The sequence below is a fragment of the Manacus candei genome, unplaced genomic scaffold (assembly GCF_025592945.1).
Source record: "Manacus candei isolate 608988 ecotype Guabito, Panama unplaced genomic scaffold, ASM2559294v1 h1tg000013l, whole genome shotgun sequence".
NCBI classification, from domain to species: domain Eukaryota; kingdom Metazoa; phylum Chordata; class Aves; order Passeriformes; family Pipridae; genus Manacus; species Manacus candei.
In genome coordinates this window covers 3,704,296-3,848,474 of record NW_026138061.1, presented here as the reverse complement: position 1 = coordinate 3,848,474, position 144,179 = coordinate 3,704,296, and the positions used below count along the sequence as shown (strand labels likewise).

Genomic DNA, 144,179 nt, shown 5'->3' with positions numbered 1-144,179 from the left:
ACAAGTTCACCCTTCTTTCTGTTTTTAAAAGTCTTTCCTGCTTGACACTGTGACAAATTAAAAACACATCCAGAACAAAATGTACAGGCTCAAGCAGCAGGAAGCAAGGAAAAAAGTTAAAATATTTATTTAAAGTTTTGCAAGGATTATATAAGTGGCTGATTTTTTTTTGACCTGAACAGAGATAAATGCAGGCATTCACTTCCACCTCACCTGGGAATGTTTTTGGCAACATGAATTTCTAAGATCAACATGAAAATCATATGCAAGTAGCAAGCTAACATTATTCAGTTGATTTCTACGCATAATTTTACATTAGGTTGTTAGTGTTCCTAGGGAAATGTTAGGAAGTCGGTACAACATATGGACAACTAGATTTAAAAAAAAAATCAAAGAAAACAATCTCATAAGCTTCAGAGTTATAATTTAAGCACCTAGCTTGGGGTAATAAAGTGGTAAATAAAAGCAAATGAGAAACAGATCACAAGGCAGATTTGCAAGACTCCAATCTGCTGCTTAGTAAGCAATCAGTCAAAAAACCTATTGAAGATTGCTGATAAGATGCAATATTCAGAAGAATAACTGGTTTGCAAAAATTATTTCAGTTTTGTGCTTTTGTCAGAACTAATCACAAATGTTATTGCAGTCAGGAAGGAAGGTGAGCATCAGCATTAATTTCATGAGAACAGAGCTGTTAGGTCCACAGGTCGTGCCAGTTCACTTCAGTCTCTGGGAGTCAGTAAATCTATTTAGTTTTTCCAGCTTTTTCCCGGAGACAGACCAGTTCTAAGCTTAGCACATGTACTGTATTCTGTGATAACTCCTTCAAAGCATCAGGTGCTTCTCAAGATTCTTATGAATTTGTTTTTACAAGCCCCTACTAAGGAAACAACTGTTCTCACTGCCATTTTACAAGTGAGGGGCTATGGCATAGGCAGATGAAGGACTCAGCCACACAATCAAGTCACTGTCTCAGCAGACCTGTAGTCCTTTTTCATACTTTGGAGATGTGGCAAATGGGATTCACTTTGATTTTGTTTGATTCTGACATATATGCTAACCTGATTTGAACTGTTCCACCAGAATAACTATCTCACAAAGATGTATCATTACACAGAATGAAACTAAGGCAAAATTGTTCAGCAGCCAATTAATGTTGAAAAAAAATCTTTGGTTAAATTCAGCAACTGGGCAGAAACTGGAGATGGAATGACACTTCCAGTGTGCCTTGTAGATGACTGATGGAACCACACGAAATATTTTGTATGCCCTTTTCTGCACCTTTTGGAAATACAGCTGCACTAACAAGCCCAGCCTTGCAAAAGTTTCACTGTTCCTGGGGATCTTCTAGCCCTCAGTGAAAGCTGCATGCCTTGGATCCATGAAAATGTGGGTCCTGATTTTTGGCAGCAAGAATCTATTGTTTCAGTTTAATTCAATTAAAAAGGGGACAACTAATTATATCCAGTCCTTTCTGTGTCTATTTCCCCATCTGTGCAAAACACATACACACCTTCTAATGCCTTTTTTGGTTGCAAAGTCCTGTTTCTAAGTCAAGCAGAGTGCTTCCACCGCTGGAGGGATGGAGGAATGAATGCAACCCAATCTATCTGGCTTCTGTGCTGCCTCTCAGCTGCTCATCCATCCTCCCTTCTCACCATGGTCAGAAACCCAAATGAGAAAAATGGTTAGGAAAACCAGGATATATTTCAAAGGCTCATTGAGTGATTGATGGAACTGCTTTGCCTAAACAATCCGTTCAGATGAGTAGGTTGTTTTCTGAGTCATGGTGTCTGCTGAGATGTATAAAGAACTTCAAACTATTAATTACTGAAGAATCAGTCAACCTGATAATTGAAATTCTCACAAGACAGACAGCTGAAAGAAAATAATCAAAGAAGCAGCATGTCCTCAACATGAACACATGTTTGAAAGGAAGATGTGAATGGCTTTTATATTGAGTAATCAGAAATTTCCATCTCTTCATTTCATGTCTGATCAGAGGGTTGACTCCAGCTCTTGACAATTTGATTTTTTGTTATCTGTATGAGTACATTCACCTCTATAAACACAAAAAACTGGCCCAACAGGAGGCAACATGCTGTGTGACCCTGTCTTTCCAGCATTTTGGCTTTATGCAGGAGAAAGGGCCTTTTTCTACCCTGTCAGCATGGTACTGTAATTCACTGTCTGAATAAATAAATCCTCTGCTGGATGTTCAACACTTCTAAGAAGGAGCTGAGGGAAATATTTTTCTCTGGATTCTGAGATGTTATTGAGCATCCACTCCCACAGTTACTGCATTGTTACTTGGCAGGGAGACTGTAAAGAAAGACTTAATTGTTGTTGGCTAAGTCGAAGTTTTTTGAACATTCATAGTAATACTCTATGAAATGGAATTAACTTTTCCCATGCCAAAAAGTGACTAAAAAACCAGCAAAAAGGAGGCAACCTCATCCACTGTTCAAAATCTGATGTACGTAATTCATCCATGTAAAACCATGCTTAGGGCCTCTGCCAAGGAAACCTCCTCCTCCAACCCTGCACCTCTGATCTGAAGCACAGGAGTACTTTTGAGCTCTATAAACTTTTCTATGTATCTGATTCTCAAATACTACAAGGGTTAACTATGGAGGTTCATAGGACAATTTTATCTGTCTCGGGAAAGGTTTTTGGGAACCTTAATGCCCATAAGTTTCTCCGTCTTTCTAGTGCAGGATAGCTGGGAACCTAGTGTACCCATCACAGGCCATTAATTTAATAAGTTTCTCCAGAACAGAACAATGCATTTTGTTTGCATAAAGTAATAACATCAATAAAATCATCATTCCATATGCCATTTCATAGCAGCTATAAAACTTAGTGCTAAAGTTTAAAGATCTGAAAATTTAGTACCTGATAGAGATTCATATTCCTTGGAAAATGTAAATCATTAGCTCCTAGGATAGTAAAACTCTAATCCTTGTTCTTGGTGGGTTGTGTACTGCTATAAACTACTCATTTGCTGATAGTCTATGATTGGAAGTTGCCATCATTTATGTAATATGAGTAAAATGCAGGAAGAAGGGAACCTAATATTAGCATACATAAATTCCTTTACCTTTTGTTTCCAGTCCTATATTTTATCCCTGATGAATGGTATCTAATGCCCAACACAACACTCTCACCTTGTTGATTTGAGTCCTGAACAGATAAATAATAACAAAGTGGCTGAAGACATTAGAAGAAGTCAAAGGGGGAGGGTGTATCTAAATTAACCACAAAATTTTCTGGGTTTTTTCAGTCATTATTTAGAAATATATCTGAAATTTTTGACTCTTTCTACCTCTCATCTTCTGGTGGCCATTTTCACATACCCCTAGTTTCTGACTACATGGTCATATTTGACACACTCCAAGTTCCTTGTTCCTTGTGTTTTCAGTAAAACTTAAAAAACAAATTTAATTACTCAAATACCAGATAGAATACAAATTAAAAGGATTTTTTTTTTTAGATGTGATAGCTTTAAAGACACAGTTTGTGCATCTGGTTCCTGATTTTTTTTTTAACTTTTGGAGTTAGCACTCAGAAGGATGCTCCCAAAGAGTTAAAATGGAAACGGTTAATTTGAGAGCTCTGTATCCAGGCACCAGTGTATCCAGTGCTTGTCAGTTCTGACCAATTTCTCATTCAGTGGAGAATTCATTTTGCTGCCTAGAAAAGATAAGAACTGCAGAGTGCAGCTGCACAGCTCTGCTGGTAGTGCCAAATCCTCTCCTCACAAGACGTGTTGCATTCCCAGCCTCGGGGCTGGGATCTGGGGCTCTCCTGCAGACAGTCTGTGGGATGAGACTGTTACTGAAGCTGCTCTGCAGTCCAGTCTGTGATCCCGTGTCCTGTTGCATCCCTCCTGAGGAGGACTCATAAACAGCCAGATAGCAGAGATGCAGCAGAGCCTGGGGAGACACTTGTTCTATTTTTTTTTTTAACTAAGGTTTTGGCAAAGGAAGGGCTTTGTGTCAGGTTATGGCCTGGTTTGCTTCCACAGTGAAATCTAACCCCTTTCAAAGTGATGAAACCAGCTGTCTGTCCAAAGGCTGTATGGGATATTTTTGTATAAATAGTAGCTTCTTAGTGAAATAAGGCAGGAACATCAGCAATAAGAGGGACTGCAAAGCCCCACACAAGTGGTGACAACAAGGAGGTGATTTGCTCTTGAGACTGGCACAGCACACATGAGCTCAGTGCAACCCTTCTTGGAGCCTGTGGAAGGAAAAAGGTTTGTGGAAGAGATTTCCTCAGCAACCTGGGGCGATACAACCTGTAGTCCAGGGGACCGGATGGAAACTCCCACCACATACAGCATAAAGAAAAAGACTTTGGAACCAAAAAACCTGATCTACCAAATTGCTTGCTAGTGCAGGCATTGATAATAAGGGCTGCAAAATGGCTACAAATGTCTTTATTTTTAAAACCACTTTAATTCTGAGCTGTATGTAAGACTGAATGACCATAATGATGTTGTATAACATCTTAGTACCTTCTTTTCCCATCTGTAAACCCAAAATAGTAATACTAAATCTAACAGCAGATATGAGACTAAATGAACTTCTGGCTCTCATCAAAGGATACAGTTTAGGGCCAGGCCACTGCCTTTGATAATGCTATGCTCATACTAATCTCCAGATTTATCCCACTGACTGTTTTATCTGATCTCTTTGCATTGTAGGTGTCAGATATAAAATAAATGGAAAAATATTTTCAGTCTGAAGAATGAAGCCATTATCAATTTTGCCAATCATGTAATAACCAAGAAAGTAAAATCACCCCAAAAATTAGTTAAAAAACCCCAACAACATAACCCAATGGAAGTATTTTAACTTGCCATCTGTTTTTTATTATTTAAATGCATAAATATTAAATCCAGCAAAGACTGTTAAATAATTTGTTGTGACAGTCTGAATGGAAGGAGCTTAGACTTCCTCCTTGGGACTCTCAGATGAAACCTAATAGCATGTGTTTGAGTAAAACAAGCCTTTGCAGAAACACGTCTTGTTCTATTAAGATTTCCAGAGAGAGGCAGAAGAGTCTTAGCTCAATACTAAGGTTTAAAATGGAAACAGCTTAATGAAAAAGTAGAGGTTTTTTATTGCCAAATATGACCCACCTCGGCATCAGGGACTTTCAGAAAAATATATTGTGAGGCCACAAGAGTTGGCAACTACAGGAATTTTAAATGACTGATGCTCAATTCTATGTTGATTGGGAACCATTAAGCAGACGTTTGCACCTCTAGTTTGGTGAAGGCTTTCCACTTTTGCTCCTGATCCTCCACCTAAATGCTCTCTCTGATTGGGAGTGTACAACCCAGGCAGTGCATTTGGAGTAACACTGACAACTTATCCCTCACCACTTTCTAGCCTTGTTTAAAGGCACTTCTTTTTCCCATCTCTATTTTATGAAAATAACTCTGTCCTCAATATGGCATGTGTTTGACAGATAAGTAAAAAAGGTTTTGAGCATATAAATTAGAGATGTGTTCTAACAGAAATGAAAAGTGTACCTACAAATTTTCTAACTTGCCCTGTGACATGCTGGTACAGATCAAGAAGATAATGAGCCATGACCCTTCTGCCTCATTCCCATTTCTGGTAAAGCTGTGATGTAAGGGCAGTTGGACCATCTAGCATGAAAACACGTGCTTTGCCACAGAAAGACTCCCCTCAAATCAGAGGTCTCCTGGTTTGAAGGCGAGGTCATGCCTCCTGTTTCTAATTCTCACCTCTGGTCTATTTTTTTGAATGTTAACAAAACATTACTTTAATGTTTCCTGCAGCTGGCTGAAGACAGCTGTGTGAGCAGGACATCTTTTTGGGCTTTTGCATGGTTGGTCTTCCTCCAGTGCTTGAGGGTGGAGAGGGTAAGAAGTACCTGCACATTTTCTCCCTCTGGAGTGGCTGACTGCATGACCTTGGTTCCAAATTTTGTGCATGGACCAGTATGGCATATGACAGGTCCCATGCAAACAGAATGAGAAGACAGCACTGGATGGAGAGTGTATTATAAATACTGTCTTACTTTCCTCTTGGTGGTCAGTGCTGCAGACTGCAAATGTATCTGTGTAAGAAACTCACTTCAGACACTGCTGAAACCACATTTATTTGTTATTTTCATATTTAGTCGTCTGGCTCAGACCACAAACAGATTGCAGAGTCTGTTATGACACATGGTTGTTGCTGCTGATTGATCTTTGGTTTACCAACGCCACAAAATTTCTCCCCAACCTCCTTCTGCTGATCTATAGTGTGGTAGAACAAGCTGAAGACATATTCTCATTGGGAAATAAATTCTCATCTCATTGTTCAAGTAAATTTTCAAGATCACAGTGCTATGCTTCCTCTACATCTTGCCAGAACAGGAATGGCACTTTTTTTCCAAATATCTGTATTTGTCTCTGGCCAAACCACCCATTGGGCCTTCATATAGCACTGAATGAATCAAAACTTATGTTAAAAGTGGATTTTGGAATGGATCTTTTATGTTAAGTTGTATAATTGATAATATGATGATGAGGCAGAAAAAAAAAGGAAAAAAATAATGTAAGCTTATTTAGAAATCTGTGTTCCTTACAGACTTTGCCTTCTGGATGCAGAGTAAATAATTTGTCTGTAGATACAGAAAATAATTGCCACATGTTCAAATAATGGTTGCAGCTGAAGTTTGGACTTCTTAGAATGCCTGTGTGGCTCAGATAATACCAAAGAGTGGAGATGGAACAAGTCACCTCTGGTCTGATGAACTGTCCAGGTTACTACACTATGGGGTAATGCCCTGAAGGGGAAGTAGAGGGTCAAAATTCAGTGGAAGACAATACAGACCAACTTTAAGCACCAGATAAAAAAGTATGTCACATTACTTTCTGACTGATAAGAGGCTGTTATAATAGCCAGGTTGACTAAGGCTTGTCAAAATCACTTTGCACAGAATATTCTTGCATCTCAATCTCTTTGTTAGTCAGTGAAGACAGACTTGTAGGGAGTGAGTCATTCTGGTCATTTAAATACCATCATAAAAAGAGAAAAACTGAATATTAAATCCTCTTTGTCCACTCTGCAGACTTTTGTGGGTGCCTAGATAATGCAGTTCAGGTGGAGATATGGGGAACACAGTATTTAGTCAGATGAATCCTGGATGTACTACCTAGCTAAAGCTCCTTAATATGCTATATATCTGAACCTTGTGCTGCTTAGGATCATTGTGGATCAGCTGATCTGCAAAAATAACAAATTTTGGGTGTTTTTCAAATACCTGTCCAAAGAGTGGAGAGTTGAACACAGATGTGCACCAGAAATCCCACCCCTTCAAAATGCTAGAGGTTAGTCTGTAAAACTATTACCACAAATTCATGCTGACAATCATCAGTACTGTTTATTAGGTTGAAAGTACTTAGAGGGTAAAAATAATTTAGTTGTAATCATGCTCTGAAACTGAATTAAATTACTTGAGTACTTCAAGAGGTTTTCGTTAAATTGGACTCTTCTTCCAGATTATGCACATCAATTTTCCTTTGGGAAACATGTGCACAACATAACCCTGACTCAACTGCACAGCAAATGCAATCACATGCACAGGCCACATATTTACTTGTGCAAGTGAAATCTGGTCTTACAACCACTGAATTTGAATAAAAGGACCTATTAACTCTGGTGGTGCAGGACCATGCTCATGGGTACCTGAGAACGTGGCTTGTAATTTCTGATTTTTCTCTACCACTATCACTAAGCTCCTAAGACTTGCAGGATATATTTATACCATTTTTTTCCACTCTAGGAGTTCCAGTCAATTTGTGTCAAGTGTCTCCTTGTTGTTCAGGCCAACTGCCCTTTGAGTCTGCCTTCCTATATTGCTAACCCCAGGTATTTGGTATCATTCACTGCCAAACACGACCAATGCTGTGCTGCCCTTTTCTCTCCAGCTCCTGAATCAACAGTGTCACTCTTTAATTCAGCCCAAGACCATGTTCTTCTCTTTATCCCCCGTCCTCAAAATGCAACCCTTGCCATTGTGGAATGCAAAGGGATTTGATGTTTCACTGAACTCGAGGGGAATTTTTAGCAGGTGCCTCTACACACATAGGTATAGATGTATACACCTTTTTGTCTGTCTGTATGCCTGCAAATTGACTATGGAATCCATGTTGTTTCCTTGAATCTACAGTTAAGTCACTGTTATAATTGTAATAAATCCTATCTAAACAGCTCATAAATATTAAACTAGTCAATGGGTAAGTGCTGCTATAGCCTTTTGCACTTGTAACTTCTTGTATTCATATCCTTTACTCCCTTCCCCTTTTGCATTCCTGGTCTCTGTGTAGATCATTCTAAATTGATTCTAATCTGACTTTTCTCTGTGTGCTTTATCTGTGCTGTAAGTAACAGAGTGAACCTTGCCAATGGACTTTGTTAAATCGCACTTTTGTCAATTCATATTAAAATGTGATTTTTCCAGTACTTTTGATGGTGATTCTTTATGTGGCTTAACTACTCATTCACCACACATGAGGATCAAATATTGTCTTTGCTCTCTTTCTTGCTGTATCTTGTTACTTGCTCCTCTTTCTATAAGGGGTAGAGCTGTTTCATCTGTACTATTTTAAACAACTACTTCACGTGACTCCAACATTCATTAAAGGAATAATGTGGCAAGAAAACAGACTACACACTGGAGTTTAGGTTTTTAATTTATTCCAGGAGAATTCACACAGTCTGGGCACACAGTGGTAAATTATCATTGCCTTCCCCTCACAATGTCTATAGAGAACAGACAGCTCTTTAAAAGATTTGAGGAAACTCTTGTCATCAAATAATTGGATAGAGAGGATTAGTCCATCCTCCTTGCCCCCATGCTGCTCCTCCTGGCACTGGGACTGTGAGAGCTGGCAAACACTAGTCCCTTCCTTGCCCAGGCAGTGTGTTTTGGAGAGAGTTCTGGTGTTTGCAGGCTTCAGGAGGTTCCATCTGACATGGGAAAAAAGAACCTAAGCAATCAACATCAGTACAGGACAGAGTACCACAGAACTTGTCTGATTCCATTTGTGCCCCTCCTGCTGCTCCCATTGGATTTGGCCCTTCCATTCTACTCCATGCTGTGCAAGGAGAAAGTAACATATGTCCCAGTGTCCTTGAACAATTTCCCAACACATTGCACAATCCTTGTGTTACCATGAGCTGGGAGGTACGTGACCTCCACGCATCCTGGGAAAACATTTGATACTGCCCACATGCCCTTACTGGCATAGTTGGTGCTGCCAATCTGTGATCAAAGAGCACTCCAAGCTTCCTGGGAGCAGGGGGGTGAGATGGAGTGCCAAGGGGGATGTCCTTCTGAACACACCTTGGTGCAGACCCAAGGGAACTACACAGCTGACATGTGACAGCCTCCAGAAAAGCCTCTGAGGAGCCTTTGAGAAGTTCAGTCACAGGGGCTGGGCAATTCCTCTTATCAATCAACCTCTCCAGACTAAGAAAACCCAAATCAAACAATTATGTAGTAAATGCATGTCATCTGCAGTGCTTCCCCAGCTGGAGCTGTGCTGGTTCTGAGGCTGGGTTTGGCCTGCCCTGAAGACAAGGATGCCCAATGGCTTTGTAAAGCCAAAACCCTTGTACACAAATTGGTGGCATTACATCTTTTTTCCAAGATGCATTGTCTTTAATCTGCAAAACATAAACCATGTTTATGATGATGAGATGGGTTGAACAGCTGCTAAGGAAGTCCACTCCCAAGGATTATTAAAGCAGGAACATCGTTCTATGATCTCGGTGTTGGACAGAAAGTACTGCTATCAATCAAATTCCTATCTGTAGGAATATTCTTGCTTTTTCACAGGGTGATGGGCTTCTATATCTAATGCTATGGCATTGTGCAGGACAGATTTTATAATAAAGGATTCTTTTTTCCATTGTGAAGGCCTAAAAGACTAAACTATCAGGAGGGTAGAGGAAATTTTCCTTTAAACAGGGACTGAGAAGTAATGAGTGACTGAAAAGTATTTGAATGCTGTAGTGAACAGCAATTTACTTCTCCTGTTCTATGTTTAGATCATAGACAAGCATGTAGTCAGGTAGAAGGATATGGATACAGAAAACACAGAGTTTGGGGAAATGAAGGATTAGGGCTTGGTTTGACCTGAACTCACGTGAAAAACTTCTTTTCAACATTTATTATTTGTCTTAAACAGTGAGATTTCTCTGTGCTAAGCACTGGGAAAAAAAAATCACAAAAATAAACAAAATTCCTGCCTGTATGAATTTACCATCTGGAGACAAATAAGGATGAGCATGGACCACATGCAGGCTCTTTGATGCATGTGTTCAGAGCTGAGGTTTTGGTCCTGACTTATCTACCCTCAGGATTTCACCTGGATTTCCAAAGCTATTGGTTCTCACCACATTTATAGAATCATAGGAACATTTAGTGGTAGGGGGTTTTGATTCTGAAAAGTGGGCCAAAAAAGCAGAGTTGTGGGGGATGCATTAGAAAGGAATTACTATAAAACCAGATTTTGAGTGTCTTGAGTAAAAAAAGCAGTGTTTCATGAGAGATATGTACACTGTAATTATACACGTTATGTTATTATGCTTCATGTTTTGTGTGCTGTGTGATGCAGAAGATGACTCAGGATGTCTGCAACAGAGCATGGTTCTGTGTCCTCTCCTGGCTGAATGCCCCCCTCTGTCAAATATGCATAGAAACTAAAGAAAATTACTGAAAAAATTCAGATGAGACACAAATCAGTTGTTGACTTGCTCTAAAAGCACTTGCACAATTAACACATATGACCATGAGATCCTGGATCATGCATGTGCCACGTAGAACCTAGTGTCATGTAAATGAATGAGCTTTAACACTCAAATGACCTTTTCCCAGTGTATTAGGGGAGTATGGCTTGAGGTATAAATCACTGCAAAAGCTACTGAAATTTGCAAGCTAAAACACTGAACAGCTGTGTACTTTTCCACTATTAACTCAAGGGCAATTACAAACTACAGTAATCAGATATGAAGATCATATTTAAAATAAGGACAGAGGTAGGAAGTGGAAAAAAAAAAAGGGAAGAAGCAGCAAAATTCGGTGTGCTCTATAGCCTGGAGAAATGCAGAAAGGATTGGGATGTATTTCTGCATTTTCTTTCCTTATGCCAATCATTTCCATACAGCATGTGCTGTGGAGGAACTGGAGAAACAGTCATAAAATAGCAACAAGACCTCTATGTACAAGGAAATGTAATCCTGAGCCCAAATCAGGGTAGAACTTGGAGGGGTGACAGTGGCTGTGGCAATTCCTTACTGAGAGGAATTCAGCCAGTATAAAAATAGAAGTTGCCAGGCAAAACAGAAAGTCCTGGAGACAAGCAGGTGGCTGCAGCAGATATTTGTTTGAAATGCTAAGGTGAAGGAAAATTACCATCTTCATCAAGGCTTTCTGTTTCTTGAGATTGAGAAGAAGCCAGGAAAGCTCATGAAAATCTCTTGCCTTCACACTGAGCACCTCTTTCAATGGAAAAATGAAAATAATGTGCAATATGAACTATTGCCTCTTTTCCAATTGAGGTATTGATGTTCTCTTTGCTCCCATAATTTGGGATGTCAGTTAGAGGCTAGATATTATTCCAAATGTAAAATGTAATTTACTGCCTATGTCAAAATTTTTTTTAGTTTCTCCAGAGCTCTGAGACACTCATTTGCATCCCTACTAACACTTGAAGGCAGTTGCCTCTGGCAAGGAAGGAAGCGATTTATTCCTGTAGTAATCAGATTATATCAGAAATGGGAATAGGCAGGACCAGACATACAACAGCCAGAGCAATCTGTCAGTGATTCCCAGGGACTCTCAGCAAACAGCCTTGACTCACTCTGTACAGGAATTTACTGGCAGTGTAACCAAATAAAGATCAATGCACTGCAAGAAGAACAAAGCATTTTCATCGATTAGATGCTACATGCAAGCCAATAAACATGGCATCAGAGTACATGCTTTTGCAGAAAATCCATTTTAAACAGACTGGGCATAGTCTTTTCTGTCAAAAATATCTCTGCTGTGGTTAGATGGGGAAAGACACATCATACCTAAGTTGGGACGAATGTAGTGCATGTATTTCCATCTGAGCTCCTCATCCTAAGCTCCTGACACTGCCAATGGAAAGAAAGAGTAGGCAATTTAAAGCACTATTTATATAGTGTGTTTTAGATATTGATTTTAGAGTGAGATAATGGACAGTTGGAACCACTATTAAGCAAAGCCAGACAAATGTCTCTGACATATTCTTTACATCCCACAAAAGGATCACCTTAAGGGACCTTGGCCTGTGTAGATTGCCAGTACTCCCCAGTAACCATAATCCTCTGTCCTGTGTGGATATGCTGGTTTATTTAACCTACAAAATTTGACAGTCATCTAGGACAACCTCACTGAACTGCCAGAGCTAGAAATAGAAATTATGGATAACAACAGATCCATGCCTTTGGGGCATTGGCTGAAACAGGTCTCTTTTCTGGACTATGTTGTAGTATCTTTGTGTCTTCAGGGATGGCTGAATGCCATCCATTTCAATTCCTAAACAGCAGTAAGGACTGCAGGAGCTGTCCTTTGCAGTACACTGCCAGGACAGGCAGCCTAGTCTTTTCACACTCTGCTGAAACAGGTGCTGACAGCAGTATATCAGCTTACGAAGTTCTGAGGCATAGATAAGGTCCCTCCAAATCCTTTGGTCTTCAGTCACACACTCTGATATACTCTCATATTTAGGTGACTATTTTCCTCTTGGTTTTCTCTGTTGATCTGTCCTGCTCTCTTTGTCTTTCTCCTGAAGCTTCCTGGCATTTCTTTGCATTATTTTTTCAGAGAATTTTTTCATTTTGCAAATTTGTAACTGCTCGATTTACAACTGTTAAATGAAATCAAAATCTGAGGAATACATTCCCAGTTAATTTCTCTCCTTGAAATTCCTCAGAAATGGCAATTTCCACCATTGACAAAAACTAGCATTTCTGACTTTCCATTCCAAACTGAAAAACTCCCAACCAACGGGGTTTTTGTGAAATGTGAAATTTTGTACCAGTGCAGGTACTTTCAGCTGTAGCTGCGTGCTGAGGAATTAAGAGGAAAGTTCGAATTCCACCAAAAAAAAGCATTTTGCAAATGAAATTGTTAATTATGACATTTTCAGCCACAATTTAATGAAGTTTATCTCCTTATTCACTTCTGACTTTGTTCACTAAATTCTCTTGACTGGATACTGGCTTAGAAGAGATTATTTTGCTGGCACACTGTTCTGCAACATTTTCTAATTTTACTCAAATAGCTTTTTCCCACATAGCCCATGGGTAGGTGGTATAAACAGTAGCATATATATTGTGACTACCTTTCCAATTTCAAAGCAAGTTCAAGTTTATTTTACTACTGTCTATCTGGCAAATTACTTTTGATCATAATCTATGATACTACCTTCTGTGTTGTGCAATTAAAAGGAGATGATCAATCTTAAAAAGTCATATTGTAATGTCAGTCATGACCTTGTGTGCACATTCAGGTGAGGAGCATTTTCCCTGTATTTCTCCTTATGCTAATGAAGTGTCTTTGTTCTTGCTATTGTTGTTGTGTTTTCTGTGGCAAAGGTAAGAAATGTTAGATGCACTTCTGCTGTAAACCAATGCACTAATAAAGGGGCAGATTTGAAGAGCTTTTCTCCAACTGATAGAAAATATGAATATGAAGCATCAAAAAGTGCACAATGGGATACAAAGAGATTTTGCTCTGTGCACATGATAGAGAAAGCAATATAAGTGCATATATTTCCATACGCAGGATGCAAAAAGTAGGAGGTTTTATAATGTGGGTACTAGAATGTGAGTTTCTTCAGTACCTTCTGGGTCCTACCTAAAATGAGCAAAGCATTGACAAGCAAGCCAGTCCTAAGGGGACTGTTCAGCCTCACTTCACCTCTGTCCTGGCCCTCTAATGTTTCCTCCATGAGCAACAGCTGCTTGTCAGGGTAAGCTCTGCTCAGGACAAGGCTTGACTGGCAGTCTCCCTCACCATCCTGCGCTGGCAAAACAGTTTTGACCTCTCTTCCTCTTCCCTTCCTTTCTTTCCCAGTCCTCTTCCTCTACCTTCAGTGCTCAGGGGAGAAAAATGTCATTGTGACATCTGTAAGTGAAATCAATACTGGTAACACCTTATAGCTCAGATCTTCTGTGCTTCTCAAAACACTTCAGCCAAATCTGTAAGCTGGCATCTCATTTTTCTGAAGTAGAGGTCTCTGAGGCAGAAGGTGAAAACAAGGACTGTAGGGCAGTATCTGTAACAGTTTTAGACATCTAAAAGTCTTCATGTTTAGTTTAAACTGATTGCACATGCCCTCTCTATAGCTATAGGCACCCAACAGAACAATTTTAATTGAAGAGTTGACAGAAACAGAATAGAATAGAATAGAATAGAATAGAATAGAATAGAATAGAATAGAATAGAATAGAATAGAATAGAATAGAATAGAATAGAATAATTTTGGTTGGAAGGGCCCTGCAAGGATCATCTAGTCAAATTGCCTGACCAGTTCCTGGGCTGACCAAGCTAAAGCCTGTTGTTAAGGGCATTATCCAAATGCCTCTTTATCACTGACTACCTCTCTAGGAAGCCTGTTCCAGTGCTTGGCCACCCTCTTGGTACAGAAATGCTTCCTAATATCCAGTCTAAACCTCTCGTGGTGCAGCTCTGAACTATTCCCACACATCCTGTCACTGGATCCCAGGGAGAAGAGCTCAGCCTTCTCCTGCTCCTCTCTTCAGGAAGCTCTAGCAATGATGTCAACCCTTTGCCTCCTTCTCTCCAAACTAGATAAGCCCCGAGTCCACTGCTGCTCCACACACAACACACCTTCCAGCCCTTGCACCATCTTTGTTGCCCTCTTCTGGACACACTCAAGGACCTTCACATCCTTCTTAAATCATGTGGCCAAGAATTGCACACAGTGCTCCAGGTGAAGACACACTAATACCTTCAACAGCAGGATAATCACCTCTTTGGATATCTGCATTTGAACCTTAGGTTTCCTTTCCAGTCAGCAAACAGAAGTAGACTGATTCATCATGCCTGTGATAGAGGAGATGAACTGCAGTTATTCCTCTCCATTGATCATAAAGGTAATGCAGTGATGACTAGCTTGGCAACAGATGTTTATGTTTAAGAATATGATGTGCCATGTTTCCTCTTTGTGATAAATGTCAGCATTCTCTGAGATTACTTTTGATACACTATCAAGACTACCTGCTGCCCTGTGATGAGAGCCATGTTCAGACTCAGCTCCAAGGTACGAAAGACACTGATGTTGCTTGGTCTTAGGTGTAACTTATAGCTCCTATCTAATGTCTTCAGCAAACTTTGTGACTAAAACGTTCCACAAGGTAGTTGACTATGAAGGACATTTTACAGCCATAACTTGTGTAAAAGGATGAGAAAACAAGACAAAAAGACTATTTTAGAGAGTTTTAAAAGCAATTAGCCTTGACTAAGGAGAATAAACAACAGGAAAACAGAACAAGTGAACAAGAAATCACCTTGTAGGCTGTTGCAGCTTCTGAGATCTATGTCCTTCCTACCCATCACATTCTGGTGTACATCTCTCAAGAGACCTATTTTTTCCCAGGTGTGGGCCATCCCAGGTAAATTCCCTTTTCTGAATTACCACAGATTACCAGATTTATTCATTGTTAGTTGCTTCACCAGAATGTTTTGGAAAACAGCATCTGTAGGACTGGCATTATGCAAAGCTAAGATCTCTATGTAGGATGAAAGTGCCGTATTCCTTTTCTCTTCATTTTCAGTTTTACAATCTTTTATGATAAACATAAAACAAAGCACTCCTCGCTCATCACATCTTCCAGTAAAGAAGACCCAAACTATATCTCCTGGGTAGGCAGTGTAGAAAGCATCTTGTAACATTGTGAGACGCCACATCTCAGCACAGCCAGCCTTTGGCCGGTAGAAATTGCAGTCATGCCATCATAGTCTGTACAGCCCTTCTTGAAGCAGCTAATCTCAAATCCCATTGATATCCTGATAGTCTTAGTACCACAGCAATCATTTACCTGTGCCTTAAAGGACCATTTGGATTTAACTAGAGGAAACAGGGAGATAAAATATTATAATTTCATCCTGATTTAAAACCCCCCACATCTCAGATATAATTTTAATGGAGTGGGAGGATGGGTATGTTTAAAGAATCATATCCATTTGGCTGAATTAATAATTGAAATTAAAAGTTCTGATATAATCAAGCAGGAAAGATGAAATCATATTGAGAAGCAAATACTGTATTTGGAAATGAAGACACTCGTGTGTGTATATGCCAAGAGAGAAAGATAAAGGGCGGATGGCTTCTTGATCATCATTTCAGTTGTCATCTGGGTTAAGTCTCATGTAGATGACAGCTTTACAGACCAGGCCAAAAAAACTAAACCAGTAAACTGAAGTATAAAGGAGGAATATGGCCCTGAGGAAAAGGATTTTTACATCTTCTGTTCAGCCAAGTCTGAAAGTCATGTGCCAAATGACCGACATTTTCTTACAAATCACATACAACTCACTCAGCAGAAATAGCTCAGAACTGACTGACCCTGCTCTCCTGCCTCACAGTGCTCATGAACTGACTCAACTGTTTCACAGAATCATTTTTACTCTACATAGAAACACAAGCAGAAAAAGCAGTTTTAGGGTTCAAGCTTTGTTTGTTGTCTAAAGGTCAGCTATCTGGTTGATTGAATGGATTCCTTTGTTATCCAGAGAGACGACTGCTCTAGACCTTACCTGCAGATCACACATGGAAGGAAAGATGGACCATGAGCCTGGAAGTAACTGGCTATTTTCAGAAACAGGTTTCTGAAAAGATGGACATACCTTAAAGTCCGTGGTACTCAGTTGAATCCCACTAAGGATTCCTTGGGGGAGACATATGTTGACTTCAGTAGCAGCTGAATTGTGCCTTATTTCTCCACAGAATTATGATGTAGTATCCAAACTAACTACTGTTGCATTCTATATATGCAGGCCTATAACCACTTAAGAGTGAACGTGATGAGAATATGAAGGAAAATAAAATATGATGTCCTGTGCTGTTACATTCACCTCCTGTGTCCCTGTACAGCGGGAAGGCTGCCTAGACAGAGTAGTGTGTAGGAGCATGTTATCAGTCCAGCAAAGGAGTAGGTGCTCACAGAGATGGAAGAATCTCTGTGCTTGGAGAGTTCCAAAACTGAGTTACACAAGGCCCTGAGAATCCTGATCTATCTTTGAAGATATCCATGCTTTGAGTAGGAAGCTGGGCTAGATGATCTCCAGAGGACCATTCCAAGCTAAAAGTACCGAAAATACAAATGAAACTGTATAAAGCTGCTGAGATGTTTGAAAATGCAGTAAGAATAGGAGAAACCTACTTGTTCTGAAAAGAAACAGAGAGAATATTAAAAAAAAAATCCAAACCAAAACTACCAACATACAATCTTTCAAATTGTATAGTTGTAATAATAACTGGAATTAGCCATCTTTTCTTCTCATTCTACACCCTAGTGGTAAAGAACAAGTTTTCCTTTTTGCAGCCCTACACTTTCCTTTTTTCCTTCTTATTTTTGTCCCACCCTTCTACTTCTTTGTAGTATCTGTTCACTACCACAAGAAAACACACTGCAAGAAGCTACATCTCTTGTCATATTCTCCAGTCACTGAGTTTCACAAATTTGAGTCCTTAGTGCTCCACTTCCTGTGGACACTTTCCTGTATACTCTGACCCAGATTTCGAAGGTATTTTGTGTCCACCCACCCCTTTAGGTAAGGCAGGCTGCCATGTAGGTGTTGCCAGCTCTTCCATAGCTCAGCCTGCCAACCTGATCTCTCGGACATTACATTTACCAGCTGCTGAGGTTTTACAAATTCGCTGACAGAGGCCCACAAAGCTTCAGGGAAGAGCCTCACACTGTGTGTTTGCCTTGAATAGAGAGCTTTAGGAAGTCCTGTTGGCACCTTTTGCTTGCTGTTGAACCACCAGACAAGAGTCACTAAATTTCTCTCTCCAGAAAGCGTCAGGCGCTTTGTTATATATATGTGGTTGGATGGAGGAATATGAGCATAAAGGAGAGGTAGGAGAGGGACACTGGGAGTGTTGCGCAGAGAGGAGACAAGACACCTAAGTAGATGACTGGGAAGGAAATGGAGGATAAAGTCCTGGCCAGGACCTGTCTGTGGCTCATGACCCAGCCATGTTCATAAATTCCCATCTCTGTACGAAAAGACAGAGGTTCAAGGCTGAAACTTCCTAGAAGATGGGCAGAAGGGAAAAGCAGAGAATGACCACATTTAAATATCTTTGAAGATTTGGTGATGTGTACGTCCTGCAGCTGGATGGCCTCTGGCCTGATGGTGGAGTGACCAGGCTCTCCATGGGCTGAAGCTTGTCAGTAAGGGCAGCACTGTGCAAATCCTCAGGGAATAATCAGGACTAAGGAGCACTGTCTGATCTCCAGGTGTCTGATGCACCAGAGCTCCACGGTGAAGGTGCCAGCAGATGGCACAGAGTGGTCCCACAATGGCCAAGGCTGGGGAGAAGTTTGTGGCCTGAAAATGGTTCCTTCTGTGCAGTACTTCCCATGAGCCACTCTCAAAATACATCCAGAGAACAGGAAAGCAGGTTTAATTTTGCATTAAAAATTTTTATGGAGATATATATATATATATATTTAATTTCATGGCTGTGAGAATAATGACATTATTGCAGCCAGGATAGTGGGGAAAAGAAAAACAAATTCAGGTAGGATCATGAATGAGGTTTTTTACATCAAATTCCAAGACTTCTGTGTGCAGGACATGAAAAGAGATGGAAATTCTACTAAGCACACATTTCCTATTTTAGTCCAATGTGTAAAAGAGTACAGATCTGTCTAGAAAGGATGGAAAAAATTAGGAATTATATTCAATTTCCAAGGGAAACAAATATTATTTCATTTTATTTTCCATGGAGGAAAGTTAGACGCAAGGAAGAACAAGTCACAAACCTGCAAGCGGAACCAGCTTTTGCTGGGGTAGATGAAGGCAGCTGATCCAAATCACCAGACCAGTGACACAGCTGGAACTGGACAGTGGACCACCCACATCCACCCAGTTTTGTCTCCCATGTGCCTCTTTATCATTTCTCCTCCTTGGATCAAAAACATTTTGTCCAGTTATTAGTTCCTAGAGAACTGTTCAACTGCCATATCACTTTTCAGAATTATGGGTGAGATATAAATGAGAAAATATGTGTATTATGCCTGTGTACCAGAAAGGGAAGCTGTTTGTGCAGCCTTGCTTCCACAATCCACATTTTCCAGACATGCACCTTTGCCTTTTTCATAGGATGATCCATCTTTTTCTCTCTTGCTCCTTTCTTGAGCATTTCATTGCCTTTCACCTAAACTTTTGCTGATTTCCTTCCTCCTATCCTCAAAAGCAAGGGAAAAAAAGAAAAAAAAGGTAGACATTTTTAATAGCTGAATTTTCTGACCAAAGAACACAATGCTTCAAACTCAGAGTAAGAAGCAAATTTCACAAATTTCAGCATCTCAGTGAATGCGAGATACTGCTGACTGAAAGAAATTAAGACGTAAGAAACTCTGTGCTGTGAAGGAGGTTTATTGGCATTCTGTCCCTGCTGAACTTTTAGCCCTGGCAAATAATGAGCTCTTGTGTCCATGCTGATACATGAGGGATTAATGTGGTCTTTCTTACTACTTTATAATGCTGTGTACAGGGGGTGTTACAAGACAAAGACCGAAGCACACAGTTTAGTTGAGCAATGGATTCATTGCTCATCTCAGAGACATGGCCCCTGCAATGCACATTTGCGGGGAAGGACCACAGCCTTCTCCTCTGCCCACAAGCTCATGTGTCAAGGGCACAAAGATATCATCATTGCAAACTGCATCAAATGGGCTGTGAGAGGAGCCAGGAGGAAGATGAAGGAGCAAAAAATTAGCTCTGGAGTTGAGCAGTTCCCCAAGTAGTGCCTGAGAAACATAAGGGCACCATTCTTATTTACCCCTGTGGCATTTGTGTAACACAATTCATGCATCACACTGGGAGTTTGGGTCTTGAGCTCAGGACTAGGGCTTCAGAGATGGGGCAAGTGGCTTGAGTCCTGATTCTGGGATATTGTGTGCAGCCAGTTCCCTTCACGGACCTCACTCACTCAACTCAGATTCTTCTGTGGTGGGTCACTCCCAGGGCTTGTTTGATGCAATATCCATTTTTTTCCTTAAAAATCCTTTGTGCCTATGTTTTTAAACTTGAATTAATATGTACCTATATCCTTTTAAAATCCACTTTAAATTTCCCTCTAGAAAACATATCATCCATTTTATAATCAGTATATTAATTTCTACTAGCAGAATCCAGTTTCTCTTACACATTTCTTCTCTTCCAGCCTTGGAATATTTTCATGTTGCATTGATGCAGACAAAAAAACTGCAGTAGTCTGTAGAAAATGTGGGAAAATATTAATCTTATTAAATAAAAAAATACATTAAAATAGAAGAAAATTCTTCAAAAAAGGTTCACTGACTCTGGTTAGTCAAGGTGCAACCCCTCACAGTGAAATGCTGGTATCGTTCTACTGACTTTAATTGAAATAAAAATAACTGAGTGAAATTCTAAATGGATTCAACAATCTTCCAGAAACTAATTTCTCACCTAGAATTATTCCTAAGTAAGTCCTTAATTTATTTTCATTCACCATTCTTTGGATAGCTGCATCACTGCCTTTTATTACATCAGAAGAGGGATCATGAAATATAACAATAATCAGTCTTCTGCTTAACCTGTCACAAGTAATCCACTACCAACAGAACTGGGAGGCTGAGTTTGCATTGGAGACAATCTTTGGAGGACACTGTTATGTGGTACATTTTATGTCTGATCTACAAAGTTCATTTAATAATTAAGATCTGACCTGAGGTCAGGATAAGACATAGAATTTAGATGACATGCAAATAAATCCCATGTCTGCCCTTTTCTTGGTCTTTGAAGCGCCCAAGTTCCCTCTGAACCCTTATAGGAGCTATTTTCTTGCTACGTCTTCTGTTCAGATTCTGCATATAATAGTCTGTAAGGTCATTCTGCATATAATGACACATTGGAGTAAAAAAGGTTTAGGAATGTCCTTGTACAATTATGATGTCCTGAGACAGCTTCCAAAATTCAATGTATTGTGCACATCTGTCGTAGTGCTCCCAAAGCACCTATAACTGGAAAGCTTTAAGAACAGCTTTATAAATCCACTGGGATTAACAATAGAGAAAAATAAACTATTTTCTTCGACTGTTTTCTTCCGAGTGGCTGGCTGCATTACATGCCTATGAAACATGGACAGCAGAGCAAGTGGCTGGATCTGCCTGACTTCCCCCACCTTTCCCCAAGCAATACAGCTCAGCAGGTCACACCAGGCTAATTATTAAGGTGACTTTTGCAGTTAGACTACGAGGCCCCTGAGGTTACCCTGCTACCCTGTCCAGCATGAATGAGGTCTCACCTGGAGCACTTGGATCCATTCAGAGCCAGTGACTCAGAAACAACAAAAAGGCCATGAAATATACATCTGGTTCTTATGAGGGAAAAAGGAATAATACCCATTTCCATCCCAGGATGGGCAGAATAAGAAGCAATCGAAGACACACGGAAGAAGTTACATATTGAAGATCAGAAAACACTTTCTGTGAGATTAATATATGAGGAATTAGCCACTTGCCTGAAGGCAGGATCCTTCTAATCTTGCAGTTTGCCTTACAAGCATGTCTCCCAGCACTTGTAAGTTTGCTCAGTTGTAACTGTTTGAGATAGAATTTCCCAGCCTGAAGTTTAGCAAAATTTTCAGCCCAATTAGCAACAAAATTTTAAGTTCTACCACTTCTTTTGTCTCTGTTGCTAACTTGGATGGAAGGATTGGATTTGGGAAAACTGTAATTTTTTTGCTGTTCTCAACCATCCAATCCAAATTGGAGGAGCCACTTTAAATAAAAAAAAAAAAAACCAAACACAAACCTTTGGCACATACCCCACAGAGACATTTGTGTTTTGTAGTTTTCAAACAAAAAGCCTCTGCATTTGGGGAATCGAGTTCAACCCCTAGTGGCTCTTCAAATAAGTGATGTCTGATGAGGAGTTGAAGAAGTTCCTTCAATTGCTAATTTTGGCATTATATGGAAGACTCACAAAGTGCCTTTAACATCTCACATGTGGCTTTCTTTCCCTTGTAAACTAAATGAAAAACTGATGCAAGTGTGGCTACATTTCCAATAATTGATATAAGGCTTGTCTCAGGCCCTTACCTCTGCTTGTCTCAGGTCCTTACCTCTACTAACTTCAAGCCCTTTCCTTGAATTTGGAAACTGAGGTGAAGCACAAACCTTTGCCATGTATTTTATGTCAATCCACCAGGTTCCCTAGATCAGCTGCTCCTATTGTCCATAGTGTTGTAAAAAGCTCCTGAACATTCATGTGCATCCTGCTGAGCTTTGAGGGGAGAGGGCCATTCAGGTCCTGTTAGCCTTTCTGAAAAATATCTGCTCCCTACTGCCTCTCATGGAACCAACATCCATCTTCTGGGCTGTTTTCAAGATGAAATGGGCTTTTTTTTCAATCAAACATCTACCTGAAGTACAGTTTAATTCATCAGCTAGTTAGCTTTAATAATAGCAATTAGTGGATTGGAAGACCATACTTGACCTCTGAAGTTTCTGCAGTAATTTTCCTGCTGATTACTTGAAGAGCAATGCCCTAAATGCTGAGCAGGAATGCAGGAAACACCTGTATCAGAACAGTTGTGAAAATGTGGCAATGATATAACCACTAAAAGAAAAATAAACAGATATCTGATATTCTCCAAAAGAGATGGTTGGATAAATGCTGTGATGTCAACAGGACAATAGTATTTTCATTTGGTCAAATACAGAGGTGAGATAGTTCCTCCTTTCTTCATGGTTATCTCTTCATTGGTTGAGATGAGGCAGTGTAATCCATGTGAGGAGACAGAGATACCTGCTGGGGCAGTCGTGCTGGGCCTGGGTGGTGATTGCAGCAGGAACAAAACACAGAAAATAAATTCCAAAGGAGTAAAGACCCACGTATTTTAGGGACAACCTCCCACAAAGCTTTCCATTCCCTCGGACAAGTGAGGCACGTGCCAAAAGCAGACAAAAAGGGAAGGGTACCTGGAGCTGGAAGCTGTCCCTCAGCTGCTGTAGTGGGACTTCTGTCTGGGAGCTGACACAGGGGAAAACTTCCTAATGAGCTGCCTCTGAAGCTCTGCAGGAGGCACACTCACTCGTCCTGGGTGGCAGGTCCCAATGGTACTGCCCAGGTACATCTCCACCTCGCCTGCTGTAGAGCCTTCTCACTTTCACAAGACTTGTAGCAAGGCAAGGCAGGGATGGCAACATGACAGGTTTATTTCAGACAAGCCAAAGAGGTAGCTGCACTTCAAGTAGGGGAAAAGATTACAGAAGAGAAAGGCAGAAAAGGTCAACCCAATCTCAGATAAATGAACCTAACCTCAGATCCTACCCGTGCAGAAACATTGCTGCCTGGTAGTCACTGAGATGTCCCAAGGCTTTTCTCATCTGGAGAGTAGAAAGAAGTTCGGGCATTGACATTTACCTCCCTGCATGCTGCTATAAACCCTAAATGGTTTGGTGAGGTCTTAATCCTTCCCAAACACCTTCGCCATCCGTCCTAGGATAGCTGTGACTCTGAGCTCTCTCTTGCTCATTTTATCTGTGATAGACCTCCATTACCTGCTGAATTTAAATTCTGCTAGCTGGTTCTACCCTATAATAGGAAGGCAGCCTCAGTGGCTCAGATTGTTGTTGTATGGGACCATCAGCTTTAACATCTTCCCCTGTCATATCTTTTGGAGACAGGCTTGGAGGTAAACATGGAAACATAACAGGATCTCCCTCATCCTCCCATGCAGCTCCTCAGTTCTAAAGTCTTTGGTTAAAACCCTCTTCTGGATTTGTATGAGTCACATGTTTTAAGATGCATTTATTGTACAGGCACCATATGAAATCCATGGCCCTACTGAGCTTTATCTCCCCACAGGGACCAAGAGCTACATCACTAATGTGAAGGTTGGAGTTATCCATACTGCTTGTTCCCACACCTGCCCACGTATCTCTCAGAGAGGCCTTGCTGGGAAGTCAATATCTATTTATTTATTGTGCCATGGGGTATAGAGGGAGCAGCTGAAAGGTTTTTCATTACTTTGGTAACTTTTTCTTTGATTTAAATAGCTATGAAGGCACAATTTCAGAGTGCCTCAAACTCTTTGAAGGGTTTTACCACCTCCCTGACTGTGACAGTGTGCATCTCCCTCCGCTTTTCCTGCTTAAGCAATAGTGACCAGTGGTGGTTGTGATGGCTGCATCCAGCCTACAGACAACAACACAATAGTTAAGGGCCATGAGTCTCACTCAACACCTGAGGCCAATAAGTCTTGCTCAGCAGCTGAGGGCTAGTTGAGCATACATCAACACAAAACACAGCTGCTGTGTAAATGTGACTGTAAGTCAATCACCTTACTCCATGAACAGCAGGCACCCAGAGTCCATTGAATTCTCCTTCAGGGCAGCAGGCTGCACACCAGGATCTCCCCTTGAGCAGGGACATTTCTCAAGGTTCCTGCATGAGTCTGAGATACCTTGCATGGTAAAATTTGAAGTCTCAGCTAAGGGATATAAAGGATTGATTGTGCTCATATAACCCTTTAGACATAAACCATTGACTAAGTCTGGGACTTAACCTGGATCCAGCTGCACCTAAACTCCCATCAGAAAGGAGCTTAGAATGCAAAGGGGTCCTTCCTGAACGTAATGACTCAATAGAAAAGTCTTCTTGACAGTTTTGTTTGACCCTGTCCTGTATACAGTAAACAACCGAGTGCACCTTGCCATTGAAACTTGTTAAACCAGTCACACTTGCTATCAAACTTTGTTAAATGGCTGATTTATATCAATAAACACATTGCTGCTTCTCTGTTGCAAGTGAAATGTGTCACTCCACTCAGGACACTAATACAATGTCAGATTTTATATATACTTACAGAAGTTGTAAGTATAAGTAATAAAGAACCAGCAGCATCCTGATCTGCAAAGAGGCAGAGGGAGGTGAGCCTTCCCCTCTGCCCAGCATGAGTGAGACATTTCTCGGTGTTGTACCTGGTCACAGGCTCTCAGTACCAGAGACATGAACATACTGGAGCAAATCCATGAAGATGATTAAAGGACTGAAACATCTCTCTGGAGCTGGGACTGTCCAGCTTGGAGAAGATAAGGCTTGGGGATCTTATCCATATGTGTTAATATGGAGAGGGAATAGAGAAGACAGAGCTGAGATGTTTCAGTGGAACCCAGTGACAGGACAAGACGCACAGGGAACAACTGAGAACATTTCTTCATTTGTAAGGTCTCCCAATTCCATGAACAGCACAGGGAGATGTTAGTCACAGTATAAAGACTGCTTTAAAGGGATCACAAGCAGCTGCTTAATGAGGGCATGTAGAGCCCACTGTGAACACAGTGAGATATGTGAGCAGGAAGGACACTGAGGTCCCTCCACACTCAGCCATTCCTCTTGTGCCTGGGAGCAACTCATCTATGTCTCACCAGAAAATTTCTCATTTTCTTCAAAAATTAGTTCACAAAAAAGGAATTTCCATGCAGCAAGTATGCTCCCTAGAATTATTGACCACCAAGAAATCCTGTCTCCATCCCCTGTGCTCACTGAAAGCAGGCAGATCACTGGGAACAGCCTTTCCTTGGAAATTCTCCTTACGAATTCTCAGCCCTTAAAAGATCTTGTAGGTACAAGTGTTACCATACAGGCTTGATTTATTTCCTTAATCTGACTCCACCACTGTTAAAGCAGCCACTTCCATTCTCAGTAGCCACACAGAGGCATTGAGCACAACCCACCATCTAAACTACATCCTCTTCAGGTCTTCATAGTGGATGTAAGTCTTTTCTGAAGACAATATGTTGGGTTATGGGAAGGTATTCTTTGAATATACATGATATTCAAGCTGTAGCAAAGTTCACACACACACATTCCTGCTAAGGAATGTGTTTAAAGTCTTTAAAAAGATCTTCCTAAAATCCAAACTCTTCTTAATTGTTTTCTCAAAAAAAATTACAAAATCTTACAAAAATGATAAAACTTCTGCCAAATATGAACCTGGGAATTAAAATTCTAATCTTATTGCAAACCAGAAATCAGTGGCTCTGTAACAATATTGCTTTTACAGTGCATGATTCTCCTCTCCCCGATAAACTCTGTGCTCCATATTTTCTACACTATCTTGCCTTCTCTTTCCTCAGGTGATATCTACTTCAGCACCTTCCTCTCCGTCCTATCAGCATCTTTGCACTTGAGGGGCATCAACCACATTTCCTTGGCAATTGTCTGATACACAGCTCATCAAACTGTGACAATGTTTCTCTGCTGTTATGTGCCTGTGAAGCTTCCTGCTTTTATTGCAGATCTGAAGAAGCTCTTGTATGCCCAAAAATTTGCTTAATTCTTTTTGAACTGAGTGATCTAAAAAGAGATGGTGTCCTAACTTACATACCTTGTCCTCATTTAATAATTTTTATTAATCTTTAACTTTTAAAGAAATGCTTACATAGGGATTTGGTTTAGTATGCCAGAACGACTCAGCTCAGTGCTGCCCTTTGCAGTGTAAGGAGTGATGCATTTGCATCACCAAGGTCCTCATTAGGCCAGGTGGATTTAGAGTCCCTGCAGCATGGTAACTGCACTGGCAAAACAGCTTTTCTGCTGAAGGACTTACTCTAAAAATATAACTACATATAACTGTGAACTACTTCTTCTACAAACAGAAAATGAGGGAAAAGGAACATATGATAATACTCTGTAGGTCACTCAAATTTTGCCCTTTAATAAACCCTGTCACTTTATGCTTTACCAGTTGGGTTATGGCAAGCCAATATACAACATTCCGGCGAGTTATGATGCAATGAGACACTTCTGGCATGAATCTGCTTCATTTCAGTTAACAATAAGAGGTGATCAGGGAAAGCACAGCACAAGATTATGGACAAAAATAGATATCTCAGTAAAAATATAGTGAAAATGGCAGATATGTTTGAAAATTACACATGATGTGCTAGAATCTTCGCAACCTCATTCATGTGATCATATTCTCCATTTTTATTCTTTTTCAAACTGAAATGTTATTCATTCTTTTGCCGCAGCTGAAAAATTATTTGATTAGACTCTTTTTCAGCTTTTGCAGTAAAAGACTGAAATCAGAAAAATAGGAAAGCGGTAGGTTTATCTATTGTTGCCCAGCTTGCCTCTGCTGAGCTTTCTGGTTTTTAACCCAGCCCCAGCTCATAACAATGATGGTTTGATTGGTAGGTTTGTTGAAACAGCTTGTTCTGGGTCTGCGCTACAACACAACCTGAACTCAGGAGATCTCTCTCCACTGTCACTCCAAATTGCACTACTGTGTGCTGTATGGTCCTTTTTCTGGCATTGAAATGTTCTTGGCTAGGAGGGTTCAATTCTGTAGCCACTGACTGCTAAAAATGCTTCATGGCATCACCTGCCCCATCTCAGTATGTCCAATGAAGTGTTATTTGCAGTAATAACTCATATCCAGGCTTGGATAAGCATCTGCAGATCTGGTGAGAATGGGCTGATGAGATCTTCACATCAGGTACTGCAATATGGGATGGTAGGGTGAGCACAAGCAGCTGACTATCCTGCTTCTGCTCCGTCTCCCAGTGTCTGCACCACCTTACCATTGCACACAGAGCATCTCATGTGGGTCCTACGCTGATGTCTCCAAGGTGATGTTTCTACATGCCACTCACAGCTTCAGAACTGCAGCCGGTGAGCCTGGATGGGGGAAACTGATCTCCAGGGCTGCAGTCACAGTGCAGGAGTTCAGAGAAGCTTTTTTTCAGAGAGGTTTGTTGTGGGCCTTTTTTTCCCCTTAGCCCTCATCTTTAGTCAGGCACAAAAAAAGTCTGAAAATGTGAAATACTGAAGCTACTTACAGCTTTTTTTATAATGGAGCATTTGATCACAGTGGCTCTTTCTTTACTGTGTGTTCTGTTTCTTCCAACATACAAATCTATGAGAAGCACATGCATTTGGTGAGAACCAGCAGAGGTTTTCTCCAAAGCCTTCTGCAGCAAAGTTACTTACTCTCAATCTGTTGGCTGTTTGAAATCTAGCAATCTCAAGCTCCACACACATCAGAAACACAACTCCCACCATGTTCAGCAAAAGCAGTGCAACTTCCCTGTGTAATGCTTTGGGAGAGAGTAACTTCAGATTATTGTTTAAGCTGTGCTGGGGATGATTGACCACACAAATCATATTTTCAGTTAATTAATTGAGCATGAATATTCTGGCATAACAGTGTTTCAGGAGCTCTTTTCTGATGGTGGGTCTCACCATCAGAGCTTTGCAAGGTGTGAGCAGGACACACTTCATCTGCACACAGCTCATCACATACCTTGCAGCTGCACACAGGCCCTACTCAGTTTGCTTCCCTTTCAGTGAAGCGTGTGGTAGCAAGTAAAACCAACCCGCAAGGATTCCTGAGTAAAAAACCTTAAAACCCTGGGATGACAGATATTTTGATGAATTAAAAAAAAGGAGATCACAGTCATGCATATTCATAAGTCAAGAGCCTGGTGAAAGCTCTGAGTGAATGTAATTATAAGCAGTGCAATCAAAGAGTTCTCACGTATGAAGTATTTGCCAGCTGCCCCAGGTTAAAATAATGTTTTTCACTTACAAATTTGCCTTGTTCTCTCAAAAGCACTGAAAAAACCCATACTACCTGTTTTTTTCTGAGACAGGGATCATCACTTATTTAACTCAGTTACAAGAGAAACTGCCAGAGGTTTTGAATCAACCATAGCCTTTGAAAAACTTGCAAAATATACTGAAATGTCATCCGGCCCAGAGAGCTGAGATGAGATGAGATCATGTAGGGTTGAGCTATTGCTGTCAAACACTGACCCTGATCGGTGCTGAGAAGCCTCGGCATCAGAGCTTGTCCTCAACCATACATCCCACAGGGCACCTTGGTCTGGCTGAAAAGTCTGTTCCTGTCATGTTCAAGCTGCTCTGAAACCCAGAGGTAGCAGGACCATCTGTGGAATTTGGAGTAGGTTCCTCCTCTGTGATTCTGCTGTGGGATGGGATATGCAGGAGCTGGATTCCAAATCTGGGTTTGATTTGTGCTGCCAAACCTTGTAAAATGCTGAAGCTCCATTTTCACTTATTTCCAAGCAGGCTGCAAGTTTTGCAGTCCCAAGGACTGCAGAGATGTGAACCACCTTCTTTTATGGTTTAATTTACAGCCAATAACTGAAGAAAGTCGATAATATAGGCTCAGTAAATAACATGCTGTGAGAATTTGCGCCACATGAAACAATGAAGACACCAGTTAAACCGGGTGTGTGTCTGCTTTTTATTGCTGGTGGAAAAGGAGTTTACTGCATCACTATTTAAAATGAGGTTGCTTTCTTCCAAAGAGGGAATTACTTGTCTGCTCTTGCAGTACTGGGAACAGGTGGCACAGGGGAGAAGAAACAGGAGTTTAGAAGATGCCTTGGCAATGGCGAATGTTTAATTTTAGCAGGGAGTGAAAGCTGATTTGGAAATCTTGTCTTGTGATCATGGACTGCAGGGAGAGCCTTGTACCCCTGAAGAATGCAGAGGAGAAGTCTGAAGGCTGGGAGTCACCCAAAGGTAATAAACAGGTAGGATTCGTATCACACTCTGCTTGTCCTTCAGCCCTGTTCGATGGGATCAATTAACAAAGCGAGGTATAATCAAAAGAGCTTGTTAAATACTGCAGCCATTCCAAGACCAGACTCAAATAGTGAATAGATATTTCTCTTCCCAGGTGTCAGTCCCCCAGCCTTTCTGGGAGTCCTTAGGAGCATCCAGAGGGACTTTCTCATGAGAAACTTACTTGCAGGGGGAGCAAAATGAATAGGAGCAAAAAAAAAGTCAAACCTTTCACTTTCTGAGAAGCTACCGAAATGTAAGTGATGTCAGCAGCCAGCGTTTAGGTTTGTCTGTAGCAGGATCATTTTCTTGCCATGAATAAATTAGCATATCAGAATACTAACCAAGTAGAACAACCTTTCAGGCAGATATCAGACTTTTCCTATCCTGTGCCTAAAAGAGGTTACATGTCTGGCATAAGCAGTGGAGTGTCTGGGGACTGACACACACCCAGATACCACAGGGAATTCAGTCAGCATCCCAGTGACTACAGATGTAAGTGATCTACAGGTGCAGCTTTCCTCTTCAGCCCCAATGGGAAGAACACCTCGGATAACCTAATGCCTGCTGGGAAATAATTTGCCCAATGTAGTAAGAAAAGGCTTTGGCAAGGGGAAGTTCAGCTGCACAAGATCACACACTCTGGAGTACGTTTGTGGAACAGGCCCACAAGGATTGATGCAAAAACTCAGCTGCTTCTGGCTGGACAGAAGGCCTTGATGACTCCAACCTGATACAGAAAAACCAAGTTCTCATCAGTCTATGCTTCTCTATCCCTAAATCCTGCTGACTTCTAAAATCACTAAATGGGCAAAAAAACCCCAAACTATAAAATTTCAGCCCCCAAACCAAAGGTGATGTGAGAGAAAGTAAGATTCTTGGAAATAGAGATGCTTTGGCTCTTGACCCAAGGGGCTGTGTGTGCTCTACAGTCAGTGGAATTATAATGGGCTGTAATGGGATTTGGACTACAAGCATGGTTCTTCCCCAACTTTCCCTTTTTAGCTGCCTGGACAATCTATGTTTTTACAAGCCAAAAATGCCCTGACCAAAGAATGTTGAGCCAGTAAAAAGTGTTCAGGCTTTCCATCTTTCCTTTCTTCATCACAGGTGTTAGAGAAAAAAATATGCTGCCAAAGCAGCCCAGCTTCACTTTTCAATCTGAAAAACCTTTTGTATCTCAAACTCCAACAACTTGATGAGCTAATAAATTTCCACTTTTTGTTTACATGTGTTGGCACCACATTGCAAAGGTCTATGGTGGGAAGTGACCATCACCAGTGAGAGATGTTGACCCAGGATCACACAGAGAGCACTGGAGAAGGCAGATATTCAACTCTGTTAAATGTCTATCATGCCCCTGGGAAGGAAAATTGCCCCTGGCTTTGAAAACCATTCTCCATACTTGTCACATTTTACACACATAAGTGGTCCTCACAAATAGCTGCTCCAATTCCTTTTGCCAAGAACAGGGAGACTTGGCCATGGTACATCAAAATCCAGCTTCCAAAGCCATCAGCAAACCCCATAGATGCTCATGGTATATTTGTGTAAACTGTACCCCATCAGCATTCAGTCAATGCAGAACTTGGGACATGCAAACCATTTCCAAATTAAGATATTGAAGGAGAAGAAATGTGCTAACTGAGCAGAATAAGATGACTCTCACTACTCCTCTTAATGATGGGTTACTCCTATTATCACAGTTCGTTTAACATATTGACTTTTCTGCCCTGTATTTAGTGCAGTTGTCTTCCAAGGCACTAAAATAGCCTTGGAAGCTGCTGTAGTGCAGCACTTTTGCACAAGCTGTGTGTGTCCATCCGTCTGCACTGTGGGTACCAATTCCAGAGAGCCAACAGTCGAAGGCAAATCTGCTCTCCTGGGTCGAACTATTCACACATCAAGAGCCAAGAGCATAATGATGGTGTCAGGAGGCATTTGAAAAGTGTTTTGTTAAGTGCTTTGGTGAGGTTTTATTGCTATGGCTAATTAAAAGTTCATCACAAGCACTAAACACAGCCAGTGTTTATTTGCTGTACAGTCATATTGACAGGCCAGTGCTTTGTCAGTGTATCAGAGCTGTGTGCTTGTTTCTGGAGAGGATTAACTATTGCTTATCTGTCAGGAGAAAGAAACATCACTAACAAATAAGTAAACAAAAAAATAAATCCTTGTCTCTCATGATGCATCAACAGCCTTTGGAATTGCATTTGGTTCTTTTTCTAATGTTTTCCTCAAATCTGGCATGTAAGCTGCAGTGCAGAATGACATGTACCAACATACTTGGGCATGACAAACCTATCAAGATTTCCTTGTGCCTGAAATCTGTCTCTTGGCCCTGGGAGCAGCTGTAACCACTGCTCCTGGGTGCAAGGTTGCTTTGATCCAGGATGGAGGATTGAGAGGCAGCTGGACTAGCTGTAGCCACTTAGGCTGCAGGTAGCAAAAGTGGGTGAAGGATCACTCTGAGGTATCCCAGGGTGGCTGACTGCCCTGGTTCAGGGACTGAGGGCACAGGAACACCCTTCTCAATGAGAACTGCAGAGAACGACAAAGAACCAGAGGAAAAGGAATCCACTGGAGGAAGTGTCAGCAGCACAACTACAATGTTCAACCATCCTACCTAAAAAAGTAGACATCTGAAGAGACCTTGGTCTATATTTTTTATATATTTTATATATATTACAGTATTTCCCAGTCTCCAATGATTCTTAATTTTGCCCACTATTGGATACCAAATTTCTGTACGTGCCTGTCTGAAAAGACATTTAGGGAAGAAGTCTTATAGCACCTGCAGATATTGCCTGCAGGTCTGCCACATTTTCAGTGCCTGACTTGCCTGGCAAGGGAAAATGCAGGCTGCTCCTGGACACATAAATTGAAGATGGTTTCCCCCTCCATCTGTTAGCCTCCTCTTCACTCCAATTTCTGAGCCAACAGTTACCTGCAGCCACACTTGTGGCTTTCCAGTTGCTCACTGGCAGGAACAGTGGTGTTTGGAAAACAGTATCTGCCACCATCACAGCAAGAGGGGGAGGCATTGCTAGTAATGCTGTTCTCCTGCTCCAGTGGGTCAAGCACAGCCCTTTTGAGGAGCTGCAATATGAAATGAATTCTGAGCTGTGATGAGCAGGTAACTCTGAAAAAACAGGGTGTTGGAATTAGCCAGTTAATGAGCTGTCAGTGTTATCACAGAGAGTTCAGCCAGGGCCACTCTTCAGTCAGAGGGAGAGAGAGAACAGCCAGAGATCTTTCCAGCTCGTTCTTAATGAAGGCGGCCTCTGTTACTGACACAGAGTCCTGAAGCCACGAAGAGGCATCCAGGAAGCAGACACACAGTTTCTGCTCATTAATGTAGCTCTGAGTAGTCTCCATACCTGCTTACAGAAGTGATTAAAAGAGAGGCAGTCTGAAAGATTTTTATAAATTTTCCTTTCTCCATCAGAAATATATGAAAATTTATTTGTTTACTTTTGAGACAGAGATTAATTAGGAAGTGGAAAGGAGAGGTGGTTGTCATATACCAAATGTCTGGGAGGCTGGAACCAGATCCTAGGTTGAGCTTTTCCCCAGTCACAAATAGCTGATACAAAATGTATAAATTAGTCTGGAAGGAGACAGTGCTCAGCACTTAGGAGCTGACAGCAACCAGGCTATTCAGCCAAGATCATAAATATCCCTTTGGAGCTCAGAGTCAGCACACAGAGCAATGAGGAGCTCTGCCTGGCAATCAAAAGCCATTTCTGTGACTAACCTGTGGAGGAAAAAAATTCTTTTATCACCTCATCAGGGAATTTTCTTCTTCCAAATGTGAGTGATTTAAACTTAGTCATTAGTCACTATGAGACCAATCTGCTGGGTCCAGTGCAGTTTGCAGACTGGGAATTAGGCACAGAATATTCTGCAGAAAGCAGGCAGGGAAGACCCCCTGCACACTCCCCTCCACCCCACCGGCTTCATGACCCCGACGAAACCACCTTCCCAAGAAACACCTCCAGAGCAGCAGTAACTGGCAATGTTACCAGATACTTCTATGATTTGTGGAACAATTCAGTGCACTGAGATGGCAATTTATTATATTTCATGTAGGGTGGATACACCTGTCTCATATCTATGCAGCCAGCAAGAATGGTGGTAGTTAAACATGAAAGCTCTAGGGAACCTTTAGGTGAGGAATAAGCTTCAAAGATCTGGGTAATACCTTCCCTTTTCTGATATGTCCCTAGTATATCCTGAGTGGTAGTGACCTATGGGAAATAGGGCCTGATAAAAACCAGACCTTTGCAGAGAACAGAGCAACTCATTACAGGGATGAGGTTGTAACTCCAAAAACTGCCCATCTCCCCAGGTGACAGCCAGCAGCCAATCAGATGCTGCATTCACACTTTTTGCCTTGTAAGGAATGTTTTCTGTTTTTGTTTGGCTATAAAGGGACTGCAAGCCTTTGAATAAATGTCTCAGTTCTTCACCCCCTGAGTCCATGACTCTTAATGCACTGCTGTGACCACTTTTATTTGCCTTGAAATCGGACTGGAGGTGGAGAACATGTGGTCTAAGGCCACCCCACCTGAGAATACCTGATCTTGTCTGATCTCAGAAGATAAGCAGGGTCTGGCCCAGTTAGTACTTGGATGGGAGACTACCTGGCAATACTGGGTGCTGTAGGCTCTTTTAATTTTAGTTGACAAGGTAGTGTTAAGTCAAAGGTTGGACTTGATGATCTCAGAGGTCTTTTCCAACCTAGTTGATTCTGTGACATCTTGCACTTATTGCAAGGTTCCAAGACTGGCTTGAGATGGTCTAACACATAACAGTGTAAAAAGGGGGAAGTCCAGGGGCCGGATGTAGTGGTAGGGAGATGCCCCACTGTCGAAGCTTTAGATAAACTAACTTCTGGGTCTATGATCACATGAACATCAACCAGAGTGCCCTCAAACCTTTTGAGCAGGAAAGAAATCTCTTTGCAAGTAAAATCTCTTCAATTTCTCCAGAATTTTAACCCTTCAAGAAGATTGGGAGGGGGACACGAACAAAAGCACTCCCCACCAAAAAACACAAAACAAAACAAAACAAAACCCACAACAACAAAAAACCAAACCAACCAAAAAAAAAATCTAAGCAAAAAATACCCAGTGGGAGCTGGGTGTTGCATGCTATTTCATGAGCTATTTGTGGTCAGAAACCTGTTGATAAAACTCCAAGTTGCATCAGCTGGACTCAAAATTGAGCCAGCATAATTGTAGATTAATGTTGATTAATTGCTCAGGGTAAGGATCTCTTCTTTTTGAGTGAAATTGATAGGAGCTCTTGACAATAACAACAATCCTCGGAATAAAACTCCCTCTCTGTTAACCACAAAACCCATGTCACCATAAACTCACTTAAGATGCAAAACTATTACATCTGTCATCTGTATGAGTAGTCCAGCATTGAGTGCTGCTATATTTTGTCTCTTTAACATTTACTGACAGCCCTGCCTCTCTACTTACTTTGTAGCCATCTGTGAGATCATCAAAAGGTGTTTGATTCAGCTTTGTCCCATAAGACAATGCTATCCAGCTCAGTCTACATGTGTTGAGTGTAGTGACAGGCAGTTTAAGAGCTGTGGAAGAGTTAGCTTGCTTGCATCTGGTGTGCATGATACCTTTTTTTGTCCAGAATGCAGGACTTTCCCCGAGTGTTCAATGATACAAGTGGCTCAGGAATGATCATGCTGCAGCGGAATGAAGACCCCCAGGGGCAGCAGGAGTGAAGGAGATGGTAATTTTCACTGGGATGCAAGGGATGAAGGGGGACAGGATCTTTGTATGGTCCCTGCTCAGCCAGACACAGATCAGGACTTGGAAAAGGATGTAATTTCAGCTATCTTGTCGTGGCAGTGCTGCTGCTACTGTGTGCTTGCTGCTGGGGTCCAGAGCCAAGGCTTGGTACTGAAGTCATGCAGGAGGACCCTCTGGGAAGGGCAGGGGCCTCAAGCCACAGTCCAGTGATCAACACACTTCAAGGCAGCAAGAGCAAACAAGCAGAGTAAGGACAGATGGATACAGCAGCTGTCATGCAGCATCAGGACCACTGACCTAACACACAGGAAAAAAATCAGATCCATTGCCTTTCTGGCTGTCACAACATGCTGTGCTTGTCAATATTCATCTCTCACCTTTTGCACCAAAATAATTTGATTTGCTCTTATTGGAGCTTTTAAATTGCATTTCCAAAATTCATGGTATGGTGAGACATATTAGGAGAAACAATATTTCCTTTTCTGTTTCATACAGGCTCAATTGCAAAATAGCACAAAATTGAAAAACAAGTGGTTTCAGAGGAATGTGTCACTCATGCTGTGTAAGCAGAGAACTACCAGGTAAGGGCCCAATGAAGAGGGACACGAGACAAAGATGGACTCAAGGGTGATCAGTACCTTTCCACATCACTGTCTTGAAATGCTATCTTTAACTAGTGCAGACTCAGCCATGTATTCTAATTTCTTGGTCATATTAAATACACTTCTAAAGGAAAATAGCCCAACAAAAAACCTCATCCACTGTGGTTCTTTGCCACATGTCTAGTTGTAATGTATTTACTCATATATCTAGATAATTTAGTTTTACTTACTGTATACTTAGAACATGAAATTTAGAAGAAATACTAAGTCACAATCTTCTGGATGGGTAGGGATGGGATGATCTCAGCCTGCCTTTAGCCATCTACCTCTGTCATAAGTGGAATGAGACACTTTAGAGCAATTCATCCCATCCAAAATAAGCCTCTAAAATGCTTTTCAAATGTAAAATACTTTCTCTGTGGAAATTTCACTGACACTGATTTTTCAGAATAATGCAATTACCTGAGCTGTAAGCTAGAGGGGAACACAGGGGCTCATTGCACAGCCTTAACAGGCCAGGTGCAAGCAGTACCAGACAAGCTTCCCTTAGAAGTGGCCTCTGAAAATTATTAAGATGCCTGCTTTTCTATTCCTGCACCCCGAGCTTGGTAGAATTATCAGCATTTATAGGATCTCTGTCTTGCCTTTTGATACTTCAAAGTGTGCAAAGGGTGCTCACACTTTGTATGAGTGGAGCATAGTGGAAAGCCTTTTCTCAAAGGTCACCTTTACAAAATGTCTAACCATGGGTGAGACTGGAGGAGATTTCAATAGCTATTTCAAATTCATAACCACTCATTTTAAGGTCAAGTAAGGTCATTGAGTTATTAAGCCTTGCCTTGTGCATGACACAGGCAGCAGCATTTTCTGTATTATTTAGGGTGAGGATTTTCACATTGACAACTGTGTAATGTTTTATTCCTTGTTTTCTTTAATCTTCCATGGCTTGTTTCACTCTGCTGCCCTTCTGTTTTCTACTGTTCTTTGGCTCTGCTTTTTAAGCAGCAGGATTCTGCCTGCTCCCTGTCCTCTACAAGGATCATTTGCTACCACAGTACCCATGGCTGAGTCCTCATCTTCCTGATCCCTCTCCTCCAGCAACCTCCAACACTTTCAAACTGCAACTGAAAAAGGTTCTTCCAATCTCGGCTTCTACCTCACTGGCACGTACCTTATTTATGAGTGTGTGAGATGTTTTTATAGAGCACAGCATTCCTACTGAGAGGTGCAGGATAAATTTTGCACATGACATCAAATGAGACAATTTAACCTTAGATTTTTTTTAATAAAACCTTTTATCTAAAAATAAGCATGCCATTATATGGTCATTGAAAAACAGTTAAAATAATTAAGAAAAACAGTTAAAATAATGAATTACAAAACTATGCAAAGTCTACATTTATCTTTGTGTACAGATTTTGCTCTTAATATTTAATCATTTGTCCATAGAAATAAATACTTGACTGACAAATCAGTTTCTGCATAGCACTGAGGAATTTACTTTCAAACTCACTTTTAGCTACATAATGACACTTTCAATAATTATGTCCATAAAGCTGCACCAACATAGTAATGACAACATACATAAAGGCTGGGTGTGAATGAGCATTCAAGAAAGATATTAAAATATTCTGAGAGCTCCAGTTTCTGATGTTAATAGTTATTTTTCTTTTTACAAGGAATGAGATGCATTTCAGGTTGATTAATTCTTTTTGTCTGAGTTTTATTTTTAGCTGAAGTTTTTGTATATGATTGATTACAATGAGAACCATAACCTACATTTTTCCTATAACTATCCTTCGACTGATTGCACCTGGCAGTGTGTAGATGAAGAGCACCAGGAAGACAACAAGAATAAGAAGAATTATGCCGATGATGATGTACTTCTTGTAATTTTTCCAGATCAGGTGATACAAACACTTGAAAGGATTTACAAACCAAGAGAAGGATGTGTCTGGTCGGCTAAAGGGGACGAAAGAAAAAGAAAAACTTTTGTAAAGGCAGATCCATCTCTTTTCAGTTATCCCACTGCAAAATATATACATTTGAGTCTAAAAAGGACCTTTAACTACTGGGAACCTACTACAGAGTTTAGAGGGAACATCCACGAGTTTCACAAAGCTATTGGGTCCCTTTTCTTCCACCCGTCCACAAGCCCAAGCTCTGCACAACACTCAAAATGAAATTCCAGTTTACACTTCATAAATACTCCAATTTATGTCATGATATGGAGTTCAAAATTACAGATAAGATCACGATAAATCCTAAAGAAAACATGCAAGCATCTTGAACTTGAGTTCAAAAGCTTTCCCATCATTTCAAAGAATTTAGCATCACGAAAGTGGTAATGAGCCACAACAAAATAGATGATTGCACGGTGATAGTCACAGTGCCATGATACTAAGAACCAGCTCAGATCTGGCATATGCTGGAAAATGGTGTATTTTCAGGAGGAAATTTAAAAGAGCCCCCCTGAAAACAGGAAACGATGATAAGATGAATCTGGGGTAGTTTTCCTGTGTACATGAAGAAGAGCCACCTACTTCTAGTGGAGAATATCTGCATCCCACAACCCAGGTTTTTAACAAATGTTGCCCCATAAGCAGAAGTTTCTTCACACTGTACAACAAAGCTGACTGCATACAGAGAGGAAAATAGCGTCCTTTTTAGGAGAAATGTCGGCATAGCCTCTCCGCTGACATTCCACTCAGCTTGGGAGGGCACTATGCCTCTGACTTCAACAGCCCTACCCAAGGCAACATCTGTCAGCTTTGTATGATGGGGTGACCTGATGAATACATTGGTGTGGAGCAACATTAACCCCTGCAAAACTGGGGCAGGTTGTTTTTCTTATCCAACGTTGCTGTAATTGTGCAGACGGTGCAGCAATAAGGAGAAGGAAATTAACTGAAGGTCACACAGAACTATGGCTGTGTCTCACTCCAGAAAGCTGTTTCAGGAATTTAAATAATGTTTTAGTTATCTGGTGAACTCAGCATTCAGCATGTGGAAGTGAATGCCAATGTGACAGAAAGTCTGTAAATCTAAAAGGCCAACTAAATATCTTTTAATTAAAGACTGTATTTTATACTAAGGTGGAAATGACTCAGAAATAAATCAACAAGTAAGCCCTCCAGGTTAAAAAGAATTATTAAAAAACTGGATACTCTGAAGAATAGTCTGCATGTTCCATCTGCTGAAGGGCTTTTCATAACCTTTAAAGGCAGAGAAAAAACCCAGACTGTTGCTCATTTAATTTGTTTTCTTTGCAACGTAGGCAATAGAATTCAGTACCAGTTATAGCAGTGCATTTATGGTAATAGACTGCATCCAGAATAGCATCCTGTCTGGATCAGCAGAGATGAAGAGATGGATAACCTCATGGTGCTTTGGCCAGCAGGAAATTATACTCATTGCACCCTATTTTTCATTTACATGTTTCTCTCTCTAGTTCACAGACATTTAATCTTCATCCACCTTTGCTCTGGTATATTAAAGAGCCTGCTACTGTCTACAGCTCCTAGAAGATAATTTTGGTTTTGAAATTATTTTGTTTCTTAATTAAAAAAAACTTAATTATGCAAAACAATCTGAAAATTTCTGTGCTTCTTTGGGTGATCCTACATGATGAGCAAAAAAAAAGTAAAACTTACAGTATATCTCTGGCATAGAGATCTGGAGGTCCTGACACAAAGCTCCTTGAGATCCCTTCCTTCCTGAAGAGGACTCATTTGAAGGGCAGCAACAGTTATCTCTCAGCTGATTGTGACTACTCTACATTTATGAACCACATACTCCATCACTCAGAGGCACTGAGCAGGTAAATTTAATACTTTTAAACTTTAATGGAACTGAGACATGCAGTGTCTTCAACTACCAGTTTATTTTCTTCCCAGTAAGTGAGTGTCTAGCTAAATTAGTTTTTACTATTCAAAAGTTGATATTGCTTTAGTAACCTTAGGATTTATTTTGCCTAACTTTAAAACTTTAGTGCCTGGCCTGGTCAGTCGAGGGCTGTCTGGGCAGAGGAAGGACCTTCTAAAGGACAAATCTCTTTCCCCAGCTCTTAGGATATGTGGCAGGTAAATGGGCTGACTCCCCCACCCGTGCATGAGCAGCTACAAAAGGAGCCTGAATGTTTTGCTTCTGAGATGGGTAGTGTTGACTGACACTAGCCCCACCCTAATCTTGATTTAATTGAGTCATATATCTAATTAAGACTAGAACTGCATTGAGCCATGAATTGGCTGTGTATTTCATCACAGAAACGTGACGTGGAGCCTCTGATTACTCATTGCAAGATCTGGAGGAAGACTCTGGTTTTATGGCTTCTGGATCAAAACACCTCCAGGCTGAGTGTGCAGCAGAGAAGGGGCCACCAGGCTAGTGACAACCTTTTGGCCCACCAGTACATTTGTGAACTAAATGCCCATGAGGTGAAAACACAGGGAAGACTTGGGCCCCAGGATGCCTGGGGTGCATGAGGTGGGACTGAAAATATGAGAGGAAAATGTGATGGTGCCTTTTGCAACCTGTTGACAACCTCCTGGACAAGTAATCCTTCTGTTGCACAGTACACACTTTCTTAAAACTCCCTAAGCTGATTGCTTCCCACCACATGTATTTCAGAGCTACCCTAGTCCTTGCTACTCTGTAAGATAGTGCTTTAGTTTCTATTATTGGGAATCTTTGAGGCAGACAAGTGTTAGGCATAGCTCATCCTGCCTTTGGGCAAAGATGTTGGGTGAAATGATTGGTTAAAGTCTTTCCAAGGTTAGTTTTCAACAAGTCTCTGATACCTCTAATTTTCAGGAAAAATTTACACCCTTTTAAAGGGTATTGGCAATTCCTTTATGCTGTTTCCTCTTTTTTTATGTTTATCAGGAGATATATATCAAACAAAGAAAATTAAACAGAATGTGTGATGATTATCATTATGATTAGCAATTGATTTTTAGAAGCTTTGGTAGCAGGAAATATAACATCAATTTCTCTCTCTCTCTTTTCTGTTTTATTTAATGTACCTCATTACTTTAGTAGAACAAAGCACTTGAACCAAAATAGACTATATGTACTTTTTCTCAAAATGCAAAAAATCTCAGACAATGATATTTTTTAATGTGACAAATACTGAAAGCTAAAATGCTCCTTCTAGATAATTTGCCTTTGCTAAACTACTTAAAATGCCCTCATTAAAAAGTCTTATGATGAAAAATAAGCATCTTCATCCTTTGAGTATGAAGTACAATAAAATAGAGAAACAATTTCAAAGTTATATCATTTGCATGACCATAGAAGGGCAATGGAGATGGTGAAGGGTCTGGAGCACAAGTCTTATGAGGAGAAGCTGAGGGAGCTGGGGGTGTTTAGCCTGGAGAAGAGAAGGCTCAGGAGAGACCTTATCGTTCTCTACAACTACCTGAAAGGAGATTGTAGCCAGGTGGGGTATGGCCTCTTCCTCTCCCAAGTAACAAGCAGTGGAATGAGAGGAAATGACCTCAAGCTGCTCCAAGGAAGGTTTATATTGGATATTAGGACAAAAATTATTGACTTAAAGGGTCATCAAGCATTGGAACTGGCTGCCCAGGGAAGTGGTGGAGTCTCCATCCCTGGAGGTATTTAAAAAACATGTTGATATGTTATTTAGAGACATGGTTTAGTGGTGGACTTGGCAGTGCCAGAATAACAGCTGGACTCAACGATCTGAGAGGTTTTTTCCAATCTAAATGATTCTATTATTAATATAATAAATATAAGGCATCTGATCTTTATAGGTGACCAAACTGAGGTGTTGGGTACACCTGTAAATTATGATGATTTAAGATGTTATCATGTGCCAGGTCAGCTATTCAGCTAACCTGGAAGGTAATGCCAGCTACAAGTGCCAGCAGCCAGGCTGCCTCCCCTGTTTAATGAGTATACTCATACTCACTTGGGTTTTTCCAAGGGCTCAGGCTCCTTTCGAGCTTTTCCTACTGGATTCTTCTCAGCTTCTTCTGCTGTGACTAAGTGAAACTCAGCTTCCACCTTGCCCTGCATCAGAGACATCACAGGTAAGCATCCAATCTTGGGTTATTATCACTAAATCCCAGTAGGACTCTTCTTGTGGAGAAATGATGAAACCAAATGAGGGCAAAGGAAATTGATTAAAGAAAATAAGATAGTCTTGGCAGTCTAAGAGAAACCACAAAGGAAAGCCCAGGCACCAGATTCCTCACTTACGCTAAATAACTGTGAGGAAAGAGAAGTGGAATATTTTCTTCCAGGCTCATAAATGTATTTTCTGCTTCCTAAATTATAACATAACTAATCTGAGAAGATATATCTTCTATGACACATCCTGGCAGATCTGAATGGCCAAGCTGGAAGCTGTGTTGCTGACATGGACAAGATGTAGCCCATCAGCAGGGGGAAATTCAGCCCGTCACAAGTGCTGTAGAAGTGTAGCTGTTGGGTCTCAGCTCACAAAAGGAAGATGGTTGGAAATAAGATCTTGTGCAGAAATATCATGCAGTCCTAGAGCTCTGTTTGGGCTAAAAGAATAGCAGCCTAACAGGGTGGTCCAGAGCCCTTTTTCTTCATGGGTGGCCAAAGACGATACTCAGAGTTGTAACAAAAGGACAACTTTGTTCAGCACCAACTTAGTGATAATTTCTAGATTTCAAAAAAGTCATAATGGAATATAACTCCTATTTTAGTGCTTGTTTTCACTGTGATAAGTCATTAAAGTTTGCTGAGTGACCAGTAGAATATTACTACTTATAAAAGATTGTATCTCCCGCAGCTTGCAGTAGGAATATGTAATATGAGTGATTTGGACTCCTAGTAGAAATTACAACTTCTGCTATGGAAGTTAGATCTTCCTACATGTGGGTTAAACTTTTGTTTTTTCCCTTCCACTCACAGCCACAAATGTGTTGATATTTCTGTTGTAATATTTCTGTCTGTGTTAGGTTACAGAGAGGTTCTTCCTTTTCCCTGTTCAGCTGTTCTTCAGCGCTGTCTCCACTAAAGATTTAATTAGGCCAAAGGAAAAAAAAGTGAAGATTTCCGAGATTTAAAGATTCTAGTTACAATGAAAAATGAGTAAATCAAATCAACTTCATAAAATCTGTGACAGATTAAAAACAGACAAATGGCTCTTCATATATTTGTTATTTTCCTACCCCATAAATTTGTGGAGGGTGTTAATCTAAAGTGTTGATCTATGGCCAGGGGCTGGGATTCAGCACAGAATGGGGCTGAAAGAAGTATGCAGATAAAAGGCATAAATGTGGAAGACAAGGGCATCAAGAGATGAACGTAGACTGTGAGAAAGCGAATCAATTGTACTAGAGCTGAGAAAATGGCAGTAAAGAAGGGATTTAGAAGTGGAGTTCATTCACTAAATCCTTAGAAAGTACACAGTCACATTCAGTTTGAAGAAGGCAACGAACTTGAAGATGGCATCTTTTATTAAAACATTCTTGTTGCTGGAATGGACAGAAATAGGAAGGAATGGTGAAGTTTAGGAAAACCCTTAGAGAATCAATGAAAATTCTAGAGACAGTGGGAGATCCCCTAAAAAGGAGCAAAGCCCATGAATTGGTAGAGGTTCTACTATAGGAATATAGCTTGTAGCTCTTGGTCTGTGTCCCCACAGGTGCATTTAGAATGCACCTAAAAACCACACTAATTCTAGAATAGGGCTCCCCAAATTTGGGTTCAAGCTTCCAAAACATCATGGCCATGTAGGCACGTCAGTTTGGGGTTTCCTTCCCTAGGGCTGGACTGGGGGTTGGACTAGATGATCTCCAGAGGTCCCTTCCAGCCCTAACAATTCTGTCATTTTGTGAAATGTTTAGGTACACTCTGAATGAGATTCACACCCTGCTGCAAGCCTCGTTATGCTAGAGGCTTCAGGTAAATGAAAATTTGTGTGACAGCATTTATATTCTTCTTAGGAGGATTCTTGTAACATAACAAGTCTTGTAGAGTTATGGGAAAGCTGTCATTGTCCTTTGCATTCCTCTGTACCAAAAAATATTGAGCACACTGCAACAAGAAGAGGAGACTGTGCTTTTTCTACTTGAAATGTGCCACTGGCAAGGTGAATAATGGTAGACTCCAAAATCAATTCCTTTGCCTAGGTTGAAGTTAGACATAAACAGTAAAGAAATAAATAATCAGGTGAGATCCTTTCCTGGATTTCTTCAGCTGACATAAAGTTGGATGGAAACACCTGATTTTCCACTTTACCCATCCAGTGTGCTGGGAGACAAACAGTGGAAGAAAGCAAAAAAAAAAGTACAAAGTGCTCTGGTTGCCTGAGTTTTTCTGAACCAAATCTATGGAGAATCACTAAAGCATTTGGAGGACTCCTACAGATTGCCAGTGGTGGCTGTTCTTCAAATGGCATATCCAAAATTAGCATCTGTTTCAGGATCTCAGTAGAGCACATCAGTCCCAGAGAAAAGCTGCTCGTCTGTAGTGAGCTGCCTACCGTGAGCTCCCCAGCCTTGATGAAAGGCCACCAGCCTCTGACACGCTTCTGCTGAAATATGGAGATCTTGTTTTCTTCTCTTGCTGCCAAAACTGTTCCTAAGTCACAGCTTTTGGCTGTCTTTACTGCTTGAGGGAACCCATTCAGGTCCAATTCAAGAGTACCTGGAGGAAGAAACAATGTGACACCACTCAGGGAGCAGACAGACACAAAAGCATTCAAGCAGCAGTTTCCAGATGAGATACATAGAGCAATGCAGCAGCTTGGGCCCAAGTATCAGAGCAGGGAATCCCTCTGTACTGTCAGTCCTTCATTTTAATTGCCCTGGCATCATCTTATCTGAGTGACTCTCCAAGACATGTGTAAGTTTGCAATGTGGTGCTTCAGGAAAAGACAAGCAGAATTTGGGACTCGGACACCATGTTGTACATACCTCTACAAAACACAGGCCTGGTGAGACCTCAGGTGAAGTTCAGGCAGACCCATTGCATACTTACCCAAGAAATCATCTGAAGAGAGTCTTTCGAAATCCCACACCTGAAGTACCAGCTCTGCAGGTATTTTGCGTTCTGTCTTTTCCAAGGAAAATATGTTTTCTCTTTTAGTAACCACAATTTGTTTCTCTGCTGGGAGATACTGGAACGGGAACACAAAGCGCCAGTTGAAGTTGCCCTCCCCTGTCAAGGAATTGTAATGTACGTCTGTCTCCTGTTTGTCCTCTTCCAGGCCCTTTATCCACCTACAGGAACCACAGGGGAAACCATCAGTCACCAGAGGAGCTTGAATTGTAATTGTGGTTATTTGGTTACAGGCAGGACCATTTACTACTTCCTACCTAATCAGTAAGAGGCAATATGCTGTTCAGGACTGAACAACATATGCAGCAACAGCCCTGCATTGGGGATCCCAACCACCTCCCAGCTGTGCACTATTGGCAGAGGCTGCAGTAATGGCCTGTGGTGATCGAAAGCTGAGTGACAACAGGATTTTTATTTCTATCAGACCCCGAAATACAAGTTGATCATTTGTTATTGGCCAGGACATCCTCATCTTTAGGCAATTACAGTATCAGTCATTTATCCAGTACTAATCACCCTGCATTCATGTGCCACACGAACAAATTCTATGTCAATGTCCCAAGACAGATTTCAGGGCTTGGTGTTGGAGCTTAAATTGTTTGCAGTTGCTGTTTGGAGGTATAAATGTGGCATAAGTATGGCTGCAGAAGTCTTTCTGGGTTTTTTTGTGATTTTTTTCTTGGTTTCTGCTAAGGTGTGCACAATATTGGATGTGCTATGGTACAAAAGGACAGTGTTTTCCTAAGCATAATTTTCTCCTCTGAAGAGCTCCATGGAGGTAATGATCCAGCTAGGTATGTTTTAGTTCCAAAGATGATTATTCACAGCTTGAGTAAACATTAGCATTTTTGTGCTGTATCCAAAGAGTGATTTTTCCCCTGCAAGCCCCAATATTTCAACAAGGAATCGTGAAAAATGGTAACAACCTGAAACATGGCATTGCCCCAAGTGCAAATCCATGCATGGTGACATATATATAGTTCAGTGCTAAGTTGGATATATCTCTGTGAACACCAGTGATTTCAGACCAGCTCCTCTCAAGAACTGCAAGGGGAGGTTTGCTCAGCCAGTGAGTGCAATACCTACACCTGTAGCACACTGGGGCCAAGTGGCTGTATTGGTGTGTACTTCATCTGGGCCAGTATCACCTGCTCCAAAGGAGTGGTGGCACTCCTGGTGCCCTACACAGCTTGGGGGCACCCAGAGCTAATGCAAGTTCCCCTGGTAAAATTCATGTAGGTATTTCCTACATAGGAGTAAGACCTACTATGAGACTGCCCTGTCCTTATGCTTTGGATATCTTATTATGTTCACGTGATTTTCAGAACCAGCAAAGTGGAAAACATCCTCTCTTTCCTGATCCATTAGCCCCAGTGCTCCCTCCTTCAACTTTTTTTTTTTTTTTTTTTGCATTTGGTCATTGGCAATACTGCATCAGGTTTTTAAGGAAATTCATTTTGCCACATGCCTAGTGCTCCAAAAATTCAGATTTCTCCAGGATTCCACAATGAGAGAATTCATACTGGCATATTTATCCTGCTCTTCAGTAGTGGAAAAATGGAAAAATCTAAGATCAGTCTGGTACCTGAACTTTTCAGTACTTCATGCTGCCACTTTTGCCACAATTTCCTCCAACCAGGTACCTTCCCTCAAATCCTGCTCAGAAGCAGAAAGTGCAAAGCAGTACTCCAAAAGAGGCAAGTAATTAAGAAGTAACTTGCTACAATCGCATCATCCCATGCGATGTTCTCCTCAGCTTGGCCATGGTAATTCACCCACACATGCTCCCCTCATGAGGTTAAAAGGTATTTCCAACAGAAATAGCCTGGCAAACACCTGCTTTCTTGTTTTTCATGTGGTCATAATACCCTTTTCTCTGACTATGTCAAACCTCTCTGCATCTGTGTAAGCTCTTACAGTTCAAGTTCTGTAAGTGCTTGATCTCTGTTTTCTAAACTGTGAGTTTTGTTCTCATCTTGTGCCATCTCTGTCTGCGCAGGAACTAACAACTAGTGTCATTTTACAGCTACTTTATTTTAAGAGAAAAAAAAAGAGAAAAAAAAAGAGAAAAAATAAAACAGAAAGCAGTATCCAACGTTGGGCAGGCGTTCAGAGAAAGTGCCAAGGTCACCGAATAGTTTATTGAATATTCTCACCACATGATTTTTTCCTCTGATTTTTTTAAATGAAATGCTACATGTTATTTTGAAGTGCTGAAGAACTTACCCTTTTACATAGATATCACTTGATTTTTGCCCTGTAAACATATTTTCATCTTCTAGAATTACATCCTCTGTATTCCAGATAATTACCCGCAGTTCATAGCTGAAAAAGAAAGCTCTAGTCAGACACTAATGCAAACCTCTATCAAATCATGCTTTTATAAAGTGAGAAATGTTGTATTTGTGCATCAGCCTCAGGCCTCTTCTATTTACAAGAGTTTAGTGATAGACTGTGGGTGTTGGTTCCCGTCAGCTCATGGAGTAGGATGGACAATAGCAGGGTCACTGCCAGCTTTGGAGGTGTGGAAAATTCCTTGCTTTTTATATACCTGTTCATTTTCAATTCTTTTCACAAAAATGCTGCAGTGAAACAAGGCAAAGTTGATCTGGACAACATCATCAGAGTAGTCTTCAAAACAGTGATCAGATTGCTAATAAAAAACAGAATTCCCTGAGAGGTGCTTTTCAGAAGAAATGCCTAAAAACATTGCATTTGGTGCAATCTAGTGTATTAAAAGGGAAGAGAAGGACTGCTTAGAGATATTTTCATTTAAACAAGTACAATCATCTTTAGAAAAAACAGTAAAAGGAATTAAAGTTTTCCCATCCTTTCCACTCCCTATCTACAGACATTTATGGTGGCCTTCCATCCATATCTCTCAAAGGTTGAACTGAAATATGGATATTGCAGGTGACATAAAAAACTGATACTGAAAAATTGAGATATTCCTTGAGTCATTGTATGAACAGCAAAATTAATAAAAAAGACAAAAAATCTGTTTGAGAACACCAACATAGGATTTTTCTAATATGTCACATTTTGTCTTGGAAATAGCCTCAATCTCAGGGTGTGAAAAAATATGCTGCAGAAGTTACCAGATACTGTGCTCCAGAAGAAACCAGAAGTTATCAAGTCATGGAGCTTTTAAGGTGTTGACCAGGAAAACCAAGTCTCTGCACTAGCCAAAGAAACTTGCATTTGCAATGCTCCATCAGAGCCTTGTTCAGCCAAAGACTGTCAAAAAGAGAGAGATGTTTTCACAAAGTGTTTGAAGTTTTATGGAGCCTGGAGCCCGTTTTGATGCAGCAAATATGCAATTCTCAGCAAGATGTGTAACTTGCATTTGCATGTTTAGTTTTTTTTCTCATAACTAATATTTGACAGTATTTTCCCCTGCTACAAAAACGGCAGCCACAATTTGGTTTTGTGGGCATGATTAGCTTTAAATCTTTTTGGACTGGAAAATGCTTGTTGTTAAGGAGTTTTATAGAAAGTTATGGTCTGAAGGAGGTAATTGTTACACAGACTCTTTTGTTTGTTAGTTTCTTTGTCAAATCTTGGCTTTTATAAAAGGAGAGGAAAACAAACACATTTTTGTTATATTGTATCCTGTTCAAACATAAATAATACAGGGATAGTACCTGATGCTGCTTCAGACACAAAATTCTCAGGAAGGACCTTGCTAAAATATAGGATGGGTTGAGAACTCTGTTGCTTATTTTTGTATTTTATTTATAAACATTCAATTAGCTTGAAGAACTATGCACACTATTGCACATAAAGCAGCATAAGTAAATGTGAAATTTGAAAGAAGGCCCTTCCAAACAGATCTTGCCTCTTTGTTGCTGCTTTATTCGTTTCTTGATCTATCTTTGAACAAAGTGCTGGAAATCCAATAGGTGTAATACTATTGCATCAGATTAAAGAGCTCAACCAGGGTCAAGTAAGTTATCTCACTGAAAGAGGTAGTGAAACCAGAATTACTTCTTTCAGCTCAACAAGTGGATGATAACATCTGAATTACTAAGAAACTCTTGCCTCTAGCCACCTGTAATCTCTATATGAAAAAGGATCTTTCTAAAAGAGGTGTGTGATAGCCCCTGCTGAAAAAATCACCAACAGTTCTTTGAGTTGTTTAACAGAGGAAACCAACCTAGGTGATCTTGTTGGACTTGAAGTCATGTGAATCCAAGCATATTTCCTTGGGACCAGAGAGGTTTTTTTAATAGTTCTTTTTCTATTTATTTCCAGACACTTAAGAAATACTCAGTCTTTGAAGAGTTATTGCTGTGAGAAAGCACAGAGTATTACCCTTTGGGTTTTCTTGGTGAAATGTCCACTGGGGGTCCTGGCAGAGGCATATCATTAGGAAACATGTCGACCCACATCTGCACACGACCCTTGAAATCAAAGAGACAAACATCTTTAAAAGGCTTTAAAAATAGTTATGACATCCAAAACCATCACTTTGTCTTGGGGCATCAACTATCTTACTCTCATGTAACCATGATTTCATCTATAAACTTTCTATACAATATATTTTTTTCATACACATACTCATTCAATTTCTCAGGAATTTGGTGAAGTTGGAATAGAACTCAAACACTGTCAACTTCAAGGTAAAATCCATGTAAAAATAGTATTTGATGAACAATAAAAAAAGAACCAAATTTCAAATATAAGAAGAGGTTTTGTTAATTTAATAAACTAAAACATTTAAAATAATGAAAATAAGCAGTTACACTTGTGTGATTACTGTGTATTGGGTAATACACACATGGGTGACAATTTCCAGGTTGATACAGTACAAAGTTTCATGTATGGTGCAACACTTGGATGCTGACTCTGCAAGTTTGTGGCTACAAACAGAAACCCCAACAACTGAAGGAAATGAAAACTGTTCCTGGCTCTACCATCACCACCACCTCTGAGCTGCTCTACCTGTTCCATGCCTGGCTTATCCTTATGGTAGAGAGGCCGAGTCTCAATGTGCTCTGGGACCAATTTGTGTCCAGCTCCAGGGATTTCCTCCCAAGCACGTAAAACCTTTAAGGAGAGATGTTCATACGATTCAACTGGCTCCTCTATAGGAAAGAGGAAAACAAAAAGAACAAAGAGAGCTGAATTATAATACTGAATCCCTTGGTAATATGTTCCATTAATTATTAAAAACAGTAATTAAAAATTTGCTTGAGTTAACAGAAAGACTTTATGTATTCCAGCTAAATAAAGAAGGGCCTTGAAATGCATTTAGTTCTCATAAATAAGGGTACCCACCAGAGTAACTAGAAGTTTAGCACTTAAGCAGAAGTTTAGCTGTAAAATAGCAAATCATTTCACTATTACAGTAGCAGTTCTTAACAAGAAGATGAAAGCAACCTGTAAATTATCCTTTTTACAAGAAATTGCAAATTTTTAAAGCTCATAAAAGACAAGGTAACTTGGATTTCACAAAGCTGACAGTAAATAGGCACTAACAGCTATCTACACCTTATTTTACATTGTGACAGCTACAGTAAAGACCCTCCTGGAGAACTGAATCACACCTCGAGGGAAGAGAGTTGAAGTCCATGGGCAAGCAAATGTCACCTTCTGACCAGCTCAGCTTGACCACTGGAAGGGAGACCCCAGAGAATGGCACCTCAAGGAAGGACCAATGCTAATATTGAAAGTAGGATGGATATTAGAAAGAAGAGAAAGCCTTTTGTGCTCTTGAGTTTCTCTTTCCTCCCTTTTTGTGTGGGCTCCACACTAAAGAAGCCCAGACTTTTGAAGAGTGATATTTCCTAGATTAGAAGTCCCTAAGTGAGAAGAAGGTTAAGATTTATTTGTGTCAGCAAACTGTTATCACTTTTCCTATGGGTGTTGCTGTCTCCAAATTGCTGGTAGTTGACAAAAGGCTCATTTGGAATTCAAACAGTAGGTATTAAACCCTTCCTAGTGGCTCAAAAAGTGAGATGATCCTGAGGTTATGAATCTTGGTTCCCTCATGTGCACCAACATGTGCTTGAGGTGCAATGTGTTTCATCTAATTTTAACCAGCTAAAAGCAAGGTCTCCAGCCTGAGCTAATCAGCCAGGCAGCCTCAGTAGCAATGACACATTGTCCTATGATATCCCATATCCTCTCAAAGACATCTTTCTAAAGACTGTTTTTACCCCTGAAGATGCCTATTTCTTCCCATGGGCTACAGGTAGTCCTAGACTACTTGGTAGTAGTGGACAGGCAGTTGGACAAGATGATTGTGGTATGTCTCTTCCAACTGAACTATTCTATTTTATCTGAATTCTTCTTTCCCTTGCAATTTAAAGCTGGATGGATAAATACAATTTTCTCCACCTGTACAGTGGAAATGGTATTGCTTCCTTTTTTTAGTACTCCTCTAGAGCTCAAATCCATAGTATTTCTTAGTTTTACAGATCCAAATGGTGACCACCACAGAAACCTGTCAGGAAATAATGATCCAGATGTACTTGTCAGAACAGCAATCTGGATAGGAATTATGCAAAGACTGTATGCTATGAACTATTTCTGTATATCATATTGAAAAACTTGTGTGCATAAGTACTTTGGTCTTAGCCATCTGGTTCTATATTTCCTTGCTTCACATTTCCATCATCTTGTCTGACATTGGTTTGTCTGAACCTCATTTTAGTGAACCAGAATCTTGATTGAGAGATCCTGTTGCTGGGAGTCACACACAGTTGTCTGCTAGTGAGGAAAACAAACAGCAGTACTGGAGTCAAAAATTTCTTTCAGGCCAAGAAACCAAAAATGGATCAACTTTTTTCCCTTCAACAGTGCTACCTTAGCTGTATTTTGTGGTTGCCAAGAGGAATGTGGTCAGATAAGGGAGTGGAGAATTTCCTACACTGCCAGTGTCCACTACTATCTCACCAAGCCCAGCTCCACTTTTTCCCCTTAAAAGGCTTCATTCTTACACCTCTTTTCCTTAATCTCAGTATAAAACTGAATTATAGAATAGTTTCGGTTGGAAGGAATCTTTAAAGACCACCTTGTCCAACCTCCTTCCATCAGCAGAGACACCTTTCTCTGATAACTCTGTCCCACTCCACCCTGATGTGATATGGCCACGCAAGGTCCTGGTAGTTTTGACCTCTTTTTAATCTGGGAGTTCTGAAAGTACTGCCATCTGGATTCATGGACCCCACAGATACCTGGATTTACAGAGTTCTGTGTTAGTACTTCAGAAGAGCAGTCAGAGTGGTAATAACCAAGAGGAGAAAAACCAACAAAGAGGAAAGACAAGTAGGTAAGGTAGGACTGGCAGGTAAAGTGGCCTGGAGTCCAACTGTGGTCAGAGACTTGTCTAACCTTGGGTAACTCCATTCAAATCTGTATTTCTCTTCCCTCTTCTTTGCAATTCTTGGGTCTGTCTACTCTAGTGTTTCAGTTTAGACAGGGACTGCATTTTTTGAAAGGCTCTCCCTGACTTCCCATGCTTTGATATGTTGTGTGGAAGGTTCTCAGAGTGTGCAAGCTGGACTCCTTTCAGATCAACACTAAGTCAGAAGACATGTTCCAAGAGGGTCCCCTGTACTTCAACTAATCCTGGGCATACCATCCTTGGGATCAGGTAGGAGCTAGTCCAAAGTATCTCCCTGCAGCCACCATCAGGATGTCAGGTCATCAGGACAACTCTAGAGATTCTTTGCAATTAAGGTACAGCAAAAGCTAATATAAACACAACCTTAACTGCCACAGTTATATGAGTGTTTCAAAGCAGACACAGACACCAGTATCTGACTTTGGAATGCATAGCACAACAGGGCCCCTGCTACAGATTGGGCAGGCACTTAGTACTGCTACAATGCAACTGAAGAATGCCAAACTACTTCATTACCGTTCTCATCTTCTGTGAAGACTGTCTGCCCCTTAAAGACTTTTGTTCCTACTTGTATCTCCCCTGGCCTCATGAAGGGTCCATTGATTTTGTAGTCCTTGCACAGCTTAGTGAGGATCTCACTTGGCTTGGTTGCATCTCGCCATGCGTTGTACCCTTCTCTGCAAAGAGGGAACAGAGAGAGAAGAAAGATGGGTGAAGTTTTCTTTCAGCAAAGTGCACTGACAAATCAGGAATTTCCATGCAGGATTTGCTTTGTGGTCAGTGGCCCTGACATCTGCTCAATCAAACTTCTCCTTTGAATTGTTCAGCATCACCTCTTGAGAAACCCTCTCTGTCTGCTCAGGTCCTGGGTACCAACCACTCCTCTGAAAACACAGGGGAAGCTGAGGCAGCCTTACCCACAGCTTAGATAAAGTAACCCAGGCATTGGCATGCTTCCCAAGAGGAAAAGAACCAGAGCTCGATCCACGTCCTACCTAAAGAATTCAAGTCTACATGTGCTACCTCCATTCAAGAAGTGTTCTGCAGCTCCCAGAGGCAGAGGAGAAGCTGAGATTATCTGGGACATGGAACGAGCACATGAAGAAATATCTCACACTGGAGATGAGCTGGCAAGGGAAGCTTTGTGGTTCAGTCTGTGCTCCTGGATTGCTTTTTTCCATTTTCCACCCTTTGTTTGTAGATAAAATGAGAAATAATCATAGGGGAACACCAAACCCACATCTGCCAGTTTAGTGCCCCACCCCAGGGCAGTGGAGTTATTTTGGATTGACTTTCTCCACACTAATTAATTTTGTGCACAACATCCTTGAGTGTGCAGCTGCATGGTAGGGACCAGGAGCTCAGCATCATAACCCTATGACTCTCTCCTGTTAGAGAGGCCATGTCAGCAGTCCCACTTTGCTCCCTCTTTGCCCAGTACCACATGAGTCCCACCAGCCTTGCTGCAATCACTCCAGTTGCAGCTGAAAAACAGAGAGCAGAGTAGAGCCCTGGCATAAATTCTCTGGGAGATTTTTTTTCCTATTTGCCCTTTATGCCTGTCCAAGGCAGTTTATCAAGCAGGTGTGTTATACATCAGCTGTTTACTACCTAAAATACTCCTTGAACAAACAGTGCTGCTAAAAAAAATTTTAAAATATCCATTTCCCATTGAGGCTGGAAGCTACCCAGAGCCATCACTAAGCTCTGTGGTGAATTTTAATTAAAATACCTCCTGGGACACTTTTGTGCTGGAGAAAGCATAATATTTATCTACATCTTGAATTTTTCTTTCAAGTCAAGTCACTCACTGTGTGCTCTGTTGCTGTCTGAAGAATTACTTACATTTCATATTGACTCTGTAACCCACAGGTAGCTCGATGCCTGCTGTAGAAACGATTTTCCAAATCAATTTTAGTCTCTCCAATGAGATCATCAGTCCCCACGAAGTCATGGTCATAGATCAAGACTCTGAGCAAGGAATCCTTGGGGAAGGTAGCTTGGATTTCAAATGATCTACAGGAAAAATTGAGACCTACATGCAGTCAAGTCAGTTTTGAAGCCTAAAAGACTAAGCTAATGAATGCTGTGCAAACAATGTGTGAATTGTGTCACTTCTAATAAGCAGTGGGGTTTGTGGTAGTACTTTTTGTTTCAGTTAAATATCTGAACATGCTGGAAACACACAGTGCAAAACTGTTTTCTTCCTCCTCCTTCTCTACCAGCCCCTGTGCAGTTCTAAGATCGCTCTGACAGTAGACAGAAATGGAATGGATCTGGTCAACTGCAATGATTCATCCTGAATCCAATACAGATGGAAGTCTGGAAATTACAAGGCTTATGAAGCTGTATGTAAGGGTTCTCACATGCTTTTCAGAACCCCCAAAACGTTCATCTGAGTCTTTTCTATTGTCTTCCAAAAGCTGCAAGTTAAATACTGAAAATAGGAATCTGGGGGCACCCAACAAAATGATTAGACAAAAGTTTTAAACAAGTCTCAAAAAAGCAAAGATCAGAACTCCTTTTTCACTCTGTTTTTGCAGATAGGATCCTGTCCTAGCAGGCTTTCAGTCCAAAGTGGTTTCTCTGGTTTAATGTTCTTACAGAATAACTGCACCTCAATTCAAAACATTTTCAACCTTCTTAAAACAGTGAAACTTACAAGAAAAAAAAAATCACAGCTATTAGCATTAAAAATATAAATAAGTATAAAGCATTGATAATACAAAGTGGATGTTTATGGCAGCTTGCCCCTGGCTCCCCCATTCAGAAGGCCATACAAGTTCAAAAAGCTGTTTATTTTTGTCCTAGCTCTAAAATTACAAGATTTATTTGTCACTCTATTCAAGCTGAAATAGGAACAAAGATTGTGAAATCACCCTTAAGTATTCTGATATTTAATTCACTTTAAACTTAATGATGGTATTAATTTGCACAGAAAATGTCATTGTTGCTTTGTTTCCTCTCATGCATCATTTTGCAAAACCTCTCACAGATTGCATTATTTTATGTGTTTTGACAGGTATGAAAATGAAATATTTTATAATCATACACGATGACACCAATTCTCAACATTCTAACCAGTATAATTACAAAACATCCAAACAGGCAGAAATCAGCATATAACAAACATTTTGTAATAGCAATAGCAACAGTTGTAGCAAGTGATAAAGTACAAATCACAGCGAATAAGGAAATAAGCCATCACTGACCTTCCAAATACAGGGTTTAGCTGCTTGGGGATGTAGTTTTCCCTGTCTTTAATTTCTGTGTTGCCCAGTTTCAGCACAATATAGGGATCTGACTTGCCATCTGGATCAGCTGGGCTGAGGTTAAATGCCTGTTAGGAAGAAAAGCTGTTTTCTCAAGAAGTTTGCTTAAATGCAGCATGGTCACAGGAAATGTAGGTCTCCTGCCTGGTCCTGGATGTTCTGGAAGCTCAGGGGCTTTTCTTGCCTGACATAATGCAAAATTTGGCCTTTAGCTTTTCAGGCTACTAGGAAAAGATGATCTGGAGGAGAAGACAGTTTGCAAAGGTGGAGCAGGTAAGTGCTGTCCCACTACTAAGACGGAAAAAGATGAGCAGGAGAGACAATGCTGAGGCAGAAGCTGGTTGCACAGGTGCATGTAGGATTCAGGAAAGGTTTTCCAAAAATAGTGTTCCAAGTCCTTGAACAGTGCAAAACAATTCTTCACAGAATCACAGAATTGTTAAGGTTGGAAAAGACCTTTAAATCTTTATATTCACGAAATAAAACAATCTTTCTTTTCTTGTCTTCTGTTTTGTTGCCACTGTCTCTTTGCATGCCATCTTTCTGTCTTAGATTACCTGCAACTCTCTTGTTTCTCCGAAATACCAGTTCCTTCTACCCTTTTTGCTTCTCACACTGTGCTCTCTCATCTTCTTGTCTTCTGTATTTCTATCTTTATTGATCCCAAAACTTGTTCACATCTACCACTTTGATAATGTGCAATTCACAGCCCCCCAAAAATATGCTCTAATTTTCTCCTTACTGAGGTTTTGTTTAAATGTGTCTTTTTGAAACAACTCTACTGATTAAAACTGGTTGCATTTGCACAACGTGGCTGGAACAGGTTGTCCATACTACGTTAGTTATGCATCCAGCCCTTTCAGTTTGAACAACTAAAGTGATTCTCCAGTCTTGCAGAAATCTCCAGAATTCTCATTAGGAATATAGAAAATTTTCTGCCCTGAACACCCATTTCTACAGCACGAAACATTGTCTGAAATATGACCAGAAAAAAATAATACCATATGGATGGGGATTTTCAGAAGCTTCACTGCAAAGACACTGAAAGTAAACCGAGCTGAAAAGAAACATCCAAGTTATTTCAAGGTTCAAAGAGCATCTGTCTACTTACTGCCACAATATAAACCCTGATGAGTACTTTGACAGAGTGGTTTGGTGGTATCCCTTGCAGGATGCGGGGCTGCCCTCTGTCCATCAAGCTGCCGTCCTCAGGACTCGGGTATATGCAGAAGGAGCCCTGGTAATACACTGACTTTTATCTTCCTCAAAAATAGGTCAGGTGCAATACAAAACCAACTCTTTGAACCTAAACAAAATATCATTCATGCAGCCTATGCTTCAATACATACATATACACAACATATTTTGTGGTACAACTCACAAGGAATCCAGACTTCAGTGCACTAAACATCATCTTTTAAAATGTCTTTTCTCTATAACATGGTACCATCACTACATTTAGATGTGGAAGTACCTGCATGCTCTTAGGTCTCTATTTGATTATTTAAAATTAACACCTGCAGGCATTCTAAATCCAGTTTTCCTGTCACTGATATTCTAAAAATAATATTTTGACCTTAACTCTATATTTGCAAATTAATAATTCCATCGGGTAAGTTTCAGAACAGTGTGTCAGGAATCTAACTGTATTTTTGCAGCTGCCATATAACTCATATAAATCAATATTGACTCATGCTGCCTCATATTGCCTGAAAGCATCTAACTAGTCATTGGGACAGAAATTTGCATTGCAAAATACTTGAGACATCAATGAGTTTAATCAGTTCCTCTAAACTACAAAGTGCTTGAAACCCGATTAGCATTACTCATGCTTTGAACATTTCAGATTGCCTGATGGTGCCCTGACTCAGGCTGTAGCTGTGAGGGCCTCCATTTAAATTACACGAAGTTGCATATAAGGTGCTGTAACTGACAGTACAGTAATAAAGCTGCGTTAGTTAAAGCTGGACTGCACAATACATTTCTTCTTCCCCTTCTGTGATTTCCAACTCCCTGTAATTCCTTATTTCAAACCAGCAGTGAACACCTGATGCTGGAGGCTGCTTTTTTTTATCAGACAATGGAAAAGGAAAACACATGACTCTAGGTCTAATAAAAGACATAATTCTATTTACAACAGACTGTCAATGTCTATTTCTTTCATTCCTGGTATACCTGACATATGTATGAAAACCTAAAGTCTCTAAATTATTATCCATTTAATCAATATTAAAGCTTACCTTAAATTTTCCTATTATTCTGTCTTCAGCATCAGCATGAACTTCGTCATTAGATTTTCCTCTTAAAAGCTGGAAAGTTTTCACCCAGTCCTCAAAGTTATTAAATTCACTCTCCAAGTCTCCTTCATAAATCTTTGAAAACATAAGAATGCTTACTTTTTGTGGTGCAGTTAATATATTTATAGCCATTTTTTTAAGACAGAATGACTAGAAATCCATTTTGATTCAAAATGCAGATTTTAATAAAAACGATGTTTTGCAGAAGTCCTTGAGGAATAAAGTTAAGTCCCCACTTAAAACAGGACCAGTTTTGTCCTCAACCAAAGTCTTTCACAACTATTGAAATGACATATTAATGCCACAGGGAGAAGTGATTTTAGAGGGGCCAAAATGAATGTTTGTGAGCCCTGGTGTGAAAAACAGTGTGGATGTGCTGCTTTTTGTTTCTGTTTCCTCTCTGCATTGTGCCTTTGATGTACTGACCCATTCTGGTACATTAACGTGTCAAAACTTGAGAGCAAAGCAGACAATAACAAAGTGCTGTGGGGACAGAGCTTTGGGATAGCTTAAAAGACCAAATCATTTTTCAAAGAACATGATTTCTTTCAATACTCTCCTCCTGTAATTTATCAAGTGTTATTCAGTGTGAAATAGAAGGGCCTATACTACTGCCATCTCTCAAAAAATGGAAATTGCAGTTTCAAATTCCCCTTTATTCAGCTACAATCTAATCCAAAGAGTCCTAATCTTTTCAAATCTCTCATCTCTCCAGTCATTTTGCATGACCCATATAGTTTTCTTTGAATTCCTTCTATAACTACCCAACTAAATTTATTGTGAGCTAAATATTATCTCCCATCAGGGAGGATGTAGTAGCGATTGCAGCAATGTTTTCCATACTCCCTTTTAAGTAATTCTTAATAGCCTGTAATACTTCCAACATGAAATTTGAGATTTCCAACTTCAGTATTTTACATGCAAACAACAACACTGATTTTTCACTGAAGTGTCTCTGGGTTTGTCTATAGCAATAAATTGAATGTCTAAGACCAAGTAGGCCACATCCACCCTATGAGATGTATGATTTCCTCTGGGTCCCATGTGCTTGAAGTGCATTATCACTTCACTATCATTTAGTGTGTTTTAGTCATTGTAAAGTGCCTGAAATAAACTTTAGGAGGGTTTGCCAAACTCAGCTGCTGATGTCAAATTTGGGGGAGACAGTGAATAACAACAGCCTTACCTCTTAGCCTTACTTCTCTCTTACCTGCAGTGTTGCTAGGTTTGGAGTTTCCTTTTGTCTCCTTTTCAATGTCTTATCCTTCTTTTTGTCTGGCTCATCCTCTATGATCAGTGCTATGTGGTCAGAAGTCTGCTTATCTACAGAGATTTAATGACATCATGTAGGTTTTAATTAGCATAGAGCATATCAAATGCTTCAGATAAGGATGCAAAATACATTTTAAAGAGTCCCCCTTGCTCCTTTTCCATTAATTTATCTACTGTCAGGCATAGGGTCCTCTCTTTCACCACTGCTCCTCCCAGGCAAGAGGAGGCATTTTATCCTCTCTGTGGCTACCAGATGAACTTGCTGGAGCAAGCGTGATGGTGTCCTGTATCACTCCTTCTCTACGTTTCCCAGAACACCCTTTTTCTTTCCCAGAACACCCTTCCCTACGTTTCCCAGAACACCTCAGTCTTTCTGACTCCTCCTCAATGCAAACTAACAGATCTTAACAGCTTCCACGTAAAATTTAAGGCTTATTTAGAACTGAAAACCAGTATTTAGGCTGACTGCAACTTCAGATACACCCTATTTTGTGATACCATTAAGCAGAGAAGAACTTGGGTCACCCTGGTATCTCACCTTGTGAAAGCCTAGAAGTATGAGAAATAGAGGGAGGTATCTGGCCAGCTTAAAGCCAGATTCTCAACACTGAGAGGAAACTTCCCAACAAAGAGAGGATGAGCTCTCAAAAATGGCACTGAGATGGTTTAGTTCTTTGGCTGAAATCTGTATTTTGAGTTCACTTTAATTTTTTGAGTCATTCATGTGTGTTTGACAGCACTAAATATTTAGAGATATATACATTATATCAGTGCTGTCCCATATGTATAATTCTTATCATGACAGTGAAAATATGTAAAAAAAACTATCAGAAGAGAATTTACAAGATCTGAAGTCATCAGTCCAAACCAATATGCCACAACTGCCTGAATAGCCTGTGGGTGGATGTCACAATGTCAAGTAAATTTCTAATCATAAGTGAACATCACACCTTTGTAGAACATTTTCTATCTAAATATTTCTTCCATGTGGACAAGTGAGCTTCACTCAGAAACTGATCTCCAACTCATCTCTCAGCATCCCTGATGATCACCGAAGTACTTTTAGCTTTTATTTCCAAAATGATACCATGTGACATTTAGGTCATGTCTTCCATCCAGAGCAACCTCAACTCCTCCTTTAAACCAGAATTCACCTCAGTCACTGGTAGAGTGCAGTCAGCTCTGGCATGTGAAGGTGCTTAGTTTAGTGAATAGCAGCTCTGTGTAAATAGTAAATATTTGGGGTTTTCCCAGCCTTTATTTTTGTCCAAAAATAAAATTTTCCAGAGTTCTCTTTGATTGTGGGAGGACCTGCTAAGCCACAGAGTATACATTTATGGAGACATACACACATACATACACAGAGCCTATTTCTGGCCAATTCTTTCAGGTTATCATGCAAAAAACTTTTCTAGAACCTGAGCTAGATAAAGCTTTTCAGTTATGGAAGTAACACACATGACCATGAGTCTGCTAGCAGAAGCTGTTGCTGCATCACTGATCCTGAATTGGATTCAAAATTGAGAGGAACTTCTTTTTCTGAACCTGTTACAAATGCAGCCTAAGATTAGGATAATCTCTACCTTGTATCATTTAGGACTTTGACTTTGCAAATCTTTGTGCATGAGATTTGAATCACAGGAAACCCATGTTAACCCAATGCTGACTGTGAAGCTTTTGTCTGATCAGCTGTAGAGGAAAGAGCCCACTATACCAGCAGTAACCTGTCACCAGATGCTACTTGTTGTCAGTAAAATAGTAGAGAAGTAAAATATTAGTGGTACAAAATAATAGAAAAATGCAAATAATTTACTCACTGTCCTCGGGTTTTCCTTCACTGGGAAAAATCCCTTTTGCCTTTCAAAAGAAAAAGATGATGGACAAACTCCTCATTATGAATGTCATACCGAAAGGGAATCATTCAGCACTAAATCTATATTTACAACATTGTTCATCCATGAGAGTTTCCAACATACTGGGTGATTTACCTTTTGCATTTTGAGCACAGAAGCATAGTATTTTGACCACCAGTCAATAACATTTTCAGCTGATTCATCTGCAATTGTTCTTTTTCTCCTCTTTGTTGACCGTCGGATAGATTTTGTCATACCCTACCAAAGGATGGAGAAAACACTGTTGAACTCTAGAACTGATCAAAACTAATCACCTGATTCATTACATTAAGCATGAACAGATGTATATATAGAAAATTTCAACCTCCAAGGGCGAAATAAAATGGAATATGAATTACTGTTTCTGTCTTTTATTCCAAGACACTTCATCATGATCATCATATTATCAAAGCTATCTCTATATTTCTTACTGACAATGCCAAAAGTTTGACCATTGGAGATGTTGCCACAGGAGCAATCCATACAACAGGCAAATCTACATAGATAAATAAATAATGGTGTTTTAAGGGATGCAAATATTCGGATACAAATTGGTTTCTCCACTTAAGTCTGCAAGCATTTTAAGGGTCTATTAATGGAAGTAATGAAATTATGTGGGATCAAAGCTGCACTGATAATTAGTTCTCTTGAGGGCCAGCAAAGTAGCATGGGCATGAACATCAATACGCAGAATTTCTAAATCTGAGGTCCATAAGAGGTTACCTTTTTATAAGGAAGAGTTAAAGTCTGTGAGATTGCAAGAGAAAGTTAGGTGGCAGCTTCAGCTATACCCACCTTCTTTTTCCTCTCTTTCTCTGTCTCGGAGGCAGAGTGCTCGGGTTTAGTGGCAGGAGGCGCCCTCAGAGATGGGTCTGGCTCTACGACTGTACATTTACCCTGCTCCACGTCTACGTAGATGTGATCAGCTAAAAACGGTTCTTCGTGGAATAACTCAGCAGGCTGCGATGACTCAGGTGAGGCTGAAATCAAACCTTTACAAGTTAGGTAAAATTTTTGCCAGCAATGCTATCATAACATTTGATGATCATCAAATAACTATGCGGGTAAAGGTTTGACCCTACACTCAGCACAATAAAGCATGCTTGTGAGTGTTAAGATGCTAAGTAGGTCCTTTACCTTTTTATTTGGGGTCAGAATGGAACACTTACCTTCCTCAACTTCTTCAATGTCTAATCTGTTAGGTGCAGCCTGAAGATCCAAAGGGGTTTTACACAGGAATTGTTTAAGGCAATTGATGGTATGTGTTCCAACAAGAGTACTCCTCCCAAACGCTCTCCAGTCGACAACACAGATGCTTAGTGGTGGATGCAAGAGTTCATTTTCAGGCAGCTCCTAGTGCAGGGGGACAGACAGCAGCATGAGGATTGCTACAGAATATAGAACACATGTAGAATATTTCTTGTGTGCAGCAATGAGGCTTTTACTCTTGACTCCCTTCTCCCCTTCAGCTACTAACATACTCAAAAGGCAAAATGCATTCAGCACAGGCAATATAATTTCATCTGTGGTTTTCTACAAAATCTGGAGAAAGCCTTGTTCTTAGGAATACAGAGTGGACTGTACAGACTGTGCTGCTGAGTTGGGTCCCATGCTGTTATATACAAGCATCTCTTGCTAGAATAAACTGGGAGAACCAGGAACATCCAGAAGGAATGAATTCTTTGTTGGAAGTTGGGAGTCTCAATGGCACTGCTACTGTGGCAAAGGCTCTTAATCCTATGTGCCTGAGTTTTCCCAACCAGGAGATGTGGACACTGAGTGGTTACATGCCTTATAGGATGAACTACCACAAGCTCTTTGGACTTGTGACATACAATGGATGCTAAAAATACTGTAGAAACTGTACTTTGGTATCGAGGCTATTGTTTTGATATCCTTTTCTCTTATAAATAAACCTCTCTCTAGATCCTAGCAACAAGAGCAAATTGAACAGACTAATTTTTTCTGTTGCTGACCTTTGTCCACTGAAAGCATCAGCTCTTATAACCCAACCAACAGGCAATACACAACTTTCCGGTTCAAAAAGGTGAGGGTGACAATGTGCAAAGGTCCAGAGCTCATAAGCCAGAAATGATCAGTGCCCTTAACAGCCCATTAACACAGGGAGGAATATTAAAAGAATGGAAAGAAAATAAAGGAAACTGAACTGTCAACGAGTTCCAACCTATCAGCTGGAAAATAGGTTCGTAAGTAAAAATCTGATTGCTACATATTTCCTTGCCTACTTGGGACATAATATGAGGAACATCTTCTTTTGTCATAGAGTTTTAGCAGAAATCTTTTAAAGCATCTTCAAATCAATAGCTTTTGTATGAGAACTGACATCCTTTAGTATTTGATCAAGACAAAGAGGAAATTATTTGACATGAAAGGAAGGACAACGATAGTTAACACCTTGCCTAACCAGAGCAAGACAGGTAAGGGGCAGCATGGTGTACGCACCACTTCGAACCAGTCTGCAAGGCCAGTGAAATTGGGATTTTTCTTGTAGCTCTGTATGACAGAAGATTTGACTCCTTTCCCTGCACATTCGATGAGAACCTGGGGGCGATCTACAGAGAGGAGCTGGACTTTCTTCAGCTCTCGAACACCCCAGAACAGGACCTGTGTTATGCAGAGAGAAACACTGTTAGCCTGCAGAAACCCCTGTCTGGGGAAGCCACTGCTGGGATCCTATAACCACATATCCCACTGGGAATGCACAATTACCAGGAAAAAAAAGAAAACCAACATAAATCTAATACTCAATAACCACCAAAATTCATGATGGAAGTTAAAACAATTAATAACATCCAACTGTTATCAAGGAGTTATTGCCAACAGCAAGCCCTAATAATACATTTGCAAAAGGTGTTTTTTTAGCACGGCAAGGGGACTATTCATCTGAACAGCAGGGGCTTGATTTGTTTAAAGTGTTGGAGCTGTTGAAGGAGCAAACAAATCCCGCAGGAGCAGAGGTGATTAACAGAGGTTTGTCGGCCAAGCTAGCCCTCAGGTCTGCACTGGATGGCAGGAGGTCTCCAAGCAGCTTTCCTTTAAAGGACTGTGCTCCTGGTCTGGAAGACAAGGAGACTGGCTCTGTAGAACAGGGGTCTGCAGGTAAAATGGGACTTTATACAGCACATGTTGGGAAGCCCTAAAGCAGAGGGCTGGGACAGTTAGAGGTGGTTACGTTGTGGTTGGTGAGTGAAACTGTGAGTCTCATGAACTGAAATGAAGACTGGTAAGGAGCACTGGAGAAGCATGAGGATTGATGAGATCCTGCTCTGTTGCCAGAGGTTCCCAGTTAAAACTGGGGCACACTTGTGTAGTGACAATGGCTACGTGGCCATTGTTGGATCTTTGAATGCAAAGGTGGAATTGCCTTGGGCTTCTGAAAAAGGATTTCTGGGGAAAGACCATCAGGTGACACAAGCAGGATCTGACTTGGCATGGAAAAATGGGCAAATAAGCAGGTGGTGTTAAGGCTGTAGGATGAGTGACAGTGAGTGGTGAGGCTGGGCAGGATCTAGGCATTGCATTGATACAAAAAGCTGCCACATTACCCTACTCTCTGACATAAGGGTACTTTGGACACAAATGGTGCAAGAGAGAAGGGCAGGGAAGGTGTGGACATTTGTAGGCAGGCAGAGGCATTGTTTGGCTTAAGGTTGGGACTCAGAAAAAGCCTGTGAGGTGACTGATGCCAATGGAGCGGACAACTCCAGTGATGTTAGTTGCAAGAGGAAGCTCTCTATCTCCTATAGACACTTCCTTGTGTTGCACAGAGTGGGGTCCATCATCTATGCTCTGCCACAGGAGCAGTCCCTTCCCAGCAGGTCAGGACGAAGACACAGCCCTTGCTGACCTCAGTGAAAGTGCTGCCTTGCATTCCCAGCCTCAGAGAAACAATTTGGTCTGAGCTTTCCACATTCATTTTGGGATCTATATGCTATTTCATGTGATTCCTATTGACCGGGATTTTAAAATCATCATCCCTTACTGTTACATTTCAATAAGAGAATAAAAGGAGCTGAGGTTAGCAAGTGGAAATGTTCAAAGTAACTCACCTCCACTCTGTATTTGCTTAAAACAGGTCGTATGTTAGCTGGGACTGGGAAAATCTGGCCAGCCTCTGGTGGATCCAGTGGAGGAAGTCTGTCTGGATCTGACTCAGGAATCTGAAAAATGAAGCAGTCATAACTTAGGCCAGTTTTTGGAATAATAAAATCAGTATATATATAGAACACACAAATTTAATGCTGTTTTATAAAATACATTGCAGAGCAGAGCAGTTGTGCTGTGAGAGGAATGTGACCTGGACTGCTATTGCTCATGCTGTGATGCTAAAATATTTGGCAGAAACAGTATTCAATAGGTTGCATTTATGCACCTTTCTGAAAAAAGGACTCCTTTGTCCTAGCAGGACATAGTCTGCCTAAAGATATGCATATGCTGAAGCATGGGAATTCTATTTACTAAAACTGGAAAGCATCGCAATTCCATTTAACAAAAATCCTGAGCAAAACTGCTTAGAAGACTTCCACAGGAAAATTCTAGATCTGATTCTAGTTAGAAAGGGCTGTTGAACAGACAGTGCACATCAGCTAAACCACACATTTGCCAGAGAGACATAATGCTCTCCAGCTCTTATGGAATAGTAGTCCTGAGTTATTGCATGCTCTCACCATTTGAGGACTTGCAAACCACCTCTCCAGCATTAGGGTTGGGTCTTCTCTGTGCAGCTTCTAAAATCTTGTAGCAGGTGGCACTTATGTTCTCTGCGTGTGATTGCACATGAGCTTGTCCCACGTTCAGGAGCTTATCTGGGCACACACGACTGCTCTGTGGCAGCTGGGTGGGAGAAGAGCAGGCTCCACTGCAGCTCTGAGGCTTGACCATCTCTGCCTCTTGCTGTACTTCAGGCTTTGCTGCCTGCTTGGTTCACTTTCTGTGAGAAAGCTCCTTGGCTTAATTTCCCAATAATTTCCTAAATTTTAGCAGTGTAATTATGACCTTCTCAGTCCATACAGGGCAGATCTCAAGCTTGGCCTGATTTAGCAAATTTCTACAGAAAAGAGCTGAAGCTAGCACCTGATGATGAGTCCTGTCAGAAGCTAAGGCTGTGACAGCAGACAACAACCTATGGACAGAGCTCTCCTCAGCTTTCACTTGAAGCACAGTACCTAAAGTGTACTGTCCATGCAGCTCCTGGGAAGCAGAAACACGTTTTCTGGAGTGCATCAGTGTCCCTAAGCTAACTCGTCACCGTTGAAAGGTGAAGCAGGTGAGATACAGCTCTCAAAGGATCTGTGAAGTCTTCTGCTTCATTTAATTAGGTCGTCTGTCTATGGATGTGTGGGAGTTTAATTACCACAAGGGAGAAAGGATGTGTTCCCTAGTACCTTGTAGGTGAATGAGGAGATAAATGGAAAATTAATTACTAATGTAGCACCTGCAGCATAGGTGAGTACTTACATAATTAGCAGTAACATTTCACATGCATATGTGATCTTTCCTTTATCAGTAAAACCCAAAGCAATTAATTTAATAAATGCATAGAACAAGAGGTAAAGAATGATCTAGCACTCAAATGACAGTAAAAGAAAATATCCACAAGATGTGTTTACATGGGGATTTTGCTTTTTAGATTAAAAAAAAAATAAAAAATCAGTAAATCCTGAGCTCACTTTGAGCAAAATCAAGACTCCTAGTATTCATTAGTCTGTATTTTTTTAGTCTACTATTTCCTTAAATGCCCGGAAGCTTTGTTCTAAGGATAATTTTATTCCTTCATCAAGACCCAGCATTCATTCTGAGAAAGGAACATGCACTTCTTACACAACACTCCTTCAGCTGAACCAATCACCTACAGATTAGAGTTACTGAGCACAGTATGTCAGGAAATGTTATGGATTCAGAATGACAATAAATCAGTAATGAGAGATTTTTGTTTCCATCCTCACACAGAGCATCATCGGGAATGCACTGATTTTGGAAGCAGCCACCAGCATATCAGCTCTGGGAGAGCTTTGAAGACTGGCAGGTGTGTATATATATGGGGTTTTTTCCCCTGAAAATGTCTTTAATGTTCATATTGCTGTTATCTACCATGTGAGATGCTGTGCAGTGTTGTTACTGAGAAAAAAGTGCAGAGTGTGAAGATAAAAGACTCTAGAGTTTTTATTTTCTAGAGAATTCTTAGGAGTACATTTGAGCATATCCCCAAAGCAGCACTGTTTCTTTGTCCCAAAAGATGGCAAAGCAAAATACAATACTTTTTTGTTCATGTGAAAGTGAAATTCAATTTAAAAATGGAAAAATTATGGCTAAGATACTAGTCTCTACCCCTTGGTACCTAGCACAATGAGGAAATACTCCACATGGTGTCATATTTCAGGCTTTCACCACAAACATAATTAGCCATCATGCTTAAAAGCCTGTTTTATTTTGGGAATATCTAGAAAACGTGTCACAACGTTCCATATTTTTCCCATTTCAGATTTCAGAATAAATTGCTTTAGGTTTTCAGAAGATAGAAGTTTCCTCTAACTGGTGGCTCTGCAAATTTCATTGAAATTTCCCGAAATCCCAGGCATGATGCACCCCAGTCATGTATCTATCAGGCTAGCCCAGGAGGTAAGCTGAATTTTCCTTTTGTCTTACAGGTGGAAACCATGTAATATTTCTTTTAATACAGTAGGGATACCTGAAAACTCAGCCTACCTAATCAAATCTGTATTATTCACCACTTCCTCTTCCTATGAGTACAAGCAGCATTGGGAGCTTTGAGTCTGGTAAAGTCAGGGCCACATGCTACTCCAAAGACCAAGCAGTGCGATTTTCTCAGGTGTTTCCTAGGTCAGAGCATAGTTTAGGGTAGGGCAAGTGACAAGCAAAGGAGGCTCAGAGCATGTGAAGGGCTGGCAGTGGTGTGTACGTGGGCAGTGGCCCCTGGCAGGGTGGAGGGGGTGACAGAGATTGTGTGGGGACTAAGAGGTTCAACGGCAGAATGACCCTGCTCCAGTTGCAATTCCCATTAATTCAAGGGGGTGATGGACCTTGATGCCATGGCAGCTTTTGCAAGCCCAGAGTGTAAAAGTGTAACGGCCAAGAACATCGAGTTTACCTCCAGAAGCTCAAATGTAGCAAGAAGGTCTCCTCCTGAAAGATTTCCACAGTACACTGGGTGGTAAGAAAGTTTAGGTGGTTCATAGCTTTGATGAGCAAGTCTCACCACGGGGGCAGCCACTGTAGATCCAATATACTCTGCCTTACCCTAAATAAAGGAGAATACATGTGTCAAATGCATTTGGATTTCACAGCTGTCCTAGGAGCCAGGATGATGCAGAGCTTAGTATTCATGAAAAAAGTCTTCTTGTGAAGAAAAGGGCAAGGTAAAATGCAAAGCAGCTATGAAGATGGAAGAACTGAGTACTTACTACCTCTTCAGAGCATCCAAAGTTTCTGAGTTCAATCAGTAAAACTGTCAGAGTCTGCATGGTCAGAGATAAAGCTGTCTTGACCCAGACTTAGATACAAAATTTACAATTGTGTTCAAGGGAGTTGGGAGCAAGATGCTTCTGATTTCTGTAGGCCAGCCTTTGGGAGCAAGATTCACTTGGGGAAAATACAAGGCCACAGCTTTGCAAGCACATGAAGTGAATCTCAGGGCTGTTCTCAGATATTAAACTGCAAACCACAGTAATACTGAGCTCCATTCAGCATTTAATCCCTATTCAGTGACTTGGTTTTTCTTTCATGCTGGCAGTATGATGTCAGAGCCCAGGTTTTCCCTAAGAAGAATTTTGAATTTACCACTGCGTCGTCATCGTACAGCTCGATGACGATCTCTGGTGGGAACTGAGCGATCTCCTCTCTGTCGCCGTGGAGCACAATGCTGTTGAAGAGCAGCATCTGGTTCCAGGTGGGGGATAATGTCTGTGAAATAATCTAATGGAAAAGAGGAAATGTTTAATGAGCTGTGGACTGACTGGTTTGGAGTCCTTCAGCAGGACATGCTGATCTGCTGGTTACATCTTTTCCCACAGCCTGAACAATTCCATGTCAGTGACACCACATCTTTTGGCAGCTATTCCCAGCCAGAAGAACATGAATCTTTCACCTATCTCTTTGCCTCACAGATCCCTTACAAGCATATCAATATACGACCATCAGTCTGTGTAGACAAACCTCAGTATTAAAGTTAGAGGAAAGTTGTTGGTTTAGGAAAACAGGTGCGTGCCAAATGCTATTAAAATAAAGCCTTTGCCCTAAACTGAGGCCAGTTTTCACATCTCCAGAGTACATTTTTTCAATCTTGTTTTTGCTTCAATGTAATGACATAACACTTTATAGGAGGGAAAAAAAAGAAGATGCTTTCATGAATCACTCATAATAAATCAAAAGTTTTTAATTCGTTGTAATTTGGCTTTTGTGGATGCTTATGGCTTTTCATCATAGGCAATGTTTTAACTATCTAGGCAGGAAATATATTTAACAAAGATAACATTTAAAGAGGAAAAATATGCCAACTGCAAAATGACTCATAACTTGCTATCATTCTTTTGAATGGAAATAAGGCTCTCAACTACAGTTTATTGGCACTTGGCTGATGCTTTTACAAAAATATTTAAGTTACCAGCTACAATATTTTATACAGGCAGGGAATAAACTTAACTCTTCTGTGCCTATAAATCCCTGTTTTTCCTGGGCCAAATTCTACTTTTCAGAACCTGGTGCATCTAAACACTAACTTCATTGGATTCATTCATCGGCTTCTATTAGAAGTTAAAATTACATTACAGGAAAAAATTGATTCATAACCTTGAGGGAAAAGCAGCACAAACAGGCATCTACAACTTAGAGAAAAGTTTTTATTTCTTGTTCCCTTTGGTAAATGCTACAGAACTTGCTGCAGATCCGTAGCAGTGCCCCCTTCTCTCTAGAGACTTCATCAAATGTCCAGAGGAGGCCAGTTGTCCCCTGGAGATGCCTGAGGCCTATGGGCAAGTTTTTGCAGCATTTAAGTGGTTCAGAAAGTCTCCCACTTCTCTATTTTTGGCTCATTTCCACCTTGTCACTCTAAAACCACCAGTGTGCTCTGCCAAATTCCATCACAAGGAGCCATTCTGACTCACATGGCTGTGGAAGCCAATAAAGGTCTTCACCATGTTCAGTCATTGCAAGCATAGACTATAGGAAAAGAGAACTATGAGGGTTCCTCTTTACAACAAGCAATGACAAGAGCCCAAGAATCTGGCATCTGAGCTAAAATAAACTAGTACTAATGCACCTCATGTTAGAGTAGAGGGCAATGTTAACTTTCGCCTTGTTTGCAGTGGACTGTCAGGAGCTGCCCTTTAATAGAAAGCATCTAACTTTTCCTGCTAGGTGCCTCCTTGCAAAACCAAGATTTTTCCTTTACATAGCTTAACTGAGAAAAAGAAAAAAGAGTTTTCAGCCCATAAAAGAGACTTTGGAACTTACCTTTGTGGTCTGACAGCGTGATGTGAAAGTAACTTTTGCAAAAGGATCGGAAAGTCCAGTGCTGTCAGCGGCAATGAGCCCCCTCGCCTGATACATGTGGGCTCTCAGCTGGAAGAGGTGTGGGGCTGCATCATTGCAGAGAAAACAGTAATGTCAGCTTCAGGGAAATGATGCAGCACATAGGTAGGAAGGGAAGATTCACCACCTGCTGTCCCACCAGGGTCTGGCAAAGGAAAATGTTGCTAGTGCTATCTCACTAAAGAAACACCTGAGACACTCAGAAGTTGTGCAAGACTTCTGAATCAATGACTGATGTCAGTCTCTACTGCAAGGCTGTTAACTGAAATTTTTTATCTCTCATCACTATCTTATCTACTAAGTGTTAAATTCAGTAGTTCATCAGAGAACTGAGGCATGCTTCCTCCACAGGGAGACAGACCCACGAGACAGGGAACAGAAATTGCAAGCGAACAGATTCTTTCTTTCCCTGACATCTACAAAATGTCAGTGACAGAACTAATGACTTGGCAATGAAACCAATCTTTGTGATGAAAAGAATCTAGGTCATGATCATCTTAGAACAGTTACTTTATACAGGGGTTGTGCCACCCTCTGAATCAGAGCTTTTGGGGACATTTTTCTTAATTGCTAATATGGAAATGAAACAGTGCCTTACTTTTATACAGCAGGCAGGCAGGTGAGGGCACCACACCGTGCCCTGAGCTGGTGTTTGATGGCAATTCAATCTCATATCCTACAGGCAAATTCTCCATGACACTGTGGGCATAGCTGGCAGGTCCAAGCCACAGGTAGATGTCCACCTTTGCCTGCACAGTCCAGCCCAGAGGGCGCTTGCCTGGTAACTGAAGAAAAAATCCCCTCATCACCAACAAGCTCAAAAGAGATGGCTGGATGCCGAGTACTACCAAGCCAGAGTAAAATAAAGGAGCATTCACTGAGCTGATATGATAAATGGAATTTCTCCACAGCAAGAGACCCTGAGACTCATTTAGCACAAGAAACTTCAGTGATTCCTAGGGAAGAATAAGTAATTTTCTCAATTGACAGTCTATGTAAATGACATACTGCCTAATATGCAGAGGTTTGTGCAGGCTACCTTATAGTGCAATCAGTCATAGCTGATACCCTACTTTGCCCAGACTTCAGCCCACTTTCCATGTCATGAAGTTTTGCTGGTCTCCCATAGTTAGGCCCGTATATTACTAAAAATATTACTCCATTGGGCAGGTTAGAAAACATTTCCACTCTAAAATGTTACTAGTCTTGACCTATTATTTCCTTTCTTCTTATTTCATTTATATCTGCTAGATATTTGCTGAGGACTGCAACTAGAGTTTAGTACTATCTGTTCCTAAGGTAATTCTAGATACTGAAGTGGGTGGACAGTTAACTGTGCTTTTCTTTTTTTCATGAAGGCAAATAGTGCTTTGTTTAACAAGTACCTATGGCAACTATCAACAGCTTAGATATTTCTATCTGGTCTTCAGCTGTGCTTTATGGGAGTACTCCCAGCAGCACAAGGTGGAAAACCAAGTCATTATATGAAGTTACTGTTGTCTTGTGCATTTGGGCTTTTCCTGATGGCCACAGTAACAATTATATTGCACAGTATTCCACTGCAGGTACTACCAGTCACAGTGCCTTTGCAGGAGTATATCCACTAAGACTTCCTTCAAGATGAATAATCCCATAACAGTATTTTATACATATATTGCACAAACCTAGGCAGGCTTTAAAAAGAAGTATAAATAATTGCTATATTACCCCTGAATAGCTAGGTTACCTTGCTATCTGAGTTGCTGAGTGCTGATCTCTTACCAGTCTCCTCCCAGGCTTTCATGTGCTGCATTCTGACATCTTTTCCAGCAAAGAGGCTGGACCTCTTCTGTTTATGTATACAGCCATAGATAAACAATGCTCTACACTTGCCATAACAAGCAGTCAGAGAATTAATTACTCATACATCAAAAGCCTAGCAGTGATAGAGTGCTTGAGGAATGACAAGCATACATGTAAGAAGCAAATATTAATAAATGGCAGATATAAATATGTATACTTTATACATTACAAAAATGAGCCTGTAAAATACAATCCCTGGAAGAAATTTAAATACCAAATGCTCCACAGGCATTACCTGTGTTTGCAGAGTGCCACAAACTTACTTTGAGGAAATGGGTTTTAATCTTCCCACAGTCCTTGCCGCTCTGCTCCTTCGCTGGGGAGTAGAGTATGTTTTTTGCTGGGATTCTTGCATATGCAACTCTCTTGTTGTTGCTGAGCATCCAAATGAACACATCAGGCACTGTATTCTGTGGCTGTTCAATGAGGAATATTGAAGTAAAACTGATTTTTTTTCCGTGAACCACCACCATTATTTTTTGTTGAAACACTCTCTACTAAGAGCTGATTCCCTCATGGCTCCTGTGTAGCGACAGATATGCACCTGAACTACAAGAGGCTGTCAGCTCGTGCTTTGCAGTCCATACCTCCATTTCTAATTACAGCTGAAGGTAAAGAGCTTTGCAGAGTGATTAAGGAGAGCCCACTTCATAAATCATTTTATGACAAACTAAAACTAAGAATCTGGGTGCAACTCTGTCTCAGGAAATAACTTACCCACAGGCTTTATAGTAACTCCCATAGAAATACCATCAAATTCATCTGTGCTGGCAAACCAAAAAGGACCAGGGCCAAACTCAAGCACTGGCATATGATCATCGTTCTGCTTGTAAGGATGCTTGATGAGATTGCCTTGCCCTGTCCCATATCATGTTTCCCCATATAAAGCCTGAGCATGGTTTGCAGCAGAGATCCGCCAAGGAGCTGTTCCCTGGAAGAACTTTGTAGAAGGTCACTCTGTTTTAGGAAGGAAGAGAATTTTGATGTAGGCTGCAAACCATGCCAGGCTGTGCCACTTGCTCTCTGAGCCAGGGAATAGCCATGGCCCTGCTTAGTCTGCTGGCACAGGCAGCTCTCAGAGGGACAGCACTCTGCTGCCTGGATTTTGGCCTGACCAAACATGTCCATTCTTCTGCTATTCTCAGGCTTAATAATATAGACACCCCTGGGCTCCTATCTGTCCAAATCACTACATCCATGCAAGTGGACACATGAATTCAAATCAGAAAGCTGGCTTCTCCAAGCTCGGATGACAAACCTATTTTAAAAAAAAAATTACCTTATTAAAAAAAAAAAGGAAAAAAAAAAAAGAAAAAAAAGAAAAATCTCTGTAGAGCATCCACTCCATACCAGATAGCCCAGTGTTTCCTGCCTTGGTTCGTTAATAACTTTACTTTATGTAAAACAGTACTGGGTCCAGATATCCAAAGGAGAATTCTTTAGATAACCAAGCCAGGACCTACTTCTAACATGAGATTATTAAAATCAAAGTCAAGTCCTGGATTTTAGATTCATCTGCATTCTGTATGGATTACCTCATCAGCTAAGAATCGAATTTTATCTATGAAGGTCTGAGTCTCACGAATCATTTCATCTAGTGGCATCTTCTTTTTCTGATGCTGAACAATTCCCTTGGCATCACTGGACATTGCTTCCTGCAGCCAAGAAAGACAATATGTACTTTTTTATGCATCATCAAGTAGTTTGAACTGGAGGAGAAAACAGTCAAGTTGAAAAGAGAAGATGGAGACAGTTCAAGGTCTCTTTGTCACAACAGAAACTGATCAACTCTTTGGAACTGAATAACGTAAAATGAGAATATCCCCCATTTTGTCTCTGTCTGTACATACACTGCATGTATGGAAGTCCTAAGAAATACGTGATTACCACGTGGAATTATCGGGCCTTGGTTCTGACAGAAGGTACAACCTCCATCCAGTTTGGTTTCTTTTCACTGGTTCCTTAGAGGAGGTGACTAGGTCCAGGAATATCAAATGCCAGACTTTACTGGTTTTGAAGTTCAGCACCACCACAGTAATAAAATGCCTAACATTTTGTGTTAATTTAGTGATTTTCCACTGGACTCAGCATCATCCCATTTTAAGATGCATGGAAAAGTAAAATCAGCTCATTATTATAATGTCTTATTTGTATTTAAAACCAACATTTTCTGATTTAAGGTATCTCACTAGTGTCTATTAAGCACAGCAGGTTATATAAAAAAATTGCTCTCGGATGCTATATTAATATGAATTACAAAGAATTCCAGTATGGTGAAATCAAATAGAAAATAAAATGTCTACAAACAGCATGCTTTCAGTTAACATAATTGCATCAATGCTTATAGGGGAAAAAACTGCATACCAGCTCTTGCTTGAACAGCATGACTCTCTTTTTGTCCAAAGCAGTGTAGTTCAACCCTTTGGGCTTCTTTTCAGCAATGGTCATGAAGACCCTAGGATACATGAAGAACAGATTCTTTAAATGTGTTATTTTTTTAATGTGAGCTGCTAAAATACATTGGAATGTTCTGTGTCTGCTGCAGTACATGAACCAGAAGACAAAGATTCTAAAGTTCTCTAAAACAAATGTTATGCACCCATAAGATTCAAAGAATAGAGTCCAAAACTTCTGCATCACACTTCACAGAAATGGGTTAATATGTAGAAATTAGGGTTTATATCTATTTTGAGCCAAATCATGTCATCTGACACAGAGTCCACTGGGTGATTTATACCAGCATATGCAATCCTTTGTTTTTATCTTAACACCGTTCTTTTTTTGCAGTGTGTCTATCACACACTTTATTAAGTCCTACTTATCCTATATTCATTCTATTCTTAGGGTCCAGGAAGCAAAAAAAAATATGACAGTGATTGGCAGTGATCTGTTCTCAATATTGAATATTGAAAATAAAAATAAAACATTTTCTCTGTTTAAATAGAAACTGCAATTTGGGAAGGCCTTTTCCCCTATAGCAGAATAAATAAAATATATATATCTCAGTGAGTTTACTGTACTTTTTCTTGATTACCATCAGTTTCCTTGTCTAGCCTTGAATTTGTAGCCAACATTAAAAGTGATTTTCTGTATTCTAGTATTTGTAGTTACCTGCTTTGACTGATAAAGTCATTTAGGGTCTTCTTCAGTTTTTCCTCAGCTGCAGTCTCTGAAACCTTGATCAAGCCCTTTACTTGCTCTAATGATTCTTCCTATGGAAAACAGTTGAAAAGCTGTTATGCAAAGGAGGGCACTTTGTCACTCTGCCAGTGCTGTAACACCATTAGCCATGACAAGCAAGAATGAGGGAGCTGACTTTGTAACCTGACAGAACAGAACATTTGATATATCGTTACACTGGAAGTGTGCAGAGAGAAGGCTCCAGCAGCAGGATGTATTCTGACCTGTTCCCAGTCCTTCCAATTACTAGTTCAAGATACTAGTGCTTGTAGCAGTTTGGGTTTTTTTTCACTTCTTTGATGAAGGCCTGTGGCTTATCAGGTGCACTGACAAATATATCTCTCCATATATATATATTCAGATGTTCAATTTTCAAATATCTGAGTTCAAAATGTTGGCTTATAACCCACTGCTTTCTCGTGATACAGCCCTGCATAAGTATGACTTCAGCGTTGCTGCTCACAAAGTATAGAAGGATAAATAAGGGATGGGACACTCAATCTCAGTGCCCCAAATTAAAATATGCAACATTAGAAGTCACTTTAAAAAAAAACAAAACCAAAAAAAACCCACAAAACAAAATCTACTTACTTGAGACTGCTGATAAGCAATTTAAACAAGGGTAGAAAAAAACATCATTATGGGAAAACACTATGACTAGAGTGTCACAGTGGCTGCCCATGAGATGATATGCCATTCTGTCTCTTTCAATGTTTTTAGAAAACTAAAAGCAAAAAGTGTCCTTTAAGGTGTCCAGAATAAATATATGGCAAGAAGACATTAGAGGAAGAGCCAAGGTGAGAGAATTATTCTACGTCTCATATTTTAATTCTTTGAATGTTCTTACAAAGAATAAAACACTTCTGAGGAAAGAAGACCTCAACTCTATAGGCCCCTCAGAAAAATTGTGGACAAGAATGTTTGACTAGCTCTAACAGTTCAAAGCAATTTGGGGGGGGGGGGGAGGAAGGGTTATCAGCTACTTTCTCACAAAATGAACAGCAAGGAATGCATCTGGGGGATTTGGGAAATGTGGCTTCTCACTGCCATACTTTGCTGAATACATGAGCCTGGGAGGATAGTTGCCACTTACCAGGTGATCTGCCATTTTCTCAAGGGTGTTGGAAGAGTATAGACGAAAGGTCTGGTTGCCCCAGTAGCTCTTGACACAGACACAGGGCTTCCTCTCATCATATGGCAGGTACTGGTAATTCCTGTGGAAACAAAGTACTGAGCAGATCATGAAAGTGAGGGAGCAGTTCAAGGGGAAGCACAGAAAAGAAAAATTGTTTGGTGCTCTCACAGCACAGAAACTGAAGACACAACGGGATGTGTTCACATGCGTTAACCAGCAAATACTGGGGAGAGCCAACACAAACATCACTTATGCTACCTGTGAGATCCCTGAAGAGAAAAAGTTTGAAGTCAGTGGATCTAATTTTAGTGCTTTCCAGGGTGGGAGAAAAGCCAGGCAAAGAGGCATGCACAGAAGCTGTGGAATATCAATGGTGGGAAGCCACAAGGGAAAAAGGAGCAAATATTAATATCTGATCACCTCTTCAAAAGGAATGGCTCCACACACTGTACAGTGGGAGAACAATGGCAGCCTCAACACCATGTTGCTTTTACAACATGCTCTTTTTCAGAAGCAATAGCTTGTGGAGATTGATGTTCCTTGGCAGAAGCTAATCTACGTGACCCTGCTTAGTAAAAGCGATACCAAGCTCATAATAACTCAGTGATAAAATGCATAGAATCATAGAATCATAGAATCAGACGGGTTGGAAAGGACCTCTGAGATCATCAAGTCCAATCCTTGATCCACTACCACCACAGTTGCTAGACCATGGCACTAAGTGCCACGTCCAGCCTCACCTTAAAAACCTCCAGGGACGGAGAATCCACCACTTCCCTGGGCAGCCCATTCCAATGGCTGATTACCCTCTCTCTAAAGAATTTCTTTCTAATATCTAACCTAAACCTCCCCTGGCATCTACCGTTCTCTCTTTTCCCACTTTTGATCTTCGGTCCGAGCTGTCATATTGACTGGTTTGTAATGCTGCTTTCTTTGGGTGTTCAGCTGCATGAGTGTCCTGTACTGAAAAAATGAGCATGATGATAGCAGAAACAGAGTCTCTGCAGACCTGCCACGAAGCTGGATGTTCTGATTAGAGCCGTGATAGGCACTATGTCAAGTCCAGGTACCCAATAAGCACGTTGTCCTCCATTTATATAAAATACTATAACTTTATGAAACACATTGCTCAGCCATACTGGACTTAATACTAGAGGTCTCACCATTTTCTGTACTAATGGTGGGACAGTGGAGAATTTTTTAATGCCTATGAATGTTTATAAACTGCTTTATGTTCTCAGCTACTCTAAGGCATTTCAGATAGAACTGGCCACATGTGTTTGATCACTAAGCCAAGCCCACAGAAACCAAATCCCTCGCCACCCTTGAGCAATAACTCCTAACTTCCACACATCCCTAAGAGGTTTATGTGATAAGTTTTTCTGTTTAAAAAGATTAATATCTCCTGTACAACTTCATTTTACTGCCCTTTGTGATATCAAAAGATAGACAGAATTTCCCATTTCCTTTCTCCTCAACAATCTACAGCAAGGTGAGCATTAGCCATTGAATTTGGTGAATAGCACAGCTACCCAGGTCTTGGGTATCATTAATTTTGGTGCTTTTATAAAAGGGAAAAACAATTCAACTATCTCCTAGAGACAGAACATCTTAACCTGAAATTCGTAGAGATTGTGAGTTTTTAATTGGATTTACTAAGAAAATTATATAGCCATGAAATAATTCACACAGACAATTGAACTCTCATGTCTGTTATTCCTGCTATAACAATTTTGGGGAACTTTTTCAGTGTTAGCTTATCCTTACTATACATTTTGACATAAATGTGGAAAACTCCTGGCAGTTCCATGTTGTCTGCTTTAGAAGTCTTATTGTTCTGCCTGTTCCTTTTATTAGTTAGTGGTCTTAATCTCCGAAATGGACTCTTCCTTTTGTTTTTCATTGTTCATTTATGATCCTAAAAAGCAGAGTTTATCTAAACTATCGGATATCCCATTAAGTACTTATTAATACTAATACTGGTGAGACCAGTGAGATGCCATTATGAGATGACAGTCAAAAAGTCATTAATTGGTAACTATGGCTGGCCAAACTGTTTTAGATAGCACAGGAGGGAATAAAAGATGCAGTATTCTACAAAAATTTGAGGAAAAGGGAAATTTAATGAGAGAACTTGGTTAGTATTGGTGTGAGCCAAGAAGCAAATATCAGAATTGATACATTCTTTTACAATGGTTCTTTAAATCTAAATTCTTGTTAAGGGAAAAACTAAAAAGTCCCACAGTCTTTCAGTGAGGATAATAGTCCTCCACATGTACGCAAATCTGCAGTTCTGTTAATGAGGAGAGGCAGCTATCCTTCTATCAAACGTTCTTTTTTCCCCCTTCTCCGCAGAAACAAAATTTTCTACGATGGTATTTTCATTCTTATTTTCTTCCACTACCTCTTATTTAATCCCACTGAGCAATTGATTGCAGGAAAGAATGAAAGTATTTTTTAAGTTCAGAGATGTCCAGAAATCAAACAGATCCAGGTTGATACTTCCCACCTGGTCCTTGTATCTGTAAACTGCTTGGCCTTCTAAAGAAAGAGGTACCATTGTTGACCATGGCAGTCAACAATATGGGGTTCTACCTATCAAAGCAACAAAGAAAATATTTCTTTTTATTAGCACCTTTGAAATTAATTAAAGCTTTATGCTTCTGTTTATAAACAAGGCCATTTAGAACTGTTCTGCATGTTATCATCCATTGCTCCATTCCTTTTTTCAAGGACTATTTCCTCCTACTTCTGTTCCTACTTGCTATTTAACTATCTGTAATTATTAGCTCTAGAAAGTGTTCTGGGAAGCTGACTTTGTCTTGATCACATTTCAATATTTTACATGTGATATTCTGCTTCTGGAGCTGGTAACCGGGTGGATGTTACTTGTAATCACAGCATGGCACCCTAAACCAGGGATGGCACTGGAGAATTTGCATTTTTTCTGTAGCTTTCTGATGTACAGTTCGTGTACCACAACCCTTTGAAAAAGGGTTCAAAAGCCCATGAGGCCAAGATCAAATGAGTATAAAATGGCTCAGAGCCATTCACTTCAGTGGAAACTGAAAATTTACTATTGTGAAAGATGTAATTGAGAATTTGAAAGCCCCAGTTTCACACAGACTGTCTAATACTGACAGGGCTCATCAATGAGTCCCACGGGAATAAAAAGTAGGAACCAGAGTCCTATATGAAAAACAGATCCTCACCTGTTTCCCCCTGTGATCAGTGGTTTCTCAGGGAGTGTGGTAGATATCAGGGGTACTCCAAGGTCATGAGAAATGTCATCCCCCCCCTCATGCAGAAGACTTTCTTCTGCTTCTTCATCACGCGTCTTCTTCTTCCCTCCAGCTCCTGCTGACACCCCATCAGTAATATTTCCAAAGTTACCTAGAGACACAGCATTACCAGAGATGACTGTCTTGGAGGTGGCAAATATGAACGAGGTTTAAAAAAAGACCAGTCATACCAATGGAAAATCTTTGACCCCTCCTGTTCATTAGCCATTCTGGCCACACCACAGTTTATAAAGGTCCTGACAGGTTATCTTGGCACCAATAACATCAAACTCCAGGACAGTGCTTCCTTACCTGCCCTATGTGATATATCTAGTACATCACATCACATTACTAAGAGATATGATCCTCTGATTGCTGGCTTTTGCAAAAGAAATTCAGAAACAAAAACAACACTGCTGTTGACATTTCTAGTCTCAGGAGCCCTGATATGGGACTGATTTACATAGAAAATGTATGTCTTTACAACATATGGATGATCATTCCAGTCTGATCTCAGAAGTGCTAAAACTCATTTTTAGACAAGTAAATTCTGCATACTAGAGTTGCATAGATAGTAATAACAATGCTTTGAGGCCCCAGCTTCAAGCCTAATGCCAGACAACTCTGCTAATGATACAGTCATCTTCCCTGATAGGATTTTGCCTTAAAGGGCAATTATCAGCACTAGGAAAGAGGTGCATCTATCAAACTGATAACTACAGATTTTGAGACAGGCAGGAAACATTCCCTACAGGAGAAGGACGTGCTGAATCACCCCATAGGACATCCTGATCTGGACTTTTGGTTCAGCCTTTCATGTAAATAATGTATTAATTCCAACAAATCACTATAATTTCTTGCCAAAATATACAAATGAGTTTCTTGTGATTCTTAGCTCTGCTTCCTACTAAGTTTCAGCAGGAATCAGTATCACTCATTGCTTGCCCTGTTTGTCACAGACATCTCTCCCTGCACACATGGCCACACATGAGCACAGTCATGTACACAAGCACAAAGACTGGAAATGCCAGGGTGCTTCTGAGCCCTTAAGTCTTTGTGGGTCTGGTACAGCGATAAACCCCCTCAAGGGAGATGAGATCAATTCAAGTTTCTCTCTCAAGAGAAATTTCTTTTGCTTTGAAAATATCCACTCACTGTTCATGAAAATGTCTTCATTTTCTCTGCTCCTGGGGACAATTTAGCTCCACCATGAGGAGATCCCTCAGGCAGTACAGTCCTGCTTTACACTGGAGGAGGACAAGACTTAACAGGAGGATCTTAGGACAAGCTGTGCATGCATTTTGAGGCTTGCCTGTAAATCACCCCCATGCCACACTCATAGATTCACATGTAGCTCAGCGGGGTTGGCCAAGACAGTTCCCAGGGATCCTCCCCACAAAGGGGGTCCCTCACAGCTGGGAACTAACTGCAATGGACACCACAGAAGTAAATTATCTGAGTTTGGTCTCCCAAGAGATTAAGAGGCTAAATACTGGCTAAATTATTGTATATAGTGGGTGAGAGGATTTGTATTAATACAGGGCATTTGGGAATAGAGACAGCTAGGAAATAGTATGCCCAGCTTGACTGCTATCTAGAAAAATTATGGTCAGGGTTTAACTAAAATGTAAGCTCTACTCTGAAGCTGATTCCTGAGCCCTGAGACACAGCTATCAGTAACACCTATCAACCCCTTGCTCCTGAATCTCCTCTCTAGTTTGGAAAAGAGCTTAATATACTTACCAACAGAAACCTCAAAAGTTATTGGTTTGTCCCCAACCTTCCTATCAATCATTGTGGCTTCAAAAAATGTCCCAAAGAGAAGAAATTCCTCAAATTTTTCTTCATAGATCTATTGGAGAAGAAGGAGGAAAATTTGACATTTACTTCCTACTCTTTTTTGTACAGCACAAAGAAGTCTTTATAAGTCTCATGCAGTTGTGTTCTATCAGTCGGAGGTCGTCAATGAGGCACATTTTGTAGGAAGAAGTAACAGCTCTTGTCTGAGAAACTGATATGTCTGTGTGACTTTGGTCTTGTCAATAGTGTCAAATTATATCATAACTGATTATGTAAAAGCCATTACCCCTCACTTCAGCCCCGGGAGTTGTTACTGTTTAAAGTATTTCAGCATCTTCATGTACTCTTATCCCACCATTCAAACGATACATCTGTGGCAGTTCAAGGGCTGTTTAAGGGCACTCTTTTAGTACAACAGCAACAAGTGAGTGTGGCCATAGTTTTCCTTTGCATTGCAATAGTAAATGCTGCCATCATAATGCATTCAGTTCCACTTTGCCCCTGGATGTCTTTAACCTACTGCCCATGTGTTTGTACTATCAAGACTTTGACCTTGCTCAGAGTCAAGACTTTGACATTTATCTCCCAGTGACACTGGTAAGATACAGAGATTTTTAGTGTCCACATTTAGATGGCAGTTGTATGCCAAAGCCTACTGAAACAAAGCAGTCCATTGTGGGTTTTTTATCCTGTTGTGTTTTAAACCACAGGTCCAAAGGTAGGAGGGCCTCAGTGGTGGGGGGGATGAGCAGTTCTCTGCTCTTTGCCTTTCCTGGCATCACAGCACAGAAAACAGTAACCCAGTAATCTTGTTTTCAGCTTTTGACAGAATTTGGAAGCACGGAAACGAGAGGGTCTCAACACAGCAACACACCCTGGAAAGTGTAATGGCCTTTTGTGAAGTTTTAAGGATCTGCTAGGCTCTGTTTGCACCTATCAGAGACCCAGCATCTGCTTGTCCCTGGCACAGACTCTCAAGGAAGGTCAGTTAACATCTCTGACACCCTTGGGTCAGTAAAAAGCAAGTTATTAGCACCAAACCAAGACTAAGTTCAAAGGAGATATATTTTATGGCGTGAGTTCTCCCCAAATTTACACCCTGGCTGCCATGATCTTTCACATGTAAATGCTACTCATTCCACAGCATGGACACCAGCAAACCAAAGCCTACTAGGCAAGATCCTTCTGCAACAGAGCGAGGGGAGAATAAAATATCAGCTGTGCAGGAATATTTATTTCCCTCACTTTTGCAAAGCAGAAACAGCTCTTGACACAGTCCATGATTTCTTCATTTTGAAAAACCTCTGTTTTACACAGTAAAAGGGCATAGGTCTTCGGTGAAAGGGTTACCAGCATCATATATCAAAGCCAACACCACAAACAAATTGCAGCTCCAGAGTAATTTTATCTTCTCTGCCCCTTTTTTATTTCCACCATGGAACCCAGAGCGTAGGATGCCTAATAAAGTCAAGGCTCAGAGACTATGACACACACATCTATGGCCCATTGCAAAGAAAAAGAATTGCAAATGTTTGATATCTTCTTTGCTGCTGGAATAGGTCAATAAACTTGTGCTGTGGGGATGGATAATTTGCGTCTGTTGTCTCGGAGGCTCTGTGAGACATTTTTTGCATTATATGTAATGTCTCCAGTTCTTGCTTTTCCTTTCAGAGTGTTATAATACAATTACTGTGTCTACTGTAGCATGAAATATTGCTGAATGTCAAAACCAAAAGAATATCAAGCATCACTGTATCATGTTGTTGCCCTTTACTCATTCTGTATTTGAAACAGAGACACAGTATGCAGAAAAAAATCCTTATTACTACTATTAATGTTTGTTAGTGTTACAGCAGGGTTTGTTCCTCTACCTGGAGTATTTTTTTAGAGCCTAAGACCATAGTGTCTGAGCTATTCACAATAATGTATTTCTTCCATATATAGGAAAATCTATATGGAAATCATGGCTAGGCTTCATGAACAAAGATTTGGGAAGGGCTCTACCCACGTTTGTTACAAGCGCGCTGGTGGCTAAAAAGGCCAATACGAGATAGGCACGTCCAGTTGCAAAAGGCACAGCAGAAAGACTCCTTAGGTGGTATATTCTGCAAGGCACGATTCTTTCTGCATTGTCTTTTCTCCTCGAGAGTGATCCTGCGTGCTTTCTCAAAAGCATCAGCAGCGTTATAGATGGTGTGTCTCCAGACCTCCTGATTGGAGGCCAGAGTAGACAAGTTATGTTGATCAATATGGCCACGACTGAGATGTTGTTTCAGGGAGTCCTTCTATCTTTTCTTCAGGGCTCCTCTCATGCGGCAGCCAGTGGCAAGTTCACCATAAAGCAGGATCTTAGGGAGGCAGTGGTCCTTCATCCTGGCGACATGTCCTGCTCAACGCAGCTGTGTTCTGAGCAACATGGCTTCAATACTTGTGATTGCTGTTTGTTCTAGAACAGATGTATTAGTCCCATAATCTGACCAGTGGATGTTTAGGATTGCATGGAGGCAGCGTTGATGGAAGCGTTCTAAGAGACGCAGGTGGTGGCGGTAGATGACCCATGATTCAGATCCATATAAGAAACTAGACAGCACAATGGCTCTGTAAACGCTGATCTTTGTACTTTTCTTCAAGTGTTTATTATGCCATACTCTTTTATGGAGTTTTCCAAAAGCACTATACACCTTTGCTAACCTGTTGTCTATCTCTCCGTCAATCTTACCATCCGAGGAGATGAGGCTGCCTAGGTAATTAAACTGCTGGACTGATTTGAGCTCTGATTCCCCAATGGTGATATGGGGATGATGGAAGATTTCTTACAGTCTTCAGAGAAGAACTGAGGGACAGAGGTAATTTACAACTATACGAGTATATAAAGCAAGACGAGGCCACAAGTTCACACAACTGGCTTGCAGATAACCCATGCCATTTCTCTACAAACACACTCCTTGACCTGCTCCAGCCAGCACTCATGCCAAAGATTCCAGGGCACAGGCCAAGGAAGAACACTTGTCAAGGCTAGGCCTCAAGACCAAAGAACAATTGCTCCTCTCCCATTTACTTGTAGAGATGGAGTTGAAAGACCAAGAATCATATCTAGTAAAGAACACAAGTATCTTGAGCACTGAGCCAAAGTTTTGATCAGTGACATAGAATCATTAAGGTTGGAAAAGAGCTCCAAGATCATCAAGTCCAACCTCCAACTGTAGCAGTTATTATTACAGGAAGAATGCTGAAAGGCATTCTGGGACTTGTAGTTCTCTAGGACTTTCACCCATGCATGTTGAAGTGCTCTAATGTCATTAGTGGAAAGATCACATGTTACAGTTTGAACACTGTATTTAAGCTGGTGTTCTTTGTAATAAACTTAATTCAGTTACTGCACCAAATGTGAGTAATTGAGTTTGTGCAAGACAGGTGCCACATTCAACCAAACACCACCCTGCCCAATCAACCATATAGCAAAACACCACATCTACTCGGTTTTTGAACACTTCCAGGGATGGTGACTCCACCACTTCCCTGGGAAACCTGTTCCAATGTTTAACCACTCTGAAGACATTTTTCCTGGTATCCAACCTGAACCTCCTCTGGTGGAATTTGATGCCATTTCCCCTTGTCCTAGTTACCTCAGAGAAGAGGCCTCACCTCACCACAGCCTCCTTTCAGGTAGTTCTAGTAGACATACTGAAGTGGGAGGAAAATTGGTTATGAGAAGAGTTTTTTCCTATTTATTGGGTAAAAGAAAAAAAAAGAGCTTGCGTATGCACCAATGCCGCTCCCAGATAGTGATGTGACGGAGCAGAGAAGCAAATCTCAGGTACAGGCTCAGCTCCCAAATCCCTGCCACAACTGCACAACCTTCCCAAAGCACTGTAGTGCAGATCTTCCCATGATGTAACCCTGCACAACAGGCGAAGTTAAGCAAGTAACATCAGTTAACATTAGTTGAAACTGAACATATAATTTTCATTAACTCTCTCTTAAAGAGATTATCGATCTAATACCACACTGGCAATGCAGGGTTAAAGGAGGAAAGTAAAACAAGCTAGACTGTATCTATCTCTCTGCATTTGTACAAAATCTATGTCAGTGATTCCCTACTGACTTCAACTGACAATTACCAATTTTCTTGAATGAATACAGGAAATCAGTACCAGCTGCCCCTGTTGGTTCTCTGTCAATTAGCAGATATTGCATCATATAAGTTTCTGGTGGGGATGTGTGGATGCAGCTAGTGCAAAAGCAACAATAGGACAGGAGACCTGAGTTTTAGGGACACCAAGTCCTACTTAAGAGTTTTTTGAGTTACAGGTACATATTAATGATCCATTTGTGCTGAACTATTATGGGAAGGTCCCAAGACTATGGAGACATGGAGATGCTGTAGGGAGCAGAAAAAGTAGTATTATATGGCCTGAACCCAAACACACGTACCAGTGTCATCCTTGGAGGTTTAGGGACACATGACAACCAATCTCTTAACATCATACTGACCTCTAAAGGTACATCAAATGGCTCGACTTCCACTTCGGTTGAGTTCATCTTATTTGAAGGAGCAGCTGACTTTCGATCCTCTCCTGCTTTCTCAGTTTTGTCTTTTCCTTTAAGTGCTTTGAAGTCTTTACCTTTGGATGACAACTTGATATCCTTGATAATACTTGAAAACTTTGACTCTCGGGCTCCTCCTGAAAGTATTTCCACAGCAATCTCAATGAAGAGACGTCCCCTGAAGGAAACCCCTTCTCCAAAACCTTCATTAAGCTCCTGGTGGTCATCAATGAGGCTGTGGTTCCGGGGTGAGCCATAGAGATTGATCCAGGCAGGCCCAAAGGTAGGCAAAAACCCTGGAGATAAAGTACCTTTTATGGCATTTCTGTTTGGTGTTAGTATGCTCTCCTCACTGTCTGCTCCAAGAAATCTTGCCTCGTGCACACCAAAAGCCAAATATCATTTCTGTGCAGTGGGGACCACTTCATACAGAGCATGGTTTTGCCTCTGCCAATACCCAACCCAGGACTGTTCTGGTATGGAGCTCTTTCTCAGAAGGTGTTTGTACCACACATGCTGGGTCAGGAGGTCTATTGCATCTCTTGAATAAAAGAGCTTGCTTCTATAGACTGAGGGCTGGGACATGAAGGGAGAGTAATGAAGGCTTTCTCTTTTAGGCTAAAATATTTCTACATCCATGTCACTTCTCAGCTTATACGAATTTTTCTTTTATTTTCTGATTAGGGGCTTGGATACACATTTGAATTAGCGGGTTTAAGGAGTTACTGTGCCTTTGCTGAGCTGTGATAACTGAACATGTTCCACACATGGATCACACAACATAAACACGGTTATAAATGTAGACTCAAACACAGGTGAAAAGACTCCAGGGAGTGAGCCTCACTTCACATAGGTGCAGACAACACACTAGTCCATGGTATTTCCTTGGGCTGTGATAGCACCCAGCTGAGTGTTACCTAAACACTTTGCTTTTACTGGGTAGATAAAAAACACAAGCCTGCTCTGCCTTTGATTTTCAGTGATTTTCAGGTTTTGTGTTTATTGCCCAACAGAAACTCACATGAACTATAAACTTACATTAGTCATCCTTAATGACTAGAGTAGACTATTGCCACAGTCACAAAGAAGGTACCAAATTATGCAGCAGTCCTTTAACAAGAAAGACAGTGGCAGACCACCATACAACAAGCACAGTGTACAATTATGTCAAATTAAGCAACAGAAGGTCTCTCAGAACCAACACTTGAGCTCTGGACATTCCTAAAATGGGATTAACCAGTGCCTAGTTTCCATGCAAGTAGATTTTACCTTAGGGGCATTATCCTAGAACATTTTCACCTTTACCTTTGTCACCGTCCTGTTCATTTGATATTTTCTTCAAATCAATGAAGTGTGTGGCTAAAGCCACGTCATTCATGCTGCCTTCATCCCAGACCTGGATTTTGACTCTACGACAGAGTGGAGGAAACATTTCCTTGAAGATAATCTGTTCTTGCCACACTGGATCTGCACAGTTCTTTTGTACTGTTGTCCGGCCCTGAAATGGAAGTCCAGCAAACTTAACCCCAGAGAGGTTGAAGTCTAGAGAATGGCAATGAGTATAGCACAGATTGCACTTAGCAATATCTCTCTAGTAATTTTTAAAGCACAAATATCCTATCTTGAAAGTACTTTGGCTTTTCTATTAGCTTGTTTATTTTGCCTTCCATATCTAACAAAAGACTACATTATTGCTAAAGAATTCTTACCTGCACATCAGAACCTAGAACAAAACTCTTCAGGGCCCCTTTGTACAAAATATATCTGTAAAGACAGACTTTGGCATTTCTGCTGCAAATTGCACATCTTCAAATGGCTTTTGAAATATCTGAGTAGCAGTGATGTAGTGCAGTTTGTCTCATAAAAGATTAAATTTATTAATTCTTCCAGGCTGCATGTACCAACGGGATACCTTAAACGAGGCAATTTATCTAGCAAAAAATCTAGCCATTTATTTGGCTCACATTCTGGTCAATGCCTATGCTAGAGGTATAGGTTCTAGAGCTATTCCTCCTAAACTGTAGGAGATGTCAGGGTTGTATCATAATCCATGCAGTTGCTGGCTGTGGCAGAACTTCTACTTTCACATTCAGTGGGGAGAACTGAATCAGGAAACCCACGAACACTACCTCTGAAACCATAGTTTATACACCAGTGTGCAAACTCACATCAGTGACTCATTCTTATGTATTCTTCAGTCCTCTATTGAACCTGAAGGTTTCATGCATTTGAATGTTTTAACCCATACTAGTTTGAGAAGTAACACTTTGCAATTTAGATTCACAACAAAACATGAAATCAGGACCAAGGGCCTTGTTCTCATGCCTGAAATGTCTGGAAAGGACTGACTGAACCTGTCCCTAAGGCTTCCTTGCACACAGAAAACATTGCTGGCTTAAAATAATTGCCAGTTTGATTCTTTCCTCATTTACACCAATAATCAAGACTCCCTGACACACGTTTCATGGATGTACCCCAGAGAAACCAAGCCCCTGGACCTCCTCTACACTCCTCTTCCACCAAAGTCAGAAGCTCCTCTCAGCAGTCACACCACGTTTGATGTCGAAGTTGCTCCGGGAGCAATGAAGTGAGGCAGCACTGAGACAGTCTGCTACAATGCTTACTCTACCCACAGAAAGCTGCAAGGGTTCTGAATTTCAGCACAGTAATTCAGAAATCAATACACAGCCCTAAAATCCAGACTGAACCATCCTTACTGATTTCAGTCTTGCTTCCTTATTTCACTCTAGGGAGACCAGAACATAGCACTTACCTAATACCATGCTGGGTAAATCACTGTCTTGTAACTCCATGTTTTAGTAACAGTGCTACAGAATCCTCTTTCCCCTCCTGCTGCCTGCCTCTAACTTACTGCTGTGAGGCTGATATTAGATCTGCTGGCATTAAGTGTCTCCATCACTTTATTCCTGCATAATTTAAGAACTGAAAAATTTCTGATGGCAGAAATATGTGTTTTACTTAATTTATGTAACTATAAGTTAAAGGACATCAGCATAATCACCTGCCTGTAGCACAGCTAATAGGAAAGAAGGCCTATTTTTGTGATCAAGAGGATCCCAATTACCATTTGACCTGCAAACATGACCACCACATAGGGATCCACAAGGTCCTTACTGTCGCCTATGAACGCTTTGGTGACATTGGCCATGATGCTAGAGTTCATCTTCGGAAGTCCTTCTGCTTTGTAAATTCTCACATAAAATCTGGCCCATGGTCTTTCAGATGGAAAGCCTTTGGGGATCAAGAGGTTTCTGAAAGAAAAAACAAGAAGCTGTTTCCTTAAAATTGAAAACTCAGACAATGAAGTGATATTTTTTCCAACAGTACTGTCACCTCAAGTTAGCATGCATCCTGAGAAGACACAAAAAGGTGTATGAATTTGCTTCTGCATCTAAACCAAAAAAATTCTCGTTACCATGAGAAAATGATACAGCATTACTCGACAAACTTGTCTGTGTGATATAGAATCAGGTCCAGTTAAATCAGACTGCTCAGGACCTTGTCCAGTAAATTCTGAATATCTTCAAGGACAGAGATTTGCCCCTCTCTCTGGGCCCCTGTTCCACATGACCATCTTCATGGTAAAAAAATCTGTTCTGAAATTCCCTTGTTCTAAATTGCATCCAAAGCCTCTCCTTCATCTACATACTTCTACTCATTCATCTGAAAAGAGGCCTCTTCGTGCAGGATACCCCTTAGACTGCTCTTCTTAATGCTCAGGAAACTAACATTCACCACCTTCCCCTGTGGACCATTTGCTCCATCTCTCCATCATCTTGGTGACTCTCCATAGACTTGGTCCAATAGGTTAGCACTGACCAGAAGCATTGCCCCAGTAAAATTTGAAGTATGCTGGTAGCATACTTACCACATTGAACTTCTGTGTTTTACAAGGAGAATGATAATGCACTCGAGTTTATCTAAGGATATGGAAAATATCCACACATACATATCTGATAGTGGCAAAGGAATAATTTTTCCTCATATTTTTTCTTCTTAGTTCACTGTTTTAAGAAATCTTTAATTGGTTTCAGATCAATCTTCTGTCAGAGATAATTTGAAACTCAGCCACAGAACTTGGCCGATTCTATCAGCTGCAGAGGAGTGACCCTAACAAGCCTTTCAATTTAGTTGAGAGGATTGTAAAAACTCTTTTTGAGCACATCAGAACAGCCAGGTGTACAATGCTATCCTGCTAGTAATGCTGAGTTAACAAGGAAAGGACAGAAAGGAGGGCAGAGGACATATTGAGGCATCTAGTAAAGAAGAAAGCAGTTTAAAATAACCCAAGAAACTGTTGCAGTACTTTTCAATCTGCTCCTCAGTATCAGCTGTTTTCTGCGTAGCTTGTATTGCATCACCTTTCCCAGTTACACTGATGTCACACTTCAAGTATCCCTTGGCTCCTGTCCTAATGTCAGCAGGGTCTGTGAGAAGCGCCCACTTGTCACAAAACTGATGACCTGTAAGAAGGACAAGCTTAAACACTCAAATAGAGAATTCAAAACAAATGCAAATATTTTCCTCTTCGATCCCAGAAAGGGCACATCAAACATTTGTACTTCCAGGAGGATTGTGCTTGTTTATCAGGCACAGCTAGAGGGTCCAAAATGTTGTGTGACAAAAAAGACAAACAAAGGATTGATCCAGAGCTCATTAGAAAAAAAGCCCATTTTCATCTATGTTTACTGAGATCATTGACTAAAGCCCAGTGGAAGGTTGGGTGGTATTTCAGCAGCTGATGATCTCAGAACTCTTCTGCAGCAAAACCCTTTCTGGGAGCTGTGGCCAGGTGTAACACTGGCAGACAGCTAAGAAACAGAGGAAAGAAGGTGGACAGCCACCAGAAGAAGAAGTAGCCAGGAGTAGGTTCAGCTCCATCTTTCAAGGGGGAAAATGCACACGACAATTCACCCTAAACAGCCCTTTGATGTAGCACTGCTTCAACAACTCCCTTGAGAAAGGTCCTAACATCCTACATTAAGTCCTTGGACATCACCCTGGGTGTATACAGGAGTGGGAAGGAGAGAGCACAGTGTACAGGGATATGAGCTCAAGATCAACCCTCAGAAACCACCTTCCTGCTAAAGTGTGAGCAGGAGATCCAGGAGAGAATTCAGATACTAACACAGTCTGAGTACAGACAAAAGCTGCTCACTTCAGATAGGCCATTTCTCTCTAGTGACTGTTGCAGGAGCCCTGAAGAAAGGGTGGCTTTTGTCATACCTGTGTGACATGTACAGCAAGTGGCCTAAATGCATTCTTTGCCAAAGACCAAGAACCCAGGTCCTTGAGTAATTATGGAAGAGAGGTATATTTTTTGTGAATGTTTTGGTTGTAAAAACACATTTAAAAAGGGATAGATGATCTTTTCTTAGCTTCAAATTTCAGAAAGCACTGGACAGCTCTGAAGATGACAAGTCAAGAGGACCCATGGTCACCTCTTTGTCATCTTCACTCTCCTTTTCTGCTCCTTCACTTGTCTCATGCTCTCCTCACTATTCCTTCTACTCTCCATCCTGCTCTCCCTCCTCCCACTCCTTCTACCCCAACACACACAGCAGAGCTTTGGATGCTCTACAGCAAATGAGTGAAGTTGGGTTTTGTAGAACTGCCCACTCTGACCACTTAAAGAGAAGCCATCCTTGATAAGTGCTTCCCACCAATGAGCAGGTTGACAAAGTGTTTTCAGTGTTGAACTTTTCCCCAACAGTTTGGCTGCTATCCAAATACAAACACAACACTTCCAGAAACTTTTAAGTCTGTCCCTCGGCATAAACCACAAGCATCTAAACAGAAAAGCAGCACATCTCCCTCTCCTCCCCTGCTTTACATCTCATTTAACAGACAAAACGGGCAGAAAATGCACCACTTACCCGGCTGACTGTACACTGTCCCCAGATCTACTTTAAAGGAGCCTATCAGCACACTCCCAATCAATTTGTTGTGCATAACCTGTTAAAAAGGTTAAAGAAGGGTTAAAGAATGTCACTACCTCTCTTCCCAGTCAGCATAAGAAAGAGCAATCGAGACAAAGATCACATTTGGTTCAGAGGTAATAAGCAGCAACATCCAAAACTGGGGACGCATAGCCACAGAAGGTACAGCAAGCATTTGCTTGTTCCCTACCCAATATTGTGCCAATTTAGAAAACAATACAGTGGCATCTGAGCAGAATCACACAGGTTCATCCCAGGTCCTAGGATTATATAAAGTAGCAATTAGATGGATGTGTCTTCAGAGCAGATGCACTTATGGTACTTATTCTGGCAGTTTTAAATAAATCATAATGAACGTAAACACACAGGCTAAAACTGGTTTCACTGAAGAAATTTTATCACTTTCTGTGTATAGCTGAATTGCTGTAAGAACTGAGTACACTCAGAGGACAAAGAATTGAGGTGTTTCTTTGCAACATTTCAATGTGCACATAAACCAAGAGACTCAATTCTGATTTACCCCCCACAATACTAACGAAATCAGAGGAGTAATATAGATGTAAATGAGATGGCAAGCAGGCCCCAGCAAGTCTGCCTCCTTATTCTTCATGCCAAGTAATGAATTCAATTTAATTTAATTCAAATTTAATTAATAATTTTCAATTACCATGATTCCCAGATCTATTTATTTCCTTGTCTGATTTTCAAATACTTGTATGTGGCTCATTTCACAGATAAGGCAGAGGCTAGAACTGTATTTCTCAAAAAATGTATATCACCTGTTTTCAGAAGAGCTTAAAAGGTTGTAATCTATTTCTTGGCTGTGGAAAAGCCCCTGAAAGCAGGGTGAATTTTCTGGAACACCTTGACCAAATTGCAAAGAGAAACCAAGCCCATTCAAGTCCACCGAAGCTAACTCTAAACACTGGAAGTAAACAATTAAGCCTCTGACAGCATGTCAGGAATCTGGAAGACCTCATATCCTCTCTTTGGACCTACACTTCCTGGATTGGGATACAAGACTTCTGCAATTTTGCACTGGATTTGTAATGTGACTTTATTTTGGGTATTTCTCAAATGCAGGGGACATACATTTCAAAGTAAAGATCACTGATGCTTTCATCAAGACTCACCAGAAAATTCAGGTTTCCAGTTGCAATATAATGTCATTCTCTGTTAAGGGGCTGGGGCCACTGTGCCTCTGTGATTTAGGGAACACACTCAGTTGTCCTTGGTAATTCCTCACTTCAGCAGTATTTCAGTACTAAGTAGCAGGTGCTGATAAATTGAAAGTCTCATTTTCCTCTCAAATGCAGGGTTTGGATACAGCTACACTAACTGCTGAACTGATGGACAAGGGCACTAATCTTTGTTTTCCTTGAGCTTTCATATGCAGATAAGTTCATTTATACAGATTAAGCAAATTCAGTGCATGAATGCTGGTAATGGAGGCTGCCAACCTTTGTTTCTCCCTAAGTGAGATTCATGCTAAGCAAGTGCTGTGAAACTTTCCATCCCTCAGGGTTTCCTTCACTCCCAGCACACACAGTTCCTCTGTTTCTATTCCCCTGAGAGATTGCATTCTCCAAAACTGTTGCAAGGTAATGAATCTCTGTTTTCAGTACCACACATAAGCACTGCACTGGGTTAGTTTGTTGTTGTTTGTGGGGGTTTTTTTAAAAGTCATTTTTATCTAGAGGATCTTTCATTTCTTAGTGTTGCACCTTCATCAGGCATAAATCAAATAAGTTTGCTGAGCCTGATGAAACCATGCAGATATACAGCAGATAAAGGTGACACATTTTGCCACATCCCCAATACACTCAGAAAGATGGCACTCTCCCCTCCATCACTGAATATGTGGAGTCTTTATCAAAAGAATGTGAGATTGGAAAGACTGGCCATATCTTGGAGAAAAATAACTACACGTCCCCCAACAGCAGCAGCAGCACACAAGAGTTGATGCCTTGGCACTGTGCTCATATGAACCATGTCAGAAACACATATAGGGGCCATACACTGGGATGTGAGTCATAGCAGCAAGGAGACATCTGCTCCCATGCAAAATAGGAGTAATTTTCAGCCTGTAGTAAATTCTGTCCTCAGAGATAAGAGGAGATTAGGTCTGTAGATACCTCCTGTATGAACTTCATATATGTGAGCTGTGCATGTGATACAGGGGATTTCAAGTGAGCCTTAGGATTCAGACTGAGAATTTACTACCAGCATTGAAAACCTAGTTGTCCAGCTGGCCATGTGTAAATGAACACTTTTTATTCTGTAGGAAAAAGTCACTCTATTAGCAGCCCAGAAAAGTAAGTATAAGATGTGCCCCTATAGATCCTGACCACCGCTTGTCTCTGTTAAGCACAATCAGCAGAAACCCTTTCCTGGTGTACAGTTTTGAAACTGACAAAGCATTTCAGAGAAAAAGAACCTTTCCTCAAGCAACAACTCACTATTTATTTCCAGAGAAATATCTGGCAAAGTGGATGGACTTTTGGAAAAAAACAAAACAAAAAAAAAAAACAACAAAAAAAACCCCAAAAAAACCAGTTCATGAAGGGCATAGCCTGTGGTATTTCTAAATAGTACAAATACAGCATTGTCCAGAGTCTAGTGAGATCTTTAATTCCTCAGAGACCTTGCTAAATGTGGTGATGAGTCTCAGACAAGATAATTAACATGGCTCCATAGACTTGGACTTCCAAACTGCACATCATTATCTAATGCCCCAAGTCCAAAAGCATATGTGTCTTCCAGCAGGACTGCTCTGAGATGCCACAGAATCATAGAATCATTAAGGTTGGAAAATACCTTTAAGATCATAAAGTCCAACTGTTAACCTAGCACTGCCAGGTTCACCACTAAACCATGTCTGCAAGTGCCACATCTACACATCTTTTGAATACCTCCAGGGATGGTGACTCAACCAGTTCCCTGGGCAGCCTTTTCCAGAGCCTGACCACCCTTTCAGTGAATTTTTTTTTTAATATCCTCCCCTGGCAACACTTGAGGCCATTTCCTCTTGTCCTATCACTTATTACTCCAGAGAAAAGACTGACTCCCATCTGTCTATAACCTCCTTTCAGGTAATAGTAGAGAGCAATAAGGTCCCTCCATAGCTTCACTGGAACCTTACTTGCAGGGAGCAGTGGAAGCATCACTGAACACTTGGAGCCCACTCCCGTGCTGACAGCAACCAGCCACTGGCAGTGCCAGACAGCTCAAGAGCCAGTGCTGAGGATAAAGTACCTCGACTAGTTTAGTTAGAAACAAGTTGTACTTGAGGAATTGAGATAAGCCAGACATTTCAACTCAATCATTTGAATCAAGTGGTAGCTTGAAATTTAAAGGGATGATGACCGTGCTAACAAAAGTGAGCTAATCTGAATTTTCTCATTCTATCTTGTCAATTGCCAAGCCAGCAATGAGTGTCCTTGAAAAGGCAGACTAAATCTTCCTTTAGGGTTGTGTTCCTTCAAGTCACTGCCAGCTGCTTCTCCTCTTTTTCCTCTCCTTTATCCTTTTTCTTTCCCACACTACATGCTGACTTTATAGCACTCTTGGTACCTAAAATTATTTCTTTTTAATTACATTATGAATCATTTAGAGCCAAAGTTACAACAAAGTTAAACAACAATGACCTTTACATATGTGCTAAGTTTTCCCAGGTACTTACAGAGATGTTGATTATTTTGTCAAACAGCAACACTTGTGGTCCAACAAAATCAAACACAAAGTACTGTGGGAAAAGGTGACAGCAGATCAGAATCATCCTTGTGATGGCAGCCAGTGCAGTCAGCCGAATGGTTCAACTTTTTGGGTTGCCACACAGAGTCCCAGTGAGACACTGAGGGTGCTGGGAAGGCCCCCAGCTCGTGTCAGCTATGGCCCAGATTAGAGGGTATTGTCAAAGGGACAGGAGGTACAAGGAAACCCAAAGGACTTCTGGTTTCTGGGGTTGTTTTGGTCTTGTTTGTCACCAGCTGGAACAAGCATATGTTAAGGAAAGGCTGAAACAGTGAAATAATAGGAAGGGAAATGGGCAGGGTGAGCAGCACTATAGACCATGCTCCCAAGTAGATAATTTGAAAAACTGCAACAGCAGTGGGAGTTGAGCAGAATTAATTGAAGAGGGTGGGGAACAGGATGGATAGCGTTTGAGAAGAGAAAGAGCAAACAGAACTAAACCGAACAGAGCTGTTGCTGGTGCTTGACCCCCTGGACCGACCTTCCACCTCAGACATGCAGGTTCTACAAACTTAATTCATCCCCTTTTGGGCTACTAAATAATAGCGTACACCCAGAGCCACTGAAGAAAGTGTCTTCTTTAAGGGAAAGCACCTACCTCATTGTAGAAAGGGGCATTTGTGCCTTCCTTTACTGTTGTTTGCTTTTTCTCATCACCTATCTCAATGATCACCACAGGATCGATGTTCTCACCCACCAGCTGCCTGGCCTCGATGATAGTGATGGCAATCTGTGGGGCACAAGGATACCAGGCACATTCCTGGGCTCAGGTCCAGTCTGCCTGAGGAATTCAGAGGCACTTAAGGGCCGTCACTCCCTGCTCACCTGATAGTTCTGGGCTTTCAGCTCCTCTTCGTGAATTCTAGTCACCAGCTTTGCCCTGTTTAAATGACAAAACAGGTCATTAGGCATTTCTAGGCAAGAGCTGGTACTCGGACACACCACACGTTGGAAATACTTCTCAGCACTAAGCTAGTATTGTTTATGGCAGGTAGCTTTGTTGTGAACTGTTAGGCTTGATTTCAGCAGCAGAGACCACCTTTGTTCTCATATACTTGTTAATAGGGAAATGTTTGGCATCCACACAAACCAGTGCAGCTACCTGTCATGCATGGGAGTGATTTCACTTGCTGATCCCATCAAACCTGACTCCATTCCTCCCCTGAATGAAAAAAACTGCACAAGCTCTTTGGTATAGAGATTGCTGTTCCCTCTGGCTTGTTTTCTTTAGCAAAGTTCATTAGCACAGTTGAGGCACTCACAGGATCCATTTCAATCTCTCCCTGCACTGGATAGCATCTGTTGATATCTTTGAGCTGACAATATTTTGCTGACAAGTACATCCCACTCTGTCATGTGGGAGAGCAGGAGTAAAGGGATCACTGCCATCAGTAAATGGATTATCTGTCAACAGATGTATTGTTCTAGGGCGATGCCACTCCTGAGAAGGATGGAAAAGGTGTTCTGAGGAATATTAGATAAGATACACGAAAGAGCACCTTTTCCTCTTTGGGCTTAGGGATCCAAAAACATCGGACAGAACATTGCTGTTTATTGAGTCTTCCTCTCCCTCTTCTCTTCTTCCAAGGTTGTCATGGAGAAGAATTGCACTTTCATCAGGATCACCTGATGAAGAAAACAAACAAGAAAGTAAAACTCACATCTGATTTCTTCTAGCAAAAAGGTCACGTGGAGCAGAGCAGTGGATTTATCAGCATGAACTGAATATTTTATTTTTTGGGGGGGTGTCCCAGTTAGAGATAAGTAGTGGTTTGTATCGAGCAGCATTGATTGCAGTAGCAGCTCCCCTCCTGTGCAAAGCACCAGGGAGGTACAGACAGACACAACTTTGCTTCTGTTGCAAGGCAGGCAGGCACAAGCCAGCTCCACAAAGGTTCCTCCCCCAGCAATCTCATATAACATCTACGCTCCCCAGCTGTCCTCCGGCTCTTGTCCAGCCTTCCTAGAACACAGGGAAGGTGAAATTGTCTCTGTATCTGCGTAGGCATAGCCTGGTTTTCAGCCCTTGAGGAAAAGTCCATAGTTTTCCACCTGTAGCACCAAGTTCCCATGACTGCCCTCCCTATCCTATTTGCCCTAGAGCACATTGTTTGATTATGGGCTTGCAGTAGCCTCTATTGTTTGCTCTGAGGCTAAAGCAGATAAAACGTCTCCCCAGCTGGGAAGAATGCCTTGTAATTAGTAAGAAAATGATTTTTAGTTTTCTCTACTCCAACAACCCAAACCTCTTGCTCTAAGGACCAGAGGATAAGCTTTTTAAAAGTATTGTCCTTTAGCTTAATAATGCTTATGGTACAAAATAAGCATTCCTGTTTCTGCCCAAGCACCAGTCAAGACACATGTGACTGGTTTATTACAACACTGTACTTCAAGGGCTGCAAAAATAGTTCATGAGACTACAAAAATAAAACTATAGAAGGTGAAGATTTTATTGTTGCTAAACTACAGATCCTGGTGAATTGGTGGTGATAGGAGAGAAATGACAATGGTAGGATGTGCAGGGGAATGTATCCGTAGTTTGGAAACCAGTGGTGTGTTAAGGGAAAGAAACAGGAGAATTTGTGCATCTTATGGGTGTACCCACATCAAAATAAAATAAAATACAATAAAATAACTGCTGTACATTTAAGAGGAGAATTGCTACTAAGTAAAGTTCATGGCTTTATTGAGCCAGCCCATCCAGCCATCCTGGCCTACACAGTTTTCTAAAAGAAGAACTTCTGGAGGAATTACACACCTGTAATGACTTATCCATCTCTAGAGCAGAAAAAAAAACTTTCGAAAATATCTCTCTAATGTAAAAGTCAGACAGACAGTTTTATTTTACTCCCACCTGCTCTTCCCAGTTGCAATATTGATTTATGAGGCCTTACCCAGTGCATCTTTGTTTGTAATAGTCAACCCTTTCTCGCCTTTTCTCTTCTTCTTCAGCTTCATGCCACCAAACAGCCCCTTTCTGAAAAAGTAAAGAAAATTGATCAGTGCAGACTCTTCAAGGCCTTTTCTGTGCTGGACTCTAATTTAACTCAAGGAGGTGTTAAGAGGAAGTTTTGATTCCCAAGGAAGATCATTATATTCTGAATTTCCTTTTATTGGGAGCAAACAAGAGAAAGCTCTGATTTTATGCTTCATCTAATTTTGTTTATTTTTAAAATTTGCCCATGTACAGGCAAAAATAATAGGAGAAGAGCCGAAACTTCTGACTGAAGAAAGGCAACAAGATGGAAAGAAAGTAAATCAAAGATAAGTTTCTGATCTACTGACTTCCCACACATGTAGTTCTTATGCCTGTGACAAGACCAGAGATAAAAGACAAATTACAGGATCCAGATCAAAAGCAGTTTTCCACTGAATTAAGATAAACATAAATGTGTTTGTGTAAATTCCTTGGTGATGACACCCATGCTATCAGTGGCTCATACACAACAGTTTTGCCTTTTATTTAGTTAGTTCTCACTCCCTTCCATCAGTAAAGCTATGAACTGGCCTGGACAAGTGTTTCTCTTCAAGCTTTTTTAGAGAAATGCTTCTGCCCAGCATCAACTGTGTGGGGCTTATCTGCCTCCTTCCTGTACTGCATTTGGGAATCAAACCATCTTAAAACCAATCATGTCAGTTAAAAATCGGTGAGGTCCTTTTTCAGATCATGCCTGGATAAAGTGGCTCTGTAGCCTCATTAGGTCTTCCATATTGCTTGTCTTCAACTCAGTTTTAGCCACAAATCCCTGCCAGGAGCCTGCCACAGTCATCCAGGAATGCAATGTGTTCACAAGGTGAGATGCAGGCAGGGAAGCATGGCCTTAGCTGGTTGCCATTGGAGGTAAACCATGGCAAGACATTCAGCAGGGACCCACAGTGCAGTTCTGCTTCTTGGGAAACTGATGGTAAACCCCCCATGGCCCCGAGATGGGAGGCAGTACAGCTGCCAAGCTAAGCACCTAAAGCACCTCTCCCAGCATCAGCACTGGGCCAGGGTGGCTATTTAGAGGTCTCTGCTGGTTGTCCTTTTCCTATTTTACTCTATTGGTCCTGCAGCTCTTTGGTGAATAGAAGAAGTAGGGAGAACAGGAGGTGAAATGAAATATCCCTACAAACATCACACAGTATTTTCCTGTCAACAAAGATCCACCGGTCTCTCCTTGGTTGCCAGCCAGCCTCATCCCACAAAACTCTTTGTTTGTCCCATGTCAGGCTCCAGGAGCACTGGTCCTGCAAAAGAACTGTTCTGAACAGTGCTGATACTTTACAAGCACAGAATGAAGTCTGACTACAAGACTAAGAACTTCAAGTCTCCAATTCACACCTGATCTACTGCTCCAGCTTCTGCTCTGCCATACCCTACAGCCAAGGAAGGAGTTGATACACTGACAGAGAAGAAAAGCTGTGGGAAAAAGACAGGACTTCTTCCCTTGCCCCTGAGCCCAGCTCAGCACAGCATCCATTCTTAGCAACATGGAAAAGAAACACCATTTTCTGCAATAAAGCTGTGCCCAGAGAGCTCCTTTCAACAGAAGATTTTGGAAGAGAGGTGGGAAGATGCCAGCTGTCCTGCAACTGCCTCCCTGAGAGATTAAAGAGGGCAATTTAGCACAGTTATCCTTACACTTTGGAAAATTTATCTTCATTGTTTTCTTATCTTTTCATCCTTTTTCAAAGTGTGTGTTTTCAAGGCATATGATTCATCATTCAAGAGGGAGTTGGGGCATGGAAATCAAATCTCTGAGCACTGGAGCATGCAGTTCAAGCTTTCCAGGTCTTTAAATGTTTTTGGAGACTTGAATCAGTATTTAAAAATAACCCCTAGAGTCTGCACATCTTTTTACTAATCAAGGCCTAGTAAAAAAGCCACAGTAACACAGAAAACATACACAAAAGTTCTTCTTAATGGTAAACTGGACTGTGGTTGGAATAGAAGTGGGCAGTAATGGAACCTTGGCTTTGAATGTCTCAACTAAAATAAAAAAATAAAAATGGGATAAGAAATCAATGGAACCAGACTGATCCTGAAAGACTATTTTCATTAAATAAAAGCCTGTGGACTTAAAATTTTGAATTAACCAGACCAATCTGAATTATACTCAGAAATCCAAAGTCATTGCAAATTATTCATCTAGCTTTATTTGATGGTGAAAATGTAAATCCCATTGTTGCAGATTTTAACTGCTTGCTGAGTTCAGATTTTGTATTACATAGTAGTGAAATACGTGGCTCAGTTTGCAGGCAATTTGGTCTTTTTTCAATTTGAAATGTCAAGAAAAACATTTCAGCATATCTGAAACATTTAATTTTGAAATGTTAAAATTACATGGCTTTATATTTTGAAAATATATTTCTTTACACCTCTTTTTGAGAGCTGAACAATCACTGAATCCCACACAAATTTGTGAGCAGTGGTGTATTTCAACTCACCTAGGACTTCACTTTTATTAGTACATTGCTCTGTACTATTTTCCCAACTATTGGTTCCATTGGTTCGAGAGGAGTTCTCTGTGGTCATGATTTCATACTACAGTTCTTCCAAGGAAATAAACATGCTGCATAGTCCAGATGGAGATACAACCTATGCTGCTCGAGAATTTTGTGCTATTAAATCTACTGGCAAACAAACCAGGGACTGAGTCAAACATAGAGGATTTAGTAAAATGGCAGCATTTTTGGCCAGAAGCATGCAGTGACAAATGCTCAGCACATTTTTTTTTTTCACTGTCATCAGAGAACTTGTTTGCCTAAATTGCTGTAGGCATAAAAACTTTCCTGGGGAAGCACACAGTCCAACTAGCCAAAACAAGCAGGCACCTACCAGCTGAATACACCTGATAGTAACCAGTGCTCAAACATCTGAAATCACCTGCAAACTCAAGGTGCATTTGGCTGTGGAGGAAAAGATATTGCAAACTGAAAAGAGAAGCTGATAATGTTTAAAAATTGTAGTCAGAGCAAGCAAATTAAGTTTACTGGTCAGGCCCAAGAGGAATGTCAGCAATGCCAGGAACAATAGCAGAAAACACACAACTTCTGTGTGCCAAAGAATGCTAAAATTTGACAGTGTGAGTGGAAATATAATACCCAGATAGAACATGGCTCAAGCAAAGCAGGAGTCAGAGGGTGACTGGAGGAAATGGCCACTAATAAAGCCTGATGTGGAAACTGGGCTGTCTTACGTGATTCTTATGTTTATATAACACTGAAACTGCTTAAAGACAGAACTGCAGAGGGTGCCACAGGGTGACAGATAGAGAAACAGCCAAGTTCACCATAACTGAGTGGTGCCAATCTAGGAAGTAAATTTCAGTCTCAGGTTTTTGGTCTGTCAGAAGTTTGGGCACAGGAGGGCATCAGGATGCACCTGAGCTCTTCTTCACCCCTGGACCAAGGGCAGCTGTGACCATGAAGAGAAGTGTCCCTCAGCAGTACCAGAGAGGCAGCAAGCACAAGTCACCTGCAAGGGTCAGCTATGGGAAAGAAGAGTATGGGTTTGTTTGCCAAGATGGCAGGGTAGCATTCACTATGCATGGGATTTGCCAGAGATAAACTTCTCTGTAAGGGTCTAAACTAAGTAAATGAAGTTTTCAGGGAACTGAAGGTATCAGTCCCTCACAACAGAGAGGCTCCATCACTTTGATATGTAAACTACTTTTCATCCAGTGTCAGTGTATACACTCTACTATTGTGCACATGGGTAACAGCCATGCTGCTTAATAAAACTATTTAGCCTTCTTAAAAATGTCTGTGGATACTCTTTTTGTGATAGATACTTTGCTCTCTTGGAAGGAAGAAAAAAAGTAATCTTTCCTCAAACTTTCACAAACTGTTTCTCTTCACTGCATCTTCAACATAGCTGCTGAAAACTCAAAAATTACTCCATCCCCTCTGCCCAAAATGGTATAAATTTTAATAAGAGAAGGTTTCAGTCTTCTGAGTAGTTTCACCAGATTTGATAATGTCCCGAAAGTTATTCCTGCCCATCTCTATCCCTAAGCCAGCCATAAAACTGTGTGCCACTTCTAGGTAAGCCCCAAAGATGTGAGGAAGTGCCTCCCATGTTCCCCACAGGACATCCTGGCTATTGGTGAGGCACAAACTTGGCACTACAAGAGCCTGGAAAATCAGGAGGGACTTGGGGTGTAGAAGTCATTCACCCATCATGGACCTGTGGTGAAGGTGGAGATTGTTAGTGTTGTGATAGTACTGACAAACTCAACAGCCCCCATATGCTACATGGTGCAGGAATACAGATCAAGATTTTCTTCCTTTCTGGATCCAGCAAGTTAACTTAAGACACAATAAAAAAATTTCATGTCCAAAGAGAAGCAGATGAAAGAATTCCTTCAGGCTACCAACAGGTTTCCTGTTGTAAGTGCCTTGATTAGAAGCAATTAAAAATCAGCCATCTCAGCTAACCATGAACGTTGCTTAATTCAAAGAGAACTGAGTCTCCCAGCTCCTTTCACATGGGGACTGTAAAAAAATCTGGAGATTAGACAACTTTTTCACTTCTGCATATGTACAATAACAATGTGGGCTTTATTTTATGATTGTGATTCACTGAGGTGTCCTTGATATAAATAGTAAATAAGAGTGGGACACCAACCGTAACACAGCTGAGTACATGACTGTACTCAGATCATGGTGAATTTGAACCAGAACTCTGTAAATACAAAAGTTAATTTCCCATTATCAGTGCCACAAGTCCACAGGGTCTCTGAGTCAATTTTCATACTCTTTGAAAAAAAGACTCACAAATTGCATTCTCCTCTCATTAAGATTCACCCATAGCAGTTTCCAGCTTTTAAAAAAATCCTTTTGTGCTCTTTCTTTTTCATTTACATTGTCCCTCCATCATAGAGGGTTCGTGATCACTTCTTGCACAGCATAATGTTCTCTCAGATTTCCAATAATTGCAATTTACAGTCTAATTTAAAGAAAAGTTGGCAAAAAAAGCACTTCAGGGTTGTTAGTACGACAGTAGAAGTGACCTTACTAATTCAGAATTTCCTTGGAGTTTCTCCACGTCGTTTAGACTTAGTTTCTTCTTCCAGTAAAATCCTTTCAGAGGTGTGTGTGCTTGGAGAATTGACGTATGAGGAGACTATCTTCTTGCTGTGGGAATGGTCACACATCATCCAGAGACAAATGGGCACCTCTGGAGTGCAGGTAATCTACTTCACTCTAGGCACTTACTGTATGATGGTAGAAAACACTTCTCCATCAGTTAAAAGGTCAGAAGAATAAACCTAGCCATCTAAATACAGGCATGTGTAGCTCGAGGAGAGACCTTCTGTCCCCTTCCACAGAGCCCCCTCTCAGTGCAGCTTTCCAGCTCTTGCTCAAGCAAAACCCAGTCTTGGGCTTAATCTGCATTAGATCAAGATGCTTATCAAGGTCTATTTTCATAGCCTTGAGCCTTGGGATGCCCTTTTCTAGTACTGGTGTGTGAGCTGTGCTCCTGGTGGGCACAGAGGAATGAAACCAGGGAGTGAGATATGGAAACACAGAGGACAGACACAGATACAAACCCCGTTTTATCCAGCATGTCCCCTGAGACCATCCAGTTCTCACATGGCCATGGTGAGTGAGCTGCCAATGTGCTCCCGGCAGCAGAAAAATCCTTATTGGAGCAACTGCCCTGTTTTTTCCCCCCAAGTCCCTTCTTCCCTGGAAGCAGCAGTCTCAGCAAACTTTTTGGAACCATCAAAATTGTGCAGTTCAGGGATGATCAAAGGTTTGTGCAGCTCAGATCTGAGCCAGCTTCAGTGCCTCAGGATTGTAAAGCTACGGGTACAGAGACTGCCTTGACTGAGGAAGTGTTACAAACTGAAGAAAGAGGAAAAACCCTTGAGCCTTCTTACACATGAACATGAAATTGAATAGGTGTATCTGTAATTTGCATTTTGTAAGGCGGTTTGGTGGGTGTTTTCTTTCAACAGAAGTTCATTTTCTGAGGAGTTTTGCAGTAGATCAAACTGTATTGCACAAGGTGAATAATTATCTACACATGATTGTTCTAATTTCCATCAAATAAACGCAAGCAAAGGGAACGTAATTCTCGAGGTTCTAAAAATGTTTTATCCTTTCTTTCCAAATGCAAAAAAAAGTAAATCAAAACCATGTCTCATTTTATCACTTCCACAAAATGTACTAGTCAAGGAAATTGAAAGGAAAAGTAAATTATCTCATAATTTAAAACTCTCATTTCAAAGAATACAACATAATTACAATACAAAGATGGGGTTTCAAAATGAAAAGCCTAATCAATCTAAAACAATCACATGAGCAGAGCTGGTTAATTCAACACCATTTTTTTATTAAGCTAGTGTGTCATTTGTGATAATAAATGAAATCCCGGCAAGAAATTTATTGTGCTACATTTAATTATCAAAGAGGGCTGAATAAAATAGCTTCTATGTTCTTGGGTATATGGAAAGCAAAAAAAATCTTAATAAGTGGATAATGATGTACTAATTTCATGCCTTCTTTTCTCAGGATTTCAGAAGTTAAGGGAAGATTTTTCCTGTTTATTTATTTAATTTATTCTGCTTCCCAGTGCAGGGTTGCTTCGTACATTATACTGTCAGACCCTTCATCCTGTTTCAGCAATGAGCTTCCCTTTATCCCAAAATCCATTATTTCTACTGTGGTTCTTTCACAGCTTGGAGTTCTTATGAGCTGTCTTAACTTGTTTCCATTTTTCCTGATTTCCCACTGGTTCCACTGTTTTGACAGGTCCGAGGATTTGCAACAGAAAATTTTCAGCTCCTCAAGAAAGTGAATACAGAATCCTGTATGACAAGCTACTATTTAAAAAACAGTTGTAGCACACACACAGGTATCAGTTCTGAAGCTTGGGGTTTTTCACATCTATATGATACTACAAGATTACATGTCTCAACTATTAATATCTCATCGATAAGAAAACAAAATTGCAAGGTGACAATACAGTGGTCATTATCAAATGATACATACTAACTGTACATTCAAGAACAGGCTCTAAATGAGCTACTGGGGAAAGAAATTCTGCTGTCTTTGAGGATAATTCTCTGTAAAACTTCAGTTTCGTGCACTGCAGCAGTCAAAGCCCGAAATCAGCCATTAGAAAGCATAAGAAATGAGATAAAAATATGACAGAGAACATCATATGCCACTAAATTACTGCATTTTGGCTACAGTTCATTGCTCTCTTTGCTCCTCTCAAAAGGAACTCAAAACTCAGCAATGTGGAGAAAACACTGCTAAGTGTGATCAAAGGAGGGTCCTGGCAGAGTCTGTTCAGCCTGAAAAAGATAAAATATTCTGTATTTTTAAGATGGTACAGTGAGTAAAAATAATCAAGCATGCCTGAGAAGCACTGAACTGGCAATCAAACACAAGAAGGTGGTCCTGGAGTCATCACTGCTGGTCTCTGAAGTCAGCAGCTCACTGTGTAGCATCAGTTTAAAAAAGTCAACACAGTTCTGGATATTGTCAGGATGGGTGTAAGGAAAGAAGCAGTGAGTGTTATTTTGTCTGTAAAGCACTGGTGAACCTACACAAGAGGGTCCACATAAGACAGGACACAGAATAAATCAGGTCAACGTTTCACGTACTTTGGTCTCCACATCTCAAATAAGATAACACGGTTAGAGGAGGCACAGAAAAAGGGTGGGAGAAGCCAGCTTATGACAGACTGAAATAGCTGGGACTCCTCATTTGGAGAATGGATGACTAAGTGGGAATAGGATCAAAATTTGTAAACTTTAACTGGTGAACGAGGTGAAAGCAGAGCTGTCTGTTACTCAGCAAAACCCACAACACTAGAATGAGGATGCACTCAACAAAACAAGACTGAAAATACTAAAAGGACCAGGCAGGGATGTATCCACTAACATATGATAAAAATGTTCTGGATGCTGGGGAGAATGAACCAGAGAAACTGCCCAGGCTCATGTGCTCTCACTGAATATCATTTCTTTTTGCCACTGCTGGAGAAGAGCACAGTGCCAGATTGATATGGGATCTGACCTCAGAGGGCATTTCTCATGTTCTGTTTATTCCCTGGTCATAAACGTCAAATCTCTGCATGGTTGGGTAACCTGGTAGTCATGCTAGATTTCAATCAGGAATCGGTTCACTATCACATTTCTGTCTGAATGATCAAAGCACATAGCATAACCTTTCACTAAAACTATATCTAATCCAGCATAAAGCCTGATAGTGAAAAAACTAATCCATTCTTGGAACACACTTGAACAGGAAGGTGATTTCATCCCCAGTTAGCAGGGTCTCATGTGATCATCATGTTCTTGAGAGGTATCTGAGTTTACTTATTGTGGTATTGTATAACCACAGCTGAAGCAGTGTTTGAAAGTGAACTATAAAATAATGAGTGACATGAAAAGATGGATAGAAAAGAATTTTCTCAGTTTAAGTCCCCAAAACCACAAAACCACAGTGCACAGTGACATTATCAGGCAACAAGCTTAAAACAAATGAGGGTGTGAACAAATGAAGTGTTCTTCAGTGAGAACATAAATCGTAAGACAGGTTGCAAGGAAGGTTTTTGAGCTGAAGAAGTCAAAGAGATTTCAGGTATATTTATGGAGCTTGTGGACAGAGTGTCTGATATCTATCCAGCTTGTAAACTTTCTAAGTGTGTGAAACTGCTGAGGGCCTGATCCCTTGCTCATACCTGTTTCACAGACTCTATTTGCAAGTATCTACCTTTGGCCCCTCTGGAGGCAGAAACTGGGCTACAGGAGGCTTTAATGGTTTGACCCAGCTGATTCCATGTTTTTCAGCATTTTAATTAAAAAATATTATTTCCCTAGATGTCGTTATATGCAGAAGAAGATACACCAGATATAATAATACACACTCTGAACAGCATATAATTTGAACTTTTGAACTGTGCACAGTTCTGCCACAAACTATGTAAAACTCCAGACTCTGAGGTTTCAGAGACAGCAGCACCACAGCATGGGACCTCTGCAAACACTGGCCACTTACCCCGGCACATACAGCCCTGTTCTTTCAAATCCTGCCCCTTCTGCATAAAATCAATGACTTGTTATTGACACATTTAGCATCCTTCTACATAATGAATCATGACAGTAAAGAAGCTACATCCTGAACAGGTTGTAGTGGTAATAGTCAACAACTTCTCTTATCTCAATGCACAAGATCTGGGTAACAGATCTACTAAATACTAACCCATGCCCAGAAAATAAAGCAAGCAGTTATTACACGCAGGGGCATCATTTCTCTGGTTCCTGTACCTCCCCTCCACAGGGAGCTTGAGCCATTACCTGCTGAGCTCAGAAAGACTTCCCATGACTTTGTGCAGCTGGAAATTATTAAACACTGCACAATGCATTATAGACTAGATAAATACCAGAAATAATAATCGCACCTCCCAGGAGCAGTTAAAACAAGCATTAAAGGACTTGTTGATTTTCTTTTCTTTCAAGAAAAAGTCTTTAAATATAATTATCTGAATTTAATTCAAACCTTGGAAGAATTTCCTGAGGATATTGGATGTACCTGTGGGCCTGAGATGCCACTGTTGAGGTCTCCATCCTGCTGGGTTTTTTTCGGTTGCTACCTTGTACCTTCTTAACAGGCTCTCCAAGGTTATAGAATCATTTAGGTTGGAAAAGACCTCCAAGACCATCAAGTCCAACTGTTAATCCAGCACTGCCAAGCCCACCACTAAACTCTGTCCCTAAGTGCCACATCTACATGTCTTTTAAATACCTCCAGGGATGGTGACTCAACCAGTTCCCTGGGCAGCCTGTTCCAATGCTTGATAAACCATTCATGAAGAAATTTTTTGCAATATCCAATCTAAACCTCCCCTGGCAACACTTGGAGCTGTTTCCTCTTGTCCTATTTGCATTTAAGGCTGCATTACAGTTTACTTCTTGCTAGTGGCAAATGTGGTGCCTGGTTAGTCAATTTGGTAAACACTGAACAAGAACAAAGACTTACCCCTCTGCAAACATTAACTCCTCTTGCTTTGCAGGGAACTGCAAGAGCCAATCAGTGACCCAAGTGCTGCCCTTGAACAACAGCTCTGAGCTAAAAGGCCACCAAGATTTTCACACCCATCAAGACACCTTAAAAACATTTGGATTTTCTATAGACCTAGCAACCACTCTCTGGAAAAAAAGGTCAATGTAAAGTATTCTTGAAATTTGCACCCACTTATTTTTTAACAGGAACATAATTTCTTTTTCTCTATTTTTTCTCTTTCTCCATCCATACCTTCCCTGACTTCTCCCTGTTGCAGCCCAAAGTACAGGACTCAGGATTGTGGGTTTCCCTTCTATTCCTCCCACCTCCCCAGTTAAAAGGCTTAATATGTGTTATTTTTAATTAATAAACCATCGCATTAGTCACAATTCATGCCTCCAGTGTTGTATGTACAGATACTTCCTTGACATTTCCTCTTGGACATAGTCCAGTCCTTGCTGATTACAAATTACAGAGGCACAAGACCTCTTTTATTCTGCACTTCCCAAAGGCCATTTTCACACTGTTCTTAACCTTGTCTCATGGGAACTGACCTTTAGAGAGGACAGTATATTACCATGAGGTGGAACGTGTCATTAAGGGCACCTTTGGAATTAAACATTTGAACTGCAGCAGAACCCCAGCAGGGGGATTCATTATTCCCAAAATACATAATTAAGCTCCCTGCTGTGATGAAGTGCTATGATGAAGCACATGAGGCATCAGTACTTTTACTGGAGCAAAAAATGCAGAGAAATGAAGCTACACTAGGCAGCTTAACCCAAGTGATCAATGAGGTTCAAAATTCTGCATCCCTTTGTTTCTTCTGGGGGAATTTAGGGAGATGGCTGCCTCTGTGGGTCAGCCTTATTTACTCTGCCTGTGTTCAAGAAGATTCCAGCCTAGCTGTCCTGCCCTTCACCAGCACCAATTGTACTCTCATTTGACTCAAGTGACTGGGCAAAGCTCTGCTAAGAGGAGAAATGATAATTAAATCAGATATCTCATACAATCCTGTATCTTTAAAAAGCATGTGCAATATTCCCTTTTCTCCACTGGAGCAGAAAATTAATGCTTTTTCTTTTTATTCATCCTTCTGAATTTTGCAGTTAATCCCAAGTTCTTATGCTGACTTTTACTGGGAGTGCTCTTCTTGAATTTCTTTTTCTTACACAATCAAGCCACCATGAAAGACAATAATAACAGAAATTACCAGCAGCTCATGCTTTAGTTTTGGGTGAGATCATGCCTATGTCCCAGGCAGTTACTATTGATTTAGCTGTCTAATTCCCTTAAGAGGCTTAATAACTTTTTCTTTAAAAAGCTTGAGCTACACTAAGGAAGGGAAGATCAACAGGGATAATAGCACACAGCAGCACACCTAGTCCAGACAGACTTGGCCAACAGCAGAACAGTGTGGCCCCTTGGGACATGTCACACAATGCTGCCACTTCAAAGCACATTCACCAAAGTGAGGTTTTAAAGCTCTTGGTTCCTAGATGAATTTCTAAACACTGTGAGAAGTCAGTGAGCCCTCTCAGGGGAGGGATCGCTCAGAGTCTGGTAACATGGAAAAAAAAAAGAAAAAGGAAAATAAAAAAAAAAAAAAAAAAAAATCTCTTCTGCAGGGCTGAATTGAGAAACTATTCACGACGTGTACAGAATGGTTCCACTACCCTGCCCTAAAAATTGTGATCAAGTAAGCTGAACTGGCAGCTCTGCAGGAAAAAGCTGTCAGGGAGAGTCAGTCCTAGGCACTCAAGTACCCACCAGTGGATATCAGTTTTGCTCACCAGCATCTTGGCAGGAAACCAAACTCTCCTTGACTCTCCAGAGAGACTCTCTGCCGGGCTGCAAGCCACCTGCACCATCCAGGTCCCAAACAGCTTTCCTTCTAACTGGACAAAGCTTCCCATGGGGCCTGAAATAATCCAATAAACATCCCCTTTGCTCAGCTGGAAACGGTGGCTCTACATTGAGGACTCAATTAGTACTCAAAAAAAAAGTTCAGGTGACTTTCAGTAGCTGTCTTGACCCAATTGAGTCTCTCTTTTTCTTTCTTTCTTTCTTTCTTTTTTCTTTCTTTCTTTTTCTTTCTTTTCTTTCTCTTTCTTTCTTTTCTTTCTTTTCTTTCTTTCTTCCTTCTTTTCTTTCTTTCTTTCTTCCAGCCTTTCTTTCCTTCCTTCTCTCCCTTGTTCTCTCTCTCTTTTGTTCTCTTTCACTCTTTTTTTTACCATTCTTTTTCTCCTTCCTTCTTTCCCTTTTCCCTCTTCTTTTCTTGCCTTTCTTTTCTTTTACATTTTGAAATAGTAACAAAACCAAGTCTTGATTAAAAGAAGAGACACTGTTGGGAAAAAGGGTAAAGTAGAGAATATGTGTGTCTTGACTGCTTTATTTTCTATAGGAAATGTTTTCAGACTTAGGAAATCGAACAGTTAAGTCTTAATGTGTAAAGAGGTGTAAATCAGCCTCCAGGCCATATGGGATGCCTGCCTTGAGCTGCCAACAGGGCTTTTTTAAGCAAATGTAAACATGTACACTGCTCCTCAGTCCATGTGCCTCCAGACTGGCAAGGCTGGCTAGAACAGTCCCACTGACTGTTGTGTAACTAAGTACTGTAACAGCAAGGAAAGCCTGTGAGGGTGGTATCTCCTCTTCTTATAGATGGGAAGGACCACGTTCCACTTGCAACTTCTGCTTGTGTTTCCTGAAATTCCTGTTCCCAGAGCTGCTGTGCGACAAGTAAGGCAGAAGCAGACTCTGTGTTTGTGTCTATACAGACACTGAGATCAAACCATGTTTGCAGAGCACTTGGTACAGTGGAGAGTGTTCTTCAAGGGACTACCTTTTCCATTTCTTATTACTCACTAGAAAAGTCATGGCTGCCATATAAAGATAGGTACTGAATTACTGAAATCAGACTGTGTGATATTTCCTATCTGTATGATCTGTATTTCCTATCAATGTACTGATAATTCCATTCCCCTCAGCCTTTGCTAGAGAAACTAAAAGCTCTTCACACTGTGCACATACCCTGGCCCAAACACAGTGGGGTCCAGGCCTCTATCTGCCATCTTATCAAGGACAGTGAAAAATGTCACCAGAATAATTCCAGCTGTTGCTATGTCACACAGGAAATGCTGGACGAGGAGAACAGTGTCCAGGATTGGGATAACGGGTTTCAGGGTTGCGGTAGCCAAAAGTGAAGCTTTCTTCAGCAGATGATTAACAGCATCCCACTAAAATTGGTGTAAAATAAAGGGGGCTGCTTCCAGCTGTGGTGTTAACACAGGAAAGCAGCAGCAAACAGCCCCATGGGTACCCTGCCTTCACCAGCTGTCCACCACAGATCATCTAACACACCAGAAATGATCACATAACACACCATAAATCACTGTCTGAGGGGCAACATTTTCCTGAGCTGTGCCTCTTTTCTCCCCTCTCTCAGTAAATCCATCAGTGGCAATATTTGTTAAATTTTTTCCTGCCCTACTCAAAGGTCAGCTTTGTATCTCCCATTGCCATCCAGCAGAAACACCCCTGACCAGCTGAGGGCATCAACCCACTAGCCACAATGCCAGTGCCTTTGTGCCTGCTGTGCAAGGCAGCACAGGGCAGTAATCCCTCCGCCCAATGGATTGCTCTGTGCCACAGGAACAGGTGGACAGAAAGTGCTAGGCTGTTCATTTTATGAATCTTAGGCTGAACAGTAACTCCCATGTATTTACAGAGAGGGTGTTTCTCTGAGCTGCCTGATAAAACAAGGTGGGGGTTGTGCCCAGCATCAAGTTATAGGATACTTAGGAGTGTCAAGAAACAGAAAGCTTACATAAGGAGAGGTTTTCAATAGTCAATATGTTAAAAAAGTGACTCAGCCTCTCTATTGTCATAAAAAGTAGACCAGACCTGGGCTAAGCCCAGCCTTCAGGGGAAGGGAAGGGATAAGAAAAAAGTCAAGATGTAGAGTCTATTTCCAGCCTCGTTCCTGGCACATCCAAAGTTATATAGCTTTGAGTGGTCTGTTCAGTTAATAGATTTAAAACATTTACCTGTCCCATGGGAAGAGCATCAGGAGACTTAAGTGTTTTTTGAGAAGTTTTCTGATCAAAACTAGTGTTTATAGAGATGGGCTGGTGCCCCTAAGGCTTAGATAAAATGGTTCCTCACAACTACCCTAGGCACTTAGTGATTCACATGTTTTGTGTTCAGTTCCTTTAATGGGTGTAGAATATTGTTCTCAATCACCTTTGAAACCCTGAGGGACTTGGTGACTTTTGCCCCACTGAGCCAGGTGGTAGATGCTCTGTTCCTTGGAAACATTCAAGGCCACGCTGGACAAAGCCCTGAGCAACCTGATCTTTCTGAAGATGTCTATGGCCAGGGGGTAGGACTGGATGACCTTTAAAGGTCTCTTCCAAGCCAAACCATTCTATGACTCTAAAGGGTCCCAAACCAGGCATGTTGTTGCCAAAATCAAGCAGCTATAAACAGATTGTAATTCATTTTGTGGCAAGTCAGAGAACCTGAAGCATAAATCAACTGCTGCCAGGGAGTCATCAAAGCATTGGAACAGCCTTATTTGAGAGAAATTGATACTTGGTTAGAAAAACTGAGAAGCTTAAATAGGCTGTCTCCTCAGCAGGTATAAATTGGTGTGTTGTGTTCTCTCAGTAACTGGATGACCCTCTAAATGGGATTGCTGTAATTTTTAAGGGAAGAATCCATGTGTTAAACGCTACACAGAAGCATCTAGCTAATGATCCAGCTGAAAATAAGTAAAGAGGTTTGATAGAGCCAAGTATAAAGAGTAGGATTTGACTTCTGTGAAGAGATGCTGAAAAGCTGATCATGGGCCAAAAGAATTGCAGATATGGAAGTGACTGTACAGGATCATAGCAGGAGCATTTTTCCAATACTTCCTACAGCTTTGGGGAGACTGCTGCAGGGTGTTCAGACAGGGATGGAGAGCCAGGACATGCTGACTGCTGCAAGACCTGGGTGGTGTGGGCCAGTGCTGTTGGGTTACCCTTGGTGAGTGTATTTCTTCCTAATATTGAGCAGATGAGTGCTTTGATGTAAAGGGAAATATTTAAAATTTGAAAAATATAATAAATGCTTTGTGGAAGTGAAGTATTACATTCAGTGCCCTACCCAGAAGGACATCAGAGTTGTGATACCATCTCTAAGTCAATCTTTTAGCACTTGCTGCACCAGAAGTTTTTATTTTAGGAAGATAAGACATACTGAAGTGCAGAGGGAGTGGTACTCAGGAGCTCTGAATTGTAATCCCAACTTTGCTCAAGGCAGCCAAGCAGCTGTGGGCAGGTTTCTGTGCCCTTGCTTCCCCTTCCACCTCCCTGCTTCTACAGCAATGTGTTCAGGCAGCAACGTGACTCAGGCAGCACAAACTGACTCAGACCCCTGCTAATGCCTTTGGTTCTACCTTTGCAGGGTCTTAAAAACCTACTCTATCTACAGAAGTAATGAAGCATCAGTGACAGACTTGGATCTGTGCTGGTCTGCAAAAGAGACCTGCTCAGCTGAAAAGGCAGAGAGCAGCCTCACTGCCAGGTCAGCCAGGAGGGGCCTGTAATCTGCCTGTAATTAGTCTTGGTACCTCACTTAGTGCCTTGTGGGTGTTAAAACAAGCCTGGGGCTTCGTTCTGGGAAGAACTGCTCCTGACCAAGCTTTGTCCCGTGAAGCTAGGTAGACAAGTATCCCTTGCTGAGCCATTTCTCACAGGCAGTGGTTCAACCCTTCACAGTCTGTGCCAGGTCTCAGCATTCCGGCCCATGTTTTGCAACTCAGCTGTGCAACCTAATTCTCCCCAAGGGGCTTGTTATTTTACAGTACTCCCAAAATACTTAGTCCTTAACTTAGCAAAGACCACTGGCATGGTTTGTCAGCAAATTACTGCAGAGCTAGAAAAAAGGAAAGGAATCATAAATCCCATTTGGGTGGACTTGGTGCACAAGATTATGTATGGTTTGGATGCCATCATAAATCCCAAGTCAAATCCCAAGTCTCCTGTGAAGGTATGAATTAAGTCATGGTGGTTTAAGTCCTCTCCCTCCTTGCATTCCTAGTCATCAAAGGCTGCCTGGGCCATGCATATGAAACATACTTAGGGCTGCCCTATTTTGTACCAAACTCTATCAGTCCCAAAGGTTCTCATGTGCTCTGATGGGGAAGCAAGACTCTGCCTTCTGTTCACTACAGCTAGCAGGACTCGACCCAAAACTACAGCCCATCCCAAGGTTCATCACCTCCCAGTGATGCTGTAAAATATACTGTGAAGGCCAATTAAGCAGTGACATTTGCAAAGCTGCTTCTGTTTTATCAGAACATTGTTTACTCTGGAATGTAATGACTGACTGTTCAGCAGGGAAGTATTAATCCCAAATAAATCCTTTCTGGTACAAGAACAAAAACAGATTGTTTGCTGTGGAAAGTGCTCAGCATCTGAGTTTATCACACACAGAGTGAGATTCTCTACCAAGCAGACATGAGGTTCAAACACAGTTCAGGAAGACAAGCAGGTTGGTTTCCACAAACAAAAAGGTGTGAGCACAAAGCAGCTCAGAAATCACTACACCTGGCATGGAGCTGACTTTTTGTTCCAGCCTCAGAAAGGTTGTAGCTCACCTTACCTAGATAAGTACAGAGGTACAGTAGCAAGAGGCACCTGCAAGGGCCCTGATGGGCATATGTGTAGCATAAGGGATGTACATTGCCCTCCCAGAGTTTTACCAAAAGCTACTGCCAATTCTTGAACACATAATATAGTTCTCTGTTTACAACTGTCGATGATTAAAGTAAGGATTTTTGCATTTCCCGTGTCCTGACAACACTTTTTCACTTCTTGTGTCCTTGTGATCCCACATCACCATCATTAGATCTCTTTCCTTTTTAAATCCATCCTTCCTTATAAATCTGTTCTTATTGTGCCTTCTTCAGTCCCAGTCCAAAAAAGTACAAAGATACTTGTTGACCAAAGTAAAAGATGTGCCTCTATGAAGAGGCCAGTAGCTTGTGTTTCTGACATTTCTTGAAACAGGATGAATATCCTGCTTATCTTAAAGTGCAAAGGACTCATTTATTTCTGGTTCAGTGGGGCTGTGAAATGCTAGAGCTTACCAGTCATATGTTCCAGAATAACCTCATGTTCTGCAAAACTTTCAATTTAATCTTCAGTATGATTTTAGAGGATTATCTTCATAACAGACATATCTTTTGAAAGCCAGAAGAGTAGATGCTGCCTTCGGTCTTTCTATAGATATTGAGTTTAAAGTGAGCATTTTATGAAATAGCTGGTGCAATAATTGTGTCCAAGTCCAGACAGCAATCATTGCTGGGCGATTTGTTTTTCACTTTGCATAGCCTGTACCCTGCCAGGCCAAATAAACTCCTTTCTTCTCCAGTCCTGAACTAGTTGTGAGAGAGAGAAAAAAATAATAATACCTTGAAGAATTACTTGTAGAGTGTGAGGACAACTGTGCCAGTCAAATCCCAGCTTTCTGCACACACCCAGCCTCCTCACTGGTGGGACAGCATGAAAAGCTGTCTTGACTGAGTGTAAGCACTGCTCAGCAACAACTAAAACATCAGTGTGTTACCAACATTGTTCTCATTCTAAATCCAAAATACAGCACTATACAAGCTACTAGGGAGAAAAATAACCATATCCCAGCTGAAATCAGGACAACGTGCTTCACACTGGTGCTGCCAAATGCCTTTAAACTGGACTGGAAATAGGACTTCTCTGGTGTTGCAGCAATTAAGTTTCCATTTGCTGTCAGCAAACCCAAACTTGTAAAAAGAAAGTATGTGACCATCATAGACTTTCCACAAAATCACCCTTTATTTCGAAACAAGTTGTATCTTTCAGAGGAGGGGCCTGAAAGTTCTGGAAAAATATCTTCCTCCTCACCTTTTATCATAGCCATCAACATAACATCATTCATTAATTTTGCTCCTTCATTTTACAGTTGTTGGAGAGAAGCTGTTCAAATAAAGTCTGTTTAAAATGTCTAGAGCACTATTAATGTCTACAGTAAACATCTTTATGTCTCAATATTTGTGTCTCATCAATGTCCCTGAGAGCAGCCTCCCTTCACAAGGTGCAACTCAGAGGAGTTTGCTGTTCAGGGGTATGATTCACACTTTGTCAACAATAAGCACATTTGGTTGAACCAAGTATTTTTGGTTATTGCAGTATTTCTCAAGGTGTTTGAAAGCAACCAAGCTGCAGCAATTGTCATAAGCCTTGTTAGTATCAGAGATGGAAAAGCCTGGTCAAAAATAGCTGTCTGTGGAGTCTGGCAAGAAGCCTACCTCTACATAAAAAGGGCTGCTTTTGTGAAGGATTGGGTCTGCATCAAATTTCGTTCATATTTTACTCGATCTAATAAAGAAGAAAAGCAAACAAACATGAAAGAAGATACAGATTATTATATGAAGAAAGATTGTTGTAGGAATGACTAATATGCCCCTTTGTATATAAACAGAGAAATAATTAATCTTCTCTTTATAGAATTACAGATTAGTTTAGGTTGGAAGAGACCTTTGAAAATTGTCCATCCCACGGCCCCACACCCCCCAGGCAGGGACACCTTTCACTAGACCAGGTTGCTCCAAGCCCCATCCAACCTGGTCTTGAACTCTTCCTGGGTTGGGGCATCCACACTTCTCTGGACAACCTGTTCCAGTGTCCCACCACCCTCATTATAAAAAAATTCTTCCTTATGTCTAATCTAAACCTACCCTCTTTCAGTTTAAAACCATTGCCCCTTCTCCTGTCACTACAAACCCTGGTAAAACGTCTTTCTCTGTTATTCTGTAAGTGCCCTCTATATATTGGGGGGTTGCAATAATGTGTCCCTAAACCCTTCTACAGGCTGAACAACCTCAACTCTCTCAGCTTTTCTTCACAGGAGATGTGGTCCAGCCCTCTGATCATGTTTGTGACTCTCCTCTGGACCTGGACCTCCAACAGGTCCATGTCTTTCTTGTGCTTGGGTCCCCAGAGTTGGATGCAGTGGTGGCAGGGGACTCCAGGTGGGGTCTCACAAGAGCACAGAAGAGGGAAATAATCACCTGATGGCCATGTTTCTTTTGATGCAATACAGGACACAATTGGCTTTCTGGACTGCAAGGACACATTACCAACTGATGTCCAGTTTTTCTTGCACCAGGATTCCTAAGTCTTTCTCCTCAGGGCTGCTCTCAATCCATTCATTCTGCAATATATTGATATTGGTGATTGCCCCAGCTCATGTACTGGACTTTGCACTTGGCCTTGTGAACCTCATGAGGTTCACATGGACCCACTCCACAAGCCTGTCCCTCTGGGTGGAATCTCTTCCCTCAAGTAAATCAGCTGTACCACTCAGCTTTGTGTCTTCTGCAAACTTGCTGAGGGTATTCAGATGACTCAAGGAGAAAAGTAATACATCACTGAAGTAATTTTCCATATCCACTATTTAAAAAACCTTTTCTTCCTAGCTCAAATGACTTGCTTTTCCTTGAGCTGCGTTCCCTAACAGAGCTGCTGAGCTGTAGTGAATAGGAGTGTAGTTCCAAACTTGAAATAAAGGTCACCCACCATGTTCACTGTTGCTGGGATTGAGGGAGGGAGGGTCTGGTCTCACCGCATATTAGCATGCAGGACTGTCCCAGCAGACCAGTGGAGACAGACAGGCTCTTCCTGAGAGCATTTAGCTCCAAAGGCTTATCTGGTGTTATGTGAATTGTTTTCAGAAGGAACACTTTCCTCAAAGACATCAAGCGGCCTGGATCCTAAATAATACCTCAAATTAATCCAAAAAATCCCACCCAGTCTCCTATTGCCTTTCTACTGTGATAAGACCTTTTCAGAACACACTTAATTTTGTGTGTTTTAAAGGTATTCCTCAGTAATGCAGCAGAAATATCTATGTGATAATAACTAGAAAGTCTTTCTTCTGAGGATTTTAAAGATTTTTGCAAGGGCAAGCACAGATTCATTTTAAAGATGAGCACACAACCACCCAACCCATGGAATTGATCATGGACTGGCCAGAAGGGAAAGATTTTTGCCTCCAGAGGAGGAGGTGACATGTGATGAAGAGGCCCTGCTGTATAATGAACTACCAGAAAATTAAAAGCAGTATGTCCTATTTACTAATGGGTTGATGAGAGCAAAATGCTCCCCACGTAGCTCATGAGAGAATTCTCCCCTTGCCCTTCCCTCAGCAGTGGTACAGGTGACAGCCCAAAGCACAGGACACAAAAAGGAGGGATTACAATTCCTTGAGTGCTTACAGAGAAGCCCAAACCCTCCTCCAAAACAGATAAGCACAGTCAGATGTCTCTTGCAGCTGCCCAGAACTTGCTGAGGGGAGGACCAGCTCCTTCCTTGCACTTGTGTGGTTTTTCTGACAAACTTCCTGTGCCTGCCACAGACCAAAGCTGCCTTGAGACACCTGTCTTGCCTTCCAGCACTGCGCACAGCACAGCTGCACCTCAGCTCTGAATACCCAAAGTATATAGAGCTATAGAGTCACAGAACAGTTTTAATTGGAAGGGACTTTTAAAGGCTGTCTCATCCAACCCACCTACAATAAGCAGGGACGTCTTCAAGTAGATCAGGTTGCTCAGAGCCCTGTTCAACCTGACTTTGAACGTTTTCAGGGATGGGGCATCCACAACCTCTCTTGGCAACCTGTTTTACCATCCTCATTGTAAAAAACTTCTTCCTTGTATCTAATTTAAATCGATCGTCTCATACAAGTAGGAACAACTGTGCTTTGTATTCAACTGTAAAGTGACTTTTGGACAAATCTGTAATAATTGTGCATTTTTTAAAAAATCGGTCATTTACACCTTAGTAAATAGCTGAAGTTACATCATTTATTTTTAGTGGATTAAATCCTGCAGTGAGGTACACTGATGTAAATTCTAAAGCAATTCCTTATTTCTCCAGAGCTCTCCCAGAACTGCATCTGGGACAAAATCAATAACAATTAGCAGAATGTCAGCAATAATATTACCCATATTTCCTTATCAGCCAGAGAAACCAGGTTCAGTTCTGAAGTTACAATAGCAGCATATAAGAAAATCAGACCACGGACTGAATGAAATACTTCAGCATCCTCAAAGTAAAAATCCATTGACATCAAAAAGAGTAACCTTAGCAAAGGACCCAGAAGAAATTGGTATTAATATTTTTTAGATTGGATTCATGTAATTGTTCTAGTTCATGTTTTGCTATGAACAATTCAAATTCTCAAGTGTTTTATCACTGCTTGTTTACAACATTTTGCATTGTTAAAGCTAGGGTTTCTTAAAAATCAACAACATCAACTCAAATGAGATACATCTAATCCATGAAAAACAAACTATTACCACTTTCCAAAGCTAATAAACTGTTAAAAGTCAATTTTAAGAACCCTGAACCTGGGAACTCTCTGGTGCAGAGACTAATCCAACAACCCAGACATCTGATGGAGATTTCTGTCCTCTGCAGGATCAGACAACAGAACATTAAATGACTTGGACTCCAAAATCACATGTATCTCTCAGCAGAACAAATCCATTTCAGCAGAAGAAATAGAAAAAGTTGATCTAAATTTTATCAAAGCTAATACTAGATTAGTTTTAGGTACATTTTCTTAGATTGTTTCAATGAGGGAAGCAAACCACTGAAACAAAACATGGCTTTCTTTTCACACACACGCAAAAAAACTTGTGCAGTTGTCCTGGAATTTAAGGTAAGGTACAAATTAAAATTTGTCACTACATTAAATTTATTTAACCACTACAATTTATTTACTATTTACATAAACTATTAAAATTTCTATTAAAATTTTCTATTAACTATTAAACTATTTTCTATTAATTATTTTCTATTAAATATTAAAATTTGCAAATTCTAAGGCAAATGCTCTATGCACTTTGGTCAAGCTTTGGTCTCAGCTCCACTTTCCTGAGTCTGTAAAGACACTACTAAATCCATGAAAAAGTTTTGGATTTGGTCTACTACAGCCAAGGCAAAATTTGCTTACACGAACCATGTTCAGCTCTACTGCAAAAGAAGGTAAAAAGAAGAAAATACATTATAAGCAGGATATTCTATTTAAATAATCTTACTGTGAACAGAAATACAGAAACATGAATAAACATGGATATCACAGAATCAAAGAATATGCTGAGTTGGAAGGAACCCACAAGGATCATCAAGTCCAGCCCCTAGCCCTGCACAGGACCATCCCCAAGAGTCACATCAGGTGCCTGAGAGTATTGTCCAAATGCCTCTTGAACTCTGTCAGACTTGGTGCTGTGACCACTTCCCTGAGGAGCCTGTTTCAGCACCCAACCACTGTCTGGGTGAAGAACCTCTTTCTAATATTCAACCCAAACCTCCCCTGACACAACTTCAGAACTTCAGGCCATTACCTTGGGTCCTGTCACTGGTCACCACAGAGAAGACATCAGTGTCTACCCCTCCTCTTCCCCTCACAAGGAAGTTGTAGGATGAGGTCTCCCCTCAGTCTCAATCTCTCTCAGTGAACAGCCACACACATACACTCAAAGTCGCAAACACTCACATATTCCATTCTCTTACAGCAAAAAGCCAGTAACCTTTCCCTATGAAAAACAAGCACTTCACAAATTAGAGCTAATCCTCAGCTCACGAATTGGATCAATTTCAGGAAAGTAAGATTATTTCCAGCTGCTTCACCTGAGCATTAAAAGATTTAAGTGTCAAATTTTGCCCTTAGATGCATCCTATTGAAATCAAAAGACATTCTCACTGGATAAACTGACGCAAACATGTATCTACATATGAAGTATCACAAGGCTGTTTCTAAGTACTTCTTCAGGGCAGAATCAGAAATTAGAGGGAGAGATATCAGTTATGTTAGGCCAACTGATGCGGCCACAGAAACTACTCTTGTACATTCAAGCCCCGGGGCCCCATATTGGGGCACTCTGAGGGATTTCTGTTTTCTTACTCGCACTGCCAGGTCAGTGCACACCAAATGTGAATCAGGGTAGTCCTGAAGAAAAAACTTCTAGAAAACATTGGACAGAAAGAAAAAGAAACACCTAAAACCACAAGAAAATATGCTTGCCAGAGACATTCATCTCCTTCCATTTGATGTTCAATGGAATTAATGATCTTCCCTTAAAGACTTCCAAAGAAAGAAAATAATAATGCAAAACTCGCTGACTTAAGTGAAACCCTTATGCAAGCACCCTTAATGTTAAAATTTTAAGTCTTTCAGTATTCCTTAACTTCATTTTTTATCACTGCAGAATGTCTTACATTTTCACTGCTGTGGGGTTTTTCTGACAAGCTCCCTGTGCTCTAGAAAAATATAAAAAAATTACCTAGGCTTTTTTTCCTCCATCTCCTATATCTTCCTGTTGTCCGGTGTCAAGGTGGCCTTCAGCAACTCATCCAGCACCCACCAGACACACCACTGTTCTTCCCTTGGGTGCCATAGGGGTTCTGCCTGTGTTTATGATTAACCCACCCATCGAGAGATCCGCCACAGTAGGGTGAGGCTGTTTGAACACTTAATTATATTCATGACGGTTATTGTAGATAAGGTTTCCCAAAGCACTGAAGTGTATAAGTGCAGTAAGCTGCTTACTGAAGCCTAGAAAAAGTCTGTGGTTTTGGCTCATAGTACTCCTTTACAGAGACATTTTTTCCTCCTCCCGCCACAAGTGGATTCTCCCCACCGCTGCTGTCAGGTGGAACCAGCTTATGACTCAGCCAGTCACTCCATGGTGGAGCGGACAGGCACAAGAAAAGTCCTGTGAGTTTAGTTCCCCTCAGGGTTCAGAGATATTGCTTCCTATATGTCCTGGATATATGAAAAAATGTTTTCATGATGAGGATCGTCCAGTTTTAGAAAAAGCTGCTCAGTGGGGTTGTGAGTCCTCTGTCCTTGCAGGTTTTCAAAACCTGGTTGGACCAAGCCCTGAGCAACCTGGTCTGCACTCATGGCTCACCCTCTGAGCAGAGGCTGAACTAGAGACCACTAAAAAGCCCTTCCAAGCTCAGTTCTCCTGTGATCCCATCCTATGATACTATATTCTGATACTGGACATGGTGTGTGCAGGTATATCAGGATTTACAGCATGAGTGGAGGATGAAATCTGCTCCCTGTAGAGATGATGCTGTTACTGTGACTGCACAAGTCATACATCCTCTCTGAACTACAGCTTATGCAGCTGCAATATGGGAATCATTCTAGTTTCTTATTTCCCTGGTGCATTTGCAGGAATAGTATAACATTTTAAAATTATTCATACGGCAAATGATGTTTTACAGTCTCCCAGCAATACAACCGATGCATCAGTTTCATGAGTCCTTGAAATAATAGAAATGCAAACTTTAGCACAAAATACAGACATAGTTTATGCAATGTCTTGCTTAAGCTAATTAAACTAACAACATCAACCTGCTGCAAACACAGAGGGTGTTAACTATCTGATCATTTAATCTCATATAAAAAACATATACATGCTACACTGTGTTCCACAGTTCTGCAAAAGTAAACCTGTTTCATGTATTAAATAAAGCCATTAACACACGAAAATAAAGAAACTGCTATAATGAATACAATTAGCACAAAAAAGGGGACCTGGCTTACTGAGCAGTCCATTGCCTATACAATCATTTTGCTACTCAGTGCAGTACCTTGGCAATTCACGTCCAAGTGTTACCAAAGAGTGGTGTTGAGGAGCAAATGAGAAAGAAAAGAAAAACCTGTCTTCTTGGCAAGAGAAATGTCTTATGCCATGATGGTTAATTCGGGTCTTTCCAAACAGAAACTGCTCTCTATCTTAGCTAAAAATGGTTTATGACAGGGGGAAACAGCAAAGGGCATCAGCATTTGTTAGTATTTTCTTAATTGCTTTTTCAGGGTTTATAGCTGTTTTAGTGCTTGGATACTCAGCACAGAGGCTCTGGGTGCTAAGGGAAACTCACAGGGACACATTCATACCATGTAGTTTAGACATTTATATTTTCACACAACAATCTGACTTAATTTAAGAGCTCTGTCATGCTGAGAAGGGATGGGAGCATCACTCCCCTTTACCAGTCCACTCTTCTGCTCTCAACCGTCTTCCTGATGCTTATGTTATGCCAACTTTAGCAACACTTCTCTGAGACAATTTAACTTACTAATCCACCACAAAGGAGTGGACAATTTGGAACTGTCTTCCAGGAGGAACCAGAGAGTCTGGAGCCAGGAGGAAAGGAGGAAGAGCCATTGTGAGGTTGGGAACAGAAGAGAAAATACAGGAGGAAAGATGGAGCCATCGGGTTGGCTCAGATGCTGATGAAACCCCAATCTTAAGCACTTGTTCTAGACTCACAGGTTCCCTTGTGTGGCCTCTAAAGGTATCAGGCAAGCGGTTCTTCGTTCCTTCACCCAATTATATTTTTATCCTGACAAAGTAGTTGTAGCAGTTTTCTGAGGAAGGATGTAGGTAAGTCCAGGTGAATGATCATCCAGACAGCAACTGGAGACAGGAGAGAACCTAAGGATGCAAAGGGAGCAGTTCTGCTCAACTGGGGCAACCAGTGATGTCTGTGGTGCTTCAGGACATCCTGCTTGGTCTCCCTTCACTGCTCCAGAAATGTTTGGTGTTCTATGGATCCTGTGTTATACTTACCAACCCTTGTGGATGGCTGAGCTCCATTGCATCTCTAATGGCACAAGATGCCCGTGTTTATACAGTGCCAATTGGATTGTGATACAGCACATTAGGGGGATTGAGTGTGACCCACTAGTTATCAGTAGGTAATGCTGCAGGGCTCAGTTTTGAAAACTGATTAAAATAAAACAAAATATGTAAACTCAATTTTTTTTAAAGGTATTCTGAGTAACCCTCAATCAGTCCAGCTCCCACATTGAAGAGAGTTTGCCTTTCACAGTGTTGAGCACTTTTACTTCATAATTATTTCAGGCATTTTTCTGGAGTGCAGGTAGCTCAGTGGATATTATAGCTGCCACTCATCGTGACTTTGTAGAATTTATGTAGTTTCCTTCACATTTAGGATACCAACCTATCTTAAGGTGAGAGAATCATCTCTCTTGGTGACAGACATCCATCAGGTATAAGCTGTCCTTGATTCAGCCCTCCATGGCACTTCCTAGCGTACCTGTCCAGAGGAGGCCAGCAAAGCTATGCCTCACTGCTCTGCATGAGTTGGAAAAGGCTTTATGAGATTAAAGGGGCATTAATCTCACCCTAGATACTTTTATTTTTCTAATTCCCTAAAAGACACCAGTCTCTTGGCTCTGTGGGAGATCACTGTACTGCACAGGAGGCACAGGGGAGTACTCTGAATTAATACTTAAAGTGGACAAATTCAACTGTATTAATCTCTGTGTAGAGACACATGCTCAGAACTATTATGACAGTAATTTGATTTGGTTTCCTTAAGTTTGGAAATGAAATAAATGAAAGTGAGATGAGGGACACTTCAGTGTCATCGAGGAGTCCTATGAGGTCTGTCTGATTTGCTTGAACATCATGGGGGCAGAGGAGACTGCAAAACATAACTGAGCTGAAAAGCAGGGACTGTAGGGAAGGTCTGTTGTCTGCAGGAAGGAAAGGAAGAGGGAAAGATATCAGCTTTAGTGTGCTGATATCTTAGGGCTAATACATCCTCACAGAAATGGCAGGGTACTTTGAAGCACAAATAGTCTTTGCAAGGAGAGATAATTGTTGACTATTGGAAATCCACAGTGGGGTTTCTGCTGTCCTCCAACAGTGGGATTTAGGTTGGTATTAATTGACTCTAATAACTCAAGAAGAACTTTTTTTTTTTTTTTTCAAAACAGCTACCCAAAGATTAAACATGGAAAACTGTTGTATTTCAATAGGGAGGGGGAAAAGGTAAAAGTAGATCTGTCTGGACCCATCTCCCACAATTCAATGCTCTTTAGAGAGAGCTCCCTGGCTGAGGGATTACATAACCCTGGGTACTTTTCCTGCTTCCCCAGCAGGTGTCTTCTAGAAACCACTGTGACTCATAAATGTTTACCCATCAGTATTTCCTCAGACAAGGGAAGTTGATTAGAGTTTATCTGAGAGTAGCCAGAAGGTGTGGCTAGTTCTTATTGCATGGTTATCATTATTAGTTTGAGCAGTGCTACTATGCTTGCAAGGCAGGGTTTGAGTAACACAGTGTAATGTATTGAAATGCTGAGGAGAAGCACAGTCTGTGTAAAGCACATTGCTAGACAGATAAGGAAAAACAAGTAATGAGGAAAAGGGCTCCACCTAGGCAGAAGCAAAGGTGGAAGAGATTCTTACACACTTCGGAAGGAAAGGGGAAAGAAGGACAAATTAAGAGGTTCATTGTGAATATTCACTCTGGGATTTCATTACAGGGACATTTTACTTATGCAGTGGCCATGCCCAAGCGTCCCTTTTGTGGATGAAGCATCTATAATTTCTTCGCTTTGTGACAAAAAGTATTATGCCACTTACTACACTCCTAGTTCTTATACTCTCTGCAGTCTAAAATTCATTCTGTGCAGTTGTGCCAAAAGAAGGCAGTAGGAACTGACAAGGGACAGAGGACAGTGACTGAGGTCACCAAGGGCATGGAGCAGCTTCCAGACAAATTACAGCTCGGACACTGAGGCTTGAAAAAGACAAACAGGTGGGATACATTAGGGCCTCTAAAATCTCTAGTGGGATGGCAAAGATGATCACTTGTTTCTTACTGTGGAAACATATTGCATAAGACACATAGCTACAGATGAAGCAGTTCAGCTGCTGCTACTTAGCACATGAGCGTGTAATATTGAGATACCAGAAGAAATTAAGGGTAAAACTACTCCATTCAGAGCACAGAGGACAAGGTTCTCAAATACAGTAGGTTTTTAAAGAAAGGGGTTTTTTAAATTCACAATTAATAGACTATAATCTTTGGTTTCTCTAGCAGTTCATGCTTCTTGGAAAAAGTTGCTGGGCTTTTATGAATAAATTCAATCCTGAAAAGATGGTTATTGATGTAGAAGATTTGGAATAGATATCCTGCACAACCACTATAAAAACATTTTCCATGCACTGGAACAGAAGAAGAGTTCTCATGTAAATGAACTACAACCTGCCAACTTTGATGGCCCCTTTCTCTCTGCTTTCAGAACAGGAACCCCTTGAGGCACACAGATAAAATCTTATGCTGCCTAATTGAAGCTAGTGTGAAGTCTGGAGCATATAAGGGAGGCTGAAGCCCATCCCTGCCCTACCATAGCCTGGGCAAAGCTTGGGACATCCTTCCCAGGAAAACCTTGTGCTAGAAGTCGTTCAAGTGTGAGGTCTCCTGGAGGTCCAAGTCTTCCCTGTTTTTCTCTGAATTAGTTAGAGACAGCAGCAAGAGGAATATCTGCTGGGAAATGGTGACAGGGCACACTCCTGAGAAACACTGCTAAGGGTTTCTCAGGAGTGTGCCCTGCCACCATTTCAAGAGGCAGATTTTCTTGGTCTGTAGCAGCTGAACTGGGAGGAGAGAGAAGGAAGAGCAAAGCACTTCACCCCAGCATCTCTATCAACTACAGCACTGACTCACTGACATGACAGACCTAAATGCTCTACGTGTTTTCTCCCTGGCTTGCTGTGCTTAAGTATCAGGAAACAAACATGGCAAAGATCTGTTCTCTCTGTAGCTCATTCAACAACACTGGTATCCTACAACACTGGTATCTTCTCTCACTCAAACCCACCCGCTACATGATTGCCTCTACAGCAGGAATATATTTAATTCTGCTCTAAAAACACACAGTATTAGTCCCCAGAATACTATCATTTTTGCAGAGGCAGAAACTCTCTTTCATTTGTTTCACTTCTCAGTTTACCCCCAGCTCAAATCAATCCATTTCCCTTCTTATCGACTAACAAAAATGGTGCAAAATGAAGACAGCCAAGCACAAGCCAACACTAACATAAAAGGAGGAAGTTGAACCTGCTGTCAAATTTCTTACTTTTCTTCTGCTCTAAGAAAGGAGTTGTGTTGGAAGTCACAGTTTGCTTGGTCATAATCTGCCTAACGTGGATGACAGAGGTGAGATTCATCTCTCCTAACTCCAGATGTCTGCAGATTAAATGTTTACATGTGAAATAGTCACCTAGAGCCTCTAGATCAATGGAGGTAAAGAAGCATTTTGACAGCTGACCTAACACACTCTTAGAGAGCTCATGTGGGTGTGGACATCTACCAGGGGAACGTCCTGAGCTCTCCTGGCAGGTTCAGTTTTCACACTTGCAGCCATGGCCCAGGAAAGAGGGTGGAATAAAAGACCCAAAAGTCCTTCTCAGTTTTGTGGTACTAAGATTAAACCTACCAGCATAACAAGAAGACATATCTAATAACCAACACCATGGAGGGTTATTGCTCTTGTTCAATACTCCCCTCAAGTTCAAAACATCAGGCCACCCTAGTCTTGCTACAAACAAGGTCACCACACCATACTAGCTGGCACTACCCAAGAACTCTGCAATATTTGATTCTGGCATCAAGTAGAAAGGACATTGTGCAAATATATACGAGATTGACCTGATCTGCAGTGTGACAGAAATCTTATCCTTCTGCTGCACAGGAAAAGCTTCAACCATGTCCTTCACTTTGTTTTACTTAACAAAATCAAAAGTAGCTTACAAAGGCTTGTACCTGGATCCCTCACTGTTCTTAAATGAGCACTTCCCAGTGGTTTGAAGGGAACGTACAAAGAGACATCTCAGCTTCATATGCATCCATTTCTCAGTTTTATATATAGTATGAGGAGACTGGAATTTACACAGTCAGATTTCTCCCATGTGAATTGAATAAAATTCTTCTCCTCATTTTTATTCTTACAGTTTCCCATGCAGCTCAGATATAGATCTTTTGGTTTCCCTCTATGATACAATTCTGTATAAATCATTCAAACATTTGTGTCTGCACAACTGTAATTAAAAATATGATAAAGTTAGTTGCTTCCTCAGATGTGTTGCACTAGAAAAGGGAAAGAAAATTTGTTTAAAACTGCATTTCTTGGCTCTGTTGGTTTATTTAATTCACAACAAGCTTATTCATTTAAATTGAATCTGAAATCCTGTGGGCAACATTTTCATGTTCATATGTCAGCAGATGCCTATTTTGTTGTTTTTTTTTTACTTCAACAGAAACATAATTTTCTCTGCAGTGTCCATAATACAAATCCCACCTCTAGGCAAGCTTCCACAGCTTGGTCATGTGCATGAGGGACTGTTCCGTACTTTAAAACCTCACACAGCATTACCCACAGTAATATTCCATTCTCCTTTCCAAAGTTTGTCTTATTACTGTCCCCTGTTGACCGTGAACCTAATTTTCCACAAGCAAGTTGTTGTAAAGCTAACATTACCCATAGAATTATTTTTATACCTTCTCCCCTTTTGCAAGACCAGGTAGTTACTGCACCTGTAACATCACATGCTTCTTCATTTGTTTAGACCCTATTCCATAGCATAGGCTTGATAAGGCAAAGACAACTATAGCTTTGAAATTATTTTCACTTGGGTGTGATTCAGACTGAGCTCCTGATTATATTCAATGATTTATCTTCTTTTTCCCAATTTGTGCATTAAACAGATTTAATTCCTTCTATAGGCACATGTGAAACATTCAGTTCTCCTTGTAAAGTTAGTTTGCCATTAATTCTGATTTTCCCAGCCTTGTACGTTTTATTCTGTGTGTATAGTTGGGGAGAACAGTTATTGTCAGTGCCTTGCACAGTTCCCAAATTACTATTCCAGCCTCTACTTTGTGAGCATTGCTTGGAGTATGCATTTTTATCAATTTATGGACACCTGCCCACGAATTTCCATAATAGGCATGGGGTTTCTAAGCATATCCGCTGCTAATGGATTTGGAATTGCTCCATGTATTTTGTCTGCATTGCTTTGCCTTCATAATATTAGTGGGATGATTTGTAAAGCAGTTTTTAAATTATATCCTTATTTAATTTTCTTCTGTGATGTCTCAAAGCAGAATGAGACCAGAATGGCGATGTCTTCATACAGCTCCACTTCAAAGCTGCATGCAGGTCTTAAACAGGAGATCACAGCAGCAATAGGCAGCAGTCTCTCTTCCTGATGCCCTAACATCCATGCAGACCAGCTCCAGAAACCAAAATACAGCAGAGGGCCAGCTGCAAGGAGGGACTGTCTGAAGAGCAGCCCCCAGCAGGGGTACTACAGTCCTTAAAATGCCCAGTCACCCAAACACTGTAATTCAGAGCCCCCAAAATACCTCCCAATACTGTTGATAAAGATTTCCCAGTTGTGGTCCCACTTAACAATATAAAGTGTCACTTCTCCCTTCATTTGATTTTATAGGCAGGCAAAGGCTCTCCCTGTGAACAGCTCTGCCCATTGATGCCTTAAGCCCCTAATGTTTTTTTTTATTTAAGACTTGTAAATTTTATAGGAAGGTTTTAAAAGCAGAAACCCCTCTGTCCCTTGTTCCTTTCCCTTGTTTATACATTCCCTAACCCTTTTACCCCATTCTATGCCTTCTATATCAACCTACCCCTGAATCCAGTAGCAGTGTTTAGTCTTTTGTCAAGGTAAAGGCCTAGACTGTTTGGAGAACAGTGTATCAGGGCCTAAACCACAGAGTACGGTCAAAAACTAGGTAACAATATACCCTTTGTACTCTGATGAAGGTGAAGATGATGAAGTAGGTGGTCCCAAAAAGACCCCAGACCCAATTCTCAGGGGGAGGACCCGGGGCGGTCCAGAGGAAGGGCCAAAGGGTGGACACATCTGGGATTGGATGGATAATGTTATAAAATGTAACCTCTCGGGCACGGCGGTGCCCGCGCGTCTATATCACCTATTGCCTTGGCAAATAAACCCTTTCTTATCTCACCCCTAATTAACTGTTCCGGAGATTTTTTCAGAACCAAAATACACCGGCAACACCATGTACTGACTGAACTGGACCAGGAAACACCAATGCTGCCTCAGAATTGGCAAATTTTTTTGAACTGTTTCAGGTCTGAATATGTAACCAAACCAGCCTTCCAAATAATTATGTTAACTTTTGGGCATGGCAAACGCCTTCACAAATATCCACACTGGCACTTCTGATAACTTGTCCCTGATTTAGGCATCCCAGATGGTGTTCCATTCTCATTAGTTCCTTGCAAACTACTCACTCAGTTGTAACTTAAATCAGTTATAGAAAATGATGAATACATAACATTTTTGGATTTCGAAGTAGCAAGCGTAAAGCTGTTTTTTCCTAGTGGATAAGATACAAGGTCATTATATGGACAGGTTTAATGCTATGAATTTTTCACAAGTATTTCCATGACCAGGTTTATCTTGATTTTATAATGATTTTATCATTAGAGATCTTGCAAAGTATTGTAGTCTCCTTTTGCATTTTTTGTTATGTTTGGGGTTTTTTTTAATAGCCTGAGCTGTTAAGAACAATATCACCTGAGAATCTCAGCCTTTTCTTAAATACTTCTCTCCACTTCTAGTATGATTTGGTTGCAAAGTGAAACTCATACACATATCCACCAAAACCATTTACAGGCTGAGAAATCAAGGAATAACTCCCAATCTTACCTGTTAGGCCACTCCACTCCAGATGGTTTGTAGTTTTTGATGTTCACACACATCATGCAAAGCAGTCCTAAGGGATCAGAGAATTTGACACAACTATTGCAAATTATTCATGCCTAGTATGAGAAGGGAAAGGAGATGGGGCTTTGAGCAACCTGGTCTAGTGAAAGATGTCCCTGACCATGGGAGGATAGTTGGAACTAGATTATCTCTAAGGTCCTGTCCAACCCAAACCATTCTATTACTCTATGTAATGCAAACTCCCATCTACAGTTAGGCCCATGGCACTCAGTTTTTCCCCTTGCAAAGCTATTTTTCAGTTCTTGGCTTCCTTTTGATTGTCAACCCATTGATATCATTATGTGATGCAGTTTCTACAGCCTGTATCAAATGGTAGGGGAGGTACAAATATAAAATTGGGCTATAACATGGAGTTCTGCCAAGTAGGCTGGTGTGTCAACACCACCTTACACTGTGTGTCTGGACCAGGTGAATCAATATTGAACAAAGAGCTAAATTTGAGGAAGCATATTGTTATTTCAGTGCCACTACCATGAGAATTTTCCTTGTGCTTTTCACAAATGTGTATTTACACGGTTATGATTTCAGGTGCAACTTCAGAATGCAGTATGTAAAGTCAGGATGATGGTTTCTCTGGCTCTGAGGACTCACTTCCCTTATTGGGCACAGAGAAGATGGCAAGGCTGGCAAACATCACCCAGCAGAGTCAGCTTTGTGGATCTCACCAGCTTTGCCCCTGGTAGGTACCTCCTGGCTCCATGTTTGCACTTCACACCTTTTTTCCTGGTCACACAAATCTTTTCCTCAGGAAGATGCTGCTTCTGTTGGCCAAACACAAGTATTTTACATCTCCCTGAATGGCCTCAGCAACTGCTAAGTGTTTGGGAGTGTCTCCATTTTAGCAAGAGCAATCACACCTTAAAGATCCCACTCAAAATTTGGGTGCCATCATCTTAGGACTTATTCAGACCTATAATAGGTTCCTGCCTATAGACACTATAAATAGACCCTCATTTTCAAAATTACAAACTGGAAGAAAGAATTCTATTCAGTAAAAAAATGAGCTCAAAAAAATGGGAGGTGGATAAGATCATACAGAGCCCAAAACACTCAACTCCCACTTTGGAGAACAAATGAGGCAGCCCACAGCTCCATACTGAGCAGCAGAAGAAAGCAATGCAAAGTGGAAGTGCCAGAAGCATCAGTGTGCCCCCATGGCAGGGCCCCACTGAAGCTCTTGGAGACTCCAGCAAGGGAACAGTCAGCCCAGGCTTTGATCCATGAACAGTGGGGCTAATGTGGGACAGACTGCCCTTTTGCTTTGCATTACCCAAAATCTTCCCCAGGAGACCCTGAGCCCTAATAGGGGTCATTGTAATAAGCAGAATCCTGTTCATTCACACACTGCATGATTTTGTTCTCATTTGGTGATAGTGTTCTTTAATCACCTACACAGAGCTGGCTGAAACATGGCTCTGAGCTCCCTTTGTGGCAGCATCTTTTCCCTACCAAGATATCAAAGAATGGACAAGGGCATTTTGGTCCCAGGACTTTAACTGAGAGCTTTAAACCCAAACCAAGGGCTAAAAGGAGCTTGAATATGGTATGCACTATTCCATCCCTCTCCAAGCACCAAGTACACAGTCTGGTTTCACAGTGTAAGTTTGGAATCTTCATTACGACCACTGCCTCAAACTATACTAAAAATACAGTAACTATGAAAGGCAAAGATAAAATAAAAGTAGATGATTCTTTTAAAACAAACCACTTCTATGCTCATTTTATATCAATCTGTGAGACATTAAAGCCAACAGTCCACTGAGCTCTGTCTGGACTGACAGAGACAGGAAAATGCAGCTGCTACTACATTTCACTCATCACTCAGCAAAGAAAAGAGCATATGAGAGATGAGGTTTCTCACTAAGTTCGCTGTGATTTGACTCATTGTTTATTAGGAGGGTTTGATTTACAAATGGGAGGAAATATGTCTCCATTAATTGTCTTCCCACACCAAACACATGCTGTAAAAATTATAGCCCTTGTTAAACAAAGAGGTGCACAAAAAGCTGCATTTTCTTTGTGGCAGTTTTCTGCAGAAAATGAAGTTAGGGGTAATATTTGCTATTCTGAACTGCCATAAGTCACAGCAGAGATGTCCAGTTATTGAACACAATAACACTGCCAGCATCAACACTGAAACAGCCCACCTCCTCACTGCACCAGCACAGGTTAGTGAGGCATAAAAGACAAATACTTTTCTTTCTGATTTGGAAACACGTTTGTTGGCCTGCAAAGGGAATGTTTTATTTTAAACAGCAAAAATCCACTACACTGGAAACTTGAAAACTAGATAAAATAGGCATCTTGGAGTATAAATAAGAAAAAGCACAGAGAGAAAAGAGATTTTTTTTTTCATTCATCTCGTAAACATGAATTGAAATCTTTTTTTCAAGACATTTAGATCAGTTTGGGGATCTACTGGGTAGGCTGATAGCCACACTTTTCAACTTTAATTTAGATATTAATATAATTAAAAAATAACAGAAATTTGAGATGTAATAAAATTTAATTTGTGCAAAACAAATCCAAGCAGCACTGTGCAAACCTTAAAACTGGAAATGCATCTGTCAATCACCTGTGTATAACTTATTTACAGCAGCATTTGAGCACATACAGCCTTTGCTATTTGCAAAATCTCTGTAAAACACAGACCTACATTGCTCTCATAGAGGGTTTCATATCCAGGAGTAGTTTATCAAAACACTTATACCCAGGAAATGGGAAGACCTAAGAAATTTATAGCTGCACCGAAAAGCTTGCTTCTTCTCTTTTCTGTATAGTTCTTTTTAAAATAATTAGCTGATCTTTCATGAAAAAAACACTTAAAAAACCTGTCACATTTACACAAAAATAATTCCCCATTTTTGGAAAAATGGAGAAAAATTGAGAAAATGAACTTCAGATTGGGTTGTTTTGGGTAAAAATGACTGTAGATGCAAGTGAGGAAAATTCGGGATCTGTGAGATTTCTCTCAAAACAGCCACTCACAGGAATTTCTCTGTGCAAAAATGAGCAACTGCATTTAGGAATCATAGATTTTCAGACCTCGGTATCTGTAGGAGTCTCTGCAAGAAAGTCTGCAGGGAAAACGCTAGACTTTATTTTAACTCCTCTGCCTTTTCCACAGCAAACATGTTTTATGAAAAATTTAAAAAAGCTCATTTAACAGTCATTATGTTTTCACCCAAACACAGAACAGAATTGGAGGGAAGAACGCTTGATGCTTTTTACGAATGATAACCAAACCCTTTGTCACTTAACTGCTCATTTTCTGGTAAAAAACCCTTTGCAAGCAGAGCCTGGAGCATACCTGCTCTCTCCCTTTTCCATTAAAAGCTGCAGCAGCAGAAGCCTCATCCCATTTCTTAGAGATACTGTTTCTGGCAACAGAAACAGAGCTGCACCATCAGAAACACACATAGCTTAGATCACATTCTGCAAACAATCCCATATCTGTATATATCTTATATATATATTCAGAAGCCAAATATCCACTTATCTGAGTCTGAATAAAGTTGTCACAGAATGGTTCAGGTTAGAAGGAAACTTAGAGATCATCTAGTTCTGATTCCTTTGCCATACGTGGTGACACCTTCCACTAGACCAGGTTACTCAAAGCCCCATCCAACCCGGCCTGGAACACTTCCAGGGATGGGGCATCCACAACTTCTCTCAACAAGTTTCAGTGCCTCATGACCCTCACAGTAACCGTGACATGACAGTTATTTCCAAAATCTCTATGCATTTCCCCTGAAGTACCTGTTCAGCAATTGAAGCTTTCCATGATAAAGTCTTGACACTCAACACCTGCTAAGATATTTCCTTAAAAATTTCTATAAAAACGTGGGAAAACCAGGTTAAGTCATTGTCTGAGAGCAACCCAATGGGGACGTGAGTCTTCTACATCCTATCTGGATTTGTTAACCATGATGCTAAGAATTCAGGAAAAAATGAAAAGAGACAGAAATCATGAGTCTTGGTCTCTCCTGAACTTGTTCTGCATTCGATAAATAATCACATATTGAGGGGGTGGCAGGGAGGGCTCCCCAAGCCAGCACACACAAGGTATAGCCTGCAACTGCAGCATCTGTGGGTTCACTGCCCTCAGCTGGGCTGAATCTGGGCTGGGTCCTGGAGCCAGCAGATAAACCTGTTCTCCAGACAGATGAAAATAGAAAATAAACAGATCTCGGATCTCTGCCAAACTCATCCCTAAGATGCCAGGGTGCCATGGCACAGGTTCACCCAGCCCTGGGGCAGCCCAGGAAGGCACTATGCCAGCAAAGCACATGAACAGGCAGTCAGGTGCTGAATGCAGAGGAAATGCACCCTGGAAGACTTTGAGGGATGGTGTCAGTGTTTCCTATTTTATTTTCAGGTCAGCTACTCCCAAGCAGTTTCTAGGTTGCTGGAGCTTTCCCATTGCACTTTAGTCCCTCTTGGAACAAGCACAGTTCTGTCCCCCTTCGCTGGCACAATTCTCCAGATTTATTTAACTGCAGGCTATTCCCATAAAGCAAATCCACAGGTTGGAAAAACATCGAGCCATTGCCTGCCCACCTCTCTCTTTCCAGAATTACTTCACCCTCTGTTACCCAGTCTCTTGTGGTTTTAAAAGCTCCAGTGGATTTATAAGATAAATTCACCCTTGAATCTTGCCAACAGGTGCCTGAACAACTCAGGACTGCAAAGGTCCCTATAGATACAGGTCAGAGAAGCTGAAGCTAGACCTTGTGTTTGTGTTATCTGTCCCATTATACTGCAATGACTGCAGCAGCAAGTTCAACAACATTTGTGGGCTTTTTTACCCTGATTCAAGTATGCGGGAGGAATAAAATTCCTATTTTGTATACAGCAGGAATAAAATTCCCATTTTGTCTGACAGTGGGATAAAACTTTACTGCAACCAGCACTAGAGACAGGTACGTGGATCCTGTCCCTGTCTTGGAGGTTTGCCTGCCCATGGCAGGGGTTTGGAACTAAATTATCTTTAAGGTCCTTTTCAATCCAAACCATTCTCTGATTCTATTATTTCAACCATTTTGTCCTCTAACTTGCAATGACAAATATTTAGTGTTAACCACAGCAGAGCAGGGCACATTCCCAAAAACGTCTATTTTACCAAATATTTGCCAGAAAGGCAGGCCATTGTGCATTTTGTGTGTCTAAAAATACTCTCCAGCCACTCTGTCCCCAGCCTGTAGTGCTGCATGGGGTTGTCGTGGCCAAAGTTCAGGACCCGGCACCTGGCCTTGTTGAACCTCATCCCGCTGGAATCAGCCCAACTCTCCAACCTATCCAGGTCCTTCCGCAGAGCCCTCCTGCCTTCCAGCTGATCGACATTCCCCCCCAGCTTGGTGTCATCTGCAAATCTGCTGATGATGGACTCAATCCCCTCATCTAAATCATCAATAAAGATATTAAACAGAACTGGGCCCAACACTGATCCCAGGGGGACACCACTAGTGACTGGCTCCCAATTGGATGCAGCTCCGTTCACCACCACTCTGGGCCCACCCTCCAGCCAGTTCCTAACCCAGCACAGAGTGCCCCTGTCCAAGCCATGGGCTGCAGCTTTTTCAGGAGAATGCTGTGGGAGACGGTGTCAAAGGCCTTGCTGAAGTCCAGGTAGACACATCCACAGCCTTCCTCTCATCCATCAGGCGGGTCACCTGATCATAAAAGGAGATCAGGTTGGTCAGACAGGACCTGCCCTTCCTAAACCTGTGCTGGCTGGGTCTGATCCCTTGTCCATCCTGTAGGTGCTGTGTGATTGCACTGAGGATGATCTGCTCCATGACCTTGCCAGGCACTGAGGTCAGGCTGACGGGCCTGTAGTTTCCTGGGTCCTCCCTCCGGCCCTTTTTGTGGATTGGTGTGACATTTGCCAACTTCCAATCATCTGGGACCTCCCCAGTGAGCCAGGACTGTTGGTAGATGATGGAGAGAGGCTTGGCGAGCTCTTCCGCCAGCTCCCTTGTCACCCTTGGGTGGATCTCATCTGGTCCCATAGACTTGTGGGGATCCAAGCAGCTCAGTAGGTCACCAACTGTTTCCTTCTGGATTACAGGGGGGCTGTTCAGATTCTTGTCCCTTTCTACAAGCTCCAGAAGCCAGCTGTCCTCGGGACAACCTGTCTTACTGTTGGAACTAATCTGGTACACCGAAAGCCAAGACACTTTGCCTCTTTTACTGTTGCAGATCACATTAGCTGGGCTGCTCCTGGTGAACTTGCTATTGCAGTTACCATACTGGGTTTGGTTTCAGCAATCTTGTAATAGGCACAATTAGGAAATCAATGCTTTTTTCAGTTCACAGTCATGATACAGATCTCTGTTCTTTTCCTTTAAAACAAAAGGAATTATGTGACCATTATAATGCAGTACATAACACTGATGTGACCATGAAGCTGATGAATGAATCAGTCCTAAGAGGCTGGTAGGAACCACTGTAATTCAGATGCCCCTTCACTTCTGTCCTTATATTTTCATCCAGGTCTTTAATTCTTATTCTGAAGTATCATTGTTCCAGGTGTCAGCCACACAGACACAGCACTGCTGCTCAGCAAGCCAAGAAAATTGAGGGATTACATAGAGTTAAAACCTTTCTGCCCTTGACACCCCTCCAACACGTAAACCTATTGACTTAGACAGTTACAACCTCACTTTATCACTTTGCCTCCCTGGGTCAGCTCTCATCAGCTGAGGACATGGTTCCCATCCATGGGGGAACACACAGTAGCCTCACAGCTGTCCCACATGTTGTGTCACTGACTGAAAGGAAAGGAGCAGTTCAGTTTTGCTGATGAAGTGAAGAATATAACCTTGATCAGTTTGGGATTGAATATCTCACAATGGAATACATTTAGATTAAATCAGGAAATAGTTCAACCCGTTCCATTTGCATTTTTTCAACAGGTAAACTATTTATTAAAAATATGTCATTCAAATAAAGCGACAGCTCAAATCTTCAGCTTTAACTGTCTTGTTTGCATCAGAAAGAAAATGGGGTGATGCTTCAGCCTGAATTTTTTAAAATATTATGATTCTTTCACAGATGATCATAAACCATAACATCTCCCTGTAAATAAGTACTTTGATATTAGTATGAGCGTTTTTTTCCTTTCTTAGATAAAATTGCCTTATAAATTTTCTATTTAATGTTGGTTTATACCTCATGTAGAAAAAGATCAGCTCCATTTCTCTAGGAAATACCTCTTATCTGTTTTTGAAGAAACTGATAAAACAAATTAGAGCTTGGTGCAGGCATGAATCTTTTTGCCATCCAAGTTCCTGCACAGGATTGCTTATTGGTTTGCAAATTTTTTAATAAAGAGAGGGTGAAATCTCTAGATAAATTTGCAAATTTTTTAATCAAGTGAGGGTGAAATCTCTAGATAAATTTGAGCAGCAGAACACAGACAATTAATTTTTTCCTACTGTCTGTGTTCATCCCAAGGAAGAGCTGCCAAAAACCAGGCCCAGCAGCACAGCAGAAGATATGCAGGGCATGGCTACTGGATCTCTTCCTCCATAGCTGGCCAGGCAGATGTAAAAACTTGTCCAGTCTTCAGAGTTTTAGATGGCAGAAGTGAAATTGTACCTATTTTGGAATAAATAAAATAAGATCAAAGGAAAAAGTGATTTTTGCCTCTGAAGAAGGGCTCATGGCACCCTGAAAAGAGACATCTGATAATCCTGATAATCTGATAATCCACAAACTGCTGACTTTATTTCTCCTACAAAACTTTTTCAGCCTTTATTCCCATAGCAGGGAGTTATGAAGAGAGGAAGCACGATTAAAACATAGGCTAGATAATAAACACACATGATGTTGTCCCATCCACTGCTTCTTTCTCACCTGGTGACACTAAAAAACACCAAAGAGCATTGAAAACACCAGCAAAAGGCCACACACATCTTGGCCAATAAAACATCTGTGTGTCTTGCTCCAAAACCCACCAGAGAAGCTAGTTTCTTCTTGGCTTTGCCCAAGGCAGGCAGCAGCCCAGGCTCACTGCAGATCAAGTGCTGTTTGTGGCATGTGAGGGTGGAACTGAGTTCAAAGCAGGAGACTGGAAACAGCACATGGCATCACCCCGAGAAGAATACTAAATACAAGACACTATTTCTTACAGAGGAGCAGTCTCAGTCCCTGCCTGTACTGAGCAAGGGAAAGAACAGCCCTATCCCAGCTGGAAAGCCTGCTGGCTGCCACCTCCGTCCTCTGCCAGACTCCCTGCCATTCCCACACCTCACTTCTGATGGCACATGAAATTTGGAAAGCTGCGTGCTTTCCTCTCTGGCCACAACAACATTAGACTTGAAATACCCTGTGTGAGATTGACAGCCCTGCATGGGGATATTTTAATCACAGTTTCCAAGGGCTGAGTTCTCAGTGACAGAGCACGGCACTGCCATAGCTCAGCCCTCACTGTGAGCAGGGGTAATAGAGCTGTCACAATGGCTTTTCATTGCCACATCATCGCTCAAGATGTGACAAATAGGTAGTGAAATATATGCAGAAAAGCTCCGTGCTGAAAATGGCCTTTCTCACCTAAGCACTCAATGGCAGCAAATGTTATAGTATCACTGTTGCCAGCAGACCATCGACTGCAACTCAAGTTCCCAAAAACATTTCTAGGTTTTCAGCACTTAGTGTCTGCTTCAAACACATAAGAGAGCTGCCAGCATGATTTGCAATCACAGCTCAATAAACTTCTAAAGATTGAAAAATTTTGTGTCTAACTTAAAAACATTGTTTGGATTTTTTTTTTATTTTCTTTATTCAAAGTACAAAAACTGTTTTATTCCCTTTCAGCTCAGGTAGTCGCCTTTTTGCAAAAAGTGAGTGTCACACTCAAATGATCTGTAAAAGTAAGAACAGCTCTTCCAGAGTCTAATTCAGTGACTTTTCAACCTCTTTAGAGCAGATAAATAAAATCCATTTACAGAAATCCCAGCACCCTGTACAGCTCTTGAATACTTTGTAGAGAACTACAACACAAGCATCAGAGCCAAAGCTCTGTGGGCAGCAGTTATTAGGCAGGGATTAAACTCCGTGGGGAAGACAGTCACTTAAATAAAACTGTTTAGCAGACAAATACTAAACCCTCCAATCCTTTTTGCATTACATTCTCCAAAGTGCAACTCTACCCAGACCTGTTAACACTGAGTACGCCACCTGGTGTTCCTGTGCATAAAATAAATACACAAGCCATAATAAGTCCCTGTATACAACAGGCTAATAGGTTCTAAAGATCTAAATTGTTATAGTATGATATGGTTCATATATTTGGGTTGGGCTTTTATTCCCATTAGTTTGCCATCAAGATGTTCTGATGAAAATATCAAGTTGAGTCCAGGGCAGATAATTCACAAAATCACACTGGGAAGTTAAATATTTACAGCAAAAAAGTAGAAATTAAATATGACAGCAAAATGCCATGAAGCTCAGCGGAAGTCTGCAGATGCTATGGTAAGCTTTCAAACTATAATAACAAAATATTGTTCCTGAATGTATCATCCTCAGTCTCATATTCAGATGAGTGTTTCAGATCTGTTTCATGCTTTAAGTGTTCACATAGCTCTTCAGCCTGGAGAACCTCAGCATAATCCCATATTTCATACCATTACAGTCACACTCAGTAAAATGCTCACTTGTGTCTTTCACTGCTGAACCACCATAAATTGTTATAATAATAATTTTTATTGACTGTGCAAGGTATTTAAAGTGCTTGCAAGAAAAAGTTCTGGGGTACTGTGGAAAGAAAAGATTACCGTCAACAGTCAGTTTTCCTTTTCCTTAAAATAATTTGTGTTCTTTGAAATTAGGAGAAGAAGGATCCGGACTGTGATGTTTTATTGTCTTCGATGATTGTGATACAATTAAACATTTTTTATTGCTGAAAGTTTCAGAAAGTTTTCTTGCTGCATAATAGATGCCACAGATAAGAAGAACTTCAGCGTTTACTCCTGGAGACTTGTGCTCAATGCTTATCTTTGTGTTTTAGTATATCTACTTCTGGCCCATGATCTGAGCATAAACTGCTGATTCTACAATCAAAGGTAGAAAATCCCTCAACACAGGTGCTTTTTTAATATTTTGTGACTTTTTTTAGGTTGGGAAGACTTGTGCCAGCTGGAAATGTAAATGTTGCATCTCTCATAGCATGCAGAACAACGACCACTTTGGCCAATTTTAGTCACTTCATGAGAATCACGCCTTGATCATTTACCTTGAAATGAGGCAGTACCTAGCACAGAAAGTTCTGCTGTTACCAGATTTAGATTTTAATTAGCTCCAATCTATTCACTAACACCTCTGGTTTCTTCTTTGCTCTTCAGCATTTCAATGTAGGAGTTTTAATCAACTTACTAAGTGGAACAAAGATGATTGTTTGCTATGAATTTATATACTTAAGATCTGTCTCTTAAAAGCATGTAACAGAAACAGATGTGGGTGCCTCCAGGAGGGTCTCTGACAGCAGGATAAGGTAGGAGGCTTTTCTACATTTCTCACATAGACTCACCTGAGAGCATTTTCTCCAGAGGCACTTGACAGGGAGACACATTTTAGAGCAGGGAGAGAGGGTACAGAAGAAAGAAACACGTATGGTACTATATACACATGTTACATAGATACACACACACTTTCCCTACCAGGCACACAGAACTATCCATTAGACCCTCAGGTTTCAGCAGCAGCAGGCAACGTTGCATAGGAGCTCTTCACATCAAAGACGAGGCTGTCCCTGCCATGCAGGATGCAGAACAACCTTCCAGTAGCTTTCTGGGCAATTAAAGTTGTAAGTTCAGTCAAGTTTGCAAATCTACAACAAATTCATTCCTTTTAGGCTTGGGGCTTGGTGTAGACACAGCCCAGCACAGAGGCAGAGCAAAGCTGGAATACCTCCTGAGGTATCTCCCTCCATTCACCTGCATTTGACCTTCTGCTGACTCAAGCCCTGGCAAGAGCTCTGGCAATAACCCAGGGAAGTGGAAAGTCAAGGGGAAAAGGTCCCCATCAATTCTAGAGCAGCAGTGATGTGTTCCTCAGGTACCATGCAAACATCACAGTGTCAGCTGCAAGACTTTACTGACCCTGACCTTTACTCCTTAAAAATGCCACTTTCATGGGTGAAGCATATTTTTTTAAAAATTATTAGTAAGAAGGGATCTATATTGTTTATAACAAAGTCACTGGTGGCCTACCTATTTCTATTTAAAAGTAAAATGGCATAATGCAGTCACAGTCATTGTCTTCTGTCCCATTGAGAGCAAAGATAAGCTTGCAGCAAAATGCCTTGATGCACAGCATGGTTCTGTAACTTTCAGAGCTAAGAGTTCTATTTCTAAGTATTAATAAGATGTCCCAAACCTCAGAAGACCTTCATCCATTTTCATTTGGTTTAAGCATTCTTTCCTTCCCTCAAAACTGCAGTCTCTGCCCTGAGCCCACTCCCCACATCACCCATGCACAGGCAGCCTCACGCTGCCTGAGAAGCCGCTGAGCACTGAAGCCTCAAGTACACATGTGACAGATAGAGCAATACAATATGAGTTAACAGAGGGTGTCTGTGCTGTTATAATAATAAATACTAGAACTGCTACTCTGATTAAATATAGATCAGCAGCAAAAATTAATTCTCTGTGAGTCTGACCTGTGTCTCAGCAATGTGGATGCGCTGTTGGCAGATGGGGATAACCTTTCCCCACAGCTGTAATTAGCACAATGGCTTCATCATTACATGGGAATTTAGATTTGTTTGGAGATGGAGATAAAAAGCTTACTGGGATGCTGCTGACTACATTCATTACCTACAGAAACATCAGCATCTAGATCAGGATTGGACACAGACAGCTATAGGCACTGCTATGAAATTCAAGGGCATGATTCCCGGACTGTATGTGTGGGACTGGGGACATCCTAGGGACAGACACTAAGCCTGTCCCCTTCAGCACCACAAAACTCCTCCAATTTCTAAGT

General features: G+C 41.0%; 1 protein-coding gene across 2 annotated transcripts; it reads right to left on the bottom strand.

The window, feature by feature from the left end:
* Positions 1-37,577: 37,577 nt before the first annotated feature.
* Positions 37,578-122,981, bottom strand: FER1L6 (fer-1 like family member 6). 2 transcript variants are annotated; one of them, XM_051778455.1, is made up of 41 exons: positions 122,868-122,981; positions 99,379-99,461; positions 97,984-98,110; positions 97,310-97,364; positions 97,083-97,214; positions 96,414-96,476; positions 92,669-92,747; positions 91,099-91,255; positions 89,857-90,043; positions 88,077-88,269; positions 86,718-87,067; positions 82,167-82,275; positions 80,355-80,535; positions 77,101-77,221; positions 75,939-76,039; positions 75,192-75,282; positions 74,363-74,482; positions 73,091-73,243; positions 71,584-71,770; positions 70,908-71,032; positions 69,237-69,371; positions 68,548-68,697; positions 65,489-65,599; positions 63,882-64,043; positions 62,588-62,771; positions 62,214-62,398; positions 61,515-61,637; positions 61,344-61,383; positions 59,465-59,577; positions 58,198-58,329; positions 57,069-57,194; positions 55,898-56,025; positions 54,531-54,701; positions 53,202-53,362; positions 50,279-50,421; positions 49,649-49,737; positions 47,561-47,659; positions 45,254-45,495; positions 44,757-44,920; positions 42,207-42,307; positions 37,578-38,236 (listed from the first exon to the last, which is right to left on the bottom strand). In XM_051778455.1, exons 1-41 carry the CDS (start codon positions 122,885-122,887, stop codon positions 38,050-38,052), a joined length of 5,580 nt encoding a protein of 1,859 aa, XP_051634415.1. In that variant the 5' UTR covers positions 122,888-122,981; the 3' UTR covers positions 37,578-38,049. The 2 variants fall into 2 exon arrangements, with proteins under 2 accessions (XP_051634415.1, XP_051634414.1); XM_051778454.1 differs by lacking the exon at positions 122,868-122,981 and adding an exon at positions 109,022-109,181.
* Positions 122,982-144,179: the final 21,198 nt, after the last annotated feature.

Coding starts and splice junctions, on each gene's coding strand:
- FER1L6 (XM_051778454.1), bottom strand. CDS start 109,056: ATGGAGACCTCAACAGTGGCATCTCAGGCCCACAG. Junction 98,111..99,378: donor TACAAACAAAGATGCACTGG/GTAAGGCCTCAT, acceptor TTTCTTCATCAG/GTGATCCTGATGAAAGTGCA. Junction 69,372..70,907: donor CACGCTGTCAGACCACAAAG/GTAAGTTCCAAA, acceptor CTTTTCCATTAG/ATTATTTCACAGACATTATC.